The sequence below is a fragment of the Trichomycterus rosablanca genome, chromosome 20 (assembly GCF_030014385.1).
Source record: "Trichomycterus rosablanca isolate fTriRos1 chromosome 20, fTriRos1.hap1, whole genome shotgun sequence".
Lineage (NCBI taxonomy): Eukaryota > Metazoa > Chordata > Actinopteri > Siluriformes > Trichomycteridae > Trichomycterus > Trichomycterus rosablanca.
In genome coordinates, this window is record NC_086007.1 from 20,640,340 (window position 1) to 20,745,567 (window position 105,228).

Genomic DNA, 105,228 nt, shown 5'->3' on the forward strand with positions numbered 1-105,228 from the left:
AATACAAAGCTCACTATAGTGATTTTAAAACAATTAAATATTCAACAAAACGTTCAAAGTGCAACAACTGATTTCAGAATAAGTTAAACAATTACATTTAGTACAAATATATTGAAATTTAAATCATGTTTAATTCTAGGTAAATAAATAAAAACAAACCAGTGACAAACCATATTGACTAAAATGACTCTTTCAGAAGTGGTAATAATAGACACACTAGCATGGAAAATTTATATTTAAATTATTGTTAAATCCTGAAAACCTGTTTAATTCAATCAATAATCATTATCCAAGACGAATTTAGCATAACATAAAAAAACTGTCCTTAACCTTTACAGAAAACATAAAACATTTTATTATAATCAGTCTCTTAAATATACAACTAGTTTTCCTTTCAATGTGAATACATTCTGAATAGAATATGGAGGTGATTATATGCATTAATAGATATTTAAATAATTACTCTCTATATAATCTATAGTAGACTACTGATTTTTATTTAGATTTTAAAGCTTACAATAATTACAATCACTGAACTGCATCGGTCAGCCTATTGGAAACCTTCACCAGGGCAGAGACAAGAACAGTGAATGTCGTCAATGATATAAACACAGTGTTTTACTCCTTTAATCATTCTAATTTACAATAACAAGAAAATTATTAATGTTTTTATCTGTCATTTCTATAAGAAGCTATTTGGTAGGTTGATAAATCGAACCCAGGGATGTCCAAACTACAACCCGCAGAAACACAATTTTGAAACGGCTCGTGAGGTATTTTAGAAATAAAATTAAAGTTGGTCTGCAAAAAAAGCATGAATGTTTGAACTCTAGGTGTCGCTATTGCATAAAACAAATCTAAATGGTCTCCCTCTTCTTTTCCCCAACTCAAAACATCTACGTTACACCTACGTTAATGTTCCCAAGTTTTTGGATAAACATCCCAGCTCCATCTAGCCGGCGTAGCGAATAAGCGTCGCTCCCTACCTTTGGAATCTTACTTAAAATGGTGGAATACCCTATGTAGTGCACTTCACTGGAACATCTGGTGTGAATAAAACTCTCCCACAGAATTGGCGCTAATGGTTGTAAGAACCGATTTCTAAACCGATCAGACCTGATTTAAGTAAGAAATGCTGTTATTTGCATTTATTCAGTTTGCGTCACACAGGTGATGCGTCAATGAAACGCTTGATTGGCTTTCTAACGAGTTCGTGTTTTACTTCACAACCGGGAAAAGTTTGGAGGTTTTTAATTATAAGCACATTTACAAAATAACAGATTATATTCCTAATGGAACAACACATGGTCATAAATGTAATAGCATCTGGAAGAACATAAGCTAAGGTAAGCAGTGGTTATGATTTCTTTTGCTGTGTTTTGGATTTTGGCCGCTGTGCCGTGATTTATCGTGCGCTTTTGTTTTGCAGTGAAAACAAAACATATCAGTTGAAGCTTTTAACTGGTACCTTCTTGTTACGGAAATTACATTCATCTGCACAATGACCAGGAAAGTAAAGGCACTAAATACAACAGCAAAATACAGTCGCTAATCTGTTGTTTTTTTATCTGAACTTACATATTATTTGTTTCTATGCTGCATTTCCAATATATGTTTTGTGTAGATTATATTGACTCGTGACTTGACTCGGACTCTAGCCTAAAGACTACTGACTTGACTCAGACTCGTATTTTGTGACTTGTGAACATCTCTGGTCTGTGGCCTGTCTGGCCCCCCAAAAGAAAAGTTTGGACACCCCTGCTCTAACGGAAAGGAACAGTATGTGAACGCGAACAGAGCTGCAGTGCAAAGTACTACTTTAATCCATAGTCATTCCCACGAGGCAACTTTAATTCCTATACTATACTATACACATAATATTACTTTTAAACCACAGATGCCTCTTAAATGATGTGGAATGATTATAATTGTTAATAAGAAAAAGTGCCTGATTACAGATTCTATTGGCTGATCCTAGTTTGCGTAAACTGATCACATCTCCAAAACCAATGTACAGTTGTATACAAAAGTTAGAACACCCCTTGTGAAATTCCATGTTCTGTTAAATTTCCAGTCTCTGTGGTGAAAAACTAAATACGGCATTAAGTATGAATTTAATGCACAACTATTGGCTACATTTGCTGAAAAATAAAATCTGTACTATTTACAAATGCCACGGTTTGTTTTATTTCTTCAAAATGTTAAACCGGTAAGTTACAATACACGGAATTTCAGAAGTTGTGTCCCACTTAATGCATAAAACTGTATCCTTAAACCGAGAAGAACTGCTAAGTTGCGGTTACTACTATCCACAAATGAACCAGTGCAAGATACAATTTAATTTCATACAATTGTGAATCAGTCAGGAATGTTTTTCTATCCTGTGTAAAGGGATATAAATTATAAACATCGATATATCTCTGAACACGTTGTAAACTCTGAAGTAGCTGTTTTATCATCAATACATTACATAATGACATGGCTTCGTTCGTTAGATCTGGTGGATCTACCAACTGGTCCAGTATAGCATTTAATACTAGTTAATAGTTGATAGCTAAAGCTTGTTTATACAATCAGTTGTTTGTGTGAAATGAAAATGTTCCAGTCCCCCAATGGACTCAATGACGCACGTCACTTTTAGACCAAGAAGCACACAAAGGGTCGAATACGCAAGAAAAAATTTGGACAGGCCTGAAGAGTTCTATTACTAGATGGGATGAGTACTAATTCAAATAACACCTCAGTGTTAAATTAGAATCCAAACAACGGTGATTACTGCGTGATTAGAATTCGCAAGTGGAGAGCCATGCACTGACCCCACTCACATTAGTCCGGTCTTTAACTTTCCCGCCAGACTTTAAATGGCCGATTTTTGTCTGCTGCGTGCACTGCCAATTATGCGCCCAGCAGACCGGTAGCAGAGCTGAGGTTCGAATTCATTTACATTTACATTTTCAGCATTTAGCAGACACCTTTATCCAAAGTGACTTACATTACAGTTACAGTGTACAGTCTAAGCAACTGAGGGTTAAGGGCCTTGCTCAAGGGCCCAACAGCAGCAACCTAGCAGTGGTGGGGCTTGAACCAGCAACCTTTGGATTACTAGTCCTGTGCCTTAACCACTAGGCTACAGCTTGCCCCTGCAGAATTCATAGCAGAATAGCCCGCTGTGCCCAACTCCGGATCCTGAACCCGGTCCCATTCAGGCTTCTTAGATCCTTGGTGCTATTCCGACAACCGACCCACGTTTGCACCAGTGTTTACTGGAACTAGGGATGTGTTGTCGACAGACGCTGCAGGACAGTGTTCATTAGAAATTAGAAGGTTACTGGTTTACCAGTACAGCCAAGTTGCCACTGCTGGGCCCCTGAACAAGCTACTTAACTCTCAATTCGTTTTGATTAAAAGCATCAGCTAAATGCCTCAGATGTAAATGACAACGGAAGTAAACAGCAGTAACAAGCTGGCGGGTGACAACTATTGGTGACAAGATGTTCTCTTTCCACTCCAACTTAACACGCCTACGGATGTAGTCGTGGTTCGTGCTATTCATCAGTTCCAGCTGGTTTGGAACCTATTTATTTTAAGTGAAAATGCGCAGAATGGTTCAAATTTGGGTACGTAAACCAATTCCACGTTGGCCGAAAAGGGCCATCAGTGGCTCAGCCACCAGAAAGTGGATTTGCCGTGTAGCATGTGAGTGTATCATAAGTGCAAAACAGCAAGAGAACAGTACAGGTCATTTTTCTCAGCACATACGAGCACACAGCCTCTCTCCAATCGCTGCTACTGACATTTCTATTACATTGAATTACTGTGAATCAAAAATGTTACATATTATAAAGCTTATAGACTAAAATTAATAGAATGTGTGAGGGGAAATCGCAAACGGACATGTAAAATACACCGACCAGGCATAACATTATGACCACTGACAGGTGAAGTGAATAACACTGATAATCTCTTCAACATGGGTGGGATATATTAAGCAGCAAGCATTTTCCCCTTAAAGTTGATGTGTTAGAAGCAGGAAAAATGGACAAGCGTAAGGATTTGAGCGAGTTTGACAAGAACCAGACTGTGATGGCTGGACGACTCGGTCAGAGCGTCTCCAGAACTGCAGCTCTTGTGGGGCGTTCCCGGTCTGCAGTGGTCAATATCTATCAAAAGTGGTCCAAAGAAGGAACAGTTGTAAACCGGCGACAGGGTCATGGGCGGCCAAGGCTCATTGATGCACGTGGGGAGGGAAGGCTGACCCGCGTGGTCCGATCCAACAGACGAGCTGCTGTAGCTCAAACTGCTGAAGAAGTTAATGCTGATGTTATGCCTGATCGGTGTAAACTGCCACGCATTCCTTCCATGACCAAACAAGGCCACTCAGGTGGCGCATTGGTAAAACACAGTAGCACACCAGAGCTGACATTTCGGACACGTCGGTTCGAAACTCAGCTCTGCCATCCGATTGGCTTGTCGTTCATACAGGATGGGAGCTGGACTGGACCTCATAACTGATGCAATCACAACCTTTGCTGGCTGATTGAGGGATAATGCTCGACTCAAAGCCGTACACAAAGCTGATCCGCATATGAACTCGCCTCGTGCAGGTGAAGAGATGCAGTCGGATAATGCGCACGTGTCGGAGGGGGCGTGTTAGTCTCGGTCGTCCTCGGTCAGCAGTGGGGATCAGCATCAGTAGAGTAATCGGGTAATTGGATACAACTAGATTGGGAGGAAAATAAGAGGACGTTCAGCTACTTTTCTTTAGCATATGTAATGACAAAGCTCATATGGTCAGTGCTGCCCTGGTGTCAGATTGATAGATTTGGCCTGGATGTGACGTCTTCTCAGGTCTTTTCTCCTCCTGCTGCGAATGAGGACGGGACCGGTGGTGATGATTGTCTCACGGTTCATAGGGTGGACGGTTTGTGCTTTCCTCTTTGAAGAATCGGCAATATGATTATAGATTACAGCAACCCCAGCCAAAACTAGAGGTAACGAGAAAAGAAAATCATAAAATGTGCAGCGGTACACACTGATCCACTTGAGGAATGTTGCAAGATTTCCTTTAAAACACTGTTTCAGGCTTTAAAACATAAGGCAGTCCGATACGGCCAAAAAACGTTAGTTCCTTCTTTTGTGGCAGGCATTATGACCATGGAGTCTGATTATTCCAGCGAGGTTTGTGCACGACCCTGCGCCTTCCGGTCATTTGGTCTTCGGCACCACCAGAATCTCGTCCCCGTCCTGAATGCTGTAGGAATGCAGGGCCCTCGTGCTGTACTTCATCTCCTCGGGGCCGAACGCCGAGTGCATGTCCTTGTCGATGTAGTAGAGGCGCATGTTGCTGGCCGAGAGCCGCACCACCGCTTTCAGCTGCTTCTTCAGCTCGGCGACGGTCTGATCCAGTCGGATTCTTACCTGCTCGACTCGGTCCTCGCAGTGCACCGCCACCTTAGCGTGGCAGCGGGGCCGGAGATCGATCTCGGCCAGGGGAGCCAGCTTGCCGTACTTGGTCACCAGACATTGGTATCTGTCACATAAAGAGTAGTGGCACTTTAGAAAGCAATAACAGTGGAATAAATACAGTGTATTCAGCCCCCTTGACAAACCATGGTCTGTAGATGTGCTAGAAACTGTAGCAATTTGAATTGGCTTAACATACACTACTGTATATTGCCAAAAGTATTCACTCACCCATAAATCATTGAATTCAGGTGTTCCAATCACTTCCACGGCCACAGGTGTATTAAACCAAGCACCTAGGCATGCAGACTGCTTCTACGAACATTAGTGAAAGAATGGGTCACTCAAGAGCTCAGTGAATTCCAGCGTGGTACCGTGATAGGATGCCACCTGTGCAACAAGTCCAGTCGTGAAATTTCCTCGCTAAATATTCCACAGTCGATTGTCAGTGGTATTATAACAAAGTGGAAGTGATTGGGAACAACAGCAACTCAGCCACGAAGTGGTAGGCCACGTCAAATGACGGAGCGGGGTCAGCGGATGCTGAGGCACATAGTGCTCAGAGGTCGCCAACTTTCTGCAGAGTCGATCGCTACAGACCTCCAAACTTCATGTGGCCTTCAGATTAGCTCAAGAACAGTGTGTAGAGAGCTTCATGGGATGGGTTTCCATGGCCGAGCAGCTGCATCCAAGCCTTACATCACCAAGCGCAATGCAAAGCGTAGGATGCAGTGGTGTAAAGCACGCCGCCACTGGACTCTAGAGCAGTGGAGACGTGTTCTCTGGCAATCCGATGGACGAGTCTGGGTTTGGCGGTTGCCAGGAGAACGGTACTTGTCTGACTGCATTGTGCCGAGTGTAAGGTTTGGTGGAGGGGGGATTATGGTGTGGGGTTGTCCTTCAGGAGTTGGGCTCGGCCCCTTAGTTCCAGTGAAAGGAACCCTTAATGCTTCAGCATACCAAGAGATTTTGGACAATTTCACGCTCCCAACTTTGTGGGAACAGTTTGGGGATGGCCCCTTCCGGTTCCAACATGACTGCGCACCGGTGCACAAAGCAAGGTCCATAAAGACATGGATGCGAGTTTGGTGTAAAGTAACCTCAACCTGATAGAACACCTTTGGGATGAATTAGAGCGGAGACTGTGAGCCAGGCCTTCTCGTCCAACATCAGTGTCTGACCTCACAAATGCGCTTCTGGAAGAATGGTCAAAAATTCCCATAAACACACTCCTAAACCTTGTGGAAAGCCTTCCCAGAAGAGTTAAAGCTGTTATAGCTGCAAAGGGTGGGCCGACATCATATTAAACCCTATGAATTAAGAATGGGAATCACTCAAGTTCATATACGTGTGAAGGCAGACGAGCGAATACTTTTGTCAGTATAGTGTAGTTTGCAAAGGCTCACAGCTGGGTCTTTAAGGGCAGTGGGATAACTCACTCTCAAATCCACTCACTCTCTTAACCGCTTATCCAATCAGGGTCACGGGGGGTGTGTGCTGGAGCCTATCCCAGCTTTTTAATGGCCGCAAGGCACACAGTAACACCCTTGATGGGGCGTCAGTCCATCGCAGGGCAGACACACACACACACACACCTATTCACCTATAGGGCAATTCAGCGTCTCCAATTAACCTGACTGCATGTTTTGGACTGTGGGAGAAAACCGAAGCTCCCGGAGGAAACCCACGCAGACACTGGGAGAACATGCAAACTCCGCACAGAAAGGACCCGGACCGTGCCACCTGGGGATCGAACCCAGGACCTTCTTCATGGTCAACAAAGCTCCAGTACCTATTAGGCAGCTCGTCCTCAGAGTAATCCTGATAGTAGCGGATGAAGAACCTCTCAGCATCCTCACGCTCTCCATTCGTGACGACACTTCCATTCAGGGAATTTACTGATGGAAGCCTGATACAAGAGGACACAAGCAATTTGAGCACTGGAGAGAATGTATGAACTCGCATGAGTGCAGGACGTCATGGAGCCACTTACTGTGCTATCATTAGACTGCGTCTCTCCATGTTAGTGTAAGGCTGCAATAGAGGAATGCCCCGCAGCCTCACTTCCTCCAGTTTGGGTAGGCAATTCAACTTCTCAATGTCCTCCCACCGACTGAGACCTAGTCAACCATAAACAGAAACTGTCTTAGCATGGTCGTTTTAGCTTCTACTACATTATACTGGTAATCAACAAAATAATTACCTAATTACATAACATAGCTTTATAAACCTTACCAGAGTTGTGCAAGTTGATGCTTCGCAGGTTGGGAAACAGGCGGCGGAGATTGTCCTCGGACTCCAGGATGGAACTCAGGTTGTTGTTAGCTAGGACGAGTGTGTCGAGAGAGGGGAACATGGTGCCAAACTTGCGCACCTCGCTCCAGTCCTGCAGATTGTTGTCTGTGATGTGCAGCAGGCGTAGCGAAGGACATGGAGTGGCGGTCGGCATCACAGTGTTGTACTCATTAAGGCACAGGAACAGCTCCTCCAATCTAAAAACGTGAATGAATTATAGTAATCCACTACTCATCTATGTTAAGGATTAGTAATACAGTGCCAACAACTCCCCAAATAGACATCGCTGCCTAAAAAAGACCTTATTTCTGAAGTTCGATTCTCGGCTCTGCTACCGGTCAGCTGGGCGCCCTCTAGCAGGCACAATTGGCTAATGCCTGTAGCAGACAAAATTGCATTTCAGTCTGCTGTGTGGGAAAAGACCGGACTAAGGAGTGGGGTTATCAACTCTATGTGAGCACCTTGGTTGCTCAGGATGTCTATACAGAAAGTGGAGGAGCGGAGATTGGGGCAGGGCTCTCCGTACGCAAAGCCGACCTCCACCGAAGACCTTACTTGTAAACCCACCAACAACAATGAACCAAAAAATTATGTTTTCACAATATTTCACAAAGGCACGGTGGCTTGGTGGGTAGCACTGTCGCCTCACAGCATGAAGGTCCTGTGTTCAATCCCCAGGTGGTGCGGTCCGGGTCCTTTCTGTGCGGAGTTTGCATGTTCTCCCCCTGTCTGCGTGGGTTTCCTCCGGGAGCTCCGGTTTCCTCCCACAGTCCAAAAACATGCAGTCAGGTTAATTGGAGACACTGAATTGCCCTATAAGTGAATGGGTGTGTGTGTGTATGTGTGTGTGTACGTCTGCCCTGCGATGGACTGGCTCCAGCACCTCCCTCGCGACCCTAATTGAATAAGCGGATAAGAAAATGAATGAATGAATTAATATTTCACAAATAATTTTGTATCTCCAATTCACCTCACTTGAATGTCTTTGGACTGTGGAGCTTCAGGAGGAAACCCACGCAGACACGGGGAGAACATGCACACAGAAGGGGGAATTGAACCCAGGATCTTCTTGCTGTGAGGCGACAGTGCTACCCACCGAGCCGCCTATATCATATAGACATAACACTAGAATTGCTTGGTTGGAGTCTATCATTTTTATAAAGCTATAAAAGTGTTTGTTGTTAAATGTGCTGTAAAGGAGTTTCCTTATAAACCATCCAACATTAGAGTTAAACTTTGTTCCCAACTACAAAGGCAATAAAAATCTGGCATGAGAGGTTTCAATGTTAAAGGCATCAAAAGTTCAAAGCCATTCTTATGCAGTCCACTCAAGGTCCATTTGTGGCTAAACAATAGGCACATATTAAGAGCAGTGATCTTACTCGGGCATCTCACGTGTAAAGGTGTGAACGACGTCCCAGGACACTTGGGTGTTGTTGAGGACGAGACGGCGCACCCGGGAAAAGACCTCGGCGCAGTCCGGGTCCAACGCTGCTTCACTTAATGGGTTTGAGCTGAGGTTCAGGGTGTCTAGGTTTGGAATGTTCATGACGATCTTACTGATCTGAAAGAAGCAAACGAATAGTTAAACAAACAAAGAAAAAAACAACAACAATAGGCTTCTGTTCGTTTGTAAAGACTAAGGAGGAAACACACCTACCTCATGCCAGTCTTGAAGTTTATTTTGGGACAGGTCCAGTTCCACAACGTGAGCACAAAAGGCTGCGATCTCGCCTTCGTCTCCTGCACTGCTGATACCACAGCCGTTCAGGACCAACACACTGGGTAGGTTTAGTCGATCTGATAGGATAAGAATATTCGATATAAAGCTTTTTCCTTAAATAAGCATCTTTTGATGCAAAGCAGCCATTTCATTCAAGTGTCTGTCTAGTACCAACACATGGAAAAACTCATCCTACTTAATAAGGTACTGATTTAATGATCACCAGAACCAAAGTTCATTTCACAAGGTAAATTACGCAGTCAGGAAATCATAAGTCCTGTAGTTCCGGAATTAGACATAGTCCAGATTTTACTAGTAAGATTTTTAAGCTTTTTAATATAGAATAGAATAGAATAGAATAGAATAGAATAGAATAGAAACTTTGTCATTGCACATGGTACAACAAAATACTGTGTGGTACTTCTCAACATAAATTAATCATATAAAAAAGAAAAACAACACACAGACATAAAACATACAGTCAATAATAGCAGCGTATAAGATTTGAGGTGCAAAGTGGCAAAAATGAGTGAGTTCTTAAGGGTTTGGGTGGGGGTGTAAAGAGGGAGTGATGGACGTTACAGCTCTGGGGAAGAAGGTCCTGAAGGCAGAGGGACAAACAGTCTATGTCCTGGCTGGCTGGGATCTTTAGTAATGTTGCTGGCTTTCTAGGAGCTAGGTCTAGGAGCGGACATTCCGTGATCCTCTGTTCTGTTCTTACCACCCGGGCCAGGTCCTTCCTGTCTTGTTATGTACAGCTGGAATACCATACAGTCATACAGAGACAGAGGATGCTTTCAATTGTGCTTTTGTAAAAGTTCACTAGTAGCTGAGAGGGGAGTACGGCCTGCTTAAGCTTCTTCAAGGAGAGAAGTCATTGCTGGGCTTTCTTTACGAGGTGGGAGGTGTTCAGAGCCCAGGTGAGGTCAGCTGTAATGTGGAGTCCCAGGTACTTGATGTTGTCCACACGCTCCACTTCCTCCCCATGTATCATGTATGAATAAGGGGGCGTGTGTTGTGTCCTGTAGTCCACAATGACCTCTTTAGTCTTGGTGGTGTTCAGAACCGTTGTTGTCTGAGTACCACCGTGACGGCTCTCCTCTCTGTAGTGAGTCTCATTACTGTGGTGTCATCGGCATATTTTACAAGGGTGTTGAAGGCATGGATGGGGGTGCAGTTATATGTGAAAAGGGTGAAGAGGACTGGGCTGAGCACACTTTTATTCAAAGCGACTTAGAATTATGACTAAATACAGTTCAAGCAATTGAGGGTTAAGGGCCTTGCTTGGTGGCAGTGGGGCTTGAACCGGCAACCTTCTGATTACTAGTCCAGTATCTTAAGCCCTGTGCTACCACTGCCCACTATATCTGAGTGATAAATACTGTTTAGATTTTAGAATGCCATACCTTTCATAGGAGATCCCTGATGGCCGGGTGGTATCACCACCCCCATGCCTAGACCTCGGCGGTAAGGGAAATTCTCAGGGCTGTACTTTTCACTGATCACCTGCATGAAAGTGCGGCCTTCCACTTCAAGTGCTTCCATGGCCCTGTCCTGCACTCCGTTTTCAAAAAATAACTCTCCTTAGAGCCGAGCTGATAGAGCAATTGAATAGAAACAGGTAAATACCATGTAAATTCAAGATACATTACCAGTCAAGAAAAACCCGAGGCAAATTATACCAAAGTTTACCGCTGTAAATAAGAGAACAAGGGCATTGGTTGATTTACAGTCATGTATCTGAACGGTAATGCTACTGTTGGATGTTGTAATTATTATAACATAATAAAATTCTCATAGCGCCTGAATAACATGTCTAGATATTAGAACGTACACTGATCAGCCATAACATTAAAACCACCTCCTTGTTTCTACACTCACTGTCCATTTTATCAGCTCCACTTACCACATAGAAGCACTTTGTAGTTCTACAATTACTGACTGTAGTCCACCTGTTTCTCTGCATACTTTTTAGCCTGCTTTCAACCTGTTCTTCAATGGTCAGGACCCCCACAGGACCACCACAGAACAGGTGTTGTGCTGGTATGAGTGGATCAGACGTATTCACTGTCCACTCTATTAGACACTCCTACCTAGTCGGTCCACCTTGTAGATGTAAAGTCAGAGACGATCGCTCATCTATCGCTGCTGTTTGAGTCGGTCATCTTCTAGACCTTCATCAGCGGTCACAGGACGCTGCCCACTGGGCACTGTTGGCTGGATATTTTTGGTTGGTGGACTATTCTCAGTCCAGCAGTGACAGTGAGGTGTTTAAGAATTCCATCAGTGCTGCAGTGTCTGATCCACTCATACCAGCACAACACACACTAACACACCACCACCATGTCAGTATCAGTGCAGTGCTGAGAATGATCCACCACCTAAATAATACCTGCTCTGTAGTGGTCCTGTGAGGGTCCTGACCATTGAAGAACAGCATGAAAGGGGGCTATGAAGCAGATGTAAGATTTTTAATGCTTTACAACTTCATAAGTACATACATTTTGGTAAATTCATGGTAAAAGAGCAACCCTAGGAACAAATCGTAGTCTCAGGTTTTGAACCACCCATTAAAAGCGACGTTGTAAATAGCTACGAAACGCTTATTTACAATAATTACATCAGCACGTGAAGGCACCACGACTGTCAGTCTGTCATAGTGCTTTTAAACCACTTCATGTCACCGAACAAACAAATATGTCAAATTATTAACTAATTAATTACTGACCTTTAACACATAGCTAAAAGCCGAGCAAGTGATAGTAAAAACCGTGTAAAGAAGTCAGACAGCGGCTGGTGACAGCGTGTGTTTACAAATGTCACTTCATTCTGACTTCATTTCTATTCGGCTGATAAACAAAACACATTCACACACTTCACATACTCCTCTTCGGCTAAGCAACATTATAAACAAAGTAGTAATAGTGTAATGTAGCACAAATGACAGCTATTATGCATTTAAAAGAAACGAAAATGAGAGAAATAGCGACAACATACGACATATATATATATTCGTTGAAATCCTGGAGGAGCCGTGCTGCGTTCCGGTGTTCTGTCGATTTATCCTACCCATCGATTTGTCCTACTGAGCATGCGCACATCGGTTTTGACTCGTTGCGGGGAACGCCTATAATTCTGTGCTACCTTTGCCTAATTTATTTGTTCTAGCGGTTAGTAACGTATGGTTTCGTTTTAATTCTTTAAAAAGTTTAAAGTTTAAGTGTATGTATATGTAATGCTGTTATTATGTGACTTTAAAAAAAAAAAGCTATATAAAAATATTCAAAGTGCTTAAATGAGCTGTACTTGATTGATTACAGTTAAATAACTGTGTATCTTAATAATGCTGTGTTAACGTTGTATTTAACCACGTTTATACATGCCTTTGGTAATTTTAGATGCGTTTTTCATACATCTAGAAAAGCCAATCATTTTTAAATAACCATCTGCGACCTTAACATTATGACAACACAAAATGTATTAGGTTATTTTTCAGTTTTGTGCTTTATTAGCAGTTCAATATGTACAGTAACGGTTGTTTGAAGTTAAAGTTGAGTTTAAAGTGAATTACTGAATGAATATGTTGAGCATTTATTACGTTTTTTATGTACTCAGTTATTTGTATATGTACAACTATTTTTTGCTGCTCCCCTGTCAGTTTAGTTCTAATTATTTGAGATTAAGATGTTCTTCGGGTTAGAATATTATTTACTACAAAATCAAAATGTACATACATCATACATACATCATACACACATACACATATATATATATATATATATATATATATACATACTGTATATACATATAATACTCACTACATAGCCAACACTACATATACACACTACATAGCCAAAAGAACTCGCTTGTAGTTCTACAATTACTGACTGTAGTCCATCTGTTTCTCTGCATGCTTTGTTAGCTCCCTTCATGCTGTTCGTCAATGGTCAGAACCCCCACAGAGCAGGTATTATTTAGGTGGTGGATCATTCTCAGCACTGCAGTGACACTGACATGGTGGTGGTGTGAGTGGATCAGAAACAGCAGTGCTGCTGGAGTTTTAAAATACAGTGTCCACTCACTGTCCACTCTATTAGACACTCCTACCTAGTTGGTCCACCTTGTAGATGTAAAGTCAGAGACAATCGCTCATCTATTGCTGCTGTTTGAGATGGTCATCTTCTAGACCTTCATCAGTGGTCACAGGACACTGCCCACAGGGTGCTGTAGGCTAGATGTTTTTGGTTGGTGGACTTTTCTCAGTCCAGTGACAGTGAGGTGTTAAAAACTCCATCAGCATTTCTGTGTCTTATCCACTCATACCAGCACAACACACACTAACACACCAGCACCATGTCAGTGTCACTGCAGTGCTGAGAATGGGACTGTGTCAGTGCCCTTGGCAAAGGTCATTTACACTTCTGTGATGGCAGCATTAAAGCAGAAAAGTACATTGAGATCTTAGAGCAACATGTGCTGCCTTCAAGACGTCATCTTTTCCAGGGACGTCCATGCATTATTCAACAAGACGATGCAAAACCACATGCTGCACACATTACAAGGGCATGTCTGCGGAAGAAGAGGGTACAGGTGCTGGCCTGCCTGCCTGCTGTCCTGACCTGTCCCCAATAGAGAACGTGTGGAGAATTTCGAAACAAAATATGTGACAATGACGACCCCGTACTGTTGCACATCTTAAAACGTGTTTGCAGGAAGAATGGGACAAAATAAAAGCTGAAACATCAAATCACTTGGTATCCTCGGTGCCAAAACGTCTTTTAAGTGTGGTGAAAAGGAATGGCAACATTACAAAGTGGTAAATGCTTTACTGTCCCAACTTTTTTGGAATGTGTTGCAGGCCTGAAATGCAGGAATGGATGTTTAATAATAAATGAAATGAAGTTAAGCAGACAAAACATGAAATATCTCAGGTTCATCCTGTCTGCAATCAAATAAAAGTCAAAGTAAATGTTGTATTTAGATGCTTTGCTGTGGCACTTCAGCAACTGCAGTCAGGTACATTCTGTTTTCCTTAAATATCCTTGAAACTTACAACTCAACTGTAGTACACCTGTTGCAAATTGAAAGGATTGGACATAGTCTGCATAGACACACCTAGTTCTAAAAGGCTCATCATTCACACAGTGCTGTCAGAATAAAAACTGATCCAAGAAATTCAAAGAACTGTCTGTGGATTGCAGCAATCAAACTGTGGCAGGGCATAGATTAGAGCCTATAAAACATTATGGAAGGCTTTGAGTTTTCATTGGTCCAATTCAATGATTATTTCAATTGAAGTGGCTTGGCAAAGTTGACAGTCTGGTCAAAACTCACTTTTAACTTTAAAGGAGCTCCAAAAATCTTGTACAACACTGGGGGAACCTAATCGATAACCATCTCAGCACTTCATAAGTCAGACTTTTATAGCAGTGGCAAGACGGAAGCTGCATGTAGGACTGGCAACATGAAGGACAGATTCTCTCTAAATTGGCAAAAGTATTCGCTCGTCTGCCTTCACATGCATATGAACTTGAGTGACGTCCCATTCTTAATCCATAGGGTTTAATATGATGTAGACCCACCCCTTGCACCTATAACAGCTTCAACTCTTCTGGGAAGGCTTTCCACAAGGTTTAGGAGTGTGTTTATGGGAATGTTTGACCATTCTTCCAGAAGCGCATTTGTGAGGTCAGACACTGATGTTGGACGAGAAGGCCTGGCTCAAAGTCTCCATTCTAATTCATCCCAAAGGTGTTCTATCGGGTTGAGGTCAGGACTCTGTGCAGGCCAGTCAAGTTCAAAGGCACAATGCAGTCAGACAAGTATCGTTCACCTGGCAACCACCAAACCCAGACTAGTCCATTGGATTTCCAGACGGAGAAGCGTGATTCGTCTCCCCAGAGAACACGTGCTTTACACCACTGCATCCGACGCTTTGCATTGCGCTTGGTGATGTAAGGCTTGGATGCAGCTGTTCGGCCATGGAAACCCATTCCATGAAGCTCTCTACACACTGTTCTTGAGCTAATCTGAAGGCCACATGAAGTTTGGAGGTCTGTAGCGATTGACTCTGCAGAAAGTTGGCGACCTCTGCGCATTATGCGCCTCAGCATCCGCTGACCCGGCTGACATTTTACCTGGCTACCACTTCGTTGTTGAGTTGCTGTCGTTCTCAATCGCTTCCACTTTGTTATAATACCACTGACAGTCGACTGTGGAATATTTAGTAGCGAGGAAATTTCATGACTGGACTTGTTGCACAGGTGGCATCCTATCACGGTACCACGCTGGAATTCACTGAGCTCCTGAGAGCGACCCATTCTTTCACTAATGTTCGTAGAAGCAGTCTGCATGCCTAGGTGCTTGGTTTTATACACCTGTGGCCATGGAAGTGATCGGAACACCTGAATTCAATTATTTATGGATGAGTGAATACTTTTGGCAATATATTGTAACTGTATTGTAAAGCTACAGGTATGTATGTAATGCTAATGTCACCAGAGAGATTCAGACCAGGTACTGGACTCTAGTGCAGGTTTATTGATTCACAGGAGTAGTCACAAACAAACAGGGTCGGTACCGGGTAATCAAGTCAAAATCCAAAGCAAACAAAACCAAAACGGAAAACCAATCGATAAACCGTGAAACAAAAAAGCAAGAGAAACAAGGGAATGCTCAGAAATGCACCGCATAGCAAATACAAGACTTCACAGGGAGCCAAACAAAGGCCAGGGTTTTTATAGAGTCCACTATGGCCACTGATTAGGATCAGGTGAGCCACCAGCTGGCAGGTACTCAGGTATAGGTGCCCTCTGCATTTTATTTTCAAAATTCTCCACACATCCTCTATTGGAGGCAGATCAAGGCTGCATGCAGGCCAGTACAGTACCTGTACCCTCTTCTCCTTAACTGCATGGATGTCCCTGGAAAAGATGTCCTTACCTTTGCAAAAGGCATTGACACAAAGCCATGCCATGAGCACTGTGTCCATTTTTTTCAAAAAAGACCTGGAATGCTGATTCATCTGACCACAATACACATTTCCACTGTGTGATGGTCCATCCTAGATGCCTCCGAGCCTAGAGAAGTCGACGCTGCTTCTGGACATGGTTAACATAAGGCTTCTTTTTTGCACAGTAAAGTTTTAAGTGGCATTTGTGCATGTAACTCTGTATTGTAGTGCTTGACAAAGGTTTGCCAAAGTAATCCCTCACCCATGTGGTTATATCAGCTGTTGTTGAGTGGCGGTTGATGCAGTGCCGTCTGAGGGATTCCTTGAATCGTTTAATGATATTATGCACTGTAGAGGGAGGAATATGCACATTTCTTCCAATCTTTCTTTGAGGTTCATTGTTTTTAAACATTTCAATCATTTTCTCACACATTTGTTGACAAACTGGAGATCCTCTGATCATCTTTGCTCATCAAAGACTCCAATCCATGATTACGATCACCTGTTTGGAATTACATCATTATTTAGTTTTTGTACCTCATTACTAGTCCTAAATTGCCCCCGTCGCAACTTTTTTTTGGAATGTGTTGCAAGCCTGAAATGAAAGTTGAGCAGACAAAACATGAAATATCTCGGGTTCAAACTGTCTGCAATCAAATAAAAGTCAAAGTAAATGTAAGGAACACTACATTTTTGTCCCAACTTTTTCTGATTTGGGGTTGTATTACACCAACACAGGATGGAACAAGTGTGTCATGAACTAAACTTTTTTTGAACAAGGCTAAGTGCTAAACCTTCAATGTTCTATGCTTGTGAGGTTCTGACCTTTAAACTAACAAATGTTTGATGGTCATCTAGGTGTCAATCAATATAAACAACACATTCCACACAAAACGTCTTACATCACAAAGACTGATAGAAGGACGTATTGCTTAAGTCTGCCTTTGCTTACAGTCCAGCACGCAATGAACTGCTACAACTCCAAATCAGCAAAAATGGGTCAGTATGGAAAACACCACTCTGTAATGTGTCCATTACCTCTCACAACACTTAAGGTGTGTAACAATACAGGGTTGTTGTGTTCACAGATCAGGGCTGCAAGCAGGCCGTACCCTCTTCTCAGATGTCATCCTGAAAACAGCATATGCTGCTCCTAAATTTAAATGAGCTTTTTGCATTAATGCATTCATCACGCAAATGTAAATGACCTTTGCCAAAGGCACTGACACAAAGCCATGCCATGAACTTGGTGCTCCTACTAGAAATGACTGAACTCACTAGGGATTTTATTACAGACTGGACTGAATAATGAAGAATTCCAATTGCTTGTTTACTTTATTAATACACCTCTTTGTTTCTACACTCACTGTCCATATTATCAGCTCCACGTACCATATAGAAGCACTATGTAGTTCTACAATTACTGACTGTAGTCCATCTGTTTCTCTATATACTGTTTTAACCCGCTTTCACTACAGAGCAGGTATTATTTAGGTGGTGAATCATTCTCAGTGACACTGACATGGTGGTGGTGTGTTACCGTGTCTACTCACTGTTCACTCTATTAGACCTCTATTAGACCTCTATTAGACCTCTATTAGACCTCTATTAGACACTCCTACCTAGTTGGTCCACCTTGTAGATGTAAAGTCAGAGACGATCGCTCATCTATTGCTGCTGCTTGAGTTGGTCATCTTTGAGATCTTCATCAGTGGTCACAGGACGCTGCCCACGGGGCGCTATTGGCTGGATGTTTTTGCTTGGTGGACTATTTTCAGTCCAGCAGTGACAGTGAGGTGTTTAAAAACTCCATCAGCGCTGCTGTGTCTTATCCACTCATACCAGCACAACACACACGAACACACCACCACCATGTCAGTGTCACTGCAGTACTGAGAATGATCCACCACCCAAATAATGCCTGCTCCCTAGTGGTCTTGGGAGGGTCCTGACCATTGAAGAACAGCATGAAAGGGGGCTAACAAAGCATGCAGACAAACAGATGGACTACAGTCAGTAATTGTAGAGCTATAAAGTGCTTCTATATGGTAAGTGGAGCTGATAAAATGGACAGTGAGTGTAGAAACCAAGAGGTGGTTTTAATGTTATGGTTGATCAGTGTATGTCTTCAGAACCTGTACTAAATGATTTGAATGTCCATACTGATTATTGTGTTTTGGCCATAGCTTCTATTCTACAATGACAAGCATTACCTTGTCCTTACTACACTGTTTACCGATCGTCCGACCCTTGTTCCGACCTTGACTACGCCACTGGATTCTGCTTACTGTACTTTGTATTTGCTTGAACTTTGTTAATGAAACACATCTGCACTTGCATCATGTACGTCTCTTCAAATTGTTCTTACAATGAAAAGAACTGCTTTCCAGAGACTCAGACATTGACACTTATTAGTTATATTGTTAATAATGCTGTTAGTTCTACCTGGATACTAATATTAAAAAAAGCGACATGCCAGTCAGGTGGTGCAGCGGTAAAATACGCTAGCACACCAGAGCTGGGATTTCAAACTCATCGTATCGAATCTCAGCATGGCGGCCACATGAACAACGTTTGGTTGTTCATCCAGGTAAAGAGCCGGATAGGGACTTCATAACTGATGCAATTACGACTTCTGCTGGCTGCTTGATAACGCTTGTACAGAGTTGAGGAATAATGCGTTGATCAGGGTGTGGCTCTCCGTACACAAAGCTGATCTGCTTATGAACTCTTCTCGTGCAGGTGAAAAGATGCAGTCGGCTACTGCTCACGTGTAGGAGGGGGCATGAGTCAGTTTGCTCTCCTCAATCAAGCCGAGGGTCAGCAGCAGTAAAGAGGAAGCATAAAGCGATTGGGTAAATATTGGTCTGTTATGTTCTTATACAAACCCAGTTATACGTCGGAAGGTATGTGTGCAATGCTAATGCAATTACAAAAAAAAAAAAAAGGGATTTGTGAATTTTACAGTTTTCTTCAGTTAAATAGGTGATTTATTTACCCATATATCAACAACCTCCAGAAATGCCACAGATAAGAGATAAAAGATAAGAGCTTAAAATCTCCTCCTATAATGTTTTTATTTATTTATTTATTTATTTATTTTTACTGGAGAACATATGGCAAGGGATCTGATACCACAGCTTCTGAGGTCCATGCCTGTAAACATTTCACCTCATTACACAGGTTTTACAGGGTTTTTGTTAGGGCAGCGGTTTTTCAACTCTTAGGTGGGTTGCAAGCCAAAAAAAAACATTCGCAGAGAGAAATAACAGGGTAGGGTTGAATAGGGTGGTTTTAGATTAGGATCATGGTCCACTCACTCACTCTGTTAACCGCTTATCCAATCAGGGTCGTGGGGGGGGTGGGGGGGGGGGGTGCTGCTTTTCAATGGGCACAAGGCACACAGTAACACCCTGGACAGGGTGCCAGTCCATTCACCTATATGGCAATTCAGTGTCTCTGTGTGAGAAAACCGGAGCCCCCGGAGGAAACCCATGCAGACACGAGGAGAACATGCAAAGTCCACACAGAAAGGACCCGGACCGCCCCGCCTGGGGATCGAACCCAGGACCTTCTCGCTGTGAGGTGACAGTGATACCCACTTAGCCAGTGGCACCAATAACTGTTCTACATAAAGGTTTAAGATTTGGGGTTTTAAGCACACAAATTTCACTAAACCGGCACAAACTTTTACAGACACTCCAAAATGGAAAGCGACTTACGTCTGCGTAGGGGGGCAATGCTATATTATTGACTTACTAATGGTTTTGGATGAGGATCATCTCAGGTGTCTACATACTTTTGGCCTTATACTGTAACTTAAACCTATGAAAACTTGGTCTATTGGTACTTTGTACTGATTTAGGCAGAGCAAACACTGAGCGATAAGCTGTTTGGGGGCATTAACCATGAGGTTGGAAGTCGCATACTATGTATAAGTGTAACCTGTGTTCAGTAAAAAAACTGTGTTCAGGCACCCCTCCCCTTCCTTCCTGGAGCCACTTTACCTCCCACACACAGCTCTGCACAATATCCACTAAACATGTAGAGGGAATAACACTTTTGACTTTATTTGAAGCTCTAAAAGACCTAACATTGTACTATACAACTAACATGCCACTGAATTTCACTTGTTCTTGTTAGCTATTAAATATATTTTAGTGCTATAGGATCTTTAAAAAGCTCTTTTGTGCTTTTATGATACTTGTCATCTGCTACATTAATCCTACATAGAAATTGTAAGGTGACTCAGGATTCATGTCCTTCTGCGCTGCCATTTTTGGCTGGCAGAGGGGAACGGAGGCGCAGATGATTGATGTGGGAATTTTGGGTTTTCTTTTTTCCTTTTTCAGTGCTTCTATGTAATATCTATGTATGATCACACAAACTTAAGTAAAATGGAACTAACTTTTACAGATACTCCAAAATTGTAACATGACTCAGGATTCATGTCCTTCTGCACTGCCATTTTTGGCAGGCAGAGGGGCACGGAGACGCAGATGATTGATTTGTGGTTTTCTTTTTTCCTTTTCGAGTGCTTCTATGTAATATCAATGTATAAGCACACAAACATGAGTAAAATGGAACTAACTTTTACAGATACTCCAAAATTGTAACATGACTCAGGATTCATGTCCTTCTGCGCTGCTATTTTTGGCCGGCAGAGGGGCACGGAGGCGTAGATGATTGCTGTGGGGATTTGGTGTTTTCTTTTTTCCTTTTCAAGGGCTTCTATGTAATATTTATGTATAAGCACACAAACTTGAGTAAAATGGCACAAACTTTTACAGACACTCCAAAATTGTCCTTCTGCACTGCCATTGTTGGCTGGCAGAGGGGCACGGAGGCGCAGATGATTGGTGTTGTGCTTCAGGTGGGAGTCTTTCTATATGTCACACAGTTTTTTTCAGCTCCTCTGCCTGGCAAACCTGCTTTCTCTAGTGGTATAACTGTGGTATACTAGGCTGATTTTAGTCCAGTTGTCCCCTGTTGTGGGATGCCAGCACACTTTATCTACTTTTTGAGAACCCACAAGTGTCGCAGCACTAAGGAATCACCCTTGGGGAGTAAATTGCCCCAGATGCAGTGTGGTGTCCTTTTTCCTGCCTGAGCACCTGTAAATTCACAGAGCTTAATTGGGTCAAAGTGGTGCTTGTTTATTGCCATCCTTGGCTTTTGTTTCCTAGTTTCTTTCTTTGCATGTCTCAGTTTGTATTTGGAAGCTGGGGTCAGACAAAATGTTTTGTAACTCATACTTGTCTGTACCCCCACCCACGAATGTCAGCATGAATAGTGACTATATTTATATTTATAGTTATGCTAAAATGCATCAAATGGAAAATGAAATAAATCTAAATATTCTTATTTAGTTTTAAATGTACACCCTGGTATTTGCACAGCTCTATTTTGTAATACTTTATACAACATCCAAAAATACTTAAATAAATATGAGCTTTAGATTACGGTATCTGTGTGTCTTGAAGCCGAAATGCATCTGTCACAGCGGTTAATCATTGATGAGCTGATGAGTCGAATTGTTTACAAAGCGATGGTGGGTTGAGTGGCCTTTTTAAAAGGTAGGCAAACTTAACAATCTGGCACTTCTGACTGGACTCCATCATGGTGGTCGGTGGGAGCCGTGTATGGAACGGGCTAGTTTTAGCCTCTTTCCTGATTTTCTTTCATTATGGAGAAACCTCGAGTCCGTAAGTAATCCTGAATTGATGGTGGGGATTTGATGTATATGTTAAAGTGATGTTTTATGTTGGTGTCTAGTTTTTGATAGCTATAATAAATTCTAATTACTATGTTATAAAAAGAAAATGCATTTTTGTATTTGTATTGATATTACTGTACATACTAATACATTTAAAGTCCAGAAAAGTTGGACCACTGTGAAAAATGTGAAATTTATAATGAACATTTTTGTTTGTTTTTGAATGTACTAGACAAGTATGTACTGTACACAGTAAAACCATTATGACAACAACATTTAGAGATTGCACTGGGTTCTCTGGTCTTATGTACAGTGGAAATACCATTGTGGCCAACATTTTCAATTGGATGTCCATTGGCTTTTATATAATGCAATATAAGATTCATTTTTGTGATAACCAACCCTTAGACATTCAAACATTCATTTATTCATTCATTCACTGTCGGTTTTACCACCACTTTATTCTGGTCAGGGTTGTGGTGGGTCTTTTTTTTGGGTGAAAGGCAGGAAACACCCTATACAGGTTGCCAGTCTATTACAGCACACACACACACACACACGGCAATTTTATTTTTATATTATAAAAGTGGTTAAGGTACTGGACTAGTAATAGAAAGGTCGCTGGTTTAAGCCCCACCACTGCCACGTTGCCACTGTTGGGCCATTGAGCAAGGCCCTTAACCTTTAATTGCTTAGACAATATATATATATATACTGTCATAGTACTGTAAGTCGCTTTGGATAAAAGCGTCTGCTAAATGATGAAAATGTAAATGTTCGTTCATTCATTGTCTGTTTTACTGCCGCTTTACCCTATTCAGGGTCGTAGTGGGTCCAAGTCACTGGGTGAAAGGCAAGAGATCGCTGGACAGGTCGCTAGTCCATCACAGGGCAAACACACATTTACACTGATACCTAGAGGGACTTTTTTATTCATTTTGTCCCAATTGCGTTATGCTTCCTCTCTACTGGAGCTGACCCCCGCAATAGTTAAGGAGCGTGAGACTGTCACACGCCCCCTCCAACATGTGATAGGTACCAACTGCCTTTTTTCACCTGCACGAGGCAAGTTCATATGCTGGCCTTGTGCACGGACAGCCACACCCTGATCAACATTATTCCCCAACTCTGCGCAGGCGCCATCAATCAGCCAGCAGGGGTCGTAATTGCACCGATTATGAGGAACAACAGCCAATCGTTGTTCATGTGGCCGCCCAGCCCAGCCGGATGGCAGAGCTGAGATTCAATACGATGTATTCGAAATCCCAGCTCTGGTGTGCTAGCATATTTTACTGCTGCGCCACCTGAGCGGCTTACCTAGAGGGATTTTAGTAGCTCCAATTAACCTGACTGCATGTCTTTGGACTGTGGAGGAAAACCGAAGCTATTGTAGGAAACCCACACAGACACAGGGAGAACATGCCAACTCTATACGGAAAGGACCCCGATCGTTCCACATGGGAAGTGTAACAGTATTGTCTTGCTGTGAGGTGACAGTACTACCCACCGAGCCAGCGTGCAGCCCTAGGGCAATTTTAGTGGCTCCAATCGACTTGTGGGAGTAAACCAGAGCCCTCAAAGAAACCCATATGGACACAGGGAGGACAGAAAGGACCATAATCATCCAGGAATTGAACCTAGGTCTATCTTGCTGAGACGACCCTTCCGACCACATTCAAATGTTATATATATTATATATAAGCCACAGTTAGTCAAACAACCACCCAACCATCATATTGATCTGACATTGCACAAAGCTATTTAGGTCAGTTTATCTTTAGTCAATCCACAGTGTTGCAATAACGATGACTGTTGAGTTTAATTGATTGTCCAAAGATCTCCAAGTTACTACCAAGAACTGTTTCATGTGTTTGTAGGGTCTGTCTAAAAACCTAGTGAGCTGCCTTGCTGCCTACTGCCTTCCTAGGCAGCTCCCTAAGTAGAAAGGATTGTAATAAGACATCAAACTCATAAGGCAGATTACTTAGACACACTAATTAGACAGCTAACACAGCCATGTCAACCTAAGGGGCAACATAACCCACTAGGTCAGAATTAAGGCACCTAGTTAGGCAGCATTTTAAGGTATCTAAGAATTCGAACAGCCTTCTTCTCAGGAGCGCATGTAGGGTTAAGGTTAGGGTTAAGGTTAGGGTTAAGGTTAGGGTTAAGGTTAGGGTTAAGGTTAGGGTTAAGGTTAGGGTTAAGGTTAGGGTTAGGGTTAAAACGCTTGAAGCCTTAAAGCGCTGTCTATGTAGAGAGCTCACTAGGTTTTCAGACAGACCCATAATTGTCCCATCCCATGTTATTTCTTTGCCGTAGACAATTCATGGTGACGTTTCCAGCAGTGATAGAGTCTGGCTCCGATGCTAAACTCTGTGTGAGTCTACTGAAGCCTAACGAGACTCTACTAATGAACATCTATCTGGTTCACGGCCCCCAGAACACGACACTCTTCCAAGAGATGGTGGAAAAAGAGTTCCACCGCTGCACCCAGTTTAAGGTAATACTCTGTAGGTTTGTTTTGTAGATACAGTTGTACCTTGTGACTCGACGGCCCCTAAACTTGAAATCTTTGAAACTTGATGCCCTGAGTTGAGAAATTTGCACCCTTGAACTCGACGTTTCCATTAAACTCTCAGCACTTGGCTTAAGCGGTGCAGTAAAATGTCATAAGTTGTGTGAAATAACCGTCAAACCACTCTGAAAGCTTCACATGTATCTGTGTTTAGCTGGATTTTTCTCCTGTTTCACTTTTAAACTTGTGTTATAGCTCGGAGTGCTGAGAAATTGTAAGAATCAGCTTTTCCGAGAGAGTCTAAAACGCTTATCATTAAAAAAAAAAAGCTTAACTAACTGTAAGGTTCTGTGGCGTTTGTGGGACTTACCACTCTTCCCCGACGTCACAGGCCTTACAGAGCAGTACGAAACTAGGCCTTTAATAATAGGCCAGCTCGTTAGGGTGAACGACCTGCAGCTGCGGCTCCCTTATTTAAGGGCACGCCGCCTGGCTGCAGTCGTCGCACCTTCTGTCTTGTTTTCTCCTTTTGTTTTGGGCACAGCGGTGTCCGTGGGGACTGATTACAGCTCCTCCACGCTTCTTTTTGTAGCCTTAGGAGGTACCCCTGGTGGCATAAGGCCATCAGGGTGTGTAGACCGCAAGGTTGAGGTAATTAGCTTTTCTTTTACCTTCTTAGAAGTAGCGTGGTGCGATGTCGTGCAGTCCTCGTACTGTTTTTTGCGATTTCGGGGCTTTGTAGCTTAAAACATTTAGTCTGGGATTCTGCAACCGCTGGGTGGCGACACCGCCAAGCGCGTGGCCGTACTGCCAGCTCACCCGGTTCGAATCTGCACCCTTTTCGTGTGCTTTAACAGATTGGCTCTAGCTGCGGCTGATAACGGAGCCGTCTGTTACCTCGAACTGCGCCTGAGGCGATTTCGAGGCTTTGTAGCTTAAAATAATTGTAGCACCTTAAGCGCATTTAGTTATCTGCTGTCCCCCGCTGCAGCAGCGCGTTGGTTACGCGCCCGGCTCTCACCCGAGCGGCCGGGGTTCGCGCCCAGCGTCTTTTAGTTTTCTTCTTTTCTTTTTGTTGCTGCCTGCATTCCCCAGCTGAAGTCCATCGGGGTTCCTTATGTTTGTTTTTGAGTTCTGTTTTTGTGTGTGATGTTCTTTGTTTTTCTATTAATAAATAAACTTTTATTTACTTTAACTCCGCGCTTGAGTCCTCCCTTCCACCCACGTAACACTAACTAAATGTATTAAAAGAACAACATAGGAACACTAAACCTCTTCTAATTATTACTGCTCATACACCGATCAGGCATAACATTATGACCACCTTCCTAATATTGTGTTGGTTAAGTTTAGTGCGCCACCACACTCCATAGGAAATAATGTGAATGCGCCTTTACTGAACGGAATACGGTATTCCAAGATCAAGCATCTCCACGATTAAGAAGCATAATGACACAATAAAGAAGTAAAGGTCAAGATTGTATTGAACTGTTTTTCAATTGTATTTCAGTGTTTTTATATTATATTTGTGTTATTTTCAGTGTATAAGTGTCAAAAACAACCCCATTATTTTATATTAGTCTAAAATATATGCAGTTCCACAGGACCATGGAACGCATTAATAGGTTTGCCATACATCCCTATGGGGAAAAATACCTTAAAACTCAACACTATTTTGTTTATGCATTTTCTTCACTTTTTCCTGACTTTAGTGCGTCCAATTGCCTGATTGCATCTCCACTAATGTCAATCCCCATTCTGATTGAGGAGAACAAAGCTAACCCACGCCCCCTTCGACACATATGCATTTTTCCACCAGCACTAGGCGAGTCCTAATGCGGATCAGCCCTGTGTACGGACACACCCTGATCAACTACTACCCCACCCCATATGAACAACAGGGCAATCGTTGTTAATGTGGCCGCTCAGCACAGCCGGATGGCACAGCCGAGATTCGATATGGTGTGCTAGCGTGTGTTTTAACGCTGCTCCACCTGAGCGGCACTCAACACCTTTTAAACACAGTTGATGTGGAGTTTCAAGGTACAGTATATCGTAGCGTATCGTTATTGTGTTTTAACGAGGGAAACATCTCTACAGGCTCCACAAGTTAACGGTGAATCGGTGCAGGAGATACAAGTGAGCATTAAGGGTCAAGATTTCGAAATGATGGACAAAAGGAAAGTCATGTTTAAATCCTATGACGTCTTGACATTTATTCAAACGGATAAACCGATCTACAATCCCGGCCAGACAGGTTATTCAATCCTGCTAAGTCATGTTCAGTTTAAATACATATTATGTGCTAGTTGTGCAGTTTTTAATCTGACATTTTTGTAATGTTTTTTTTACAGTGAATTTCAGAGTTGTCACAATGGATGTTAATTTTATTCCTGTGGAACAAGAGGTAAGTGTCAATTGTATAAACAAACAATGTACACTGATCAGCCATAACATTAAAACCACCTTGTTTCTACACTCACTGTTTATTTGATCAGATCCACTTAATCTATAGGAGCACTTTGTAGTTCTACAACTACTTAACCTGATTTCACCCTGTTCTTTAATAGTCAGGACCCCCCACAGGACCACCACAGAGCAGGTAATATTTAGGTGGTGGATCATTCTCAGCACTGCAGTGACACTGACTGATGGTGGTGGTGTGTTAGTGTGTTGTGCTGGTATGAGTGGATCAGACACAGCAGCGCTGCTGGAGTTTTTAAATATCGTGTCACTCACTGTCCACTCTATTAGACATTCCTACCTAGTTGGTCCACCTTGTAGATGTAAAGTCAGAGACGATCACTTTGATCGCGATCTATTGCTGCTGTTTGAGTTGGTTATCTTCTAGACCTTCATCAGTGGTCACAGGACGCTGCTGGCTGGATGTTTTTGGTTGGTGGACTATTCTCAGTCCAGCAGCGCTGCTGTGTCTTATCCACTCATACCAGCAAAACACACACTAACAAACCACCACCATGTCAGTGTCACTGCAGTGCTGAGAATGATCCACCACCTAAATAATACCTGCTCTGTAGTGGTCCTGGGAGGGTCCTAACCATTGAAGAACAGCATGAAAGAGGGCTAACAAAGCATGCAGAGAAACAGATGGACTACAGTCAGTGATTGTAGAACTACAAAGTGCTTTTATTTGGTAAGTGGAGCTAATAAAGTAGACAGTGAGTGTAGAAACAAGGAGGTGGTTTTAATGTTATGGCTGATCAGTGCATTTATTTGCAATATATATAAATACTAAAACATTCTTATTCTACTCAACAGTACAACACACTGATTATCGAGGTAAGCAGATCCTAACAGACACATACATGTATTACTTTTGCATCAATAATCTGTAGTGCTAACTGTAGTGTTTTTCTTCAACCCAACAGGATATGAATGGCAACAGGATCGGTCAGTGGACGAATGTATCTTCAGCAGACATGATACTGCAGCTTTCTCATAAGCTGAATGCTGAAGCTCTACAAGGACATTATCAAATTAAGGCTAACAGAAATAATAAAGTAATCACACACTCTTTTATAGTAAAGAAGTACGGTAAGTTACACTACTGGTGCTATATTTTTTTTAATCAAATACATGTATAAGACATTACTTTGACTTTTATTTCATTGCAGACAGGATGAACCTGAGATATTTCATGTTTTATCTGCTCAACTTCATTTCATTTATTAATAAACATCCATTCCTGCATTTCAGGCCTGCAACACATTCCAAAAAAAAGTTGGGACAGTAAAGCATTTACCACTTTGTAATGTTGCCATTCCTTTTCACCACACTTAAAAGACGTTTAGGCACCGATGATACCAAGTGATTTTGTGTTTCAACTTTTATTTTGTATCATTCTTTGTGCAAACACGTCTTAAGATGTACAACAGTACGGGGTCATTGTCGTCGCATTTGTCGTTTCGAAATTCTACATACATTCTCTATTGGGGACAGGTCAGGACTGCAGGCAGGCTCTAAGATCTCAATGTACATTTCTGCATTAATGCTGCCATCACAGAAGTGTAAATGACCTTTGCCAAGGGCACTCACACAGCCCCATACCATGACAGACCCTGACTTTTGGACTTGTTGCTGATAACAGTCTGGATGGTCCTTTTTCATCTCTGTGTAATGGTCCATCCTAGATGCCTCTAAGCCCAGAGAAGTTGATGACGCTCCTGGACATGGTTAACATAATGCTTTTTTTTTTGCACAGTAAAGTTTAAAGTGGCATTTGTGCATGTAACTCTGTATTGTAGTGCTTGACAAAAGTTTGCCAAAGTAATCCCTCACCCATGTTGTTATATCAGCTATTGTTGAGTGGCGGTTCTTGATGCAGTGCCATCTGACAGATCAAAGATCACGTGCTTTCAGCTTAAGCTGAATGGAGGAATATTAACAAATGAAATGAAGCTGAGCAGACAAAACATGATATGTATAGCGTAGAATATCAGAAAAATAGAATACAACACAAAATATTAATCTGACCTGCTTGAACTTGTTTTTGACTTTTAGTTTTACCCAAGTTTGAGGTTACAGTCAAAGCCCCAAATGAACAGAGTGTTGGCAATGAGGAACTGAAGCTAGAGGTTTGTGGGAAGTAAGTGACTGTTAAAATACATGCACACACTAACACTTTCTGTGGTTTATTAACTTGATTGTATTGAAATATACAAATGACTGCAAATCACTATTGGGAATTGGACCAAAATATGAGACAAAATATTTCAGTATGCAGGTGGTTACACCGATCAGACATAACATTATGACCACCTTCCTAATATTGTGTTGGTCCCCCTTTTGCTGCCAAAACAGCCCCGCAACTGAGATGCACTGTGTATGCTGACACCTTTCTATCAGAACCAGCATTAACTTCTTCAGCAATTTGAGCTACAGTAGCTCGCCTGTTGGATCGGACCACACGGGCCAGCCTTCGCTCCCCATGTGCATCAATGAGCCTTAGCTGCCCGTGACCCTGTCGCCGGTTTACCACTGTTCCTTCTTGAACCATTTTTGATACATACTGACCACTGCAGACTGCAGACACCCCACAATTGTCATCTAACACAAGTCTTTATCACCAAGAACAGTGCCAAGCATTGGATGGAGTAATAAAGCACGCCACTACAGGACTCTAATGCTGTGGAAATCACATTTCTTTATCTGGCAGTCTGATAGACTAGTCTGGGTTTGGCGAATGCCTGGAGAACATTACCTGCCTGTCTGCATTGTCCCAACTCTAAAGTTTTTAGGGGTTGTCCTAGTCCCCTTAGTTCCAGTAAAGTAAAATCTTAATGCTTTAGCATACCAAGACATTTTGCACAATTCTAAGCTTTTGTTGTCATGTGCTTTTGAAATGGGATGTCCAACAAGCTCATGGTCAGGTGTCCAAATACTTTTGGCCATATACTGTATATTTACTTGTGTCTTTTTTTTTTAAAGATACACATTTGGACAACCTGTACCTGGTAATGCGTTGGTTCAAGTGTGTCGGAGATTTATGCAACATGGATATACGATTGAACCTGCATTAATTTCACCCTGTGTGATTGAAATAATTAAGGTATGTATTTTATTCCACATTAACAACACAAAACAATGCATTTTCCCTCACTAATGAAATTCATCTTTTATTTATTCATATTTCTACTTGGCTATCTTTATAGCTGGGTGAAAATGGCTGTGTCCCTGTTCAATTCAACATGACAATGTTTATTAATTCTGAACATGAACAACGTTTGGAAGATTTCATCAAGGTTAATGCTACAGTGTCTGAGGAAGGAACAGGTGAGTTAATAACATCTTATCAAAATAGGTTAAAATTGGACAGTTAATGAATTGCTTTATTATTTTATTGAAATAACCTGCTCATAAAATCTGATAGTGGTACAAGTGTTACAACACTCCGTACTGTCAGCGCTAGTCTTGCATAGTCTTGCATAGTCCTGCACTGTCCATAGAAATTAGAGACAGTGGTAGCCTAGTGGGTAGAGCTTTGGGCTATCAAGTGGAAGATTCTCAATGTTGGGCTCTAGAGCAAGGCCCTTAACTTTGTCTGCTCTAGGCGTGCCGTACAATGGCTGACCCTGCACTCTGACCCAGCGGCTCCCTTTTGCTGCCAAAACAGCCCTGCAACTGTGATGCACTGTGTATTTTGACACCTTTATATCAGAACCAGCATTAACTTCTTCAGCAATTTGAGCTGCAGTAGCTCGTCTGATGGATCGGACCACACAGGCCAGCCTTTGCTCCCCAAGTGCATTACTGAGCCTTGGCTGCCCATGACCCTGTCGCCGGTTTACCACTGTTCCTTCCTTCACCCCACAAGAGCTGCAGTTATGGAGATGCTCTGACCCAGTAGTCTAGCCATCACAATATGGCACCTTGTGAAACTTTCTCAAATCCTTACACTTGCCCATTTTTCCTGCTTCTAACACATCAACTTTGAGGATAAAATGTTCACTTGCTGCCTAATATATCCCACCCATTAACAGGTGCCGTGATGAAGAGATAATCAGTGTTAATATAGAGGCAGTCAATTAGGAGCTGGGAGGAGTCCTTTCTCTCAAACATATGTTATTCCATAACTCTGTTTTGGGACAAATATTCACCGTGGAAGTTTTAGTTCCTTGTCTGTTACTTTAGCCAGAATAAGAGAGAGAGATTTAAAAATAATTGGTTTGTTTGTATTGACATTTTTCTAGATACTGCTCTATCAAAAGATGCAAGCATTAGAATCTCCTACGAACTTGGCAAGATCGAATTTGTCAGTCTACCAAAAACCTTTGAAAAGGAGTCCGTCATAGAGGGAAAGGTAAGACTCCCATGCATTCTGACTCTAACCCTAACCCTAACCCTAACCTTAACCCTAACCTTAACCCTACGCTTCATCAATGTTGAACAACACTGAATATTAACTGCATTTTTTCTTCTTTTACTACTTAACAGATCAAGATTACAAGCTTTGACGGAACACCGATCCCTGACAAGAAAGTGTATATTTTAGAAGGATTATGGTGGGCTGCAAAGCTAATTCGTAATCTTACTACGGACAGTAATGGATTCGCCAGCTTCTCAATTAATGCGACTGATACACCTCAAACACAGATTACATTGCAGGTATGGTATGAGCGCTCATAATCACTTAGATCTTAAATCTTGAAACTGTATTTTTATTAGGTACAATGTCTTTATCACTGTTTTTTTAGGCAAGTGTTGATCCAGAGCAAAAATATGCAGCTTACAGAGTACCGCACTTTTCAAAAGCTGAAGGGATTGTAAGCCTGTTGGAAGCTGCCACTTCTTACAGTCCAGTGTACAGTACGCTGACAATCGAGAGCTCCGAGCAACCATTGCCATGTGGCGCTAAAGTTCCAATAACCGTTAAGTACTATATTACTGGAGAGACCACTAATAACTATCACATTGATCTTATTTACATGGTGAGCTGCAGTTTATTAATAATATTTAAAGCATAAGCACTGTACAATAAACGTAAGTGTTACATCATGTGCCTGTCTGGTTCAGGTCTTATCTAAAGGAGCCATAGTCCATCATGGATATGAAAAAGTTGAAGTGAAAAATTCCAGCAACACCAAGGAAGGAAAAATCTCATTTACACTGTCTGTTGATCCTGAGCTGGCTCCTGTGGTGCAGGTCATCGCGTACGTGGTACTGCCCAGCGAGAACGTCATTGCCGCCAACAACTTATTTAACGTAGAAAAATGTTTCAGAAACAAGGTATTGCTTGTATTATTAAATACATTCACGTGTCCTTGATTTCTGCTACCTGTGCTAAAGCTGAACCTGTTTTGATTATGAACTCCAGGTTTCCTTAGAGTTTAATCCATCCAAGGCGGTTCCCGGTGAGGAGAATACTCTCAAGCTCTCAGCTCATCCTGGTTCACTGTGTGGCCTCAGTGCTGTAGACCAGAGTGTGTTCATCTTGGAGCCTGGAAAAAAACTAAACACTGATCAGGTAAACTCAAGATCTTTACTACATCACTTGTGTAGTACATCACCCTGTGTAATCCAGTAAGTTTGATAACTAACAGTACACTGTATCCTATAATAATAATAACATTTATATGATTTGTATCTTCCTTCAGATTTTTAATTTGTTGCCGGTCACTTCAGTATCATTTTATCCCTACGGGCTTGAAGATGAACCGGAGTGCTTGCAAGTTAGACCTCGACGAAACATAGGGATGGACCTCGCTTTTGAATCATTAAAGGTAACAGTTTGACGAGCTATAAAATACACCGACCAGGAGTAACATTATGACCACTGACAGGTGACGTGAATAACACTGATTATCTCTTCATCACGGCACCTGTTAGTAGGTGGGATACATTAGGCAGCAAGTGAACATTTTATCCTCAAAGTTGATGTGTTAGAAGCAGGAAAAATGGGCAAGCGTAAGGATTTAATGGCTAGACGACTGGGTCAGAGCATCTCCAAAACTGCAGCTCTTGTGGGGTGTTCCCAGTCTGCAGTGGTCAGTATCTATCAAAAGTGGTCCAAGAAAGGAACAGTGGTGAACCGGCGAAAGGGTCATGTTGCATGTGAGGCGTGAAGGCTGGCCCATGTGGTCCGATCCAACAGACGAGCTACTGTAGCTCAAATTGCCGAAGAAGTTAATGCTGGTGTCAGAATACACAGTGCATCACAGTGTGTTGTGTATGGGGCTGCATTGCTGCAGACCAGTCAGGGTGCCCGTGCTGACCCCTGTCCATCCAAAAGCGCCAACAATGGCACGTGAGCATCGGAACTGGACCACAGAGCAATGGAAGAAGGTGGCCTGGTCTGACGAACCTTGGGTCATGCCATCCATGTGGATGTTACTTTGACACGTACCACCTACCTAAGCATTTAGACATGTACACCCCTTTCATGGAAACGGTATTACCTGATGGCTGTGGCCTCTTTGAGCAGGATAGCTTCAGGGATCTAGTTGAGTTCATGTCTCGACGGGTCAGGGCTGTTTTGGCAGCAAAAGGGGGACCAACACAATATTAGGAAGGTGGTCATAATGTTATGCCTCATCTGTGTATATTCGTCCAATAATTGTATTATTCTAGTTATACATAATTTCATCCAATAATGTATGCATATATGTTATAGTTGATGATTTCATGATTATTGCTTCTGACAGGGAGTGGGGCTGAAGATGGCAACTAATTTGGCTATCAGACAACCTAACTGTCTGCTCTACAAAGGGATTCGATATCATCGCGGCCAATATTATGGTACAGTTTTTCTATCTCTAATAAACTGTTGTTCAATTAATATAGATCACATGTGTCAAACTCAAGGCCCACAGGACAAATCGGCCTGCCTTATGATTGTCTTAAAATACTCTGTAATACCGTACATAAACTGCATCTCCCACAATGCATGCCGATTTTGTGACCCGCAAAGTGACCGCATCCCGCCACTAGATGGCAGTGTTTCTACATCACTGTTTAACTGAGGTGGTTTTCCAACAAGTGATGTTGAGAAATATTTACAAATAATCCCAGAATGTACAAGAAGAGAAAATTAAAGTAGAAGGAAGAGAATTTAATGAAAGATGGGAAAGTGAATACAAGTTTGTGCTTCAAGAAGAAAAACCGGTACGTCTCTTGTCTTATGAGACCGTGTCTGTGGTAAAGGAGTACAATATAAATGTAGATATACATTATAAATATACATTTTGACACCAAACACAGAATTTAGCCTCCAAGAAAAACAACAAATTGTCCAAGACCTAAAAGGCTGACTGCAATCACAGCGGGATATGTTACAAACTGCCCGTTGAGGGCCACCATAATGCAGATGTGGCCCTCTGTGAAAATGAGTTTGACACCTCTTTTTAGGAAAGTATACTGTATCTGTCTGTGGAAACAAAACCTAAGTTCAGGATTATTGCCCTTACTTGATTTGTTGCTTCTTTTCAGAAATGGACAGTTTAGGACGCAACAGGGCTGAAGTCCTTTTCAGTAGTGGTGTCGGTGCTAGTGGTTTTATTGAACCCATCCAGACTGTTCGCAAATTCTTCCCAGAAACTTGGATATGGGACCTTGTTAAAGTGGGGTAGGTAAATCAGTACATTGTTTTTTTTGTTTTTAAAAAAAATATATTTTCTTTATGAATTTTCTCCCCTTTTTCTCACGTCCAATTGCCCCATTGCATCATGCTTCCTCTCCACCAACGCCGATCCCTGCTGTGATTGAGGAGAACGAAGCTACAAAAAAGTCTTATATGGTCAACCATGACATGTCTGCCCTGTTATGGGATATATAAAAAAAACCAATTTGATTATTTTAAAAATAATCATACTAAAAAGCAGAGAATTCTTTGTCTAAATTCACTTTTATACTACCATGATTTTGCTAACTCGCTAGCTAATGGCTAATTTTATGTCGGGGGTAGGTAGACAGACAGACAGATAGACAGAGAAATAAATAAGTAGACATAGATAGATAGATAGATAGATAGATAGATAGATAGATAGATAGATAGATAGATAGATAGATAGATAGATAGATAGATAGATAGATAGATAGATAGATAGATAGATAGATGGGGTAGGCAGACAGACAGATAGACAGATAAATAAGTAGACATATATATAGACAGACAGACAGACAGAGACAGACAGTTGGGTGGGGGAAAGTTAAACAGACAGACAGATAGACAGATAAATAAGTAGACATATATAGATAGGCAGACAGACAGACAGACAGACAGGTAGGTAGGGGTAGGTAGACAAATAGACAGACAGACAGATAAATAAGTATATATATATAGACAGATAGATAAATATAGAAATAGATAGACGTATAGACAGACAGATAGATTCAAGTTTATTGTGAAGGCAATGAAATGCGGTTAGCATCTAACAGATTTTATCAACAAGTCATTGACGACTCATACAGGAGGTCACAAATATCCCAGACAAACATCTAAATAACCACAGGCCTTACTTGCCTCAGTTAAATAGGGTGCCAAGCCATCACATGGCTTTGGTCACCCCTCATACATAGTCTGTACTGTCTATGTAGATACCTGCCTCGTGATAGATAGCACCACTATGCCATCCAGACGTGTAGTTCCAGCTGATGGAATCAATAATTGTGTATTTTGTGAGAATGGTCACAGCTTCACTAGAATATACTTTGGTTTGCTGCTTTTTTACAGGGACTCTGGATCTGCACAGGTTCCAGTCACCGTCCCAGACACCATCACCACTTGGGAGACAGAAGCTTTCTGCCTCAGTCCTACAGGTCTGGGTCTGGCTCCTACTGCTCAGCTCACTGTCTTCCAGCCCTTCTTCCTGGAGCTCTCGCTGCCCTATTCCATCATCAGAGGAGAGAACTTTGAGCTGAAAGCCACTGTTTTCAATTATCTCCCCAAATGCATTATGGTACAGTAAGACCAAGATTTTAGCTCAGTCTGTGTTTCCTAAATTAGGTTTACAATAAAATAATAAAATAATGATCTTTGTCTTATGTGCAGGTTAAAGTGACCCCTGCTCCTTCTTCAGACTACACACTCAAAGCCTCCTCTGAACAGTATTCATCATGTTTGTGTGCAAACGGTAGAAAGACCTTTAAATGGACCTTAATTCCATCTGCGCTTGGTGAGTCGACTTCTCAAGTTGAGATTTAATCCCACAAGTGACATCTTATTCCTAATATTATTTATTATGTTGCAGGAGTGTTGAACGTCACAGTCAGTGCAGAGGCAGAACAGTCCCAGACTGTTTGTGATAATGAGATTGTGAGTGTTCCAGAAAGAGGTCGCATTGATATAGTCACTCGAAGCTTGATTGTCCAGGTAGGCATATTTAAAATATCCTTAGATAGCACATCGACATTGGAAAAGTTGTTTACAATTACTCTAGGTCACCTTATTTTGTCTGTGTAGGCTGAAGGAACTGAAAAGACCAAAAGCCAAAGCTGGCTGCTATGTCCACAAGGTAAGACCATATTTTACACAGTGTCAAATTCAAGTCCTGGAGGGCCAAAACCCATAAAGAGCAAATTTGTTAGTATTGTAAGTATTGTAGTTCTACAATTACTGACTGTAGTTCACCCTGTTCTTCAATGGTCAGGACCACCACAGAGCAGGTAATATTTAGGTGGTGGATCATTCTCAGCACTGCAGTGACACTGACATGGTGGTGGTGTGTTAGTGTGTGTTATGCTGGTATGAGTGGATCAGACACAGCAGTGCTGCTGGAGTTTTTAAATATTGTGTCCACTCACTGTCCACTCTATTAGACACTCCTACCTAGTTGATCCACCTTGTAGATGTAAAGTCAGAGACGATCGCTCATCTGTTGCTGCTGTTTGAGTTGGTCATCTTCTAGACCTTCATCAGTGGTCACAGGACGCTGCCCACGGGGCGCTGTTGGCTGGATGTTTTTGGTTGGTGGACTATTCTCACTCCAGCAGTGACAGCATTGCTGTGACTTATCCACTCATACCAGCACAACACACACTAACACACCACCACCCAAATAATACCTGCTCTGTAGTGGTCCTGGGAGAGTCCTGACCATTGAAGAACAGCATGAAAGGGGGCTAACAAAGCATGCGGAGAAACAGATGGACAGTACTACAGTCAGTTATTGTAGAACTACAAAGTGCTCCTATATGGTAAGTGAAGCTGATAAAATGGACAGTGTGTGTAGAAACTAGGAGGTGGTTTTAATGTTATGGCTGATCGGTGTAGTTCTTTTAAACTAGATTACCATTAGTTCAGGTCCTCAACCCAGGGAAATATGGAGGGTTGCATCTGGTGTAAAAACTGTGCGGATCGAAAGACGTATTTACATACTGGGTTGGTCGAGGTATGTCCATCTGTAGTACTGTTGATCAGCAGGGTACTGGTGGAGACAATGCTGCTTTTGGGCCAAGGAAGACAAGGTAGAAGAAAGGATGTTCTACAGCAGAGAGAGAGGTGAAAGGGTGAGAAGGTGGAGATGAAAGTAGGAATGTTAAACGTGGGCACTATGACTAGTAGGGAGAGAGCTAACTGAAATGATGGAGAGGAGAAGGGTTGACATACTATGTGTGCAAGTGGAAGTGGAAGATGGTTGCTGCTGTGGTGACCTCTAATAGGAACAACCAAAAGTAGAAGAAGATTAAAGTGTGCTACCTAGCAGAATTTGCCATTGTTTTTGTCTACCTCTTACAGGTAACAGTGTCTCAGAGGAGCTGGAGCTAACTGTTCCTCAGGATGTAATAGAGGGATCAGCTCGAGCTTCTGTATCAGTGCTGGGTAAGATTCCATTTCCATCATATTTTCCAGCATTCTCTTAGCAAGTAGCCTAGTTTTAAATGTTTTCTGTGTTAGTGTCATCAAATGTAACCGGTTAAAGAAACTATATAGTCAACTATATCTGTCTACTATATCTGTAAAGCATGGTTACTCTATGAATAATATGCTCAAATGACCTGGATCTTGATCATATTGAAAATATCAGTAGAACAATGACCACCATTCACTCATTCATTCATAGCTGGTTTTGAAATTGCTAAATTATACTAAACCTAATCTACTTACTGCACTTGGACCAGAGCAACACCACAGTGAGAATCGCTTTCTTTGACTTCTCAAGTGCATTTAACACAATACTGGGAGAAAAGATAGAGAACATGGACAAAGCCATGATTGGCTGGGCCTTGGACTACTTGTCTAAAATACCCCAGTATGTGCAGCTGGGAACCTGCAAGTCTGAGGGCTTGATTAGTAACACTGGAGCACCACAGGGAACTGTGCTTTCCCCTTTCCTCTTCACCCTGTACACTTCACTGGTTCAGTATCTATCTGTCTGTCTGTCTGTCTGTCTGTCTGTCTGTCTGTCTATCTAGAATGTTAAGAAGTATAACATTCTTTTTTAGGAGACATACTGGGCCGTGCATTAAAAAATATTGATGGACTGCTAAGGATGCCGTATGGATGTGGAGAACAAAACATTGCTGTCCTTTCCCCCAACATCTACATTCTTCAATATCTAGAGAACACTAACCAGCTTACCACAACTATCCGTGACAAGGCTACAGACTTCCTGAAAAATGGTGTGTCTTTTGTACTTAAAACTTATCCTCCTGAAAACACTTCTGCAGAACAAACCATGATTATTTTGAAAAATTTGTTTTTAAATAGGATACCAGAGGCAACTGAACTACAGGCATATTTATGGTGCCTTCAGCACGTTTGGCAGTGGAGAAGGGAACACATGGTAAGAAGTTTTGAGCAAATTATGATTAACAGACTAAGTACTTGGGACAAAACTGAGTTTCTGATCTGGTTCGGTTTCTGTTTTAACATCTTTTTCTATCTCACTTCCTCTAACTGCATGTTAAGCCTATTCTAGAGATACACTATATTGCCAAAAGTATTCACTCACCCATCCAAATCATTGACTTCAGGTGTTCCAATCACTTCCATGGCCACAGGTGTATAAAACCAAGCACCTAGGCATGCAGACTGCTTCTACAAACATTTGTGAAAGAATGGGTCGCTTTCAAAAGCTCAGTAAATTCCAGCGTGGTACCTTGATAGGATGCCACCTGTGCAACAAGTCCAGTCGTGAAATTTCCTCACTACTAAATATTCCACAGTCGACTGTCAGTGGTATTATAACAAAGAGGAAGTGATTGGGAACGACAGCAACTCAGCGGATGCTGAGGTACATAGTGCACAGAGGTCACCAACTTTCTGCAGAGTCAATCGCTACAGACCTCCAAACTTCATGTGGCCTTCAGATTAGCTCAAGAACAGTGTGTAGAGAGCTTCATGGAATGGGTTTCCATGGCCGAGCAGCTGCATCCAAGCCTTACATCACCAAGCGCAATGCAAAGCGTCACCAGAGTCCGCCACTGGACTCTAGCGCTCCGTCTGGCAATCCGATGGACGAGTCTGGGTTTGGCGGTTGCCAGGAGAACGGTACTTGTCTGACTGCATTGTGCCAAGTGTAAAGTTTGGTGGAGGGGGGATTATGGTGTGGGGTTGTTTTTCAGGAGTTGGGCTCGGCCACTTAGTTCCAGTGAAAGGAACTCTCAATGCTTCAGCAAACTAAGAGATTTTAGACAAAATTTCATGCTCCCAACTTTGTGGGAACAGTTTGGGGATGGTCCCTTTCTGTTCCAACATGACTGTGCACCAGTGTACAAAGCAAGGTCCAGCAGAGTGCCGATAGAACACCTTTGGGATGAATTGGCTTCAGGAAGAATGGTCAAAAATTCCCATAAACACACTCCTAAACCTTGTGGAAAGCCTTCCCAGAAGAGTTGAAGCTGTTATAGCTGCAAAGGGTGGGTCTACATCATATTAAACCCTATAGATTAAGAATGGGACGTCACTCAAGTTCAAATGTGTGTGAAGGCAGACGAGCGAATACTTTTGGCAGTATAGTGTATGTGTCTATATAAGCTTATATAAGTCTATATGTAGTACTCAGAATAACCAAAAGCATCTCAAACTCTGACCTTGTCTCTCGTCTGAGTGCTTTCCCCTTACGGAATTCACTGAATTCTTCCTTTCCTGATCTATATCTATAAAAGTTACGTCTGTGTAGTTGATTTAGGCTGCACCTACTGTAACAACATGAAAATTACAATTATGAATTTCTATTTCTAACAGGTTAACAGCGTTTGTTATGAGGACCTTTGGAAAAGCACAACGTTACGTCTTTATTGATCCAGAAGTCATTAACAGTGCAAATCGATGGCTGATAACACTGCAGAGACCTGATGGCTGTTTTGTAAGACAAGGGAGACTGTTCAATAACAGAATGAAGGTATGTATGTAATCAGATAGAAGGGTCAGTTATAGTACAAAATTCTGTATATGTCTATGAAATGTACAAGTACTTATGTATTTGCAGGGTGGTGTAAATGATGATGTCACCATGACTGCCTACATCACTGCATCATTGCTTGAACTCGGCCATAAAGTTGAGGTAAGAACTTTGTATTTGCATACGACATGTAATAAAGAAGCTTTAAAAAGACACATAATGTACACAATGTACATTGTAATTTCAGGATCCTATTGTAAATAAAGGGTTGCTGTGCCTCAAGTCCTCACTTGGTAACCTGACGAATACCTACACCACTGCTCTTTTAGCCTACACTTTCACTCTGGCTGGAAACAATGAAATTCGAGGGCAGCTTCTCAAACACTTGGATGGTGTCGCCATAACAGGAGGTATGAAACTATTAAAAAGTTCCCAAGGTCTCAGGTGAAACTTATAATAATAAAATAGCTTAATAAGTGATATTTTATAGCAATGACCAATGTTTTGCTCTGGGTCTGTTTGAAAACCTAGTCTAAATTCTTAGATTCTAAAATGCTGCCTACTAAGATGCCTTATTTCTAAGCAATATTCTGACTGAATAACAAAGGAACATCCAGTGCTAGCCGTGAAGTAAATCCTAGCATTCAGTGCGGCACAACTTTTCTCACAAAAAACTACAACTATGGAGGATGAATGTAAATAAATTCTCATTGATTTTTAATTTGTATAAAGGTGTACAAGTAGAATTTATTTGCAAATTCGGGGTTGTCAGTGACAATTTCCAGTGACAGTTTTCGCTACACACAGAGATATTAGCTGGCATGCTAGTGGGTTGTGCCACCTCAGCCTATTGGTAATTGTGTTAGCTTAGTAAGCAAAAACTGCGGTGACATAATTGCTAAGTAGTGCATCTAAATGATCTGCCTTATGAGTTTGATGTCTTATCAGAATCCTCCTTACTTAGGCAGCTGTCTAATGCCTAGTTCACGCTACACGATTTGTGCCCTGATTTTCGCTCGGCGCTAGATTTGTCGGCTCGGGAGCAACTCGGTGTTCGAACCGAACCGAAGAGAGATTTCTAGCATGTCAAATATCTGGATCTGAGTTGCCCGACTGGCAATGAGTGTTATGTCAAACAGCCAATGAGAATGCAAGATACAGTGTGAGGGGAAATGCAGGGGAGGAGTTGTAAAAAGGTGAGACAGGGGCATAATATAGTTTATATCAGAATACACCGGCACACACACACGTTTTACATTATTTCTGATCTTAACGTTTTCTACAAAACACCAATGTTCATTTATTTTTTCTCCTTGATTTTACGCTGCCCATGAACACACAAACTTTGATTGCTCACTTCTTGCTGACGTGAATTTTTTTGACGTGGTATCATTAAACCTCTCGTCACTTCTCGCGTTTGTTTTCGTGACAAAACGTAGTTTGGGAGACCAGAAAAGCTCGTCTGTGTGATCCCCTATCGCCAATCAGTCGTGTAGTGTGAAAGCCGCGCCGACTCCCGATTACAAGAGATCCAGTTGTGCATTGTGAACTGTACAGTGACCTGACGACTTGTAAAGTCGTGTAGTGTGAACTTGGCATAAGTAGGCAGTAGGCAGCAAAGCAACTCGCTAGGTTTCCAGACAGACCCTCTGGTGGTAAAACAAACAATAAACGATCATCGTCTGCTTATTTGTAATAATTTGGCTCTTATTAAAGTCACTCAAGTCTTTGTGCTGTCCATGTAACGTGTGTCGATCATGTCTGTGTAGATCGAACCCGGATTTGGGCCAGCTTGATAAGTCACCCGAGCTTTACTCATACATCTTGTTTTAAATTGTAGACGGTCGACTTCACTGGTCTCAGTCAGCATTCGATGACTCTAATGCCTTGTCAGTGGAGATCAGCTCCTACGTACTGCTAGCTGTTCTCAGTACAGAACAACTCGCTTCTGCGGACTTGGGTTACGCTAACAGGATCGTCGGCTGGCTAGTCAGGCAGCAAAATCCATACGGTGGCTTTTCTTCCACTCAGGTACCTGACCTAATTGTATCCTTCTTACAGTAATGAGACAATTTTATAAGATACAAGGTTACATGTGCTTTTTCTTACTCTCCTTTCTATTAGGATACAGTGGTGGCCCTCCAGGCTTTGGCTTTGTACGCCACCAAAGTCTTCAGCCCAGATGGTTCTAGCACGGTAACAGTACAGTCAGCAGGTGGGGACAGTTATCATTTCGATGTGAACCAGAACAACAAGTTACTGTACCAGGAAAGATCATTGCAGATTGCGTCTTCCAAATACACCATTGAAGTGAAGGGCTCCACATGTGTGTCAGTGCAGGTCAGTTTATCTACCTCTTCTTTATCCCAACCATATGCACCCGTACGTTTATTTTTGATAAATAATACAACTGCTTACAAGAGTGTTTTTACATTCTGTTCGCAGATGTCACTGTTCTACAATATTCCTACACCTATTGAAGTCAATACGCTGAGCATCAAGGCTGTGGCATTGGGAAACTGCACTAAATCATTTGGGCAGTCTCTGTTCCTCAACTTCAACGTCACGTGAGAATGAATTCTGTGGTTCAAAAATTGCAATAGCTCATTGAACTTAAACTACACTGCCTGGCCAAAAAAAAAGGTCACACACTCTAATATTTAATTGGACCGCCTTTAGCTTTGATTACGGCATGCATTCGCTGTGGCATCGTTTCCACAAGCTCCTGCAATGTCACAACATTTATTTCTGTCCAGAGTTGCATAAATTTTTCCCCAAGATCCTGTATTGATGATTATCACATCCCAAAGATTCTCAATGGGATTCAGGTCTGGACTCTGTGGTGGCCAATCCATGTGAGAAAATGATGTTTCATGCTCCCTGAACCACTCTTTCACAATTTGAGCCCGATGAATCCTGGCATTGTCATCTTTGAATATGCCCGTGCCATCAGGGAAGAAAAAATCCATTGATGGAATAACCTGGTCGTTCAGTATATTCAGGTAGTCAGCTGACATCATTCTTTGGGCACATAACGTTGCTAAACCTAGACCTGACTGACTTCAGCAACCCCAGATCATAGCACTGCCCCCACAGGCTTGTACGGTAGGCACTAGGCATGATGGGTGCATCACTTCAGCCGCCTCTCTTCTTACCCTGATGCGCCCATCACTCTGGAACAGGGTGAATCTGGACTCATCAGACCACATGACCTTCTTCCATTGCTCCAGAGTCCAATCTTTATGCTCCCTAGCAAATTGAAGCCGTTTTTGCCGATTAGCCTCACTGACAAGTGGTTTTCTTAAGGCTACACAGCTGTTTAGTCCCAATCCCTTAAGTTCCCTTCGCATTGTGCGTGTGTAAATGCTCTTACTATCACTATTAAACATCCCTGAGTTCTACTGTAGTTTTTCTACCATTTGATTTCACCAAACGTTTAAGTCATCGCCGATCACGATCATTCAAGATTTTTTTCCGACCACTTTCCTTCCTCGAAGATGATGTTTCCCCACTGTCCTTCCACTTTTTAATAATGCGTTGGACAGTTCTTAACCCGATTTTAGTAGTTTCAGCAATCTCCTTAGATGTTTTCTCTGCTTGATGCATGCCAATAATTTGACCCTTCTGAAACAGATTAACATCTTTTCCACGACCACAGGATGTGTCTTTCACCATGGTTGTTTAACAAATGAGAAGCTACTCACTGCATCAGTTAGGGTTAAATAACTTGTGGCCAGCTGAAACATAATCACCCATGCAGTAATTATCCAATGGGAGGCTTTTACCTGTTTGCTTAGTTAAATCCAGGTGGTGACCTTTTTTTGGCCATGCAGTGTATATAATAGTAATTGTTGTACTGTAATAACGTCAGAAAAGAAGGTATACTGACTCACTACCAAGCTGATTCTGGAAGAAGAGAGTAGTAACTGCAGTAGTACTTCAATGGTTAAAGTACTGAACTAGTAATCATAAGTTTACTACTTCAGTACCCACTACTGCCAAATTGCCATTGTTAGGCCTCTGAGGGAAGCCTTAACCCTCAACTGCTTGAACTGTACTCAGGCAAAATTGTAAGTTGCTTTGAAAAAAAAAATCTGCTAAATGCTGCAAATATAAATGTAAAAAAGTTAAATTCCAGCTACTTAATCCACCAATACACCAATACACTTTATCCCAGCTACTGTTTACCCTAGCGGTTGTACAAAGCATCAAGAAATGACTCTGAGTCAGTTTATATAACATTGAATCGAGCTTTAAGCGTAACAAGCATGACAGGCCTAGTTGTCCTGCACACCCATCTGGTAGTGTAATCTCATGACTTTTCAGGGTCCTGATGACCTCCAACACTTGGTTTTTTTTTACAAACAATGCTAGTAGTTGACTAAATAGGTGAGTGTGTAATAACTGGTGACAGACTGTCCAAAATGTATTCTGTTCTTGACACCTTCCCTGTGTTGTGGCTGTATTTGCTTTAATTACAATATATCTACATATCTAAAGCTAATAAGTCATTTTCTGATTTTGTCTTCAGATATAATGGGACACAGACATCAGGCACTAATATGGCCATAGTGGACATAAAACTTTTATCAGGGTTCACAGCGGACTCAAGTGAGGTAAGTGTTGGCAATCACTGCTAAAACACAAACCCCGTTTATTGTAAAACACAATACAAAACAAACTGTGATTTGTTCATTGACCCTGTCGCCACTTTACCACTGTTCCTTCCTTGGACCACTTTTGATAAACACTTGACCACTGCAGACCAGGAACACGCCACAAGAGCTGTAGTTTTGGAGATGCTCTGACCCAGTCGTCTAGCCATCACAATCCCTGCTTCTAACACATCAACTTTTTGAGATAAAATGTTCACTTGCTGCCTAATATATTCCACCTACTAACAGGTGCCCTGATGGTGCCACCTCTCAGTGGTCATAAAGTTATGCCTAGTCGGTGTATGGTCCAATCATTAAGTCACAGAAAGAGTTATTAAACAATTAAATTATTATTTGATTATCATGATCTACATATTACGCACACAATGTATGTAAATAATAGCTTTAATTGTGGCAGTTTATAAACATAATAAAATGATGGTTTTTTTCTTCTAGCTACGAAATCAACTTTTTGTGGAACGTGTTGATCCCAAAGATGACCACATTATCATGTATATCAAAGAGGCAAGTGAAAAACACTGTTAATATATCATTTATTTAAATTATTTAATTGATTCCATTATTAAAATGCATTTTTTGTGTGTATAACAGGTTCCAAAGAATGTGCCACTCATGTATGGGCTGCATATCAAACAAGTGCTTCCCATCAAAAATCTAAAACCAGCCGTGATTAAAGTTTATGATTACTACCAAACGAGTAAGATTTTATTTTTAAGTACTATTTTAATATTACTGTATTGTCCCAAGTTACTGATTTCAAATTCATGTTTCATTCAGGTGATCATTCCGAGACCGAGTACACCTCACCATGTGCGTAAGCTTTCAGATCCCCTTTAAAGTCGTCTTGTCCACTCTATGCTGATTTTTTTTTTTTCCAAATAAGGCATTTGTTGTTTCGCTGCTGGTGAAATAAATATCACTTATAAATATCATGGATGAGTATTTGTCTTCTTGTGAAATAACATAGTACGACATGTGTCGTTTAACATCTGCTAGTGTAGTAATATTTACAACAAGTCCACTTGAATTAACAACTGATCAGACCCACACCTGGACCAGCCAAAAGTGTAAAGCTTTAATGGTTTAGCCATTTTATCCAATGTAGTGGATAAACACAGATATTACAGTATAATCAGATATTATATATGGTAAATACTACTATTTAATATAAATAGATATTATTTAAATACTACTATTACTACAGGTCACACGTAACCTGGTGTCGCGATCTCGTCACCATGACTACCATTACCTCAGTTCGGAGCAACTCCATCGTGTAATCAGGATAAATTAGCAACTTAAGAATTAGGGCCACCCAGACCAAATTTAAACATCAAGCAAGTATTTACAAAGGGGGGAAAATCACATAAGTTACAAGGAAATTACAAGTAAGTAATGTCATTTTTAAATTGTGAATTGTGATTGCACTTATTGTATCTCCCCAAATGTTTAATTGTACTTCTTAATTCATTGCACATCAGTCCCGATGCCGATCTTTAGTCTGGATCTGCTGCGCCTAAAATAAAATGCTATCTGATGAAGACTGAATTAACTTGTTAGTGTGAAGGCTTTACTTAATTGTATGGTTAATGGTAAAGCTGCTCTCTCTTCCTGTTCAAAGTTATTTGTGAGGGCAAACTGACAGATGACTTAAGATGTTAATTATTTAAGCTTTAATTTACCCATTGAACGGGTCAATTGCCTCGACCCCCCCAATTATATATACAGCGTCTTGTTACCAAAATGTCTTTGAGCGTTTATTTACTTTCTAAACTATCAAAATAATAAAGCTCAGCCGTCTATCATATTGTGATGTCGTCTGGGAATAAACCTGATTTTATCATCGTACAGCCGCTTTGTGATGTCATCACGTGGTGTTTTATTGTTTGTAATTAACGGTGTAAAAGTTAACAATGTTTGGAGGAAATGGGAAATGTTTGGAGATTTTTAGTTATAAGCACATTTACAAAATAATGGGACAACACAGCATCTGGAAGAATATAAGCTAAGGTAAGCAGTGGTTATGATTTTTTTAGCTGTGATTTGGATTTTGGCCGCTGTGCCGTGATTTATCACGCGCTTTTGTTTTGCAATGAAAACAAAACGTATCAGTTGAAGCTTTTAAATGGTACCTTCTTGTTACGGAAATTACATTCATCTGCACAATGGCTAGGAAAGTAAAGGCACTAAGTACAACAGCAAAATACAGTCGCTAATCTGTTGGGGGTTTTTTATCTGAACTTACATGTTACTTATTTCTACGCTACATTTCCAATGTATGTTTTGTGTTTATTATAATGACTCGTGACTTGACTCGGACTCGTATTTTGTGACTTGTGAACATCTCTGGTATATGTTCTACAAAATGAACGGGTTACACAATGCAACACAACAGGAACACAAATTCTACAAGCATTTTTATTTTAACAAAAAAAAAACAGATTTATTTGGAAAATAAATATCCAAATAAATATCCAAGGTTTATTACATTCAAAATTCTTGAGCGTGATCCAGAAGCTTACACACATGAGAAGGTGTATTCAGTCTCAGACTGGACATCTGAAGGAAACAATAGGAAATGAAAACAATATAGTAAATAGAAGTAATACAGTACAGTACAATATTGAAACAACTGAGAAAAACCTCACCAGGTTGGTAGTAATCATAAACCTTCATCACAGCTGGTTTGAGATTCTTGACTGGAAGTACCTGCTTGATATGGAGCTGGTAATGGATTTTAATATTCTTTGGCACCTATTAGACACACCAAACATGCCACCATTAATATACCACAACATGTCAGTTTTTGGGTGGATTAACAATGTACTGTGTTGATATCATGTGTGAAAAGTAATACAGTGGTACCTTGTAACTCAACGTCAATTGGTTCTGGGAGTGGCGTTGAGTTTCAAGGTATTTTTTCCCATAAGGATGTGTGGGAAACCTGTTAATGCGTTCCATGGTCCCGTGGACTTGCATATATTTTCAATCTGCCATAACATTAAAACCACCTCCTTGTTTCTACACTCACTGTCCATTTTATCAGCTTCACTTACCATATAGAAGCACTTTGTAGTTCTACAATTACTGACTGTAGTCCATCTATTTCTCTGCATGCTTTCGAAGCCACCTTTCATGCTGTTCTTTAATGGTCAGGACTCTCCCCAGGACCACTACAGAGCAGGTACACTGATATGGTGGTGGTGTGTTAGTGTGTGTTGTGCTGGTATGAGTGGATCAGACACAGCAGCGCTGCTGGAGTTTTTAAACACCTCACTTCCCTGCTGGACTGAGAATAGTCCACCATCCAACAATCTATCCAGCCAACAGCGCCCTGTGGGCAGCGTCCTGTGACCACTGATGAAGGTCTAGAAGATGACCAACTCAAACAGCAGCAATAGATGAGCGTTTGTCTCTGACTTTACATCTACAAGTTGGACCAACTAGGTAGGAGTGTCTAATAGAGTAAACACTGAATGGACACGGTGTTTATACTCCAACAGTGATGCTGTGTCTGATCCACTCATACCAGCACAACACACACTAACACACCACCACCATGTCAGTGTCACTGCAGTACTGAGAATGATCCACCACCTAAATACTGTAATACCTGCTCTGTGGGGGTCCTGACCATTGAAGAACAGGGTGAAAGCAGGCTGAAAAGGTATGTAGAGAAACAGATGGACTACAGTCAGTAATTGTAGAACTACAAAGTCTATATGGTAAGTGGTGCTGATAAAATAGACAGTGAGTGTAGAAACAAGGAGGTGGTTTTAATGTTATGGCTGATCAGTGTAATATAAAAACACTGAAATAAAAAGCTGATTCTTACAATTTCTCAGAACCCCGAGCTATAACACAAGTTTAAAAGTGAAACAGGAGGAAGATCCAACACAGATACATGTGGAGCTTTCAGAGTGAATTTGACCGTTATTCCACACAAATGCAGATTCGTGTCATATTCGCACTTTGATGACGTATTACCACATCGCTCAAGCCAAGCGCTGAACAAAGCGACTGTTCACTGTACACGTTGAGTTTAAGGTAAACGTTGAGTTTAAGGGTACACATTTCTCGATGAAGGGCGTTGAGTTTTAAAGATTTTGAGTTTAGGGGACGTTGAATTACAATGTACCACTGTATAGTGTTTAATTTTGTGGGGGTTTTTTTTTACTTACCTCCTTGATATACATGATTATATGGTCACCCTTGGCATCAACGCGTTCTACTAAAATGCTATTTCTTAGCTGAAAAAACAAATCAGATTATAAAAGAAACACCAAAATAGGTCTATCAATAACTGCATGTACATTCAGATAGTACTCACTTCACCAGGATTTGCTGTGAACCCTGATAAGAGTTTTATGTCCACTATGACCATGTTTGTCTTGTCAAGTGGTCCGGTATATCTGAAGAAAAAAGAACATAATAATCATTGTCACTTAAATAACTTTACTTAATCATAACTAACTTAATTCTAAGTAATTATAATCGAATTAACTAATATTGTTAGTTATTTTCAAATGACCTGGTGGTTACTAGACCATGATTCCCATGAAGACCAGCCCCAGAAGGCCTACAGCTTCATCATCATAGGTGGAAAACAGATGGCACTAAATCCGGACTATAAGCTCTCTCAGACACACCCACTACTACTACTCCCGCCCTCACCGTTTCCAACGAAAATATACAACCCCAAATCAGAAAAAGTTGGGACAATATGGAAAATATTTGATTGCAGACAGGATGAACCTGAGATATCTGCTCAATGTCATTTCATTTGTTAATGTACCTCCATTCCTGAATTTCAGGCCTGCAACACATTTAAAAAAAAAGTTAGGATAGGAGAAATTTAGGGCTAGTAATGAGGTAAAAAAAACTAAATAATGATGTGATTCCAAACAGGTGATTGTAATCATGGTTTGGTACAAAAGCAGCATCCAGGAAAGGCTGAGTCTTTGATGAGCAAAGATGATCAGAGGATCTCCAGTTTGTCAACAATGTACCTCAAAGAAAGATTGGAAGGGATTTGCATATTCCTTCCTCTACAGTGCATAATATCATTAAACCATTCAAGGAATCATGAGGAATTTCAGTGCGTAAAGGCCAAGGGCGCAAGTTTAAGCTGAACGCCCGTGATCTTTGATTCCTCAGACGGCACTGCATCAAGAACCACCACTCAACAATAGCTGATATAACCACATGGGTGAGGGATTACTTTGGCAAACCTTTGTCAAGCACTACAATACAGAGTTACATGCACAAATGCCACTTAAAACTTTACTGTGCAAAAAAGAACCCTTATGTTAAGCGGCGTCGACTTCTCCGGGTTCGGAGGCATCTAGGATGGACCATCACACAGTGGAAACGTGTATTGTGGTCAGATGAATCAGCATTCCAGGTCTTTTTTGGAAAAAATGGATGCCGTGTGCTCCGGACCAAAGGAGAGGACCATCCAGACTGTTATCAGCAACAAATCCAAAAACCATGGTCTGTCATGGTATGGGGCTGCGTCAGTGACCTTGGTCCTGTGCAGGCACCATCAATCAGCCAGCAGAGTAATTGCACCTGTCAGGAGAGAGAGACCCCATCCGGCTTAGTCCCGCCCATTTCTGAACAACAGGCCAATTGTTGTTCATGTGGCTGCTCAGCCTTAGCCGGCAGGCAGAGCTGAGATTTGATACAATGTATTCGAGATCCCAGCTCTGGTTCCAGTGTGTGTTTTTACCGCTGCGCCACCTGAGCGGCCTGTATTTTTTTATTATTTGCATTTTTTTTAATGCTGTCCCAACTTTTTCTGATTTGGGGTTGTATTTTGAAATCCTTACACACAAAGTTCTTTATCAGATTATATCTATTAAATAAATCTGATCTTACGTGACATTAAAGTTGATAGCCATCGCCTGTCCAAATAATTTAGTGCACTTTCCTTCAGTCGTAGCCTGGATGCTTAGAGTATTTTTTTCAGTTGGTGTGGGAATATTATAGAACAGCGCCATCTACAAATGGGGATAAAAAAAGCCCAAATATGAAATCAAGTAACATAATATGTGTATAAAAGCTGATTTGTGGGATGATTGGGAACTTACTGACCTGCACTGACACACAGGTGGAGCCCTTAGCTTCAATGCTGTATTTGGTAGAAACAACCGGCAGCGATCTTTCCTGGTACAGTAACTTGTTGTTCTGATTTACTTCGAAGTTGTGACTGTCGCCACCTGCTGCTTGTACTGTTACCATGCTAGAACCGTCTCGGCTGAACACTTTGGTGGCGTACAGAGCCAGAGCCTGGAGGGCCACCACTGTATCCTAATAGAGATAAAAATTAGTCTCTAATAGTGCATTAGCTTGTCATGATTGCAAATAAATGCAGATAAATGTACCTGGGTGGAAGAAAAGCCACCGTATGGATTCTGCTGCCTTACTAGCCAGCTGACGATCCTGTTAGCGTAACCCAAGTCCGCAGAAGTGAGCTGAGCTTTATTGAGAACAGCTAGCAGTACGTAGGAGCTGATCTCCACTGACAAGGCTGACGAGTCATCTAATGCTGACTGAGACCAGTGAAGCCGACCGTCTAGACATACATACAGATACATTCAGAAGCCAAAATATTAGAACCACCCCTCAAAAATGTGCATGTCACCATCAAGGATAAACATTGGGCTGATGGTAGGTACTAGTGGTACACATGTCAGCATATAGACCTGAGTGACTTTGATAAGGTCCAAATTATCATGGTCACTAAGTGGAAGTATCTTAGAAACAGCATGAGGTGCTTAGAGGCAGATGGGCAGCCAAGACTCATTAATGACTCATTAATGCCTGAGGATGTGGCATCTAGTACGGACCAACAGAAGAGCTATTGTGGCTCAAACTGCAATAGACTCTAATACTGGTTAAGGAATGAAGGGTTCCTTTCCACTGTCGCCCTTGTCTTGCTCAACAGGGGTTTTTTGGTCTGTTGGTCCTGGTTGCTTTAAAGTTACTTTGAGACAATGTCTATTTTAAATAGTGCTACCTAAATTAATTAAAGGGTCTTGTTTTGCCTGGTACACTGATTAGCCATAAGATTAAAACCACCTCCTTGTTTCTACACTCACTGTCCACTTACCATCGACTGTAGTCCATCTGTTTCTCTGCATACTTTGTTAGCCCCCTATCATGCTGTTATTCAATAGTCATTGTCCCAACAGGACCACTACAGAGCAGGTATTATTTAGGTGGTGGATGATTCTCAGCACTGCAGTGACAATTACATGGTGGTAATGTGTAAGTGTGTGTGTTGTGCTGGTATGAGTGGATCCGACACAGCAGCGCTTCTGGAGTTTTTAAATACCGTGTCCACTCACTGTCCACTCTATTAGACACTACTACCTAGTTGGTCCACCTTGTAGACGTAAAATCAGAGATGATCGCTCATCTATTGCTGCCGTTTGAGTTGGTCATCAGTTGGCTGAATATTTTTGGTTGGTGGACTATTCTCAGTCCAGCAGTGACAGTGAGGTGTGTAAAAACTCCAGCAGCACTGCTGTATCTGATCCACTCATACCAGCACAACACACACTAACACACCACCACTATGTCAGTGTCACTGCAATGCTGAGAATGCTCCACCACCCAAATAATTCCTACTCTGTGGTGGTCCTGGGAGAGTCCTGACCATTGAAGAACAGCATAAAAGGGAGCTAACAAAGCATAAACAAAAACAGATGGACTACAGTCAGTAATTGTAGAACTACAAAGTGCTCCTATATGGTAAGTGGAGCTAAAAAAAAAATGGACAGTGAGTGTAGAAACAAGGAGGTGGTTTTAATGTTTTGGCTGATCAGTGTATTTGTCCTGCGCATTTTTTGAAAACAGAATACGATGTTAACAAAGTAATACGTTTTAATAATCCACATCAAAATTAAGACAGGTTGACTAATATGTCTCTTACTAGCTTAATTAAAATGATTTTGATCATTCCATACCTCCTGAAATGGCAACACTGTCCAGCTCATGAATCATGTTCCCTAGAAATTCATTCTGTTTTGCCAGACTAAATGTGTAGGCCAAAAGGGCAGTGGTGTAGGTGTTTTTGCCGTTGTTAGTAGCAGACTTCAGACACATCAATGCGTTATTCACAACAGGATCCTGCAATGAAAACAATTTAAATTATTTTGTTAAAGAAAATACATTTGGTTGTTTTACTTGCAGGAGTGTTTTAAGTAAGTAAATGATCAATGTAGGTGCAGCTTTTCATTTTAAGCAGTCAGTACAGACTGCATTTTTCACCTGCACGAGTCGAGTTCATACACCGACGGGCACTGCGTACGGAGGGCCACACCCCCATCAGCATTGTTCCTCAGCCCTGTGCAGGCACCATCAGTCAGCCGGCAGGGGCCACAGTCGCACCGGTTATGAGGACCTATGATCCGACTTTCTTACCCTCTAACAACAGCCAATCGTTGTTCATGTAGCCGCCCAGCCCAGTCGGAATACGATGTATTCGAAACCCCGTGTCTAAGTTTTTAAATGTTTATTTGCACTTGTTCTTTAACCAACTGATGAAATAATTTCAAGTGTACCTTCGATTTGGTTGAAATAAAGAACTGCAACCACAAGAACAGAGTTTTAAGTGAAACATGCCATTACCTCAAGTGAGTGACCTAATTCAAGCAGTGATGCAGTGATGTAGGCTGTCATGGTGACATTGTCATTTACGCCACCCTGCAATATATATATATATATATGCATAAAAATGTAATTTATTTGTTAAGAAATCTAGGAAATCTACTACTTGTCTACCCCAGCAACTATTACATACATACCTTCATTCTGTTATTGAACAGTCTCCCTTGTGTTATAAAACAGCCATCAGGTCTCTGCTGTTTTGTCAGCCATCGCTTCGCACTGTTAATGACCTCTGGATCAATAAAGATGTAACGTTGGGCTTTGCCAAAGGTCCTCAAGACAAACGCTGTTAACCTGGTAGTGGAGAAAACAGACCATAACAGAAAATACGAATTACAAGAAAGTTTTAATTACAGTTTTTTAAAGACTCAAATTCTTACCATGTGTTCTCCACTCCAGTGCCAAATGTGCTGTATGCACCATTGAAATGTCTGTAGTTTAACTGCCTTTGGTATCCTAATGAAAAATAACATTTTATTAGCCAAAACAGTCAAACAGAAAAATGAAAAGCTGTTAAAAAGTGAAATTACCATTTTTAAGAAAACCCGTAGCCTTCTCCCTGATAGCTGTAGTGAGCTGCTCGGTGTTTTCAAGGTACTGAAGGATGTAGATGTTGGGGGACAGGAGTGCAATGTTTTGCTCTCCGCATCCGTATGGCATCCTTAGCAGTCCGTCAAGATTTTTTAACGCACGTCCTAGTATATCACCTATAACAGAAAAAATTATGTTTTATGGGTGAACTATTGTGTGGAAGCTGAGGGTATATATATATATATATACAGTGTATCACAAAAGTGAGTACACCCCTCACATTTCTGCAGATATTTAAGTATATCTTTTCATGGGACAACACTGACAAAATGACACTTTGACACAATGAAAAGTAGTCTGTGTGCAGCTTGTATAACAGTGTAAATTTATTCTTCCCTCAAAATAACTCAATATACAGCCATTAATGTCTAAACCACCGGCAACAAAAGTGAGTACACCCCTTAGTGAAAGTTCCTGAAGTGTCAATATTTTGGGTGGCCACCATTATTTCCCAGAACTGCCTTAACTCTCCTGGGCATGGAGTTGACCAGAGCTTCACAGGTTGCCACTGGAATGCTTTTCCACTCCTCCATGACGACATCACGGAGCTGGCGGATATTCGAGACTTTGCGCTCCTCCACCTTCCGCTTGAGGATGCCCCAAAGATGTTCTATTGGGTTTAGGTCTGGAGACATGCTTGGCCAGTCCATCACCTTTACCCTCAGCCTCTTCAATAAAGCAGTGGTCGTCTTAGAGGTGTGTTTGGGGTCATTATCATGCTGGAACACTGCCCTGCGACCCAGTATCCGGAGGGAGGGGATCATGCTCTGCTTCAGTATTTCACAGTACATATTGGACAGTTCATGTGTCCCTCAATGAAATGTAACTCCCCAACACCTGCTGCACTCATGCAGCCCCAGACCATGGTATTCCCACCACCATGCTTGACTGTAGGCATGACACACTTATCTTTGTACTCCTCACCTGATTGCCGCCACACATGCTTGAGACCATCTGAACCAAACAAATTAATCTTGGTCTCATCAGACCATAGGACATGGTTCCAGTAATCCATGTCCTTTGTTGACATGTCTTCAGCAAACTGTTTGCGGGCTTTCTTGTGTAGAGACTTCAGAAGAGGCTTCCTTCTGGGGTGACAGCCATGCAGACCAATTTGATGTAGTGTGCGGCGTATGGTCTGAGCACTGACAGGCTGACCCCCCACCTTTTCAATCTCTGCAGCAATGCTGACAGCACTCCTGCGCCTATCTTTCAAAGACAGCAGTTGGATGTGACGCTGAGCACGTGCACTCAGCTTCTTTGGACGACCAACGCGAGGTCTGTTCTGAGTGGACCCTGCTCTTTTAAAACGCTGGATGATCTTGGCCACTGTGCTGCAGCTCAGTTTCAGGGTGTTGGCAATCTTCTTGTAGCCTTGGCCATCTTCATGTAGTGCAACAATTCGTCTTTTAAGATCCTCAGAGAATTCTTTGCCATGAGGTGCCATGTTGGAACTTTCAGTGACCAGTATGAGAGAGTGTGAGAGCTGTACTACTAAATTGAACACACCTGCTCCCTATGCACACCTGAGACCTAGTAACACTAACAAATCACATGACATTTTGGAGGGAAAATGACAAGCAGTGCTCAATTTGGACATTTAGGGGTGTAGTCTCTTAGGGGTGTACTCACTTTTGTTGCCGGTGGTTTAGACATTAATGGCTGTATATTGAGTTATTTTGAGGGAAGAATAAATTTACACTGTTATATAAGCTGCACACAGACTACTTTCCATTGTGTCAAAGTGTCATTTTGTCAGTGTTGTCCCATGAAAAGATATACTTAAATATCTGCAGAAATGTGAGGGGTGTACTCACTTTTGTGATACACTGTATATACTGTATATATATATACAGGGTGAGTCAAAAGTCACAGGAAACTCTTTTATTTCAGAAATGAAAGGGAAAATGACATATCTGAATACCCCAGCAAGTAATGGGTGAGGGGTTTTATCTTTTATGCTATGCCCGGAACATGGCCGCCATATTGGATCAAGGGCAAGTTTTTCCAATGGGAAGGTGGTCATGTAGCACATCAAATATCAAACTGATGCCGCTTGCTTTCCTTTTGCAAATTATTTGATCTTACCAAGCACTGAAACAGAAGATCTTACGGATCCCTCTATTACATTCTCAGGAAGAACCAGCTCCAGCTCCTCAGAAACACTGTTCCCTGTAAGTTCAGAAATACAATTCTTTACAAAGCAATACAATATTTTATGTTGAATGAACCTGAGATATTTTACTTATTAATAATCATCCATCCCTGCATTTCAGGCCTGCGACAATATAGCATTTACCACTTTGTGATGTTGCTATTCCCGTTCACCACACTTCTCAATGTACTTTTCTGCATTAATGCTGCCATCACAGATGGGCACTGACCAAAGGCACTGACACAGCCCCATACCATGACAGACCCTGGCTTTTGGACTTGTTGCTGATAACAGTCTGGACGGTCCTTTTCGTCTTTGGTCCGGAGCACACGGCGTCCATTTGTTTTCCAAAAAGGACCTGGAATGCTGATTCATCTGACCACAATACACATTTCCACTGTGTGATGGTCCATCCGAGGTGCCTCAGAGCCCAGAGAAGTCTACACCGCTTCTGGACATGGTTAACATAAGGCTTCTTTTTTGAACAGTAAAGTTTTAAGTGGCATTTGTGCATGTAACTCTGTATTGTAGTGCTCGACAAAGGTTTGCCAAAGTAATCCCTCACCCATGTGGTTATATCAGCTATTGTTGAGTGGCGGTTCTTGATGCAGTGCCGTCTGAGGGATAAAAGATCACAGGTGTTCAGGTTAAGCTTGTGCCCTTGGCCTTTATGCACTGAAATTCCTCCAGATTCCTTGAATGGTTTAATGATATTATGCACTGTAGAGGGAGAAATATGCAAATCCATTCCAATCTTTCTTTGAGGTTCATTGTTTTAAAAACATTTGTTGACAAACTGGAGATCATCTGATCATCTTTGCTCACCAAACACTCAGCTTTTCCTGGATGCTGCTTTTGTATAAAACCATGATTACAATCACCTGTTTGGAATCACATCATTATTTAGTTTTTTCACCTCATTACTAGCCCTGAATTGCCCCTGTCACAACCTTTTTTTGGAATGTGTTGCAGGCCTGAAATGCAGGAATGGATGTTTATTAATAAATGAAATGAAGTTGAGCAGATAAAACATGAAATATCTCAGGTTCATCCTGTCTGCAATCAGATAAAAGTCAAAGTAAATGTAAGGAACACTGCATTTTTATTTTATTTACATTTTTCATACTGTCCCAACTTTTTCTGATTTGGGGTTGTACTTACATATATTTCACATCTAAGCAAAAAGATTATGGCGATTTTTACGTGCCATTTAAACGTCGCCTTTGAATTATGAATTACAAATATTAGACTTGAGTTAAAATGAGTCTAACCAACCTTGTGGGCATAATAACCAGCTCTGGCTCCTAGTTTTTTCAGTTCCTTCTGCCTACATGAAGAGATAATGTTGAATCATAGCAATAATTAACATAACAATGAACTTGTACATCTATTTTTAATGAATAAATTGTTTTTTTTTAAGCACTAACCTGGACAATCAAGCTTCGAGTGACTATATCAATGCGACCTCTTTCTGGAACACTCACAATCTCATTATCACAAACGGTCTGGGACTGTTCTGCCTCTGCACTGACTGTGACATTCAACACTCCTGTAGCGTAAAACAGATGAACCATTAAGGAATTCATTACTAATTGGAACGATAAAAGACTTTGAGGTAAAAAAATCATACTTTTTTGCATATTTGTCACACTAAATATCCTTATACAGGCTTTTAGTTGTGGAATCAGGGTGGCACAGTGGCTAAGTGGGTAGCAGGATCACCTGCTTATATTAGATAACGGATTTATGTTCCCTACATAGTGCACTAGATAGTGTATTAGATAAAGTTCATGTTCACTACATAGTGCACTAAATTGTATATCAGATAACGGATTTATGTTCCCTACATAGTGCACTAGACAGTGTATTAGACAATTGATTTATGTTCCCTACACAGTGCGCTAGACAGTATATCAGATAACGGATTTAATACGCGTGCACGTGTGTGCGCTCTTGGCCGCTCGTTTTAGATTCCGGGAGATTTTATCTGACTTGCGGGCATCAGGGAGTCGCTATGTATATGCGGGAGACTCCCGGACTTCTGCAACTCCAGGCGACAGTAATGATAGAGTTTCTCAAGAACATCATGATGTCTGTTTGGGTCTTCTAGACTTCTAGACTTCTTGATGGCTTGTTCATTATTCCTCTAATTGTATCAATCCATCTTGTTGTTGACTGTCCTCTTTCTTTTTTACCTTTAATCTTCTACTAAGCCTAAACTAAACCTAAACTTTTTTTTCATAATGTGTCCAGAATAAGACGGCTTCAGTTTGGTCACCTAAGCTTTGAGAGAACTCAAATCTACTAGATTTAAATAATTGGTTGATTATGAACTGGTTGATTAGTGGATTAAATTTAGTTCAAAAGAAATGCAGTATGGCAAATATGCAAAATATAAGCAATTAGAAAGGTACAATAATGTTTTTACAGTATTGCAGTTATAATTTCAAGCCTCACCAAGCACAGAAGGAATGAGTGTCCATTTGAAGGTTTTTCTACCATTGGCACATAGGCAGGATGAATACTGATTCTCATCAGTCGAGGCTTTCAAGGTGTAGTCTGAAGATGGGGCTGGAGTCACTTTAACCTTCCCATGAGACAAACGTGATTAATTAGCTGTATGTCTTAAATAACACTGTATTTGATGGGTACAATGTCTTGGTTTTACTTTACCATAATGCACTTGGGGAGATAATTGAAGACAGTGGCTTTCAGCTCAAAGTTCTCTCCTCTGATGATGGAATAGGGCAGCGAGAGCTCCAGGAAAAAGGGCTGGAAGACAGTGAGCTGAGCAGTAGGAGCCAGACCCAGACCTGTAGGACTGAGGCAGAAAGCCTCCGTCTCCCAAGTGGTGATGGTGTCTGGGACGGTGACGGGAACCTGTGCCGATCCAGAGTCCCTGTAAAAAAAAGAATATCTAAGTAATACGGGTTGATTGGCAGTGCATTCTTATTGCTGTTTAAGCCAACCTTCTTATAGGTCATTTGCTGTCATTGGGGGCTGGTTGGGGGTAGCTTTGGTTGCATTTTGGACCAGGAAATGAGCAGTTCTATCTAATAGCTGTCCTAGTCTTACTTGTCTTTACTTTAACTGTTATACAATAACATTTTCTATGGAAAGTGCTTTGATATTGTACTGTCTGTAAGTCACTCTGGATAAGAGTATCTGCTAAATGACGTAAATGTAAATGTATATTTATGTATCTATTCTAGATACATAAAACCCTAAAATATGTTGACACCTGCACCAAGGGAAATTCCTCGTACAACCAGATCCTTGGTGAATAAATAAACATTCTGATTCTGATCTGAGAAGGCTGCTTTTAACTGCAAAGTGGAATCCAATAGAATGCTGCAATCTTTTTGAGGAACAGTTTATTATGAAGATTGGTGGGCATAGCTCCATAGCCCTCAACAACACTGTACCAGGCATAACATTATGACCACTGACAGGTGAAGTGAATAACACTGATTATCTATTCATCACGACACCTGTTAGCGGGTGGGATATATTAGGCAGCAAGTGAACATTTTATCCTCAAAGTTGATGTGTTAGACGACCGGGTCAGAGCATCTCCAAAACTGTAGCTCTTGTGGGGTGTTCCCGGTCTGCAGTGGTCAGTATCAATCAAGAGTGGTCCAAGAAAGGAACAGTGGCCACTTAGGTGGCAATCGGAGCTGGATCTCGAGTACGTCGTATCGAATCCAGCTCTGCCTTACCGGCCGAGGCTGAGCGGCTTTATGAACAACGATTGGCCTGTTGTTCAGACGGGCGGGACTAAGGTTGGAAGTGGGTCTCTGTCTGTCAGAATGGTGCGGTTACGACCTCTGCTGGCTGATCAGAGGCACCTACACGGAGATGAGGAAGGAGTGCTTTCAGGGTGTGTCTCTCCACACGCAATGCTAGGTGGCGCAACACTCGTCAATTTGTGGGTGGCAAGATGCATACGGCTTGCTGCTCACATGTCGAAGGGGATGTGGGTCAGCTTCGATCTCCTCGGTCAGGGTAGGGATCGGCAGAGGCAGAGAGGAAGCGTGATGCAAATTGGACAATTGGACGTGCTAAATGGGGAGAAGATGCAAATTAAAAAAAAAAGAAAGAAAGGAACACAACGTGTGGTTCGATCCAACAGATGAACTTGTGTAGCTCAAATCGCTGAAGAAGTTAATGCTGGTTCTGATAGAAAGGTGTCGGAAAACAGTACATCACAGTTTGTTGTGTATGGGGAAGCAAAAGGGGGACCAACACAATATTAAGAAGGTGGTCATAATGTTATGTCTATACAATAACTCTCCACCAACAAATCAAACCATAATTGAATCAACATATTAAGTAATAATAACATAAAATAATTGATTAATTAATTCAACTAACCCCACTTCAACAAGTTGCCATATCCAAGTTTCCGGGAAAAAATTGCGAACAGTCTGGATTGGTTCAGAGGTAGAATCCTGCGAGGAATAAGCTTTACCCATAGGGGAAGCATACCTCATGTATTGCACTGAAAATCAGCAAAACAAAAAGATGAAAAATGTGTAGCTGTTATAACGTGTAATTCCTACAATTATATATTTGTATGAAATTCCAATGTTAAATTAACAAATCTATGGGGCTGTCCAAAAACCTAGTGATCTCTCTAGAAGAAGGCTGTTCGAATTCTTAGATGCCTTAAAATGCTGCCTATTGAGGTGCCTTAATTCAAAGCTATAAACTGACTGAATAATGAGGGAACATCTGATGCTTCCTTAGCGGTGAAGGCAATTCCAGCATTCAGTGAGGCACAACTTTTCTTACAAAAAATTACAAATCCTCTCTTTCTTTTCTTTACTTTGCGGTTTGTTACCAAAGCTACGCCTCAGCCCACCTAAAGCACCGCTAATCTAAAAAGTTTTCATTCATCAGTAGCCAGTTTGCACCATTTTTGTGTTTTTCCTTTTGTAACCTGCACTGTTTGTGAAGATGAGTGCACGACCAAGCACAAAGAAACCAAAAACAGTTCGATTCGGTTCATACGTGGAAGAATCTGATGGAGAATATTCAAATCTCATGTTACAAACAGAAATTTTAACCGTAATCTGACATTCATATGAAGTCAAGGGCCTTTGCTGGACAATTTTGGAACTTGCTGACTGAGGAAAAATATCCAAACAAGAAAATGTGCCACATTTTTGACAGCATTTTTGTATCGACTTACTTGTGTGAATCACCTGAGCTGAGATCTCGAATACATCGTATCGTCTGAGGCTGAGCGGCCACATGAACAACGATTGGCCTGTTGTTCAGATAGGGGTGGGATTAAGCCGGATGGGGACTCTCTCTCAGACTAGTGCGATTACGACCTCTGCGGGCTGGTTGGTGGCGCCTGCACGGAGATGGGAAAGGAGTGCGGTAGAGCGTGTGGCTCTCCGTACACAGCGCTATACTGCACTGCACTGCACTCGTCAAGGGTAGGTGATAAGATGCTCGATTGCTGTGCACGTGTCAGAGGGGGCGTGGAGCAGCCTCGTCCTCCCCAATCAGGAGCGGGGACCAGCATTAGTGAGAGGATGATTGATGGGCAGAAATTGGATGCGCTAAAAGTGGGAGAAAAAGGGGGGGGAAAAAGAATCCTCTCTATTTAGGCAGCTGCCCAGGTAGGCAGCAAGGCAGCTCACTAGGTTTTCGGACAGACCCCATAGGTATACATATAAAAACTAGAAATCTGCTTGTACCTGAAAAATGTCGATACTGGATGCCTTTATAGATTAAACAGTCAGGTTTCCTCATAGCTAAATTAGTTGCCATTTTCAGCCCCACTCCCTGTAAGGTAAAAATAAATGATCATTACTGTAGTATTAAAAACGTTTAATCAAAAATGTAAAGTATATACTGAAAACACCGCATTTTTCCATTCAGATGTTGGTATAATGTAATAATTAGGGATGTAATGATGCACCACAAGACAGTTAATAACCGATTTAAAAATTCCACAATTCAAATCGATTTGACATGTAAAATGAATCGTTATTCACTTTAAACAGCAGAGGGCACCGGCGCTATTCACCTCGCCTGGTTGATGTCGATGGTGCTATACGCCTGGTTGCCAGATTTGCGTTTTTTCAGCCAAATTGGGCTTAATTCAAAATTGTTTTTCATAGCTTGTACCAACCTCATAAATAAAATGGCATTCATTATTTTAAAAAAAATGGGAAAAAATCGTATCGTGAACCCAGTATCGTGAATCGCATCGTATCGTGGGTAGAGTGTATTGTTACATCCCTAGTAATAACCATTCTTTCTCTTACCTTCAATGCCTCATAAGCTTGTTCCATCGGTGCATTCCTTCGGGGTCTAACATGCAAGCACTCGAGTTCATCTTCAACTCCATAGGGATAATTTGATACTGATTTTACGGGCAATAAATTAAAGATCTGTAGTAGAAACAATTCAATCTGTCATTATAGTATTTATTATTGTGCTTATTGACTTTTTGTTGTTTTTGTATTATCATGCTTTGATTACACTATGGTTGATTATTTCTTCCAGTTTAGAGCAGATTTAAACCATCACGCCCCCTCCGACACGTGTGCAGTACCCGACTGCATCTTTCCACCTTCATGAGGCAAGTTCATATGTGGATCAACTTTGTGTACGGAGAGCCACACCCTGATCGACTCATTATCTCTTGTCCCTGTGAGGAACCCTGGTCCGGCTTATCCCACCCTGTGAACAACAACAACAGCCAACCATTGTTCAAGTAGGCGCCCAGCCCAGGCAGGTGGCAGAGCTGAGATTCGATACGTTGTATTCGAAATCCCAGCTCTGGTGTGCTAGCGTATTTTACCACTGTGCCACCTCAGCGACTAATTACCCTGATTGCGTTATGCTTCCCCTCTACCAATACAACTTTCCACTGCTAACTGAGGAACTTCGCAACTGACACACACACACCCTCCGACACGTGTGCAGTACCCGACTGCATCTTTTCACCTGCACGAGGCGAGTTCATATGCGGATCAGCTTTGTGTATTGAGAGCCACACCCTGTTTGACGCATTAAACCTGTGCAGGTGCCATCAGTCAGCCAACAGAGGTCGTAATTGCACCAGTTATAAGGAACCCCGCTCTGGCTTTCTCCCTACCTTGTGAACAACAACCACAACAGCTGAGATTCGATACGATGTATTCGAAATCCCAGCTCTGGTGTGCTAGCGTATTTTACAGCTGCGCCCCCCTGAGCGCACTGATCTTCCGTTTTAATAAGTGTTTGATTGGAGTTGTTGGCCACTTATTAAATCTAGGTGGGCAATTCATTTTTCACATGGATGATATAAAGGTTGCAGTTTTTTTCCAATTGCCTGATTGCATCACGCTTCCTCTCCACCAATGCCGATCCCTGCTCTGATTGAGGAGAACGCAGATAACCCACGCCCCCTCCGACACGTGGGCAGCATACCATATGCATCTTATTACCTACACCTTTGACGAGTGCAGTGCAGCTCAGCACTGTGTACAGAGAGACACACCCTGAGAGCACTTTTTTCTCATCTCTGTAAATATACTTTAATAATCTTTTGTTAATATATGGTAATTTATTTATATGTATATTTATTTATGTATGTATGTATTTATGTATTTATGTATTTATTTATTTATTTATTTATTTATTTATTTATTTATTTATTATCCAAATATATTTTATGCAGCATTACCAAGAGACTGAATATTTTTAATTCCCTACATTTTAAGATATGTTTAAAAAGCCATCATCTGTCCGTGCATCCTATTGTTACCTGTTCAGCATCCAATTTCTTTCCAGGCTCCAGGATGAACACACTCTGATCCACAGCACTGACGCCACACAGTGACCCAGGCTGAGCTGAAAGCTTTAGATCGTTTTCTTCACCAGGAACCGCCTTAGATGGAGAAAACTCCAGCAAAACCTTCAGTCCATGATGGAAAAAAATAGCTTTTCATGTCTAGACTTAATCTTACATATACACGAACAGTATATAATCTAAATGTGTTGATGGTACCTTGTTTCTGAAACATTTTTCTACACTGAATAACTTGTTGGCAGCGATGACGTTCTCGCTGGGCAGTACACCGTACACCAGGACCTGTACTGCAGGAGCCAGCTCAGGAACAACAGACAGTTTGAATGAAATGCTTCCCTCTACGTTGCTGGGATCTTTGACTTCAACTTTTTCATATCCATGATGGACTATGGCTCCTTTAGATAAGACCTGAGAGACCAGAGAGGTAAAAGATGTAAAACTGACAAGCAATATTAACTCACAATATTATCTGTCCGTCCGTCCGTCCATCTATCTATCTATCTATCTATCTATCTATCTATCTATCTATCTATCTATCTATCTATCTATCTATCTATCTATCTATCTATCTATCTATCTATCTATCTGTTTATCTATCTGTCTGTCTGTCTATCTATCTATCTATCTATCTATCCATCCATCCATCCATCCATCCATCCATCCATCCATCCATCTACCTATCCATCTATCCATCTATCAGGCCTGTATTTACGTGATGCGTTCATGATGTGCGAGATTTTAAGTAACACCGACCAGGAATAACATTATGACCACTGACAGGTGAAGTGAATAACACTGATTATCTCTTCATCCCGGCACCTGTTAGTAGGTGGGATATATTTGATGTGTTAGAAGCAGAAAAAATGGGCAGGCGTGAGGATTTGAGCGAGTTTCACAAGGGCCAAATTGTGATGGCGAGACGACCGGATCAGAGCATCTCCAAACCTGCAGCTCTTGTGGGGTGTATCAGTATCTATCAAAAGTCATGGTCAGGGTCATGGGCGGCCAGGGTTCATTGATGCACGTGGAGAGTGAAGTGGAGCCTGGTCTGATGCCACAGACGAGCTACTGTAGCTCAAATTGCTGAAGAAGTTAATGCTGGTTCTGATAGAAAGGTGTCAGACACAGTGCATCACAGTTTGTTGCGTATGGGGCTGCATAGCCACAGACCAGTCAGGGTGCCGATGCTCACCCCTGTCCAAAGCATTAACTATGGGCACGTGATCCCCAGATCTCAATCCAATCAAGCATCTGTGGGATGTGCTGGGATCCATGGAGTCCCCACGTCACAACTTAGAGGAATTAAAGGATCTTCTGCTAACATCTTGGTGCCTGATACCACAGCACACCTTTAGGGGTCTAGTGGAGTCCATGTTTTGTCAGCAAAAGGGGGACCAACACAATATTAGGAAGGTGGTCATAATGTTATGCCTGACTGGTGTATATGTGTATTTATTTATCCAATTATTGAGTTCAGGTGAACAGAGCCGTGACCTCAGCCTCATTGAACACGTTCACGATTAGTAGGAAAGTCAATCGGAATCGAAACGTCAGTTGCCAACTCATCTGACATCAAGTCCTCGCCTCCCAAATTCAATCTGATAGTAAGGTGTCCACATACTTTTGGTCAAACAGGGTCAAATTAACTGCATACTTACCATGTAAATAAGATCGAAGTTGTATTTTTCAACAGGTTCACCAATAATATAGTACTTAATGGTTATGGGAACTTCAGCACCACATGCAAACGGTTCCTCTGAACTCCCTATTACCAGTTCACTGTATACCGGACTGTAAGGGGTTGCAGGTTCTAACAGATAAGAAGTCTTCTCAGCCCTTGTGAAATATGGTGTGTCATATGGGAGTCTGAAATCTGGATAAACACTTCCCTAAAAACAATAAAACATAAACAATTACAACTAGTGTCCTTGTGTCAGAGCAGGTAAAAGTACTAAGTTACAGTAGGTTATATTACATACCACCAGTGTAATCGCTGTTACAGAAGAAGTCGGGACATTAAATGAGAACTTGGCCAGTCCTTCACTATCTGTAGTAAGATTGAGAGATAATCTGATGTGTCTATGTTCCACAACAAAAACCTCCTTGTTAGGAATCGGTTCTCCTTTGAAACTTGTAACTTTGACCTATTAATGGGTGGAAAAAATGCTCTCAATTTCACCAGTAAATAATAAACCAATAACAAGATCGCATTTTAAGACATCTTACCTTTCCTTCTATGACACCCCCTTTCTCAAAATTTTTTGGTATATCAATAAATTCCACAAAGCCGATTTTGTATGTGAGCCCAATAATTTGAGATTTTGCCATTGAAATACCTAAACATAAAAACAAGAAAGACAATATTATCAAATCCGAGGAGACCGAGTGATTTAGTGTTTCAGCTTTTATTTTGTCCCGTTCTTCCTGCAAACACATCTTAACATGTACAACAGTACGGGGTCGTCGTTGTCGCATTTTTCATTTCAAGATTCTCCACACGTTCTCTATTGGGGACAGGTCAGGACTGCAGGCAGGCCAGTCCAGTACCCGTACCCTCTTCTTCCGCAGCCATGCCTTTGTATTGTGTGCAGCATGTGGTTTTGCATCGTCTTGAAGGCAGCATGTTGCTCTAAGATCTCAATGTACTTTTCTGCATTAGTGCTGCATCACAGAAGTGTAAATGACCTTTATCAAGGGCACTGACACAGCCCCATACCATAACAGCAGACCCTGGCTTTTGGACTTGTTGCTGATAACAGTCTGGATGGTCCTTTTCGTCTTTGGTCCGGCGCACACTGTGTCCATTTTTTCCAAAAAAGATCTGGAATGCTGATTCATCTGACCACAATACACGTTTCCACTGTGTGATGGTCCATCCTAGATGTCTCCGAACCCAGAGAAGTCGACGCCGCTTCTGAACGTGGTTAACATACGGCATACATTCTTTTTTGCACAGTAAAGTTTTAAGCGGCATTTGAGCATGTAACTCTGTATTGTAGTGCTCGACAAAGGTTTGTCAAAGTAATCCCTCACCCATGTGGTTATATCAGCTATTGTTGAGTGGCGGTTCTTGATGCAGTGCCGTCTGAGGGATCGAATTCCTTGAATCGTTTAATGATATTATGCACTGTAGAGGGAGAAATATGCAAATCCCTTCCAATCTTTCTTTGAGGTACATTGTTAATTTCAATCATTTTCACACACATTTGTTGACAAACTGGAGATCCTCTAATCATCTTTACTCAAAAAAGGATGCTGCTTTTGTACCAAACTATGATTACAATCACCTGTTTTTTCACCTCATTACTAGCCCTAAATTACCCCCGTCCCAACTTTTTTTGGAATGTGTTTCCTAAAATGTAACATAGTATGCACAGTTCTGACTTACCGGTTCCTTCTTCTGTCAGTGTAACATTAACATCAAGCTGTCTGGAAAGGGCTCCATCATTTTTAAAACTTAAAGTTGTTACATTGAGGGTAAGAAAGGCACAGCCGGTCGCATTCATCTATAAGAAGAAAAATACTCATTGGGTATTTTTCATTAGCAAAAGAGAAAATTGATTGGCTCTGAATTAAAAAAATATGTTTTATACACACCTCTACAGTTTCTTCCTGACACGGTACGCTCATTGCTTGTGATCTATATTTCCTGCATATCTGTGCCATCGCTGTACCAGGCACTGGTTGTCCAAAAGTGTACCTTTAAAAGCACAAGGTTTACCAGTTAATTTAATATACTGTACATCATACTCTAGCCTCTAATTTATTAGGAATGATTTGTTCACTTCCTCTACCACACAGATATAAGTATTTAAACATCTGACCATCAGCTTGTTGGACATCACATTTCAAAAACAAATTGTATTAAAATAGAATGAGCGCTATAACACCAGCCAATTCTGGGAAGGCTTCTCACAAGACTTGTGGGAATTTGTGCCCTTTCAGTCAAAAGACCATTTGTATTATTTGTATGGCTGGACACTGATGTTGGTCAAGAAATCCTCAACTGGTGTTCCATTTCATTTCAAAGCTGTTCAGTGTGTCTCAGCTACAGTCATGTTTTCATGGTTGTAATTTTATTCCCAACCTCTGGGGGGTCACTAGGGAAGGAATTGCTATATATAGCAGGTGAAGAAGGAGGCAGGTAGAGCTAATGGAGAAATGAGCCTCCATATTGAAGGTGGCAGTCTGCTCCTGGCTATTGTTCTCGCTTTTGCCCATTTCAGTCTAAGTGTTTCTACATTTTATTGAATATATGGTTGACAAAATGATGTTGTAGTCATGGTAAATGTATCATTGGGGGCTAATCTAATTACTAATGGCTTTGCACATGGCTTATTGTTTCTTTTGTGTGTTTTACACAGAAGGGTTTTGGTTTTTAGTATCCTCGTGAACTGCTGTTTCCACTACATTGAGGCTTCTTGGACTTGTTACTGTAAGAAGTTCAATACCGAGGCTACTCTATGGACTGAGGTTGTATCCAAAGCACAATCTACAAACCAACTGTTTTTTCCCCTACATTGGTGCTTCTTTGACTTGTGTTCCTGAGCCAGGTTCAATACCAAGGCTACTCTATGGATAGACGTTGCATCCTAGTCACCATCTTTACTCTAAATTGAATAAAGCACATGGTATTGTGTGTAGGAGTGGGACTGGGAGTGTTACACAGTCATTCTGGAATAGGAAATGGCCTTCCCTAAACTGTTGCTTCAAAGTTGGAAGCATTTCCTTCATATAAAAATGACACCTGTTAGCACTTGTGGCTGAAACACGTGAATTCAGTCATTAGATAGGGCGTTCGATTGAATGAAAGTGGTGTGACGGCACTGTGCGATCGACTGGTAGATCGCGCCTCATTCAAACAGGTCAACGTGATTGACATGAAATTTTTTTTTATTTGTGCTTTGTTACCATAGCTACGCCTCAGCCCACCTAATTCACAGCGAATCTAGAAAGTTTTAATTTATCAGTAGCCAGTTTGCGCCATTTTTGCATTCTTCTTTTTGTAACCTGCACTGTTTCGGGCAAGACAACTGCAGAGATGCTGTTTCGTTCATACTTGAAAGAATCTGATGGAGAATATTCAGATCTCATGTTACATACAGAAATTTTAACCCTACAATCAATTTTGGAATTTGCTGGCTGAGGAAAAATATTTAAACATAGGAAAATGTGACAGCATTTTTGGATCAACCAACTTGTGTGAATCAGCCTTTTCCTACATGAAAAAAATAACTCTAAATATGGGTCCACCTTTACTGATGAACACTTGGAAGCTGCTTGAGAATTGGCATCAGCAGCTACTGTCCAGACCACAAAAACCTGACTGACACCATTCAGTGCAAATCATCAGAATAAGGTCAGTGTGATGTTTCAGTCACTTGCCCTGTAATACTAAATATCAGTATAGGCAACTGAAGTGCATTTAAAAAGGCTTCAAAGCTTTTTTGAAAGATGATGAGGCCAATCTCAAAAAGTAGACCATGATGCCCTGTTGACTGTAATAGTATGCTTCTGAGTTTTGGTAAATATACCAATTATGGTGGTCAGGTGGCGCAGCGGTAAAACACGCTAGCATACCAGAGCTGACATTTCGAACTCGTTATTCCGAATCTCAGCTCTGCTATCCCGCAGGCTGGGCGCCTACATGAACAATGATTGGGCGGGATGAGCCGGACCGGGTATTCCTCATAACTGATGCAATTATGACCTCTGGTGCACAGGGACGAAGAATAATACATCGATCAGGGTGTGGCTCTCCGTACACAAAGCTGATCCGCGTATGAACTCGCCCCAGTGCAGGTGAAAAGATGCAGTCGGTACTGCACACGTGTCGGAGGGGGTGTGGGTCAGTTGCGGCGCACCTCAGCAGTGGAGGGTAGTATCGGTAACGCGTGCAACGGAGGGGAAGCATAATGCAATCAGGGTAATTGAATATGACTAAATTAGGGAGAAAATTGAGAGTATATCACAGTCTGTTCACATATCAGCCGACTAACCCGTTTTGGCCTTGTCAATAAAGCCTACAAATTAAATTCAGGTGTATATGCTTAATGTTATTTTTTAAATTGCAATTTATATTAAACCTTTAAAATTCGTTTTATTCTCACTTACTTTCCACAAACCTTCAGCTTCAGGTCGTCCTCGCTAACACTGTGTTCCTCTGGTGCTTTCACCGTAACCTCAAACTTGGGTAAAACTAAAAGTCAAAGCCAATTTAGTATTAAACTCTGTCTGTTACTTTTGTATTAAAAGAATGACATTTTTAATTAGCAGTGTCACTTACCGTACTTTTTTACCCTGAAATTATGCGTCCCTGCTTTCCTATTGTCAAAATTGACAGACAAAGTGTAAAATCCTTCTGAAGCTTCAGCATTCAGCTTATGAGAAAGCTGCAGTATCAGGCTTTTTGAGGACTTGTTGTTCCACTGACCAATTCTGTTCTGTTTATTGTCCTGTTTGGTTTAACAAAAGGAGTTAGGAAGGCAGTAAAAGTTATTACAGAAATGTAAATTTTAGTGTCTAAAAGGGAACTCCCTAAACAACATTGGTATGGTAAAAATTAAATAAATATTGACATTTATCTGAAATATTGAGAATCTGATTAGTCTAGGCTCTTGCATCACGCTTCCTCTCCACTAATGCTGATCCCTGCTTTGATTGAGGAGAACGAAGCTAACCCACGCCCCCCTCCGACACGTGGGCAGCAGTGTTAATTTCGTTGACGAATGATTTTCGTCATAGTTTTCGTCAACGAACCTTTTTTTCATGACGAAAACGAGACGATGACTAAATAAAAACTACAAAAAAAAAGATAAAAACTATGACGAAATGAATCGACACTTTCGTCAACGAATAAAAACGAGACGAAAATGTTTGGCAGGGACGACATCCAATCAGAACTGATTTAGTTTTGTGGAAGGTAGGGACAAGTTAGAAAGAGATCCAATCAGAACTACTTTAGCGTATGTGGAGGGGCGGGACAAGACGATTAGCCATCCAATCAGTACTAATCTTTTGCAGTACCGCGTTAAGCGCACACTCGCACAAGTTTGATCTAAACCCGGGAAGAACAGACTAGACTGTGAACTTTCTTTACTCATGGAACTAGGTTAACTCCACAATGTCAACAGGGAGAAAGAGGAGAGCCGATATATGGACACATTTCTCATTTGACGTCGTGAAAAACAAGACGATGTGTAAACCATGTGGGGCGATCTCGGGTAAAAACACAACAAATCTGAAACATCTGGCACTGCTGGCAGTATAATGGCAACATAATGGCACTGCTGCTTTTACGGTACCCAGTTTTATAAAGAATGTAATATGCAATTTGTTATGAACAATGCATATATTTTTCAGGCAGAGCAGGCCTACTGGTCATTAATCTTTTGTTATTGTTATGCTCAATAAGCAAGCTCAGGTAAATAAAGGTGTTTGAAATAAGTTAAATCTGGTTTTGTGTGTATTGCACATTCAAACATTAATAATATTCCATAACTGGTTAAAATTGTTTCATTTTGTGTAAGTGTATATAATGACTTAAATAACTTAAGGGAAGTGATAAAAAAGCATTTACATTTTACACCCTTTATATTTATTTTAGGGCGGCACGGTGGCTAAGTGGGTTGCGCTGTCGCCTCACAGCAAGAAGGTCCTGGGTTCGAACCCCAGGTGGGGCGGACTGGGTCCCTTCTGTGTGGAGTTTGCATGTTCTCCCCGTGTCTGCATGAGTTTCCTCCGGGTGCTCCGGTTTCCTCCCACAGTCCAAAGACGTGCAAGTGAGGTGAATTGAAGATACTAAATTTGTCCATATCTGTGTTCGATATAAACTTGTGTAATGAATAACTATCGTTCCTGTCATGAATGTAACCAATGTGTAAAAACATGACGTTAAAATCCTAATAAACAAACAAATATGTATTTTAGTCGACTGAATCGACTGCAGATTTAGTCGACTATATTCTTATGATAATTAGTCGACTAAAACTAGACTAAAACTAAAACAATTCAGATGACTAAATTATGACTAAAACTAAATTACATTTTAGTTAAAAGACAATGACTAAAACTAAATCAAAATTTGCTGTCAAAATTAACACTGGTGGGCAGCAGCCGTATGCAATTTTTCACCTGCACTAGGCGAGTGATAGTTACGAGGAGACCAGTGGCGATTTCTCTAAGACTGCAAGGGAAGCTTAGCTTCCCCTAAAATGTCAAAAATTAAATGGTCAATTATGTACAGTTGTGTTAACATTTCATTGACACATGCGTTAGAACACGTTCATGAAGACGAGTTTGTTCAGAATCAGCTACTTATCACAAATCGACTGACTCGAACTTCTCATACATTCCTGGAGCATCAATGCATTTGCCCGCAGAAGCTGAACGTCTCTTCACTTCTATGGGGCTGCATTGAAGGGTTTTTTTCATTGCTTCGAAACTCGCCGGTCATTGGATAAATGCCACGATTTTGTCCCGCCCCCGGACGCAGAGCATCTCTGGGGGTGAATGGTGCTGTGGGCGGGTCTGGATGCTGAGCTTCTGCAAGATGATTTGAGGATCAGTCGAAAGGCTGAATCCCGTTTTGATTGACAGCTATCACTGGGAGCTTCAGTCCCATCGCGGATTTTGCGAGTGAAGTCGAAAGACAAACTGCAACCCATTTCAGGCCATTTTCTTGAAAAGGAACGGAGGGCAGAATTTATCCCTCTTCCCCTCTTTGAAAGACCAGCAGCCGCCACTGGAGGAGACCCTATCCGGCCACCCCACCCCTATATGAACAACAGGTCAATCGTTGTTCGTGTGGCCGCTCAGCCCAGCCGGATGGCGGCGCTATCTATTACTCTCAGTCTGATGCACTGCTGGAGGCTACTGGATGACTAGTGTATAACTAAGCACTAGAACTTGCAAAAGTTAAGCATAAACAGAGAACTGGTGAGAACAAAGCAAGTGACCCGACAAAATAAAGCCTCTCGCTCATGTAAATAGAGAGTCATGTGCTGTCTAGCGGACAATTACTGAACTACTGGTCTTGGTATGCATATCGTGGGAATTTTAAACATTTTTGTCGGACATTCGGTTTTTCCAGATTTTGTCCGTTAAATCCGAAGTCCGTTACATGGAGGTCAGTTAAGTTAAGGTTTCTCTGTATCTGTCTATCTATCTATCTGTCTGTCTGTCTGTCTGTCTGTCTAACTATCTATCTATATGTCTGTCTATTCATCTATTTGTCTGTCTGTCTTTCTATCTACCTATCTATCTGTCTTTCTATCTACCTATCTGTCTGGCTGTCTATCTATTTATCTATCTGTCTATCTATTTATCTATCTGTCTGTCTATTTATCTATCTGGCTGGCTGGCTGTCTATCTATCTGGCTGGCTGGCTGTCTGTCTATTTATCTATCTGTCTGTCTATTTATCTATCTATCTGTCTGTCTGTTAGGCTGTCTATCTATTTATCTATCTATCTATCTGTCTATCTATCTGTCTGTCTGTCTGGCTGTCTATTTATCTATCTGTCTGTCTATCTACCTGTCTGTCTGTCTATTTATCTATCTGTCTGACTATCTGTCTGTCTGTCTGTCTATCTATCTATCTGTCTGTCTTTCTATCCACCTATCAGTCTGTCTGTCTGTCTGTCTGTCTATCTATCTACCTGTCAGTCTGTTTATTTATCTGTCTGTCTACCTATCTGTCTGTCTACCTATCTATATGTCTGTCTGTCTGTCTGTCTCTATCTATCTATCTATCTATCTATCTATCTATCTATCTATATGTCTGTCTATCTATCTGTCTTTCTATCTATCTGTCTGTCTATCTATTTACAGTGGGGCCAAAAAGTATTTAGTCAGCCACTGATTGTGCAAGTTCTCCTACTTAGAAAGATGAGAGAGGTCTGTAATTTTCATCAGAGGTACACTTCAACTATGAGAGACAAAATGAGAAAAAGAAATCCAGGAAATCACATTGTAGGATTTTTAAAGAATTTAGTTGTAAATTATGGTGGAAAATAAGTATTTGGTCAATAACAAAAGTTCAACTCAATACTTTGTAACATAACCTTTGTTGGCAATGACAGAGGTCAAACGTTTCCTGTAAGTCTTCACCAGGTTTGCACACACTGTAGCTGGTATTTTGGCCCATTCCTCCATGCAGATCTCCTCTAGAGCAGTGATGTTTTGGGGCTGTTGCTGGGCAACACGGACTTTCAACTCCCTCCACAAATTTTCTATGGGGTTGAGGTCTGGAGACTGGCTAGGCCACTCCAGGACCTTGAAATGCTTTTTACGGAGCCACTCCTTCGTTGCCCAAGCGGTGTGTTTGGGATCATTGTCATGCTGGAAGACCCAGCCACGTTCCATCTTCAATGCTCTCACTAATGGAAGGAGGTTTTGGCTTAAAATCTCACGATACATTGCCCCGTTCATTCTTCCCTTAACACGGATCAGTCGTCCTGTCCCCTTTGCAGAAAAACAGCCCCCAAGCATGATGTTTCCACCCCCATGCTTCACAGTAGGTATGGTGTTCTTGGGAAGCAACTCAGCATTCTTCTTCCTCCAAACACGACGAGTTGAGTTTTTACCAAAAAGTTCCATTTTGGTTTCATCTGACCACATGATATTCTCCCAATCCTCTTCTGGATCATCCATATACTCTCTGGCAAACTTCAGACGGGCCTGGACATGTACTGACTTAAGCAGGGGGACACGCCTGGCACTGCAGGATTTGAGTCCCTCTCGGCGTAGTGTGTTACTGATGGTAGCCTTTGTTACTTTGGTCCCAGCTCTCTGCAGGTCATTCATCAGGTCCCTCCGTGTAGTTCTGGGATTTTTGCTCACCGTTCTCATGATCATTTTGACCCCACGGGATGAGATCTTGCGTGGGGCCCCAGATTGAGGGAGATTATCAATGGTCTTGTATGTCTTCCATTTTCTTACAATTGCTCCCACAGTTGATTTATTCACACCAACCTGCTTGCCTATTGTAGATTCACTCTTCCCAGCCTGGTGCAGGTCTACAATTTTCTTCCTGGTGTCCTTCGACAGCTCTTTGGTCTTGGCCATGGTTGAGTTTGGAGTCTGACTGCTTGAGGTTGTGGACAGGTGTCTTTTATACAGATAACGAGGTCAAACAGGTGCCATTAATACAGGTAACGAGTGGAGGACAGAAGAGCTTCTTAAAGAAGAAGTTACAGGTCTGTGAGAGCCAGAAATCTTGCTTGTTTGTGGGTGACCAAATACTTATTTTCCACCATAATTTACAAAAAAATTCTTTAGAAATCCTACAATGTGATTTCCTGGATTTTTTTTCTCATTTTGTCTCTCATAGTTGAAGTGTACCTATGATGAAAATTACAGACCTCTCTCATCTTTCTAAGTAGGAGAACTTGCACAATCAGTGGCTGACTAAATACTTTTTGGCCCCACTGTATCTATCAGTCTGTCTATTTATCTATCTGTCTCTCTTTGTCTGTCTATCTATCTACCTATCAGTCTGTTTATTTATCTGTTTGTCTGTCTGTCTGTCTATCTATCTATATATCTATATCTGTCTGTCTATCTATCTATCTCTCTGTCTATTTGTCTAACTATCTGTCTGTGTCTGTCTGTCTATCTATCTGTCTGTCTGTCTATTTATCTATCTGTCTATTTATCTATCTGTCTGTCTATTAGTTTCTGTCTGAAAGTTAGTAGCTGTGCTGTACAGCAATTTCAGAATCTAACCACGAATAATGCTAACAAAAGTGTTGTGTTGGTTGGTTCCACCTTCTTACCTCAAGAACAATTTCCTTGTACTGTAAAGGAAAATCAGAAGTTGTGTTATTTATATACATTTTTATTTTATTTAATATAATATAAACACAAAACAAACAGATTCATCTACATACGTTAAATATATAAGTAAATATTTTTCTCTTACCTCTTGTTGAAGGGGGTTTAATTTGCTATCAACAGTGACAACTCTAAAATGTACTGTGGAAGAACATGTCATAAATATTTTTTACATCACATTCCATTAAACTGTGCAGTACTGGGTTAGACGGATTGCAAAATGTATATACCTGTCTGGCCAGGATTGTAGATCGGTTTATCTGTCTGAATTATTGCAACTGGCTTGTAGGATTTAAACATGACTTTACGTTTCTCTGTCATCTCAAAATTCTGTCCCTTGACTTTTACTCTTATGTTCTGCCATGAGTCAGCATCAACCAGCGGAGCCTGTGGAGGTGTTTTCCACATTAAGACTACTACTGTATAACAATACTGATAGTTAAAAATAAAAGACCACATTTAGGATTTTTTACCTTAAACTTGGAGCAGCGGTGAAACTCTGTTTCCACTGTTTCTCGGAAAAGATTTGTGCTCTGGTTTCCATGAACCAGATCGACGGTCATTAGGAGAGTCTCGTTTGGCTTGAGAAGGCTCACACAGAATTTAGCGTCAGAGCCAGACTCTATTGATGCAGGAAACGTCACCATGAAATATCTACATTTAAAAAAAGGGAGATTTACAACATTGTATGTTGTAATATTCAAATAAAAGATTAAAAATGTTAAAGCACACCCAGAACTTTCACAATGGATTCCATTGGCCAATTAAAACGTGGCCAAGTTAGTTAAAAATAAGTTGATAGAGTGTAGATTTTTTTACACTGATCAGCCATAACATTAAAACCACCTTCTTGTTTCGACTGTAGTTCATCTGTTTCTCTACATACTGTTTTAGCCTTTTTTTTCACCCTGTTTTTCAATGGTCAGGACCCCCAAAGGACCACCACAGAGCAGGTATTATTTAGGTGGTGTGTCATTCTCAGCACTGCAGTGAAACTGACATGGTGGTGCCCCATGGGCAGCGTCCTGTGACCACTGATGAAGGTCTAGAAGATAACCAACTCAAACAGCAGCAATAGATGAGCGATCGTCTCTGACTTTACATCTACAAGGTGGACCAACTAGGTAGGAGTGTCTAATAGAGTGGACAGTGAGTGGACACGGTATTTAAAAACTCCAGCAGCACTGCTGTGTCTGATCCACTCATACCAGTACAACACACACTAACACACCACCACCATGTCAATACCTGCTTTGTGGTGGTCCTGTGGGGGTTAAAAAGTATGTAGAGGAACAGATGAACTACAGTCAGTAATTGTAGAACTACAAAGTGCTTCTATATGGTAAGAGAAGCTGATAAAATAGACAGTGAGTGTAGAAACATGTTATGGCTGATCGGTGTAAATGTCACCAAGGTTTGATGTGTTGTGCATCCTTAGATGTTGGCTCAAACCAGTCTGGCCATTGTCTTCTAACCACTCTTATTAATGATGTGTCTCTGCCCAGAAATTTGTTATTAGCCTGTCATGTAAACGCTATACAGACACAGACCAAGAGGTTTAATAATGTCCACATTAAACACTAGCTGTTCACACATAGTTATTAATGTCATTACATCAGAAATTCTAGTGTTACACAAAATAGTCCGTTAACATTTAGAGACATCACTTATACAAGGAGAAATGCATATTTATGAGAGAGGTTAACAGAAAATGGCTAGACAGGATCTCAAACGACCACTCTTCACAACTGTAGTGAACAGAAAAACATCTCAGAATGGCAAACCTTGGTGTATGGGCTACGCCAGCTGAAGACCACACACATAATTACTTTCTAGGGCTACAGAGAGCACAAGTTTACCAAAATTGGACAGATGATTGGAAAATTGCTGCCTTGTTTCAATTGATCTCAATTTTTTGATGCAGGATGCAGATGGTAGAGTAAATGAACGGATCCACACTGTCTAGTTTGAGTACTACTGACTTCTTCCAGCTTAAAAAAATGCATATTTAGACTGGTTTGATGAACGTAGCAGTTTAATATACTTCAATTGACTCCCCAGTCACCAGAACTGAGTAAAATAAAGCACCTCTGGCATGTGATAAAAGAATGATGATCCAATATAATCCTTCAACTGATAATGTTAAGCTTAGATGATGGAAGCAACACAAAATAAAGCCAAAATGTTTCACTTCAATTATTATAACCAATCCTTATTATTCAAATTAGAGACAAACAGAGAATTAAATGCATTTCAATCTGAATATTAATATTAAATAATAAAAAATAACAATGAATCTTTTAGGATTACTTACGGGCCTAAAGTTTCTCCATTGGCAGAAAGAAAGAGGATGAAGGCCAACAGGAGACCTTTCCTAACGTGAACGTCACTGACAACCATGATGAAGACTAGTCACCAGTGCCAGGTTGTGGAACTGCACTAACTATTTTAAAGGCCATTCCACCCAAAGTAAGATCTCTGTAAACTTATGTACTTATTCTGTAATCAATGATTAACTGCTTGATCAATGCATTCTGGGCACATACTGATAGCATGAGCAACAATTGTGTAAGATTGTATTGACTGAAGCCTATAACTCTCTAGTTTCTCTAGTTTAGTATATTTTAAACTGACCATTAATTACAAATGTAACTACTGCTTTATCCTGGTCAGGAATATGGTAGATCTGATTCATTGGCTGAAAGACAGGAATCATCACAGGGCAGATACACCAAGACACACTCACACTTAGAAGCTTCACTTGACCTTAATGCACGTCTTTAGACTTGTGTGAGGAAAGGGTGCAAGCTTAAGCTGAAAGCCTGTGATCTTCGATCCCTCAGACGGCACTGCACTAAGAACCGCCACTCAACAATAGCTGATATAACCACATGGGTGAGGGATTACTTTAGCAAACCTTTATCAAGCACTACAATACAGAGTTACATGCACAAATGCCACTTAAAACTTTACTGTGCAAAAAAGAAGCCTTATGTTAACCATGTCCAGAAGTGGGGTCGACTCCCCTGGGCTTGGTGACATCTAGGATGGACCATCAGACAGTGGTCTGTCATGGTATGGGGCTGTGTGAGTGCCCTTGGCAAAGGTCATTTACACTTCTGTGATGGCAGCATTAATGCAGAAAAGTACATTGAGATCTTAGAGCAACATGTGCTGCCTTCTAGACGTCATCTTTTCCAGGGACGTCCATGCATTATTCAACAAGGCAATGCAAAACCACATGCTGCACACATTACAAAGGCATGGCTGCAGAAGAAGAGGGTACGGGTACTGGGTGGGCCTGCCTGCAGTCCTGACCTGACCAAAAAATGCAACAGTGGTGACCCCGTACTGTTGCACATCTTAGGACGTGTTTGCAGGAAGAATGAGACAAAATAAAGCTGAAACACTAAATCACTTGGTATTATCGGTGCCTAATTGTCTTTTAAGTGTGGTGAAAAGGAATGGCAACATTACAAAGTGGTAAATGCTTTACTGTCCCAACTTTTTTTTGGAATGTGTTGCAGGTCTGAAATGCAGCAATGGATGTTTATCAATAAATGAAATGAAGTTGAGCAGATAAAACATGAAATATCTCAGGTTCATCCTGTCTGCAATGAAATTAAATCAAAGTAAATGTAAAAAACTCTATTTGCATTTTCCATGCTGTGCCAACTTTTTCTGATTTGGGGTTGTAGTTGTGATCTGTATACATAGTAGTTGTGATCTGTAAATATATATATATATATATATATATCTGTATAAGTCTTTGCAAAGGCTAATTATAAACAGTAAGATTCTCTTTCAAATGTCAGCTGTTTTAGTTCAAGAATATCAGTAATTTTCTGACCCTTGACCTGTTTACTTGCCAAAAACATACGGTCACTAACCTATTTCGATTATACAAACAAACCCACACAGGTTTACAGCCTTGATCCTTATGTATTTTGCTTAAGCTGAAATCTGTACCAATGTTTGAACTATAAAGGCAACAATTTCTATTTCTGTTGCATATATTAAGATAATTACTGATCAGCCATAACATTAAAACCACCTTCTTGTTTCTACACTCACTGTCCATTTTATTACTGACTGTAGTCCATCTGTTTCTCTACATACCTTTTAACCTGCTTTCACCCTGTTCTTCAATGGTCAGGACCCCTACAGGACATCCACAGAGCAGGTATTATTTAGGTGGTGGATCATTCTCAGCACTGCAGTGACACTGACATGGTGGTGGTGTGTTAGTGTGTGTTGTGCTGGTATGAGTGTATCAGACACAGCCGCGCTGCTGGAGTTTTTAAATTCTGTGTCCACTTACTGTCCACTCTATTAGAGACTCCTACCTAGTTGGTCCACCTTGAAGATGTAAAGTCAGAGACGATCGCTCATCTATTGCTGCTGTTTGAGTTGGTCATCTTCTAGACTTTCATCAGTGGTCACAGGACGCTGCCCACCGGGCGCTGTTGGCTGGATATTTTTGGTTGGTGGACTATTCTCAGTCCAGCAGTGACAGTAAGGTGTTTAAAAACTCCATCAGGTATGTATCCAATTTTTACCCAATTGCATTATGCTTCCTCTATACTGGTGCTGACCCCCGCCCCGATTGAGTAGAGCAAACTGACACATACCCTCTCTGACACGTGTGCAGTAGCCGACTGCATTTTTTCACCTGCACGAGGCAAGTTCATATGCGGATCAGCCTTGTGCACGGAGAGCCACACCCTGATCAGCATTATTCCTCAACTCTGTGCAGACACCATCAATCAGTCAGCAGAGGTCGTAGTTGCACCAGTTATGAGGTCCCTATCCGGCTCCCTACCTGGATTCCTGTCTTGAAAGGATGTTGTTAAAGGTAAGCAATCTGTTTCAGTCAAAATAATTATTGTAGTTTTTGTGTATATATTGTAAGCCAGCATATTATATTTTTAATTGTATTTCTATTGTATTATCTTAATATTTCTTATTTATTTCATGCTATTTTTTTTTGTTTTTTTGTATATCTGTAATTTTTTGTTTATAACATGTAAATACCCTGTATGTCGAGTCCAACAGCCAGAAACAAATTCTTTGTGTGTGTAAACATACCTGCCTTATAAAGCCGATTCTATTCTGTTCTCTATTCTGCTATATTCTAAAACATTTGAATGTGTTTCAATAGCAAAAGAAACATTACATTAAAAAATTAAACAGTCCACTAGCACACCAGCGCCAAGATTCTGAACTCCTCGCTTTAAAACTTGCCATTGCAAGTCGACTGGGCGCCATCTAGCGTGCATAATTGGCAGTGCACATTTCTGCAGCAGACAGGTGTCTGCTAGGGCAGGATGACCGGATTATGTGCGTGGGGTCTTCAAACCCTGATTATCAGATAGAGAGGCGCCTGTGCAGAGTGCATGGGTGAAAAAGGGTTCCGCTAAGGGCTGCGCGCGGGTCAGAGGAGGCGTGAGCAGCAATATACCCACCTCAACTGCAATCGGGGATCCCCCAGTAGCGGAAGACAAATTGACTATGCTAAGTTGGGACAAAATGCATAAATAAAATGACTACTAGTTCACACTTCATACTTTTACACGTAGTAGAACAGAAAATTAGCTCTGGATTGTTGAATTAAAATATTCTATTAAACATTAAATAAAATAGAAATCTGAGAAGTGTGGAAAGCTGAAGGAAGATCCTACCAATCTACTTGCTTGAACATTTTTGACGTGGTAGTTTCTGTGTGCATTTCTGTATAGGCATTCAGACTGATTTGTGTGTGTTTTTTTAAATATGAACATTGGACCGAGACCTCAGGTTTTTATCTGTCCAGCCCAGTCTATTTGTATTTTGAACTGAGTACAGTATTTGCACTTTGTTTTGTTATCTCACCAGTCCACCCCCATTTTATCCCATTTCATCCTGAGTAAGTTGTTTGCGTACTTGTATATACTTGTATATACATCGATAAGGCATAACATTATGTCCACCTTCCTACTATTGTGTTTGTCCCTCTTTTGCCGCCAAAACAGCCCTGACCCGTCGAGGCATGGACTCCACTAGACCCCTGTGGTATCTGGCACCAAGATGTTAGCAGCAGATCCTTTAACTCCTCTAAGTTGTGAGGTGGGGCCTCCATGGATCGGACTTGTTTGTCCAGCACATCCAACAGATGCTCGACTGAATTGACATCTGGGGAATCTGGAGGCCAAGTCAACACCTCAAACTTGTTCTTGTGCTCCTCAAACCATTCCTGAAGCATTTTCGCTTTGTGGCCACAGCCATCAGGAAATACTGTTTCCATGTAAGGGTGTACATGGTCTGCAACAATGCTTAGGTAGGTGGTACGTGTCAAAGTAACATCCACATGGATGGCAGGACCCAAGGTTTCCCAGCAGAACATTGCCCAAAGCATCACACTGCCTCCGCCGGCTTGCCTTCTTCCCATAGTGCATCCTGGTGCCATGTGTTCCCCAGGTAAGCGACGCTCACGCACCCGGACATCCACGTGATGTAAAAGAAAACGTGATTCATCAGACCAGGCCATCTTATTCCATTGCTCCGTGGTCCAGTGCCCATTGTTGGCGCTTTCGGCGGTGGACAGGGGTCAGCATGGGCACCCTGACTGGTCTGCAAGCTATGCAGCCCCATACGCAACAAACTGTGATGCACTGTGTATTCTGAAACCTTTCTATCCAAACCAGCATTAACTTCTTCAGCAATTTGAGCTACAGTAGCTCGTCTGTTGGATCGGACCACACGGGCCAGGCTTCGCTCCCCACGTGCATCAATGAGCCTTGGCCGCCCATATCCCTGTCGCCGGTTTACCACTGCTTTGGCGATGCTCTGACCCAGTTGTCTAGCCCTCACAATTTGGCCCTTGTCAAACTCCTGCTTCTAACATCAACTTTGAGGATAAAATGTTCACTTGCTGCCTAATATATCCCACCTACTAACAGGTACCATGATGAAGAGATAATCAGTGTTATTCACCTCACCTGTCAGTGGTCATAATGTTATGCCTAGTCGGTGTAAGTAACATTACAGATTTTGACAATGGGAGGCGGCACTTCAAAAAACCATTAAGAAATGAGTTCCTTGTGGTCCATTCGGTCCTATGTGGTGAACTGGGTCCGGGATTTTATGGGTTAATGTGTGTGCAGTTTTCGTGTAGCGAGTGTAGCTGATAATCACTTTTCTTTTACACAAACACGAAAATCTGCACCAATATCACTGGCACTTAGTATCCAAATAGCAACAAAGATCTTAATTAAAGCAGTTTTAGAAGAAATAAACACAATATAAATTCTTTACTGCAGTTGATCAACACCTCAGCGGAATAACAAGCGACTAATATACAGTGAATGACCTACATATATCTTGTTGGCTGTTGTTGACAGTGCGCTGGTGTGGCTCAGCGGTTACTTCTAAACATTCCATTCGGAAACTTCCTACAGCCGTGGGATCGAACCGCGAGTGCTGTCCAGTGTTTTCACAAATACAGGACAAAATTCATTACAGTTTTTCTCAATTGCTTTGGTGCATTTCTCTGATCAGAATTAAAATTCAACCTCCACAAGATTTAGTCATTTGTGCACATCATAGTAGCAGTTTCTCATTCTGTCCAACAAACTGCAAATGCTTTTGGACGTGCATTAATTGCTTCCATACAATTCTCTGCTGTTTTATAACATTATCATTTGCTTATGTCATGTCAGTCAAAATGATTTATACTCGAGTCATTCTATAATTTGGGGTACATTCCATGTCCATTGATAATAATTATATTTATTCTAACTTTTCTTTAAAAATGTCATATTTTACCTATTAATGGCAAACATGTTGTAATTAGGGCTGTCAAACGATTAAAATTTTTAATCGCGATTAATCTCAGAATTTCATATAGTTAATCGCGATTAATCGCATTAAAAAAAATCTGTGTAAATGTTATAGAAAACAAGGATTTTTAAGTGAAATGTTACAATTAAAATGGTGAACACATTTTATGCTAAATGTACTTATGTTAAAAACTGCTGGGACAAGAGAAAACTGTAAGGGAGTTTTATTCACTCACATATTAGGCAGTAAATGTCAGATTGTAGGTTAGAATTTCTCCATCAGCAAACATTGTAGATCAGCGGTGCTTTAGGTGGGATAAGGCGTAGTTATTGTATCAGACTTGTCTGTGGTTGTATCGTGACGATGGTTTGATGGACGTTTCTACACGAAGTGAGTGTGTTTTGACCCTTTGGGGCTTCCATAGTTCATGAACTAACGTGCTCGACTCAGCTTTCCGGTATTCGGTACAGAAGAAGAAGTTAATTAAGTGTAATAAAGTGTTCTGCTCCCGACAACTTGTGAATATAGCGTGTATTTATTTCTTTATTATGCAAGTGCATCACTACCACGATCGGTTACATTATGTTAACAAACCGCAAATGAAAAACGGTGGCAAGTCCGACATTAAAACGTTTGTTCTACCAGTCAAGTGTCAACATGAACTAGAATTTGCGTTAATGGCACTAATTTTTTTAATCGCGTTAAATTGAGGTCGCGTTAATGCGTTATTATCGCGTTAACTTCGACAGCCCTAATTGTAATATCACAAAAACATTATGTGCATCCTATGCTTCATTTAGCTTGAAATTTGTCATGATGTTCCTAAATGAACAGTTTTTGCTGTGTCCGTTTTTTAAGTTGAGGGTGCCTTGGTTTCAAAATAATGAATAAAATTATTAAGGGCAACAACATCTATTTTTTTATTTATTTCAAAAGTTTAAATACTAAAGAAAAATAATATTTTTTAAATTGAGTTTCTCTTTTAAATAATTTAAATATATTTATTTATTATTGTCCGCAAAAGTTCTGTCAACTATGTTACTAACAGAACTCCACTCAGCAACTCAAAAATGGTTTGTTCTAAAACTATGTGACCAGCATTACATGATATCATTTTTCTCTGTGGAGGGTATATTGAACAAACTGTGGTGAATGTCTTCTTATTTTTTTAAATATTTTATTTATAATAGAACATTGTCAATGAGTATATTAATTGACCGTCAACTATGTTACATACATTGTTATGGTTAATTTTTTTTTTATAATTTTAATTCAAATGTATGTTCAAATTAGACATTATTCTGTTCAAGAAATGACATGTGGTCAGCCAGGCAAGGTCTACCACTGAAGTTATGGGTCAAAATAGGCAAATTGTCAACTATGTTACCTGTCAGCTAAGTTACCTAGTAGTCTACATCTACTTGCCTTTTTAAATAAAATAAAAAAAATAATGTTTAAGCTTTGCAAATAGTGGGTATGTTACACTAAAGGAATATATTACAGTTTTTCTCAGTCAATTTGGTACATTTCTCACATCATGATTTACATTGGCATCACAACAAGTGCATTTCTCAAAACAGTTGCAAAAGCACGTACCTCGCTCACAATTCTTTGTTTTTGCCTCAAAAGCAAATATTTATGTCAATGAACTTGTCAGTGCCATCAGAATGTCTAGTCTGTGTGTCATTGCCTATGAACAAGGCAGTCAAAATACTTAGTCATGTTGTCAGTGCAACAGTGTACACTGTAAGTATATTCTGATGGAAACTAGCTAAGCTTTTGATTACAAGAACGCTGCACATTCTGTGGCATATCAATTGAAACGGTACGTGTTACACACAAAATACATTAATGTATTTTGACATTAAAGTAATGTCATTTTTAATTTGTGAATTGTGATTGCACTTATTGTTTCTACCCAATTTTTAATTGTACTTCTTTATTCATTGCATATCAGCCACGATGCCGATCTTTATTCTGGATCTGCTGCACCTAAACTAAGACTGAAGACTGAATTAAATTGTTAGTGTGAAGGCTTTACATGATTTTATGATTAATGGTAAGATGACTTAAGATGTTAATTACTTAAGCTTTAATTTACCCATTGACCGGGTCACCATGGCCATCATCACAACAATTGCCCCCGTTTGCCAAGATTTGGCAGGAGCCGCCACTGTGTGTGTGTGTGTGTGTGTGTGTGTTGTTTTTTTAAATGAAAAATGACCCGTTTTCTTGTTTTTCAACTTTGGGATTTGAAGTGAAAACCGAATGACCTCCCTCCTGCCAAAGTGTTTCAATCCGCGTTCCTGTCGAAATGACTTTTCTTTTCCACTCTTTTTCCTACAAACATTAAATTCTTTTTTTTTAAATCTGCACCATTATCACTGCCACTTATTATCCAAATAACAACAAACATCCTCCTTACTGCAGTTTATCAACACCCCAGATGAACAGTGTTGGGGTAGTTACTCAAAAAAAGTAATCCATTACTGATTACTTATTACTTAACTAAAATTGTAATGGGATTACTTTACTCATTACTTCCTGGAAAATTTTTATCTCATTCCTCATTACTTTACTTCCAAGTTACATTCTAAAAACCCACACAAATATACTGGAATCAAATCTACAAACAAATCTGGAAAGTAAAGAAATGATAGTCGTTGTTTTATTTAGGAACAAAATGTAGCAGTAGTTGCAACAAAACATTTATAAAATACATTTAATTATACTTAATGTTACTATTTTCTCTGAACAAGTCCATATGTATTTAAGCAATAGAAAAATATAGTCCAATAAAATCTTCAGTGGTCCAACAAAACCTACATTTCAAGCATGTGGACACAAGGACGGATTAAGGATAGTCTGGGCCCCTGGGCAAAGAGTTGTACGCTGGAGGTCATGCCTGTACTCTTGGGAGACAGCAGTGGTGACATTTAAAGCTGCCCCTTCAAACACCTCAAAGTTATCTCTCTGTGCTGCCACAAAGTCTCGTAAAGACAAGAGAAGTTGTGTAGCTGTACATATGTCAATATCATGCTTGTGGCTTGGAACCTCTGTAGTATTGTGTCCCAGAAGTATGCCATGAAGGCCATCTCCAACGTGTCCAATTTGTCACAGAGTGCAGAGGCTTCACTTCGAGTTACACATTTCTCCTCCATATCTTTAGACATATCATTCAATGCCTCTCTCAGTTGTGCATAATATTTCCAAAGAGCCTTAGTTGACTCCATCGAGTACCTGACAGTGATTTCAGTGTGAGTTTGATATCAGTATCACGGAAAACATTTCCCCACCTGTGTGTAGATGATGCACAAAATGTGTACATTGCCTGTACAAAGTCAAAAAAACTTCCAGCTTCTGGGCTACTGTCAACAGCATTGACACCAACTAAATTCAGTGAATGTGCTGCACAGGGGACATAACAAATCAAAGGGTTTCTTTGTTTAAGATGAGCTTGGACTCCATTGTACTTTCCCGACATGTTACTTGCATTATCATATGACTGGCCCCTACAGTTGGATAAGTCTAGGCCCAGATTCTCCACCATAGCAACGACACACTCTGCCAAACTGTCCCCACTATGGTTTTCAATAGGCTCAAAAGCTAGAAAACGCTCAACTACATGTCCGTCATTATTAACAAACCTGAAAATAAAAGTAAGTTGGTCCACATGAGCAAGGTCTGGAGTGGAGTAAACTATAACAGAGTTAAGTATTTTGGCTAGGGCCCAAAGCATGGCTAGGGCCCCCAAAAGCATGGCTAGGGCCCCCAAGAGGCCCTGGGGTCAAAGTCCCTAATAGTCAGAGGATCCTTAAAATGGAGGGCCCTCGGAAATAAAAAATATATTGTATCATAAATGTTGATAGGCATCGCAAAATGTTTTGGGCCAGGGCCCCCCCGGGGCCCCCTGACCTCAAGGGCCCCTGGGCGCTGGCCCCACTGGCCCGGTCAGTAATCCAGCCATGTGTGGACAGGCAAGTATATGAACTGAATTATCAAACAAAACAAAATACTCTTCATAAATTAAAATATAAATCTTATATATAAGTCAATGTAGAGCCAAAATCATTTTATTCAAGAAGATATTTAATAAACTTTTGGATATAGCAGTCCACAAATACTGTGCTGTACAGTATGTAGAGCATAACAGTATGTTAAAGAGAAATATTTATATTGCCATCTAGTGGTTAGTGGAGGTAATGCTACAGAACTTATATGTGAAAATTACGCAGAAAAAACAGCTTTGTTTTTTAAAAATAATATTTTTATGTAAAAATGTGAGTAACGCAAGTAACGTAGTTTTTATTAAGTTAGTAACTGTGATGTGATTACAGCATATTTAACTGGAAAGCGTTACATTACTTCGTTACAGAAAAAAGTATTTTGTACCGCGTTACCCCCCAACACTGCAGATGAATTATATTACATACATGTCCATAAGTGACTAATACAGAGGTAAACATACGCAATCACAGTTAATGACATATAACACCAGGGCCATGACTGTGCTCGCACTGGTGTAGCTCAGCGGTTACTTCACAATCCACCATAAAAGCTTCCTGCGTTCGTAGGATCGAACCGCAGGTGCTGTCCAGTGTGTTTTCTTCTGTTCATTTAATAATAGAGCACATATGAGATAAGATAACGTAAAATTCCTTTATTGATCCCCATAGGGGAAATTCGAGTATTAAACAGCTCCAGTACAGTGAATAGAGTAAATAAAATAGAGTATAAGATAAAAATGAGTGGCTAGGTGGGTAGCACTGTGGTCTCACAGCAAGAAGGTCCTGAATTTAATCCCCAGGCCGGGCGGTCAGGGTCCTTTTTGCGCTGAGTTTGCATGTTCTCTGTGTGTCTGTGTGGGTTTATTCCTTGGAGGTGTTTATCTGTTTAACCCAGTGTATTTGCATTTTGATCTCACAAGCCCACCCCCAATTGGTGGCTCAATATATGGCACTGGCCCCCCAATTTGGCCATTCGCCAGGTATAGATAGATAGATATATACAGTATATATACATATATACACATATATACACAGTAAGAGCCTCCCATTGGATCATTACTGCATGGGTGTTTATGTTTCAGCTGGCATCAAGTTATTTAACCCTAACTGATGCAGTGAGTAGCTTCTCATTTGTTAAACAACCATGTTGAAAGACACATCCTGTGGTCGTGGAAAAGATGTTTCTCTGTTTCAGAAGGGTCAAATTATTGGCATGCATCAAGCAGAGAAAACATCTAAGGAGATTGTTAAATCTACTAAAATCGGGTTAAGAACTGTCCAACGCATTATTAAAAAGTGGAAGGACAGTGGGGAAACATCATCTTCGAGAAAGGAATGTGGTCGGAAAAAAATCTTGAATAATCGTGATCGGCGATCACTTAAACGTTTGGTGAAATCAAATGGTAGAAAAACTACAGTAGAACTCAGGGATATGTTTAATAGTGAAAGTAAGAGCATTTACACACGCACAATGTGAAGGGAACTCAAGGGATTGGGACTAAACAGCTGTGTAGCCTTAAGAAAACCACTTGTCAGTGAGGCTAACCGGCAAAAACAGCTTCAATTTGCTAGGGAGCATAAAGATTGGACTCTGGAGCAATGGAAGAAGGTCATGTGGTCTGATGAGTCCAGATTTACCCTGTTCCAGAGTGATGGGTGCATCAGGGTGAGAGGCGGCTGAAGTGATGCACCCATCATGCCTAGTGCCTACTGTACCAGCCTGTGGGGGCAATGCTATGATCTGGGGTTGCTGCAGTCGGTCAGGTCTAGGTTCAGCAACGTTATGTGCCCAAAGAATGAGGTCAGCTGAGCTGACTACCTGAATATATTGAACGACCAGGTTATTCCATCAATGGATTTTTTCTTCCCTGATGGCACGGGCATATTCCAAGATGACAATGCCAGGATTCATTGGGCTCAAATTGTGAAAGAGTGGTTCAGGGAGCATGAAACATCATTTTCTCACATGGATTGGCCACCACTGAGTCCAGACCTGAACCCCATTGAGAATCTTTGGGATGTGCTGGAGAAGACTTTGTGCAGTGGTCCAAATCTCCCATCATCAATACAAGATCTTGGGGAAAAATTTATGCAACTCTGGACAGAAATAGATGTTGTGACATTGCAGAAGCTTGTGGGAACGATGCCACAGCGAATGCGTGCCGTAATCAAAGCTAAAGGCGGTCCAACCAAATATTACAGTGTGTGACCTTTTATATATATATATATATATATATACTGTATATATACGGTATTATATATATATATATATATATATATATATATATATATATATATATATATATATATATATATATACTAGGGCTGTCGAAGTTAACGCGATAATAACGCATTAACGCGACCTCAATTTAACGCGATTAAAAAAATTAGTGCCATTAACGCAAATTCTAGTTCATGTTGACACTTGACTGGTAGAACAAACGTTTTAATGTCGGACTTGCCACCGTTTTTCATTTGCGGTTTGTTAACATAATGTAACCGATCGTGGTAGTGATGCACTTGCATAATAAAGAAATAAATACACGCTATATTCACAAGTTGTCGGGAGCAGAACACTTTATTACACTTAATTAACTTCTTCTTCTGTACCGAATACCGGAAAGCTGAGTCGAGCACGTTAGTTCATGAACTATGGAAGCCCCAAAGGGTCAAAACACACTCACTTCGTGTAGAAACGTCCATCAAACCATCGTCACGATACAACCACAGACAAGTCTGATACAATAACTACGCCTTATCCCACCTAAAGCACCGCTGATCTACAATGTTTGCTGATGGAGAAATTCTAACCTACAATCTGACATTTACTGCCTAGTATGTGAGTGAATAAACTCCCTTACAGTTTTCTCTTGTCCCAGCAGTTTTTAACATCAGTACATTTAGCATAAAATGTGTTCACCATTTTAATTGTAACATTTCACTTAAAAATCCTTGTTTTCTATAACATTTACACAGATTTTTTTTAATGCGATTAATCGCGATTAACTATATGAAATTCTGAGATTAATCGCGATTAAAAATTTTAATCGTTTGACAGTCCTAATATATACACATTATATATGAATGTAGCTCAGTGGTTCCTTTCAGGAATCTTCTACAGTTGTAGAATCGAACTGCGGGCACTGTGTAGTGTGTTTTAACTTTTTTGAAGATTTAATAACAATGTATGTATAATGAGAGAAATAATGAGAGAAATATATATAATGAAAGAAAAAAGAACAATTTGGTGGCAAACTAGGTGGACGATAGGGGGGATAGTAAGGAGTATATACAGCGAATATTTACACAGTGTTTGATATAAACATTAAATTCGTTCAAAATTGCGCCGTATTACTGCCAATTATTATCCAAATAACAACAATTATTCTCTTTACTGCAGTTTTTCAACCCAGGACGAATTATATCACTACAGTACATGCTCATAGTAAGTGACCAGGTGCTGAACAAACACTATAAAACACAATAAAAGTTAATGATATATAACACAAAGGCTGAGTTTTAAACGCGCTGGTGTGGCTCAGCGGTTACTTCTCAACTTCCAATGATGGACTTTCCTATTTACATAGGATCGAACCGCGAGTGCTGTCCAGTGTTTTTTTTTTTCTAATAATTGTATAATAGTGCACATGTACAGGACATTAATAAATCTGGATGTAAATAAATAAACAAATACAATGCACTCCAATGTGCTGCAAAATCTCAGGGTTTGGGGACCCTGATTTGTTGACCCCTTTATTGCCTGAAAGGGGTTTTGTCATGTCTGTAAGTACATAGTTTTAGCTATGAGTTAATGGATCAGTGTAAAATTAGAAATAAAGATTTGATGGACTTCTGAACTGGTTTTTATTCAAAATACTTATTCCATTATTTCATATTTAATTTATGGGTAGATTAAATAGCCTGTTTAATTTTATTCAAAATTTTATTTAATATTATTCTGGTATTGTTTAAGTACAGTGTCATTAATGGTGGTCAGAAGTGCTGGAGAAAAATGTAGCAATATATGGAATATGATCACACGTCGTTAGTACGCTGGTGTGGCATTGATTGAAAGTCGATGACTTGTAAAGAGAGTTCTCTCTAAATGGGATCGAACCTCGAACGCCATCCAGCGTTTTGCTCTTATTTGCTTTTATAATGAAGAGTGCACGTTTATCCGCACCACCATCACTGTCAATTAAACTTCTGATTTGCAGTCGAATTTTTGCATTGCAGTTTAATGTGTATAATATACCTAAACAAAGAACTCATACAATAAATAGTACAAAAGAAAATCAGGATCAAGCTTTCCAAGGATCAAACCACTAGCTCTGTCCAATCTTAATTTACAACCCCAAATCATAAAATTTGGGACAGTATGGACAAGGCAAATTAAATACAAATACAAATGCAGTGTTCCTTACATTTACTTTGACTTTGACAGTGCGTAATAGCATTAAACGATTCCAGGAATCTCAGTCAATCTCAAAGCCTGAAATACAGGAATGGAAGTTTATTAATAAATGAAATGAAGTTGACCAGACAAAACATGAAATATCTTAGGTTCATCCTGTCTGCAGTCACATAAAAGTCAAAGTAAATGTAAGAAACTCTGTGTTTTTTTTATTATAATTTGCATTTTCCATGCTGTCCCAACTTTTTCTGATTTGGGGTTGTACATTTATGGCTAAGGGTCCTGCTCAGCAACAAAACATAGCTCAACTTTAAAGTAAATTTGTGCAATTATAATCAGAGCTATACAGACTAGATAGATAGATAGATAGATAGATAGATAGATAGATAGATAGATAGATAGATAGATAGATAGATAGATAGATAGATAGATAGATAGATAGATAGATAGATAGATAGATAGATAGATAGATCATCTATTGCTGCTGTTTGAGTTGGTCATCTTCTAGACCTTCATCAGTGGTCACAGCACGCTGCCCACGGGGCACTGTTGGCTGGATATTTTTCGTTGGTGGACTATTCTCAGTCCAGCAGTGACAGTGAGGTGTTTAAAACCTCCATCAGCATTAATGTGTCTGATCCACTCATACCAGCACAACACACACTAACACACCACCACCATGTCAGTGTCAGTGCAGTGCTGAGAATGATCCAAACCCAAATAATACCTACTCTGTGGTGGTCCTGTGGGGGTCCTGACCATTAAAGAACAGGATGAACGTAGGCTAAAAAGTATGTAGAGAAACAGATGGACTACAGTCAGTAATTGTAGAACTACAAAGTGCTTCTATTGTCACGCTCAAGTCTGTATTGTCAGTCATTTATTTGTTATTATCATTAAATTTATTGTGCACAGGAAAGAGGTGATCTGGTTTAGTCAATCCATGAAGGTCTAGTCTCATTGTCAACACACTTGATGTAGTAAATCTGTAAGTAACAAAGACTAAATGTGCGGATTGGGATACAGCCTGGAATACTCACGACTGCCTCCTACAGGCCATCCAGCGATTTCTCAGCGCGCACAACCGGGCGATGAATAATGACGTCAGTTGTCAGCAGTGTCGGCGCAAGTAAACAATACAGGGATACTGAACGGTGGGTCGGTTGAAAAAATGTTGTTTTTTTACTTTGTTTTACGCGCATATTTACCTTATTATCGTTATAATGTATAACACGGTGGTTTTAGTACCAGGAATACGTCTTTAAACGCTTCTTTTAGCTTTACATTTGTACTGGTTTGTGATACAGTGTTAGATGCTAACTGGCTAACAGTGGTTCGCTCTGCTAGATTAAACAGCTCAGAGACGCGTTATGCACGAACAATGCGAGTGTCGGTATAAGCGCACATAAGCTGTTTTTTTTTTAGTTATTAACATTGTAAAACGACTGAAATTAACATGAGTTCTATTGTTTACATCTTCATAGATGCCTTGACTGTATTGTCTCACATTACACGATAACGTGTGCATGGATTCTCGTTTGATTAGTGATGCAGTTTGCATATTCTCTATGGTCAGGGATATATATAAATACTTTGTAGCTCTACAATTACTGACTGTAGTCCATCTGTTTTTCTACATACTGTTTTAGCCTGCTTTCATGCTGTTCTTCAATGGCCAGGATCCCCACAGGACCACCACAGAGCAGGTATTATTTAGGTGGTGGATCATTCTCAGCACTGTAGTGACACTGACATGGTGGTGGTGTTGTGTTAGTGTGTGTTGTGCTGGTATGAGTGGATCAGACACAGCAGTGCTGCTGGAGTTTTAAAATACCATGTCCACTCACTGTACACTCTATTAGCTGTAAAGTCAGAGATGATCGCTCATCTATCGCTGCTGTTTGAGTTGGTCATCTTCTAGACCTTCATCCGTGGTCACAGGATGCTGTTGGCTGGATATTTTTGGTTGGTGGACTATTCTCAGTCCAGCAGTGACAGTGAGTGGACAAGGTGTTAAAAAACTCCAGCAGCATTGCTGTGTCTGATCCACTCATACCAGCACAACACACACTAACACACCACCACCATGTCAGTGTCACTGCAGTGCTGAGAAGGATCCACCACCCAAGTAATACCTACTCTGGTGGTCCTGTGGGGGCCCTGACCATTGAAGAACAGCATGAAAGGGGGCTAACAAATCATGCAGAGAAACAGATGGACTACAGTCAGTAATTGTTGAACTACTACTTGTAGTGCTTCTATATGGTAAGTGGAGCTGATAACATGAAATTGAAATGCACCAAATCGGTTTATGTAAAAGTTGTCTTGAGCATCTGCTGTCTTTATAAAACGATGTTGTGTTTGATTTGGAATACTAAGTATAGTTGCAATATTGCAGGGTGCAAGTGAATATATGCACTGACAGTATTTTAAATAAGAACAAAATTGGTTAAATACTTGTTTTCCTTAACTGTATATCATAACTGTTTCTTTTTCTGTAAAAGTAAAAAGCACACAACATTTTTTGTCCACAAAAAAGACTTTTATAAATTGAAATTGTGGGTTTTCTAAAGCAGTGGTCCCCAACCACTGTGTCATTTATTACCGGGCCGCACAGAAAGAATAAATAATCAGAGATCACTACAAGAGCAAATATATTGTCAATACTCTTCCGGGTGTTATTGTACCCAATCACCACTAGGTGGGAGCAGCGTCTCGTTGCAGCGAAAAAAGCCCAGGATTCACACTGATTTTCTATTTTATGCCCCTGCCGGTCCGTGAAATTGTATCTTGTATGAAACCAGTTCATGGTGCAAAAAAGTTTGGGGACCGCTGTTCTAAAGTATACATACAGGAACTAATTAAACATAAAGGTTGAAAATGTGGCATGAGCTCATTTCCTGATAGTGATTATGATTGACTACAGTTGGTATGATTGACTTCTCTGTGCCCATATGATTAGAGCGAGTTTGACTGCACTCAAAAAGAAGTACTAGGAACAGTGGTCTATTGGCTAGATCAGAAAAACACACCAGACTGTTACCTTATGCTTAGATTTTTTTTGTTGGATGGTCAGATGTAATCCCAGAACCAAGTGATTATGGGTACACAGTCAAGCAAGCAAGTTTATGTAAACTTTCATCCTTAGTTGTGAGATCAAAGGCCTGTATTATTGAATTAGTCATTAGTGCTGTTTTAACTTTCTGTTTGCAGATTGGGGGATTGGCCTGGGCTTGCTGACACTGCTGGTGAACATGAAGGGGTCAGAACTAATTTTTCTATTAATAACATCATGATAGTTGTTTTTAATATTAAGTGGTTACTCTTGGCTTGGTTGGTCGTAACTAATATTTACTTTTCTTTCTTTATCATTTTCAGGCAACAGAAAAGTCCAGATTCTGATTGCAATGTTCCTGTAATTGAAGAAGGTAATCTTGAACCACTGAACCAGTATATAAGTAAGGTCTTGATCTAATTTTGGTACTTTAAATGCATGTGATAATCGTATTTATTAGGATTAACACACTTTGATTACATTCATGACAGGATGGGTAGTTACTGGTTGCACATGGCGAATTATGTATCTCCAATGCACCTCTTTGTACTGTCGGAGGAAAACCACATAGACACGATGAGAGCATGCAAACACACAGAAAGGACTAGGGCCGCTCCACCTGGAAATCAAACCCAGGACCTTCTTGCTGTGAGGCGACAGAGCTACCCACCTAGCCATCGTGCTGCCCCCAGATAATCTTAAAACATGCACTTAATATGTTCACGTGTCCCAGACATCTCCCAGGCATTTCTTCTTTAGATCTACACTATATGGCCAAACGTATCTGGACACGCCTCTTATTTTTTCCAGTTTATATAGTCACATCAAAATTCAGCATGAAAACCTATAACTTGCATTAGTGTATCATCGTTTTCTGATAATGTATAGTTTAATATCTATTAGGATGGGAGATTACATTCAGATATTGCTTATTTTGGAACCAGTCAGAAATGCAACAATTAGAAATTGCAGAATTGCTTTAATTCAGCCACACTGGAAGTAGGTAGCACTGTTGCCTCACAACAAGAAGGTCCTGGGTTCGATCTCCAGGTCGGGCGGTTTATGCTGTTCTTCAATGGTCAGGACTCTCCCAGGACCACTACAGAGTAGGTAATATTTGGGTGGTGGATCATTCTCAGCACTGCAGTGACACTGACATGGTGCTGGTCTGTTAGTGTGTGTTGTGCTGGTATGAGTGGATAAGACACAGCAATGCGGATTAAGTTTTTAAACAACTCACTGTCACTGCTGGACTGAGAATAGTCCACCAACCAAATATATCCAGCCAACAGTGCCACGTGGGCTAGAAGATGACCAACTCAAACAGCAGCAATAGATGAGCAATCGTCTCTGACTTTACATCTACAAGGTGGACCAACTAAGTAGGAGTGTCTAATAGAGTGGACAGTGAGTGGACACGGTATTTAAAAACTCCAGCATCATACCAGCACAACACACACTAACACACCACCACCATGTCAGTGTCACTGCAGTGCTGAGAATGATCCACCACCCAAATAATACCTGCTCTGCGGTGGTCCTGTGGGGGTCCTGACCATTAAAGAGCAGGGTGAAAGCAGGGTAAAAAGGTATGTAAAGATGGACTACAGTCAGTAACTGTAGAACTACAAAGTGCTTCTATATGGTAAGTGGAGCTGATAAAATGGACTGAGTGTAGATACAAGGAGGTGGTTTTAATGTTATGGCTGATCAGTGTATATTATGCCTAGAACGTTCACTGAAATCCTACAGCTGTGTCCCTGACCGCTTTAATCCGCTTTTCCATCAGGAGCCGTCGCTACCGCTGAGGACCCATCCGCAATTGCAACTATTCAATCCGCTGCTACATTTTCATCTGAGCAGCCCATTAAATACCTCTTCAAGACGGAGGGAGCTGGGGGGCAGGTAGGGGAACTGTACCCTCCCATCGGGCAGGTAGGAAAACGAAGCTCCAAGAGCATGTTTCAGTTCAGAGCTTGGAATTCATTTGATCTGTGTTAGGATCATTTTAATAAGAAATCAGCCCTCAAGAAGGTGTGATTTCCTAATAACAATAATGCTTGCTTTTTCAGGTGACGTACCGGGTAATTCAGGTTGCAGACGGGCAGTTGGAGGCTCAAACCGATGGCACCACGGCTGTTAGCGTAGTGGCTGGGTTTCCTGCTACAACGCAGCCTGTTACACAGGCAAGTTTCTACACTATTGTCTGTGATCGTTACAATTATTGCATTTTACTATTTTAGCATTTAAGCAGCACAAACAGCCTTCTTAATACCATGACCAATAATCATTTCTGATTGGTTGTTGGGATTATTATTTTTGGGCAATTTTTAAGTACATTCTGTGGAGGAGTTGGGTTTATAACAAGGTAATAAGTTGATTGGCTGTTCAACCCATGATTACATCCATTTCAACACTGAGTCAGACTACACCCCTACAAACATTGCAGCAAGTTTAAAAAGCCTCAGATAAGGCATTAAGCAAGACTAGCTGTGACTATGCCACAATTTAAATTATACGTACAAATGGGGTATTTTATGGTGGGATTTTCCGCTAGCACACCAGCGCCGAGATTCTGAATTTGGCGGGCAGTGCCTGCAGCAGACACGTTTCTGCTAGGGCGGGATGGCCGGACTATGTGGGTGAGGTCTTCAAACGCTGTGTAAGGACCCTGATAAGCAGATAGAGAGGTGTCTGTGCAGAAGTGCATAGGTGAAAAAGGGTTCCGCTAAAGGCTGTGTGCGGATAGGAGGAGGCAATCAGGGATCCCCCAGCAGCTGAAGACAAAACGATGGAGAAAATGCATTTTCATTGCAAAACAAAAGCGCACAATAAATCACAGCACAGAGGCCAACATCCAAAACAATGCAAAAAAAAATCATAACCACTGCTTACCTTAGCTTATGTTCTTCCAGATGCTATTACATTTATAACCATGTGTTGTCCCATTAGGAATATAATCCGTTATTTTGTAAATGTGTGCTTATAATGCATGGGTTTCCTCCGGGAGCTCTGGTTTCCTCTCACAGTTCAAAGACATGCAAGTGAGGTGAATTGGAGACACTAAATTGCCTGTGACTTGTGAACTGGTGAATCTTGTGTAACCAGTAACTACTTGTCCTGTAATGAATGTAACCAAAAGTGTGTAAAACATTGATGTGTGTTTATATCAATATATTTTTGAGCCTTGATGACTTCATGTCTTCCTGTCAGTGTTGTATAATTTCACTAATCGTGCTGTTGTCTTCTGTAAACAGGCTGTGTTCTCTCAGTCCGAGGGCTTAGAAGGAGACGGGACAGAAACTCACTACACCTATTACCCTGCCACTATTTCGGATGCTGGTACAGGCACCATGGTCACCGGGGTACAGACTTCTGACACAATCCTTAGCCAGAGCGCACCTGCAGGTATTAATGAAACGGTCCCTTGTTGTTCTTAGTACATCCTGTCTTACTTTTGTTTCACTGCATGCTTTACCAACTAACCGTACTTACTTTCTTTTGTTTCAGGACAGTTATATGTGATGATGTCACCACAGGAAGTTTTGACAGGAGCAACCCAGAGGTCTATTGCACCTCGCACACAAACTTGCACCGCGTAAATATCCATCATTATTCAATACTGGTTCAGCTTTATTGTGACCGGGATTTCTGCATTAATTGCAATCAATAATGAAATTACTGTCAACAGATTTAATACAATTTGTCATAAATAATACACTGTCTATTAATATTAGTACTTTTTATGCCACACATGAAATACTCTTTTATAGTCCAGACTGAAAAGTATATGAACCCATGAGATCATGTCACATCTGGAAGATCTAGTTTGGAAAATCTTTCTACAAAGCATTTTGGCCTTTTTCATAAACCCTGTAAACATAATTTTTAATTTATTGTTCCACAATAATAGCCAAAAACAGCCTAATCGTGATGCGGTGGGTAGCACTGTTGACTCACAGCAAGAAGTTCCGGGGTTTGAGTCCCTTTCTGTGTGGAGTTTGCATGTTCTCTGATGAATCTCCTGTCATGAATGTAACCAAAGTGTATAAAACATGACATAAAAATCCTAACAAATAAATAAATCTTCATGGGCAATGTGAATACAATTGAAAAACACATTTGCATGCTCCAGATAAGTCCTTTGTTGTTACTTTTTCAGTAAGTGGAGGGACTGACTTTTGGAGAGAAGTCGCTTACATTTTTCCAGCCTGAAAGTATTAATGCAGAAATCTAGTGCAGTGTGGGATTTTGGGTAGCACATTTAACAGGGTTCTGATTATTATTTTATATTCACAGTAAGTCAGAGGCACCAAGAACTTCCAGAGATGAGAAACGGAGAGCACAACATAACGAAGGTGAGCTTTGACTTTGGCTGGTGGCAGTGTAGTGAGTGTACTGGTGGCTGGACTGGAAAGTAGAGATAAGATAAAATAAGATAACACTTTATTGATCCCGAAGGAAATTGCAGATGATCCCGAAGGAAATTGCAGAGGAAAGCAACATGTCTGTCTTGGAACAACAGCTAGCGCAGAACGGCTTACACCCAAGCATTAGAGGAAGTGCTGAAACTGTAATGTGACTTGAGCAGTATAAAGGGAGGCCCATAGTTCTGTTCTTTGTTCTTCAGCTAATACAGTCCTGTAAGAACCCACAATCATGCAACTGTAATCTTTGTTTTCTTTGATCATCTGACCTTATTTTTCCATGACATAGTCCATTATCAATGCATTTTTTTTATTTTTCTGTTTTGAAGTCGAACGAAGGCGCAGAGATAAAATTAACAACTGGATTGTTCAGCTGTCTAAGACGATTCCAGACTGTACGCTGGATGCCACCAAAACGGGACAAGTAAGCATCAGCTCGTGATCGGATAGATTTCTGCACACGGCAGGTCAGCGTGATCTCGTTTTCTTTGTTGGGATCTGTTACAGAGCAAAGGTGGGATCCTATCGAAAGCCTGTGATTATATTCAAGAGCTGAGACAGAGTAACAGTCAATTAGCAGAGGAGCTCAACACACTGGACAGGTTAAGGATGGATAACCAGCTTTTACGACAAGAAGTAAGTCTATGTCTTATGGCAGCGGTCCCCAACCTTTTTTGCACCACGGACCGGTTTCATATAAGATATAATTTCACGGACTGGCAGGGACTTACTCACAAATGAGCTTTTTTCGCTGCAATGAGACACTGCTCCCACCTAGGGGTGATTGGAGGCAATAACACCCATTAAAAGGTAGTGTTTTCATTGCTGATGTAGCGATCTCTAATTATTTATTCTTTCTGTGCGGCCCGGTAATAAATGACCCATGGGACCACGGCCCACTGGTTGGGGACCACTGTCTTATGGTAGTGTTTGTAAATTTACCATAAACCTTAAGCAGTAGGACCAAAATTTAATAGTATTGTTTGCAATACATCTAAATAGATTAACGTTTTCAGAAAGCCTAATGGTGTCGTCAAACCACGGCCTTGGTGCTCATGGTGGAAATGATTAGGTCTTATATTAACCAGCAATTTAAGGCAGGTTTACAGGACCATGTGCACCCTATGGTGCAAACACTCTTTTCTGATGATATTCACATTCTAGGATGATAATGCTCGGCATTATCATGACACGTCCATCATCTGTGCCTCCATGCCCCATCGGCCAGCCAAATTCGGGACGGCAAAAGAATGTGATTCCGTAACCAAGCCACGTCGCCGATCTCCACCGTGGGCTTGTTATAGCTGCAATACTAATATAATATTCAAGTATTTTGACAAACACCAGAATACATTTGTGTTCCTTTTATGGCCATCGTCCATATTATTATTGGAAGGTTTTTCCTCTTGAAGTTCCAACTTATAAAATGGACCTAAATATAAAGACCAGATAAAATAAACAGACCTGTTTAATGAAATATTGTACCAGTATACAGTAACTTTGTCCCTAATATTTTGGAAGATCTATTCGTTTTGAATAACAGTCTGTATAGGGGCGCCCAGGTGGCGCAGCTGGATAATCCGCTACTACACCAGCGCTGAGATTCTGAGCTCCCCGAGTCCGAATCTCGGCTCTGCTACCGTTAGTCTGGACGCCCTCAGGCTGGGCGACAAAATTGGCTTCAAGTCTGCTGGGTGGCAAAGACCAGACTAAGGGGTGGGGTTATCAATGCATGGACAGACAGCGGAGGAGCGCAGAGGGCGCATGGGTCTCCATATGTAAAGTTTTCAAGTGCAGATCCACAGAAGTATGGGTGAATAAAAAGGGATTGGTGGACTGCGCACACATCGGAGGGAGTGTGTGTCAGGTGAATATACACCCTACATGGACGCCAAGGCTCAGGGTCCCCAGTAGTCCCTGTACTGACTACACTAAATTGGGCACGGTGGCTCAGTGGGTAGCACTGTCGCCTCACAGCAAGAAGGTCCTGGGTTCGATCCCCCGGTGGGGCGGTCCGGGTCCTTTCTGTGTGGGGTTTGTATGTTCTCCCCGTGTCTGCGTGGGTTTACTCCCACAGTCCAAAGACATGCAAGTGAGGTGAATTGAAGACACTAAATTGTCCATGACTGTGTTCTATATAACCTTGTGAACTAATTAACCTTTTGTAATGAATAACTACAGTTTTCTGTGATGAATGTAACCAAAAGTGTAAAATATGACGTTAGAATCCTAATAAACAAACAAACAAACAAACAAACAAACGCTAAATTGGGGGGAAAAGGGGCTAAAATGCATTTTAAAAAGTCTGTATGATATCAATGTTTTTATGATATCTTCATTGTTTTGCCGTAGATGGAGGACTGGAAATCAAAGAATCAGATTTTAAGAAACCAACTCAGACAGCATGGTATCGTGGCAGCATCAAGCGCTGACTCCCAGTGATGAGGTGTTGGAGTGTAAAATTATGTCCACGACCCATAGCGGAGGTTTTATCATGAAGCTAAAACGTTGTTAATCAGCATATTCTGCTGAAATTAAGGCCATAACAGCAACCATGGACATTGCTTAATGCAGCATTTCTCAGACTCTTATACTTTTACTGGATCTTGCTTTATTATGTACATATTTGTTTTGTACACACGTTTTTTTACTTGACCTGAATATTGGTTTGTTTTTATGTATCAGTAAAAGCCGCAGATAAAGACTTCATTAATTTTTTTCATACATTAGTCTGTATCCTGTGGAAGGTAATTATTTTTGCATGTTCTACTTTTTCATTGGAAAAAACTAAGAGTTTGTGACTTCAATTACGACAACTGAATAGTTTCTGGTAATTTGCAAAAGGATTCTGTATTATATATAATACATTTCATTATACATATGTATTTGAAATAAATACTTAGGAACATAACTGTGGCAGTTTGTCTTGGTAGATTTTTCATCTGGAAACGATATACACCGATCAGCCATAACATTAAAACCACCTCCTTGTTTCTATACACAATGTCTGTGTTGTCAGCACTTGTAGTTCTACAATTACTGACTGTAGTCCATCTGTTTCTCTGCATGCTTTGTTAGCCCCCTTTCATGCTGTTCTTCAATGCTCAGGACCCCCACAGGACCAGAACAGAGCAGGTATGTCACTGCAGTGACACTGACAAGGTGGTGGTGTGTTAGTGTGTGTTGTGCTGGTATGAGTGGATCAGACACAGCAGCGCTGCTGGAGTTTTTAATGTTTGACATTACGAGATTTTTTTACTTCTAAAACTAAAGCAATTAATTTTTCACCCACGGGAGACACGCTCACACGCACGTTTAATGTTATTTAGTTCCGTTTGACAAAAAAAACCCTTCAAAATAGAGCTAACAGCGAAGATAACCGGTTACAAAAGCAGCGACCGCTGTTATAGGACGTGTTTGTGTTCAATACTCTGTTCACAGTGTCGATACAAGTGATTCAGGAGTCGACTCATTTTAAGCACAGCGTAAGTTTCTTTTCTCAGTCAATTCTCCGTTTTTACTGTTATAATGAATGTTGCGGTTGTAAATAAACACCAAATACTACAGAACATTTTGTGTGACTCGCTTACCTTATAAAGCTCAGGCTTAATTATACTGGTTTTTACCACAGAGCGGGAGCCGACTCAGAGTCGTTTACGATTTACCGAAGTGAACCACGAATGTACGTGCTGATGGAATCGGCTCAGATGGGATCGGACTGTATTATCTTTTTAAAGTAAATATTTCAATCAGCAGAATCGCATCGCATGTATGATGTGCACAGCGTTAATTACGTGCGTTTATTAATGAACGTTTACGTTAGCTTGTCAGAAGCTTTCTCAATGATGTCTGTTCCACTGCACTATTTTACACTAAAAACTACACTATTCCATAATGATCCAGATTGCATCATTCTAAATAGGTATCGGTATCGGCGAGTACAAAAATACATGTACTTGTACTCGTACTCGGTTGGGAAAAAATGGTATCGATGCATCCCTAGTCCTGACCATTGGAGAACAGGGTGTAGAGAAACAGATGGACTGGAAGTGCTTCTATATGGTAAGTGGAGCTGATAAAATGGATAATGAGTGTAGAAACACGGAGGTGGTCATAATGTTATGCCTGATCATGCCTTAAATTTATCACTTAAATAAAATGCTTTTCCATGACTGTGCACATAGCAAGCTCGTGTGTTGAAACACCAGTAGCCAGGACAGAGCTCTGATCTCAATCAACCCCAGTGGAAACCTTTGATGATTCCATGATTTGGAACATTGATAGTAGACCATTCCCACAAGCACAGGGTAGACACATAGGGTGGATGTCCAATATGTTTACTGTCAGGTACTAAGCAATCTGAGCAATTATGTGTATATTAATATAAAACCTATTCATTTCATTTCCGAAGTTTAGTCTCAGTCAGGTCTGTCACATTCTTGAACAGGACCCACATATATTATTGAAAGCATTCCCTAATTTTCTCAAACACGTCTCAAGTTCAAACTTGTTAAAGTATACATTAGCTGGTGACCTACTGCGATGCATATCTGGGTCAACAAGCTGTGGCATGTTGCCATCATCATCTTTATCTCATCTTTCCCCCCATAAGTCAGTACCACCTGGTAAAGAAGCTTTAGGGTGATTATAGAGCTGATTAACATGACGGCTCTTATAGAAGAACGAGCTCTTATAGCATTTTCTCCCATGCGTCATCCCGCCCTAGCAGAAACGTGTCTGCTGCAGGTCATCCCGCCCTAGCAGAAACGTGTCTGCTGCAGGCACTGCCGATTATGCCCGCTAGATGGCGCCCAGCCGACCTGTGGCAACAGAGAAAGTCAGAATCTCTGCGGTGGTGTGCTAGCGGAATATCACTTGGACACCTTTTTTCTGAATCTTGATGCTTATAAAACATACTTTTTGTGACAACAGTGACATTAATGTTGTCTATACATTTCAAATAGAGTGGGAGGTTCTGTTTTTGTAATGTTTCATTTAGTCATACCCAGTTTACTGTAATCTGGCACCCCTGTAGTGTACACAAAACCCCTGCTGGGCAAAGAGAACCACTGGCTGCCAACAACTTGCAAATTCTGGCAGAGCGCCATATGAAGTATCACACTGTTATCTCTGGATTCCTCCACTGGTTAAGCCAGTGCCTCAACCAGACAGTAGTAGTTAATGTTGCATCAAAAAGTGGGTGGATTGGAATTCATCCAACTCAACAATAGCTGATATAACCACATGGGTGAGGGATTACTTTGGCAAACCTTTGTCGAGCACTACAATACA

General features: G+C 41.0%; 4 protein-coding genes across 9 annotated transcripts; 2 read left to right on the plus strand and 2 right to left on the minus strand.

Moving 5' to 3' along the window:
- Positions 1–5,114: 5,114 nt before the first annotated feature.
- tbcela (tubulin folding cofactor E-like a) lies at positions 5,115–11,029 on the minus strand. The gene is made up of 7 exons (XM_063016868.1): positions 10,888–11,029; positions 9,419–9,558; positions 9,141–9,322; positions 7,699–7,955; positions 7,457–7,583; positions 7,256–7,372; positions 5,115–5,530 (listed from the first exon to the last, which is right to left on the minus strand). The coding sequence occupies exons 1-7, from the start codon at positions 11,024–11,026 to the stop codon at positions 5,206–5,208; spliced, it is 1,287 nt and encodes a 428-aa protein (XP_062872938.1). The 5' UTR covers positions 11,027–11,029; the 3' UTR covers positions 5,115–5,205.
- An 11,016-nt stretch (positions 11,030–22,045) lies between these two features.
- On the plus strand, positions 22,046–46,075 carry LOC134334791 (alpha-2-macroglobulin-like). The gene is made up of 34 exons (XM_063017252.1): positions 22,046–22,138; positions 24,472–24,652; positions 26,768–26,924; positions 27,022–27,074; positions 27,947–27,967; positions 28,057–28,222; positions 29,189–29,273; positions 30,116–30,236; positions 30,340–30,460; positions 31,378–31,487; positions 31,622–31,792; positions 31,882–32,115; positions 32,201–32,413; positions 32,502–32,651; positions 32,782–32,907; positions 33,829–33,922; positions 34,613–34,748; positions 35,856–36,081; positions 36,174–36,297; positions 36,373–36,494; positions 36,585–36,636; positions 37,860–37,943; positions 38,567–38,743; positions 38,832–38,907; positions 40,311–40,467; positions 40,555–40,629; positions 40,715–40,877; positions 42,308–42,498; positions 42,592–42,807; positions 42,913–43,034; positions 44,999–45,083; positions 45,579–45,647; positions 45,735–45,840; positions 45,921–46,075. Exons 1-34 carry the CDS (start codon positions 22,053–22,055, stop codon positions 45,959–45,961), a joined length of 4,311 nt encoding a protein of 1,436 aa, XP_062873322.1. The 5' UTR covers positions 22,046–22,052; the 3' UTR covers positions 45,962–46,075.
- A 1,472-nt stretch (positions 46,076–47,547) lies between these two features.
- Positions 47,548–78,630, minus strand: LOC134334793 (alpha-2-macroglobulin-like). The gene is made up of 34 exons (XM_063017253.1): positions 78,530–78,630; positions 76,689–76,869; positions 76,446–76,602; positions 76,304–76,356; positions 76,158–76,178; positions 70,668–70,836; positions 70,496–70,580; positions 67,979–68,081; positions 67,770–67,887; positions 66,608–66,717; positions 66,361–66,525; positions 66,040–66,270; positions 64,580–64,789; positions 64,337–64,486; positions 62,850–62,975; positions 62,277–62,364; positions 60,940–61,066; positions 59,239–59,464; positions 59,023–59,152; positions 57,993–58,114; positions 57,841–57,892; positions 56,499–56,582; positions 54,350–54,526; positions 54,200–54,275; positions 53,957–54,113; positions 53,781–53,855; positions 53,117–53,279; positions 51,530–51,720; positions 51,240–51,455; positions 51,024–51,145; positions 49,474–49,555; positions 49,325–49,393; positions 47,792–47,897; positions 47,548–47,702 (listed from the first exon to the last, which is right to left on the minus strand). The coding sequence occupies exons 1-34, from the start codon at positions 78,613–78,615 to the stop codon at positions 47,662–47,664; spliced, it is 4,269 nt and encodes a 1,422-aa protein (XP_062873323.1). The 5' UTR covers positions 78,616–78,630; the 3' UTR covers positions 47,548–47,661.
- A 2,316-nt stretch (positions 78,631–80,946) lies between these two features.
- Positions 80,947–103,494, plus strand: usf1 (upstream transcription factor 1). 6 transcript variants are annotated; one of them, XM_063016991.1, is made up of 12 exons: positions 85,729–85,858; positions 85,991–86,092; positions 95,668–95,716; positions 95,833–95,912; positions 97,299–97,444; positions 97,582–97,695; positions 98,767–98,917; positions 99,020–99,107; positions 99,809–99,867; positions 100,266–100,360; positions 100,444–100,572; positions 102,289–103,494. In XM_063016991.1, the coding sequence occupies exons 2-12, from the start codon at positions 86,083–86,085 to the stop codon at positions 102,376–102,378; spliced, it is 1,011 nt and encodes a 336-aa protein (XP_062873061.1). In that variant the 5' UTR covers positions 85,729–85,858; positions 85,991–86,082; the 3' UTR covers positions 102,379–103,494. The 6 variants fall into 6 exon arrangements, with proteins under 6 accessions (XP_062873066.1, XP_062873061.1, XP_062873062.1 ...); XM_063016992.1 differs by having other exon boundaries at positions 85,730–85,858; positions 95,833–95,882; XM_063016996.1 differs by lacking the exons at positions 85,729–85,858; positions 85,991–86,092 and adding an exon at positions 80,947–81,070.
- Positions 103,495–105,228: the final 1,734 nt, after the last annotated feature.

Excerpts from the sequence above, each read along its gene's own strand:
- LOC134334793 (XM_063017253.1), bottom strand. The coding sequence starts at position 78,615 with ATGGTTGTCAGTGACGTTCACGTTAGGAAAGGTCTCCTGTTGGCCTTC. Across the intron at positions 58,115-59,022 it reads ACTCATTCCTTCTGTGCTTG|GAGTGTTGAATGTCACAGTC; the intron begins GTGAGGCTTGAA and ends TTTACGCTACAG. Across the intron at positions 54,527-56,498 it reads ATCTTCTGTTTCAGTGCTTG|GTGATATACTAGGACGTGCG; the intron begins GTAAGATCAAAT and ends TTTCTGTTATAG.
- usf1 (XM_063016991.1), top strand. Across the intron at positions 95,717-95,832 it reads CTGCTGGTGAACATGAAGGG|GCAACAGAAAAGTCCAGATT; the intron begins GTCAGAACTAAT and ends TATCATTTTCAG. Across the intron at positions 99,108-99,808 it reads CGCACACAAACTTGCACCGC|TAAGTCAGAGGCACCAAGAA; the intron begins GTAAATATCCAT and ends TTATATTCACAG.
- tbcela (XM_063016868.1), bottom strand. The coding sequence starts at position 11,026 with ATGGAAGCACTTGAAGTGGAAGGCCGCACTTTCATGCAGGTGATCAGT. Across the intron at positions 7,584-7,698 it reads CATCAACTTGCACAACTCTG|GTCTCAGTCGGTGGGAGGAC; the intron begins GTAAGGTTTATA and ends ATGGTTGACTAG. Across the intron at positions 7,373-7,456 it reads CGCAGTCTAATGATAGCACA|GCTTCCATCAGTAAATTCCC; the intron begins GTAAGTGGCTCC and ends CTCTTGTATCAG.
- LOC134334791 (XM_063017252.1), top strand. The coding sequence starts at position 22,053 with ATGGTGGTCGGTGGGAGCCGTGTATGGAACGGGCTAGTTTTAGCCTCT. Across the intron at positions 27,075-27,946 it reads TTATTCCTGTGGAACAAGAG|TACAACACACTGATTATCGA; the intron begins GTAAGTGTCAAT and ends TCTACTCAACAG. Across the intron at positions 30,461-31,377 it reads AGTGTCTGAGGAAGGAACAG|ATACTGCTCTATCAAAAGAT; the intron begins GTGAGTTAATAA and ends ACATTTTTCTAG.